The sequence below is a fragment of the Molothrus ater genome, chromosome 4, assembly GCF_012460135.2.
Source record: "Molothrus ater isolate BHLD 08-10-18 breed brown headed cowbird chromosome 4, BPBGC_Mater_1.1, whole genome shotgun sequence".
Taxonomy (NCBI): Eukaryota; Metazoa; Chordata; class Aves; order Passeriformes; family Icteridae; genus Molothrus; species Molothrus ater.
The window spans coordinates 71583942-71718914 of record NC_050481.2 but is presented as its reverse complement, the minus strand read 5'-3'; the positions used below and the strand labels follow the sequence as shown (position 1 = coordinate 71718914).

Here is a 134973-nt window from a genome sequence, read left to right as displayed (position 1 = left end):
TCCCTGTCCCGGAGGTCAGAGCTGTCCCCACTGAGCTGTCCTCAGCCATCCCTCACAGGGGCTCCCTCTGGACTCCTCCTCATCCTCATGGCCCCGTGGCTGAAGCTGCCCAAGGCTCCCAGGAATTTATTCCTGTCAGATGTGGAGTGTGAGCAGCTGAGGGATGGATGTGCAGCCACCTGAGCCTGGCTGCCCAGGGAGCTGAGCTCAGGGACCCTGAGACAGCCCAGGGGATGGGGATGGATGGATGGAGGATGGATGGATGGATGGATGGATGGATGGAGGATGGATGATGGTGGATGGATGGATGGATGGATGGATGGATGGATGGATGGATGGATGGATGGATGGATGGATGGATGGATGAGGGATGGATGATGGATGGACGGATGGATGGATGGATGGATGGATGGATGGATGGATGGATGGATGGATGGATGGATGATGGTGGATGGATGATGGATGGATGATGGAGGGATGGATGGATGATGGATGGATGGAGGGATGGATGGATGGATGGATGGATGATGGATGGATGATGGATGGATGGATGGATGGATGATGGATGGATGGATGGATGGATGGATGGATGGATGGATGGATGGATGGATGGATGGATGGATGGAGGATGGATGATGGATGGATGATGGATGGATGATGGATGGATGGATGATGGATGGATGGATGGATGGATGGATGAGGGATGGATGATGGATGGATGATGGATGGATGGATGATGGATGGATGGATGGATGGATGGATGATGGATGGATGAGGGATGGATGATGGATGATGGACGGATGGATGGATGGATGGATGGATGGATGGATGGATGACAGATGGATGACAGATGGACGGACGGACAGACCCTGAGGCAGCCCAGATGAGGATGGATGATGTCTGACACCTGCCAGGTGTCGTTCACACCCCCACACTCAGAAGGACCTCCCAGACACAAGTGCCCACCTCAGGTTGCTGCTGACAGCTCTGCCAGGGTGTGGGAAGTGCCAGCCTGGGACTGGAACAGGCAGGAGGGCAATGAAATGCACTTTTGGAACCAATCCCCATTTTGGGTTGGTTTCTGTATCAAAGGGAGAGCACAGAAAGGTTGGGGCAGCACAGCCAAGGTGACTCAGCAGGGAATGGGCTGAGGTGGGGATGGACAGAGATGGGACCTGGGCCTGGCTTTGGGGCTGCAGATCTGGGCCTGGCTTTAGGGCTGCAGATCTGGGCCTGGCTTTGGGGTGTAGATCTGGGCCTGGCTTTAGGGGTGTAGATCTGGGCCTGGCTTTAGGGGTGTAGATCTGGGCCTGGCTTTAGGGGTGCAAACCAGGAGCTGCCCTGTGCATCACTGTGTGACCCCTCCCAGCTGGGGCTGCATTTTGTCTTTGCAGCTGGACCTGGAGAAGGACCTGGAAGGACTCCCTGAGGGCGTTTGGCTCAGCAGCAGCACCTGCAGAGGGCAATGAAAATTCGATTTTAAATCAGGAGATGAAGTTCTGTGCTGATGCACACGGGCTCTGTCTGTGTCCCACATGAGCCTGATTTGCTCAGGTGGGGCAAAAGGAGCCCAGCAAAGGGAAGCTCCCAGTATAGCCAGTCCAGGGCCCAGTTTAGCCAGTCCAGGGCCCAGTTTAGCCAGCTCAGGGGCTGTGGATGCTCCCACTGCCCCTGTGGGAGCTCAGAGCCATCAGCAGGGACAGCCCCGTGTGGCAGGGGGGTCACCCTGTGTGCCTGCTTGGCTTCAGCTTGGGCCCAGGGATGTGGAGCTGTGCTTGTGCACCCTGATGCCCAAGGGGGAGCTTCTCTTTGTTAGACCATGGCCTGATCCAACAACAACTTCAGAGATTAAGATAATGGTGCTAATGGTGGTAACAATGGTGGGGCAGCAGGGTGGGGACAGCTGTGCTGTGACCATCCCAGCAGTGACCACAGCTGTGCCCGGGGTACCCAGGGCCAAGGCTCACCCCAGGACTGATGGATCTGATTCCTGCAGGGGGATCCCAAACCCTCCCTCCTGCTGGATCTGATTCCTGCAGGGGGATCCCAAACCCTCCCTCCTGCTGGATCTGGTTCCTGCAGGGGGATCCCAAACCCTCTCTCCTGCTGGATCTGATTCCTGCAGGGGGATCCCAAACCCTCTCTCCTGCTGGATCTGATTCCTGGATCCCAAACCCTCTCTCCTGCTGGATCTGGTTCCTGCAGGGGGATCCCAAACCCTCCCTCCTGCTGGATCTGGTTCCTGCAGGGGGATCCCAAACCCTCCCTCCTGCTGGATCTGATTCCTGCAGGGGGATCCCAAACCCTCTCTCCTGCTGGATCTGATTCCTGCAGGAGGATCCCAAACCCTCCCTCCTGCTGGATCTGGTTCCTGCAGGGGGATCCCAAACCCTCTCTCCTGCTGGATCTGGTTCCTGCAGGGGGATCCCAAACCCTCCCTCCTGCTGGATCTGATTCCTGCAGGGGGATCCCAAACCCTCCCTCCTGCTGGATCTGGTTCCTGGATCCCAAACCCTCCCTCCTGCTGGATCTGGTTCCTGGATCCCAAACCCCTCTCCAGGTCCCTGCCAGGGGGCCAGGGGCTGCCCTGCTCACAACAATCTGCATTTCACCTGCAGCCAGCCCTGCCTGTGCAGTGCAGCAGTGGCGGCAGGGAGGGGGGATGTGAATTCCCACCTGCCTCACACGGCTGCTTTGGGCTCTAATTGATACAAACCACTCCAAAAGCACACACAGGAGCTGTTCTGTAAGCAGGAGTTGTTATTATTAAAAAAACATTATGAGTGAGTTATTAGTCTGACAGATGGAATTATCAGGGAATTATATTTTTATCAATCATCTCACATTTCCTTTCCTCTCATCTTTCTTTTCTCACCCTCCAGCTCGAGGCTGGCAGCCCAGCACGGAGTGCCAGGAGTGTTCATCACCCCTCAGTGGCACAGGTGAGTAACTGAGCTCTTCCACAGAGCCTGGGGTGGAGAACTCTGGGATCATCCGGGGTGTGAGATGGGCAGGAATGGTTCAGAACACGATGGCTGAGCCTGGCATGGGCAGGAAGGGCTCAGAACACGATGGATGAGCCTGGCATGGGCAGGAAGGGCTCAGAACACGATGGCTGAGCCTGGCATGGGCAGGAATGGTTCAGAACACGATGGCTGAGCCTGGCAGGGGCAGGAGGGGCTCAGAACACGATGGCTGAGCCTGGCATGGGCAGGAGGGGCTCAGAACACGATGGCTGAGCCTGGCAGGGGCAGGAATTGCTCAGAACACGATGGCTGAGCCTGGCATGGGCAGGAAGGGCTCAGAACACGATGGCTGAGCCTGGCATGGGCAGGAAGGGCTCAGAACACGATGGCTGAGCCTGGCATGGGCAGGAATTGCTCAGAACACGATGGCTGAGCCTGGCAGGGGCAGGAATTGCTCAGAACACGATGGCTGAGCCTGGCAGGGGCAGGAAGGGCTCAGAACACGATGGCTGAGCCTGGCAGGGGCAGGAATGGTTCAGAATACGATGGCTGAGCCTGGCAGGGGCAGGAAGGGCTCAGAACACGATGGCTGAGCCTGGCAGGGGCAGGAGGGGCTCAGAACACGATGGCTGAGCCTGGCAGGGGCAGGAATTGCTCAGAACACGATGGCTGAGCCTGGCATGGGCAGGAAGGGCTCAGAACACGATGGCTGAGCCTGGCAGGGGCAGGAATTGCTCAGAACACGATGGCTGAGCCTGGCATGGGCAGGAGGGGCTCAGAACACGATGGCTGAGCCTGGCAGGGGCAGGAAGGGCTCAGAACACGATGGCTGAGATCTGGAGACCACTTCACCCTGCCCTGCTGGCTCTGGGCTCTGCAGAGCTCCAGGGAACTGGGGCTGTGAGGAGGAACCTGCCATGGGAGCATTCCCCATTCCCCATTAGCAATTCCATCATTACAGCTGGGAACTGCTGTGCTGGATGAGGATGGTTTCCTCTCCTATCTTCTGGAGATGTTGGAGGCTCACTGGAGCTGCTGAGGGGTGCTGCTGGGTGCTGCCCTGGGGGCAGGAGCAGCACAGCTCAGGCTCCCTGCTCTGGGCTCTGAGCTCCAGGAGAGCCCTGCAGTGCCCAGGGGGCTCTGCAAGGAGAGCTGGGGTGGGATTTGTGAGGGTGAACTGCCAGAGGGCAGGGATATGGGATATGGGGAATCAGGAATGGTTCCCTGGCAGGGTGGGAGGCCCTGGCACAGGTGCCCAGAGCAGCTGGGGCTGCCCCTGCATCCCTGGCAGTGCCCAAGGCCAGGCTGGACCCTGGGGCTGGAGCACCTGGGACATGGGAGGTGTCCCTGCCGTGGCAGGGGTGGCACTGGGGGGCTCTGAGGTCCCTCCCAGCCAGGCCATTCCCTGATGCAATGATCAGGGAGAGCTCCCAGTGGCTCCCACGGTGGAACTGCAGAGGAAGCTGCTCCCTGAGGGTTGGTTGGTGGTGAAGCCAAGCTCCCCAGGACTCTTGAAGAGCCAAAGCCCCTGCAGAGGTGGCTGTCCCCGTCCCAGAACTGCTCCCTGTCCCAGGCTTTGGTGGACAACTGGATAACAAACCCTCCTCCTCCCCTTGGACAGTGCTCAGCACTCTGCTGCTGGCTGGGACTTTTACAGCCACAAGACATAAATATTGATTTTATTATTATTTTTATTATTTTATTATCCAAATTTATTGGATTTCTCTGGAGTTAATCTGTATCCAAAGTGTGAAATATTTCTGGAATACATATCCCATAAATATGGAATCCTGGAATGGTTTGGGCTGGGAAGGACCTCAGAGCTCCCCAGTGCCACCCCTGCCATGGCAGGGACACCTCCCATGTCCCAGGTGCTCCAGCCCCAGGGTCCAGCCTGGCCTTGGGCACTGCCAGGGATGCAGGGGCAGCCCCAGCTGCTCTGGGCACCTGTGCCAGGGCTTTGCACCCTCACAGGAGGAATTCCTTCCCAATATCCCATCTAAACCTTACCTCTTTCAGTTTAAAGTCATTACCCCTTCAATAAGGAATAAAATAAATAGTCCATGTAGAAAACATCTCCCAGTTCTAACCTCTGTGCAAGGAAATGCCATTTCCTTCCTTCCTGCACTGGGAATGACCAAATGGGACAAGTGGTTCCTCTGAATCCCTTCTGGAACTCTGCTGCTCTCCCAGCATTGCCCCCTGCCCAGGCACCCAGCTGTGGAACCCTTCACACATTTGTTATTGGCTCCACGTTTGCTTTAATTGCTCTGTTAATTGATGATGCAGTCACAGACTGAAATAGATAACCTGCTTGGCAGCCTGGGCTCCTAAAATAAGCAACTTCATTAATATGATTAGGAGCAAAATCTTTTACTGCATCAGGTACTCAGTACTAAATTGAAGAATGAACATTGAATAGTTCCTCAGGCAGGTCTCATTTTTACGAAGTATAAAAATTCAGTTAATTTTAAAGGTTTCTGTCCCAAAATAGTCCTGTACTGTACTTTAATAGTAAAGCAATAAAAAGCCTTTCCTTGAAGAAAGAAAGAAAGAAACACAATGTAAAATATTACAAGTTCCCAGATACCCAGGGCATGACTAATACTGGGATGAGGATTTTCTGACTGGTCAGAAAGCAAGAAATGATGAGAGGATGCTCATGCAATTAACACAGGGCGATGGTTTGTGATTTGTGGGATTTTAGTTACCAGGCTAAATTTAAACCCTTAATTTACCTAAATTAAAATTGCTCAGTCTGGTTACAGCCTTTTCTCTGCCAAGTCTGAAAATGAGCTCCAGTTGCATGTTATTGCTCTTACTTTGGAGGTTTATAATTATAACTTCAGCAGTTTCAGCATGATCAGATGCTTAAAGCTGAGGCAGTCACTCGTTACCCTGGGGAGGATTTGGGGAGCTCAGGTCCTGGACTAATTCAGGGCTTCTCTTTTCTCATGCAGGCCCCCAGTGGTACAGATTCTATGAAAGGAACTCTTATTTCTGTAGCAATGCTATAAAATAAAGGTTTATTTCCTGGATTTCCTCATGAAGGTGCCTGTTAGCTCCTGGCCAGGCCAGGCTGCAGCTCTGCCTGCTCAGAGCCAGAACCAAAAGCACAGTTTGTGTCTGAGAGAGGTCTGAGGAGCAGAGCAAAAAGCACAGTTTGTGTCTGAGAGAGGTCTGAGGAGCAGAACCAAAAGCACAGTTTGTGTCTGAGGTCCAGGAGCAGAACCAAAAGCACAGTTTGTGTCTGAGATCCAGGAGCAGAACCAAAAGCACAGTTTGTGTCTGAGAGAGGTCTGAGGAGCAGAGCAAAAAGCACAGTTTGTGTCTGAGGTCCAGGAGCAGAACCAAAAGCACAGTTTGTGTCTGAGATCCAGGAGCAGAACCAAAAGCACAGTTTGTGTCTGAGGTCCAGGAGCAGAACCAAAAGCACAGTTTGTGTCTGAGATCCAGGAGCAGAACCAAAAGCACAGTTTGTGTCTGAGGTCCAGGAGCAGAACCAAAAGCACAGTTTGTGTCTGAGGTCCAGGAGCAGAACCAAAAGCACAGTTTGTGTCTGAGAGAGGTCCAGGGCAGAGCAGATGGGGCTGGACAGATGGAGCAGGAGGGGCCAGCGAGGGCAGCAGCTCTGCTCCCCAGGGCTCCTGCAGGAATGGCAGCACAGCAGGGACAGGGGAGGGCAGGAGGGGCTGGAGCAGCTCCGAGGAATGGGGGGAGCAGAGCTGAGCTGGGGAAGCAGGGAAGGGCTGGTGGCAGGGACCCCAGGGACCCTTGCAGCGCTCTGCCAGCCTGCCACCATGCCAGGCTGCTCCCAGTGTCCAGCCTGGCCTTGGGCACTGCCAGGGATCCAGAGGCAGCCCCAGCAAATCTGGGAATTCCAGCCCAGCCCGGAATTCCTTGCCAAGATCCCAGCCCAATCTCCCCTTTCCCAGTGGGAGCCATTCCCTGGCTCCTGTCCCTGCAGGCCTTGTCCCCAGCCCCTCTCCAGCTCTCCTGGAGCCCCTGCAGGCCCTGCCAGGGGCTCTGAGCTCTGCCTGGAGCCTTCCCTTCTCCAGGGGAGCATTCCCAGCTCTGCCAGCCTGGCTCCAGAGCAGAGGGGCTCCAGCCCTGCAGCAGCTCCGGGGCCTCCTCTGGGCTCTCTCCAGCAGCTCCACGTCCTCCTGCTGTTGGCCCCAGGGCTGGGGCAGCTCTGCAGGTGGGCTCTCACCTCAGGGAGGGGCACAGGGACACAATTCCCACCTTGCCTTTGGCAGCAGCCAGGCCTGAGCAGGGGCTCTGGGTCCCAGCACACACAGCCAGGGCAGGTCCAGTTCTCTTCCAGCTCATGAAGGGGAGAGGAAATCCTCCAAACCCACACTGAAGGCGTCTGCCCTAAGGAGGCACTTGAGAAAAAGGAAGATTCCAGAGAAGGACAAGACTTCAAGGTCAGTGTAACCTCTGGAATTGACCCAGGGAAGGTGAGGATGAAGCACTGGTTTTGGGATTTAACTTTTTAACCTTTTATCCATTTAACTTTCACAAGGGACTCTGGAATGAGCATCCCGTATCTCTTGGAAGGGATGGGCACTGGAAGAATCCTGCACAGGCTTGGCCTGTCCATCCTTGGAGGTATTGAGACCTTCATGGACACAGTCCTGAGCAGCCTGGTGCAGGTGGATCTGCCAAGGCCTGGCACTCCTCAGTGTGGGGCAGCAATGGTTCTGTGTGCTCAGGGCCCCTGGAGGGGATGGGGCAGGAATGAGGGTGTCAGGTGGGGGTCAGGGTGGAGGGCTTTGGTCGTGAGGGAACCCGAGTGTGACTGTGAGGAGAAATTCTCAGTCCTGGATGGGGTGTGGGGCAGGGCAGGGGCGAAAGGGAGAGCCAAGGAGACAGTGTGAGTGCCTGAGGAAAGGGTGGGAGCACCAGGAAACTGCATCAGGAGGAGAGGAGGGGAGCCAGGGGAGCTCCAGAGGCAGGGAAGGGTCACCACACACACTGTCCACACATCCTTGGGAGCTGTAGGCAAGATCCTGTCCTTGGCAAGAAGCAGAGCAAAGAAAGGGACCCCAAGGAGTGAGCAGTGCCTCAGGCAGGTAGCAGAGCTTGGAAGTGAGTGGATCCCTCAAAAGAATGCATGGATGATGGATGAAGTCACCCTTCCCCTTCATTGAGATCCATCTGCCCAAAGATAGACTTGCCTTGCACAGACACCTCCATTCCAGCAAGTCACGTTGGGCTCCCTTTGAAGTCAACAGAGAAGAACAGCAAATTTGAGGACATGCTTCATCTCCTCCCAAAATAGAGACTAAAACAGATTAGCTGACTCATGCCCTAAAAGACTCTGATTTTCCCCCACAGATTACAGAGAGAGCTCACACAGCTGGGCTCAGATTAGTCTGTGCTGAGGGAGCTGAACTTTCCATAACTCCGTGCTCCAGCCCAGCCATGGTCTCTGCACGGGACATGGAGCAGAATTCCAGGGGTGGGCTGGGACACTGGACAAGGACAGGGAGTCACAGGGAGAGGGGACATGGCTGAGCACAGGGCCACGCTGGCCATGGGGCCCTCATGGACAGGGAGGACAGGGAGCAGCCTGGGATCTGCCAGGGGTCTCAGGGAGCACAGCCCAAGGTGTGCTCTGCAGCTCTGGTCCCTGAGTGCCACCAGGGCAGGGCACAGGTGGGACAGGCAGCCTGCCAGGCTGTGAGTGAGGAACACGCTGGAAAATGAACACTTGGCAGTGTTTCAGGCACTAAACAATAAATGAGATAGAAAACAGGTATAAAAGAGCTATAAAACAGGTATAAACCAGATGTAAAAGAGATATAAAATAGGCATAGAAGAGCTATAAAAGAGATAGAAAACAGGTGCCATGGCTTGCCCAGGCCCAGCCCAGAGCCCTGATGCTGCTGCAGGCTGGATCAGGGGGGTCAGAGTGAGCACCTGGGCTAGTCCTGGCACATCTGAATTTGAAGTGCCTAACATGCTCCAGTACAGTCAAAGAATTATGGAATGATTTGGGTTGGAAGAGACCTCAAACACCATCCAGAGCCACCCCTGCCATGGCAGGGACACCTCCCAGGCTGCTCCAAGCTCCATCCAGCCTGGCCTTGGGCACTGCCAGGGATCCAGGGCAGCCCCAGCTGCTCTGGGCACCTGTGCCAGGGCCTGCCCACCCTGCCAGGGGCTGTGGCTGTGGCAGCTGGGGCAGCACAGGGAGCAGGGGCTGATGGAGCACAAATGATTCCACTGCTGGAGCAGCAGCAGCAGCTGGTGGGGTGGCACAGACAGAAAATGTTCTGCAGGAGCTGCACTGCACCTGAGGGTGAGTGCAAATCTCCAGTTCCCAGCACTGCCATTTTTCATCTCCATGAAATTCAGTTATTTTCTTGTTTAAACTTAGCACAGAACTCAGGGAACGTAGCGTTTCAGCTTGACAAGTGGTTTATTCAGGAGCTGATTTACCAATTCAAAGGCTACTCCCTACAGACTCCTACCAGGAATGTTCACTCGTAAACCTCTGATTTAATTAAAGACTTAGACCTTCAAACATTATCGCAGCTGGAAAATCCATAATTAGCTGAACATTTTTTGAAGGAACTTTCCCCTGATTTGCCTGAAAACCTGGGGAAGGGCTCCATATATCCATCATAATTCCCACCACTTCCAGCTCAGGCATTAGAGACGCTGTGTGGGCAGATTTAATGGGTTCCTTCTCACTTCCTGGGGAGGAGAGGGGTTGCATAAGATGTGAGTCAAGACACCCATCCTGAAGCTGTGCCCGTGGCACTGGCAGGGCTGGATATCAGGCCAGGACATTTCAGAGCAGCTCCCAGCCCACGCTGGCTCACTGGAGGAGCTCCAGTGCTCCCCTTTAGTCTGGAATTGGGGCTCAGCAGTACCCAGGAAGGCTCTGGAGCTCCTTCACCCATCCCAGCTGACACTTCCACAGCCCAGACTGCACCTGGAGCCTGCTGGACCTCAGGGTGAAGCTTCATTGGGGATGTGCCCTCCTGCTCCCCCTCTTAGGGTCCTGTTTATCCCCACTCCCCTCAGGGTGAAGATTCATTGGGGATGGGCCCTCCTGCTCCCCTCTCTTAGGGTCCTGTTTATCCCCACTCCCCTCAGGGTGAAGATTCATTGGGGATGTGCCCTCCTGCTCCCCCTCTTAGGCTCTCAGAGTGAAGCTTCATTGGGGATGGGCCCTCCTGCTCCCCCTCTTAGGGTCCTGTTTATCCCCAGCCTCTCAGAGTGAAGCTTCATTGGGGATGTGCCCTCCTGCTCCCTCTCTTAGGGTCCTGTTTATCCCCAGCCTCTCAGAGTGAAGATTCATTTGGGATGTGCCCTCCTGCTCCCCCTCTTAGGCTCCTGTTTATCCCCACTCCCCTCAGGGTGAAGATTCATTTGGGATGTGCCCTCCTGCTCCCTCTCTTAGGGTCCTGTTTATCCCCAGCCTCTCAGGGTGAAGCTTCATTTGGGATGTGCCCTCCTGCTCCTTCTCTTAGGGTCCTGTTTATCCCCACTCCCCTCAGAGTGAAGCTTCATTTGGGATGTGCCCTCCTGCTCCCCTCTCTTAGGGTCCTGTTTATCCCCACTCCCCTCAGGGTGAAGATTCATTGGGGATGTGCCCTCCTGCTCCCTCTCTTAGGCTCCTGTTTATCCCCAGCCTCTCAGGGTGAAGATTCATTTGGGATGTGCCCTCCTGCTCCCTCTCTTAGGCTCTGCTTATCCCCAGCCTCTCCTGGAGGGTGTTTTCCCCCCAGGTCCAGCCCTTGCCAATGCAGGGCTCTCATCACTGCACAAAGAATGAAATTTTAAACAATTCAGGCACCATTCACAGGAAGGAATCCCAAGTTTTCTCTAGATCCAGGTTCCCAAGAGCTGGGTGTAGTTACCCTCATTTTGGGCATCTCACCAGGGTATCTAAAGCAGGTGGGGGATTTTCCTGGGCACCCTCTGGGCTCACTGGAAGGAGCCATGTCCCCTCACAGGCTGCACCTTCCTGTGTCACTTTCCCCATGGCACAGGGGCCCTGGCACAGGGTGCCCAGAGCAGCTGTGGCTGTCCTGGATCCCTGGCAGTGCCCAAGGCCAGGCTGGAGAGGGCTTGGAGCAGCCTGGGACAGTGGGAGGTGTCCCTGCCATGGCAGGAGTGGCACTGGGTGGTTTTTAAGGAGTTTTCCACTCCAAATCTTTCCATGATCCTATCCCCTGCTATGGACACAGATGCCATTGCCCCTTCAATACCCCAGTGTGAGCCTTGCTGGAGGGCTGCTGAGCCCAGGCCCCTCAGATCAGTCTATCCCATTAATCTGTTTTCCTGGTTTAATCCTGATTTGCTCTTTTCAGCTCAGAAACCTCAGCTAAGCCCAGATCCCATTTATCCCTCAATCTGATTGAGCTGGAATCCGCCAATAAACCCTGCAGCCTCTGGATTGCAGTGATCAGGGCACTTTGCTGGTGCTGATGCAGGCAGCCAGGAGCAGGACCAGCTCCCAGCCTGGCTGGAATGCTCTCCCAGCCGGGGATGCCCTGTGCTACAGTGTCCCACTGCTCCCAGCATGGAGCACAGCTCCCATTCCTGTGTCCTCCCCATTCCTGTGTCCCACTGCTCCCAGCATGGAGCACGGCTCCCATTCCTGTGTCCTCCCCATTCCTGTGTCCTCCCCATTCCTGTGTCCCACTGCTCCCAGCATGGAGCACGGCTCCCATTCCTGTGTCCCACTGCTCCCATCATGGAGCACAGCTCCCATTCCTGTGTCCCACTGCTCCCAGCATGGAGCACAGCTCCCATTCCTGTGTCCTCCCCATTCCTGTGTCCTCCCCATTCCTGTGTCCCACTGCTCCCAGCATGGAGCACGGCTCCCATTCCTGTGTCCCACTGCTCCCATCATGGAGCACAGCTCCCATTCCTGTGTCCTCCCCATTCCTGTGTCCCACTGCTCCCAGCATGGAGCATGGCTCCCATTCCTGTGTCCTCCCCATTCCTGTGTCCCACTGCTCCCAGCATGGAGCACGGCTCCCATTCCTGTGTGCCCCCATTCCTGTGTCCCACTGCTCCCATCATGGAGCACAGCTCCCATTCCTGTGTGCCCCCATTCCTGTGTCCCACTGCTCCCATCATGGAGCACAGCTCCCATTCCTGTGTCCCACTGCTCCCAGCATGGAGCCCAGCTCCCATTCCTGTGTCCTCCCCATTCCTGTGTGCCCCCATTCCTGTGTCCCACTGCTCCCATCATGGAGCACAGCTCCCATTCCTGTGTCCTCCCCATTCCTGTGTCCCACTGCTCCCAGCATGGAGCACAGCTCCCATTCCTGTGTCCTCCCCATTCCTATGTCCCACTGCTCCCAGCATGGAGCTCGGCTCCCATTCCTGTATCCTCCCCATTCCTGTGTCCCACTGCTCCCAGCATGGAGCACGGCTCCCATTCCTGTATCCTCCCCATTCCTGTGTCCCACTGCTCCCAGCATGGAGCACGGCTCCCATTCCTGTGTCCTCCCCATTCCTGTGTCCCCCATTCCCAGCACAGCTCTCCATTCATGTTTCCCACCATTCCCAGCACAGAGCACAGCCCCCATTCCTGTGTCCCCCATTCCTGTGTCCCTCATTCCCAGCACAGCTCTCCATTCATGTTTCCCCCCATTCCCAGCACAGAGCACAGCCCCCATTCATGCTTCCATTCCCTTTTTCTCCCTGTTTCTCCCCGAGCCTGCGCTGTGCTCAGGAGCTCAGCCTGTCATCAGCCTCCTCTCCTGATTCCTGGTTTCGTGTCCTGCAGCCCCAGCCTGAGCTGCTTCGCTGGCACAGATCACAGCCAGCCCAGCTCCTCCTGCTGCTGGGAACTCCCCTGGCCTCGCTGACTGAATCACCTGCCCATCACTCTGCCGTGCCAGCTGGCTCCTGCTGCCCACCCTTCTGACACACCTGACCTTCCCTCCCTTGCCTCCTCCTCTCCATTTTTAACGGGAGCTGATGTAGAGATCACCTGGACCTCTGCCATGGAACCATCTCCATTTTTGCAATCACAAACCAGGGAAAAGGCTCAGTCAGGTGTCAGTGTTCCTAAGGTACCTGATACAGAAATACACAGGCACTAAAGCAGCTGAGATTTGTTTTCCAGAGCAGCTGAGGAATCCTGTTGATCAGATCCCAGTAATGATGAGCTTCCAACCACCTTGGAGCACAGAAATCCTCACGTTGAAAACTTGGCAATTAACGTGTCACTGGCACCAGCCAGAGCCTGATGTTCAAACATTCCTCTTCTCCAAGGTATCTGAAGTCACGATTGTATTTTATATTCTCCCCTGCAATTAGCACATTAATCAATCCCTGTATTTTAATATATTACATGTCACCTTTAAAACCCCTGAGGCTGACAGAGTTTTGAGGGAAGGCAGGTTCTTCTCTCTCCAAGAATCTCCCCCAGCAATGGCCTTTCTAAAAATTCCTCTGCCATTTTCATTTCAAGTGACATTTCGCTGGAAAGGATTGGAGCAGATTCCATCTGAGCCTGAGTAAGTCTCTGGATATTGTTAGTCAATTAATAAAAATGTGAACAGCTTCCTGTGTGATGTGCGAGCGATAAACACTCAGCCAAGCCTTCCTCCTCCCCTCCCTGCCTGTGAATCGCTCTGCTAAAAATAAAGGCAGTGACAGAATTTGGGGCTGGCGTGACGAGAGGAGCCCTCCAGAAGCGGCAGGCTCCTCGCAGGTGCCTCTCGGAGCTGTTCTCAGCACCACAGCGCGCTCGGCAGCGAGGGGGAGCCGGCCCTGGAGCCGAGCCGGGTTCCTCGGGCTGCCAGGGGGGTGAAGGGAGGAATCGCCGCCCCTTCCAGCGGGGTTTGCTGCGTGGCTGCTGCCTCTGCTCCCCCAGGCAGGCACCCCACGGCTGCTGTTCCCTGCTCCGAGGGGATGGTTTAGGGATGTGCACAAACGAGCACTGGGACGGGCTGAGCCCAGCACATTTAACTGCGTTTGCAGCAGGAGATGGCTCTGAATGTCAGGCTGCATTTTCTTGTCAGCATCTTAATTATTTTAAGGAATGTTTGCCTAGCTGCATTTGAGCATTCACATTTATCTGGTGCTGAAAAACAACCCCCCAAGTCACTGCAGAGCCAGTGCAGACGCTGCCTTTTGGGAGATGTTCTGCTGGATACCGGGCAGAGAGCTGCTCCCAGCAGAATAAAGAACTCAGGAGAAGGAAATGCTCTGGGAGCATCTCGATCTTCCAGTCCTGCAGCTTCCCTGCTCGTGGAGGGTGCAGTTATTTATTGGCTGGGCACAGAGCTGTGCACAGCTGGCTCCACTGCTGATACCTTTAACTGCTGGGATGGGGACACAGGGACTGAGGGGCTGCCACTGGAACCTGCATGGCCGGGGGCTCCTGTCCCTGCCCCGCAGCTCAGGGGAGCCAAAAGCCATGGGAAATAACTCCTGCTTTTAATGGGAAATTCCTCCTGTGCCCTTGCTGGCCCCAGCTGAAACACAGAGTGTTAACCAGTGCCTGGATGCCTCAGGGAGAGCTTATCACAGAGTCAGGGAGTCATGGCATGGGCAGGGATGGAAAACCAGCCAGCCCCAACCCCCTTGTCATGGGCTGGGATGGAAGGGACCTAAAAACCATCCAGCTCAAACCCTCTTGTCATGGGCTGGGATGGAAGGGACCCTAAAAACCAGCCAGCCCCAACCCCCTTGTCATGGGCTGGGATGGAAGGGACCCTAAAAACCATCCAGCCTCAACCCCCTTGTCATGGGCAGGGATGGAAGGGACCTAAAAACCATCCAGCTCAAACCCTCTTGTCATGGGCTGGGATGGAAGGGACCCTAAAAACCATCCAGCCTCAACCCCCTTGTCATGGGCAGGGATGGAAGGGATGGAAAACCAGCCAGCCTCAACCCCCTTGTCATGGGCTGGGATGGAAGGGACCTAAAAACCAGCCAGCCCCAACCCCCTTGTCATGGGCTGGGATGGAAGGGACCCTAAAAACCAGCCAGCCCCAGCCCCCTTGTCATGGGCTGGGATGGAAGGGACCCTAAAAACCAGCCAGCCCCAGCCCCCTTGTCATGGGCTGGGATGGAAGGGACCCTAAAAACCAGCCAGCCCCAGCCCCCTTGTCATGGGCTGGGATGGAAGGGACCCTAAAAACCAGCCAGCCCCAGCCCCCTTGTCATGGGCTGGGATGGAAGGGACCCTAAAAACCAGCCAGCCCCAGCCCCCTTGTCATGGGCTGGGATGGAAGGGACCCTAAAAACCAGCCAGCCTCAACCCCCTTGTCATGGGCAGGGACATCTCCCACTGGATCAGGGGGCGGCTGTGTCAGGGGAAGGCAGAGCTCCTCCCTCCCTCCCGCAGGGCACCTGGAGGGAAGCCGGGGAGGATGGCAGGGAATGGGAAGTATGGAGGATTTGATGGATCAGGAAGCCATGGAGGATGACAGGGAATGGGAAGCTATGGAGGATTTAATGGATCAGGAAGTGATACAGGATTTCAGGGATCAGGAAACCATGGAGGATTTCAGGGATCAGGAAGTATGGAGGATTTAATGGATCAGGGAGCCATGAAGGATGGCAGTGATCAGGGAGCCAAGGAGGATTTCATGGATGAGGGAGCCATGGAGGATTTAATGGATGAGGAAGAGGATTTCATGGATGAGGAAGTATGGAGGATTTCATGGATCAGGAAGTATGGAGGATTTCATGGATGAGGAAGTATGGAGGATTTCATGGATGAGGGAGCCATGAGGACTGACGCGCAGATCTAAAGGTGTCCATGGACAGGTCCATCTCATGTTCTCACCCTGCCCAGACTTTGAGTCTGTCCTTTCAACCCAGCTGGGGAATGGTTCCTGACAGACCACCAGAGACCCCCAGTCCTGCTGGAGAGCTTGGGAGCGAGTTGAATGGAATTCCCATGTAGGACAATCCCACTCATTTCCTGCTCACACAGGACTGCCTCAGAATGCCTGATTTCAGTGGGATCCACCACCGAGGGGCTCCGGGAGAGCTGGAGAGGGACTGGGACAAGGGACAGGACACAGGGAATGGCTTCCATTGCCAGAGGGCAGAGTTCGGACAAGGGGACAAACACCAGGAAGGTTTTATTCACAGGAGGGGTGACTGGACATTGGCAGGGCTGCCCGGGGAAGCCTGGAGTGCCCATCCCGGGAGGTGTCCCGGGAAGGGCTGGAGGTGGCACTCGGAGCTCTGGGCTGGGGACAAGGGGACATCGGGCACAGCTGGGACTGGATGGTCTGGGAGGGCTTTTGCAGCCCAGCGATGCTGTGATCCTGTTGGACCGGACATTACGGGGGAGCTTTCCTGGCACACGTTACCGGCGGCGGCCACCCCCGGATCCCTGGCAGTGACCCGGCCGAGCTGGGCGGAGCTCCCCGGGCAGCGGAAGGTGTCGGTTCCGCTGGCAGCTCTGTCCGGCCCGGCCCAGCCCAGCCCGCTCCGGCCTCACGGTCCCTCACGGTCCCTCACGGTCCCTCACTGCCGGCCCCGGCCCCGGCCCCGCCCCCGCCTCTATCCGGGCACTTCCGCTGCCCGCCAAAACCCCCGCGCGCGCGCGCTCCCGTAGCCCCGCCCCGCCGCTGCCCGCCCACCAATCACCGCGCGGGAAGGGAAGCTCGCGGCCCGGCCCCGCCCCCATCGCTGACCAATGGCGGCGCGGGGAGGGGGCGGTCCCGGCGCGTGCGCTCGCGGGGCGGGTGCGAGTCCCTGACGACCGGGCGGGACACGGGGACAGCCGGACACACGGACACGGTGTGGGGGGGGGACCCACGGACACGGCCCGCCGCCATGGAGCACGGCCAGCAGCAGCAGGAGGAGGAGGAGGAGGAGCAGCAGCAGCAGGTGAGCACGGGGTCGGGCGGGCGGGAGCAGCCGCTCACCGACGGGAGCGGTTGTGTGCGAGTCTGTGTGTCCTCCCTATGTGTGTCCGTGTGTCCCCGTGTCTGTGTGTGTCCCTGTATCCGTGTGTGTCCCTCTGTGTGTGTATGTGTGTCCGTGTGTCCCCGTGTCCGTGCGCCACGCTGGCTCCTCACGCTGCTGGGGCTGGGGCAGCCGGCCGGTGTCACCTCTTGCCCCGTGAAAGGGCTCTTAAGGGGTCACCCCGCCGGAAAGGGGGACCCGGCTGGCCCGAGCCCCTTCCCGGCTCCCAGCAGGGCCCGACCCCGACCTGGTCCGCCGGTGCCCCCGGTCCCTCTCTGCCCCTCGGTGCCCCCGGTCCCTCTCTGCCCCTCGGTGCCCCCGGTCCCTCGGTGTCCCTCTCTGCCCCTCGGTGTCCCCGGTCCCTCTCTGCCCCTCGGTGCCCCCGGTCCCTCTCTGCCCCTCGGTGCCCCGCTCTCTGCCGGGATAAGGGTCCCACCGGCTCCGGAGCGCCCCTGCTCTCCCAGGAGAAGGCTGTGTGCTCTGTCATTGTGCTGATTACAGGCTGATAAAGATGCGTTGTTCCCCTCGGGGCTGGTTCTGCCCCGGGGACAGGTGAGTGCGGCTGCCGAGCCGTGACCTGCAGGGCACTCAGGGACAGGGGCTGAGCCCAGCAATTACAGCATGGTTTGGGTGGAAGGGACCTTCAAACCCACCCAGTGCCACCCTGCCATGGCACGGACACCTCCCCCTGCCCCAGGCTGCTCCAGGTCCCCTCTGACCGGGCCTGGGGCACTGCCAGGGGTGCAGGGGCAGCCACAGCTGTGCCAGGGCCTCCTCACCTGATGGGGAAGGATTTAGTCCCAAAATCTCATCTAAATGCCTCAGCTTTTAATTTAAAGCACTTCCCTCTTGTCCTTCCAGTATCTGCCAGTATAAAAAGTTGTTCCTCTTTTTTAAAAGCCACCTTTAGGTACTGGGAGGTGCTGGAGGACTCCCTGGAGCCTCCTTTTCTCCATGGAGGGCTCACACAGCTCTGTGCACTCAGCTGTGCTCACATCCCTGCTGCAGGCTGGGAGGACATCCCTGCAAGTGCTGTCCCATCAGGGCCATGCAGGAACCAGTGTCCTGCTGAGCTGGCACCCTGTGAGAGCGTGGGGCAGGAACTTGTGTGGTTGTGGCACTTGGTGGTGACTGCCCCCTGTTCTCAGAGGGAAAATTCCGAGGTGTGACAGCTCCAGAGCTCAGAGAGAGGTGCAGCAGCCACGTGGAAACCTGAGGTAGATGCCTTGGCAACTTCTGGAAACCTTCCCTGGAGGAAGGACAGGCTGGTGCAGGTTCAGTGTCACCAGGAGAAATAACAAAGCTGGAACAAAGGATGGGAACAGCCATGGGAGTCACTGGGACATCCTAAAGGCCAGGAGAAATAACAAAAGCTGGCACAAAGGATGGGAACAGCCATGGGGAATCACTGGGACATCCTAAAGGCCAGGAGAAATAACAAAGGTGGAGCAAAGGATGGGAACAGCCATGGGGAATCACTGGGACATGCTAAAGGCCAGGAGAAATAACAAAGGTGGAGCAAAGGATGGGAACAGCCATGGGAGTCACTGGGACATGCTAAAGGCCAGGAGAAATAACAGAAGCTGGAACAAAGGATGGGACCAGCCATGGCAGTCACTGGGACATGCTAAAGGCAAGGCTTTCTGATGGGTATGGCACTCAGTGGAGGTTTAATGCAGTTTCCATCAGCCCTGCAGCAGCAGCAGGAGCTTCCCTGGGTGCTCTCAGGAGGGACAGCAGGACTGGATGCTGCACTTTGTTCTCCTGTGCATGTAAACAGCAGTACCATTCCTGGGAGTGCAGTTCAGGCAGTTCCCAGCCAGCTGGGTTCCAGGCTGTGCTGTTGGGGAGCAGTGAATTCCCCTCCTTTTCTGGTGTCAGCTGGTTCTGCTGAGCCCAGGGCAGTGTGTCTGGTGCATTTTGGGTGCTGCTCTTCCCTGATGGCCACTGCTCCCTGTGTGTTTGTGTTGCCCTGGTGTGAGTGCTGCTCTGACAACCCCAGTGAGCCCTGGCAGTCCCAGCTGGAGCTGAGCCCTGCTGCCCTGACACCTCTGCTGTGTCCTTCTGCTCCTTCTGGGGTGATTTCAGCTCACTGCAGAGAATCACCTCTGGGATTTGGGAGCTTCAGGCTGCAGTTTCCCAGGGGTATCCAAAGCAGGAGTCACCTGTGCTGCTGTGCCCTGCTCACCTGTCCTGGCCTCTGGGCCACTGTGTCACACCTTGTGGCAGAATCCAGCACAGATCTGCAGTGCACTGGGGTTCAAACTGCCTTTAAAAACTTCTGCTCAACACTTCTTGAAGTTTCTGCTCACTGGGGAGAGGCTGGGAGTGATGGCCCAGTTTGTGGCAATTTAAAGGCGTTCTGGGCTTTAGAGTGTAACAGGGGGAGGAATTCTGTAACCCACAGAATGAGGCTTCCTACTGTTTGGAGTTCTGAGGGAACCATTCCCTCCTTGGCCTCATCTGGATCCTCTCCTGTTTGGGGCTCTGAGGGAACCATTCCCTCCTTGGCCCCAGCGGGATCCTGTTCTGTTTGGGTCTCTCTGGAGGGAACCATTCCCTCCTTGGCCTCATCTGGATCCTGTTCTGTTTGGGGCTCTGAGGGAACCATTCCCTCCTTGGCCCCAGCTGGATCCTGTTCTGTTTGGGTCTCTCTGGAGGGAACCATTCCCTCCTTGGCCCTGGATGCCCTCCTGTTGGGGCTGCCAGCACAAGGGACAGGCCAGAGGGTGGCCTGAGCCTGGGGAGCCCTGGGGCAGGCAGGGCTGGGCACACAGGGCAGGAGGCTGGGCTGGGAGGAGGAGGACACAGTCAGTGGTGCTTCCCTGCCACAGCAGGGCTTGGAGAAGGCAGAGGAGGGGTCCTGGAGGTGCTCAGGGGTGGGACCTGCAGACTGAAGGTCTGTAATCCCAGGGGGCAGAGCAGCTGCATCCATCCCTGGTGCTCCAGCTGGATCCATCCCTGGTGTTCCCAGCTGCATCCATCCCTGGTGCTCCAGCTGGATCCATCCCTGGTGTTCCCCGCTTGCATCCATCCCTGGTGTTCCCAGCTGGATCCATCCCTGGTGTTCCCAGCTGCATCCATCCCTGGTGTTCCCAGCTGGATCCATCCCTGGTGCTCCAGCTGGATCCATCCCTGGTGTTCCCAGCTGGATCCATCCCTGGTGCTCCAGCTGGATCCATCCCTGCTATTCCAGCTGGATCCATCCCTGGTGTTCCCAGCTGGATCCATCCCTGGTGCTCCAGCTGGATCCATCCCTGCTATTCCAGCTGGATCCATCCCTGGTGTTCCCAGCTGGATCCATCCCTGGTGCTCCAGCTGGATCCATCCCTGGTGCTCCAGGCAGATCCCTGATTCCCAAGTGGATCCCTTGTTCTGCAGACAAATCCCTGGTTCCCAGGTGGCTCCATCCCTGGTGCTCCAGCTAGATCCCTGGTTCTCCAGCTGGATCTCTGGTTCCCAGGTGGCTCTCTGGTGCTCCAGGCAGATCCCTGGTTCTGCAGACAGATCCCTGGTGTTCCCAGGTGGCTCAGTCCCTGGTGTTCCCAGGTGGCTCAGTCCCTGGTTCCCAGGTGGCTCAGTCCCTGGTGTTCCCAGGTGGCTCAGTCCCTGGTTCCCAGGTGGATCAGTCCCTGGTGTTCCCAGGTGGCTCAGTCCCTGGTTCCCAGGTGGATCAGTCCCTGGTGTTCCCAGGTGGATCAGTCCCTGGTTCCCAGGTGGATCAGTCCCTGGTGTTCCCAGGTGGCTCAGTCCCTGGTTCCCAGGTGGATCAGTCCCTGGTGTTCCCAGGTGGATCAGTCCCTGGTGTTCCCAGGTGGATCCGTCCCTGGTTCCCAGGTGGATCAGTCCCTGGTGCTCCAGGTGGATCAATCCCTGGTGTTCCCAGGTGGATCAGTCCCTGGTTCCCAGCTGGATCAGTCCCTGGTGCTCCAGGTGAGTTCCTGTTTGTCCCTGTCCCTGTCCCTGTCCCTGCCCTGCAGCGGTGGCTGCTGACTCCCAGTGGCCCTGAGCTCTCACTGCACTGGGGGCCGGGGCAGAGCCAGGCCAGGCAGGGAAGCTCCGTTCAGCCCTGATCTGTGCATTATTAACTCTGCCCCTCAAACTGCTGGACCCGTGCCTCGTTCTCAGCCAGGACTGGGGTGCCAGCAGTGCCTCCAGACCCAACCCCTCCATCCCTCCTGCCACCCAGGCACCTCCACCAGGGATGGGTGAATTCTGAACTGCTTTTTATTGTGCAGCCATCCTTGGGCTTCCCGAGGCCTACAGGAGAGCCCCAGCCCTGCAGCTTGCCCAGAGTAAATTGCTGCCATGTTCAGCCTGAGCATGAGCAATGCCCCAGTGCAGAGCAGAGTGCTGGGGTGTCCCTCCTGTGTCCCTCCCGTGTGACAGTCACCAGGGCAGGAGGGAGCAGCCTCAGGGAGCTGTGGGCTGGGTGTTGGGGAGGATCCCTGCCCAGAAGGGGTGCTGGGGCTGCCCAGGCAGGGCTGGGCTCAGTCCCTGCAGTGTTGCAGGCTCGTGTGGGGCTGGCAGGGCTGGGCTGGGGCTGCTCTCAGGTGTTGGCAGAAACCAGGGTGTGTTTGTGATGGCCTGGCAGATCAGCTGGCTGCCATCAGCTGTCTGGGGAGATCTCTTTCCCTTTCTCCCTGGGTTTTTATTTCTCCCATATTCTGTTGTGGGATATTCTCAGTGGTCTGTGGGGCAGAATAACACAAGGAGAGCTAACCTGGATGTTGAAGGTACTTCAAAACCCAGTAATGTTCATATTTCTGCCCATGAACTGCAGCATGGGTTCAGAGCTGCTTCTCCAACTCTCCAATTCATGGTGCTGTGTGCTGTGGGGGTGGCTGTAATTCAGCTTTATTTCTGTCTTCACCCCTCTTTATGTATTTAGCGGCAATGTATTGAATTTCAGGAAGAAAAACGTTGTTAAATTTCCTTCATTTGATTTAAATGATGTGGGAGCCCTCAGAGATGATTACACCCATTTAGTAAATCCTTCCTCCTGCCTGCAGCTGCCTGGTTCTGTGCCCTGGTACAGCCAGTGCTAATGTGGGGCAATGTCTCACCCAGGTGATCTCCTCAGGGGTGCTCTCTGGAGCAGGGATTAAACTGGAATAGTGCAGCAGAGTGTGCTGCTGCCCCTGCATTGCTCCCCTGCATTGTTCCCCTGCTCAGGAGGGGCCATTCCTGGGGGGTTTATCCAGGGAGCTGCCCCTGGGCCTTGGGGAGGCACAGCTCAGCCTGGAGAACCCCTGGGTGAGAAGTGGCCAGGAGGGGATGGGCTTTGCTGGAGGGTCTGCTGGAGTCCCCATCCCTGGAGGTGCCCAGGGAAGGGCTGGAGGCGGCACCCAGAGCTCTGGGCTGGGGACGAGGGGGATTGGGCACAGGAGGGCTTCTCCAGCCTCAGGGACCGCGGGGTGCCGTGGTGCTCTGACTCAGTGGCTCAGGGGTGCTGATCCAGAGCACTCCCTGGATTCACATGGTTGGGAAGGGAGGGCTGGTGCCCAGGAGGGACTGGCTGCTGTGCAGGTGCTGATCCAGAGCACTCCCTGGATTCACATGGTTGGGAAGGGAGGGCTGGTGCCCGGGAGGGACTGGCTGCTGTGCAGGTGCTGATCCAGAGCACTCCCTGGATTCACATGGTTGGGAAGGGAGGGCTGGTGCCCGGGAGGGACTGGCTGCTGTGCAGGTGCTGATCCAGAGCACTCCCTGGATTCACATGGTTGGGAAGGGAGGGCTGGTGCCCAGGAGGGACTGGCTGCTCTGCACACAGTGGTGGTGGTGATGCTCAGGGTTTGGGGGCCGAGGTGGGCAAGGAGCCTGCCTGCTCCAGGGCACTCTGGCACTCTGCATGGGCTGTAGGAACACCCCAAGCATGAGGGGCTGCAGCCCAACCTCTGCTGCTGGGGACGGCCTGAGCACTTCATGTATTTCATATATTTCATGTATTTGATAGATTTCATATATTATTTCTTGTATTTCATTGCCCATGAGGCAACTGAGCACACACTGCAGTGCAAAGCAATAATCTGTGTTTTTATCCCTTTTAGCCAATTGCCAGCACTTCCCCTGCCCTGCTTGGAGGGAGGAGCTGCAGCAGCAGAACCCAGGAGTGCAGGAGCACTGGGGTGTCCCTGGGAGCACTGGGGTGTCCCTGGGAGCACTGGGCTGTCCCTGGGGTGTCCCTGGGAGCACTGGGCTGTCCCTGGACCAGCCATCCCTGGGATCAGCCATCCCTGGGTGTCCCTGGGGTGTCCCTGGACCAGCCATCCCTGGACCAGCCATCCCTCAGGAAAGGGGTGCTGCTGCCAGGGTGTATGCTGAGCTGCTCTGGCCTGGGCTGAGGGTTAATTAGGTGATTGCAATTAACAGGAGGTGCTGTGTGTGTGGAGTGCAGCCCTTGCACTGTGCTGCAGTCCCAGGGGATGTGCTGGATGTGCTGCCAAGTGTGGGATTGCTCTGAGAATTCCCTCCGCTCTCAGTGTCCAGAGGCTGAGCCTTACCAGCCTGGTCTGAATCAAAATCTGGATTTCCAGCTCGTGCAAAAGCTCTGGCTCACACAGCAGGGCTGTGGGAAGGAGCTGTAAGCCCTGAGGGTGTCCCCAGAGGCAGAGCAGCTCCTCAGGGCAGTGCTGGGAGACTCCCAGGACTCCCCTGGTCCTGCCACAACCCAGGCTGAGGGTTTGTGTAGGAGCCCTTCAGAATCAGTGCTGGCTTCTCTCAGTTCTCACAGGGAGGATGATGATGATGATGATGATGATGATGATGATGATGATGATGATGATGATGAGCAGTGTTTCTCCCCCCAGGAGCCCTGGTTCTGGCTGGCAGCAGAGCTGGGCAGCAGCTGCTCCTGGGACACCAAGCTGGGCCAGAGCTGTGCCAGGAGGGGCCTGTTGGAGCTGCCCACGCTGGAGGAAGGGCTGCTGCCCTCAGCAGAAGCTTCTGGAGCTGCAGACCCTGCCTCACCCCTGGGTATGTCCAAAGGGATTGCTGCACAACGGGTATTTTACTGCTCACTCAGTCCCAGCCTGCATTTGACCTTACCTCAGTGGGACGTGAGGTTTACAAAGTGTGTTTGGGGTGATTTTGTTGCCAAAGCCCCCCTCAAGATGAGGTGCAGGGTTTGTGTGCCTTCCCTGGATCTCCTAACATGAACAGGTTCCTTTTGTGCCAGGTAAAGCTTTGCTTTGCTTCCCTGTGGAATTCAGGGTGAGCCTGAGTGCAGCTGCCACCCCTGGCAGTGTCCGGGGCCAGTGCAAGGTGGCCATGGCAGGGACAGGAATGGAATATCTCTGAAATATCTGTAAAATCCCCTCCACCCAAGCCAGTCCATGGTCCCAGTCCTCATTGCTGCCCTCGGGTTTGGGTGCAGTTCCTGTTGCTGCTGCTGAGATTGGCAGTGCTGCACTCCACTCCAGCCAAGGTCTCTGCTGCTTCTCATCCCTGCAGGTCAGTCACAGATGGCCTGAGAAACTCCAGCATTTAATATTTCACCTTTGTGCTTCCCTGCTTCCATTCATTTCCAGAGTACCCTGGTCAAACCCAGCCTCCAGTGCAGTTTCTCAGCCCAGGGGTTCATTTTGCAGGATCCCTCTGCAGAGCAGGAGTCCCCTGGCCATGAGGACGTTCCCTTTGTGAGTGCCCTTGCCAAGGGGTGCCTGAGTTAGTGCCTGTCCTGCACCAGTGGTGCTTCTTCACAAACACAATTACTGAGAGGCAGAAAACAGAATTGTGGTATTTTAAAATAACCCTTCTGTGCTTACAGTTGAGTGCAGTTTGAGCTGTGCAGGTTGAGCTGTGCAGGTTGAGCTGTGCAGTTTGGGTTGTGCAGTTTGAGCTGTGCAGGTTGAGCTGTTGGAGTTGTGCAGGTTGAGCTGTTGGAGTTGTGCAGGTTGAGCTGTTGAGCTGTGCAGTTTGAGCTGTTGGAGTTGTGCAGGTTGAGCTGTTGAGCTGTGCAGGTTGAGCTGTTGGAGTTGTGCAGTTTGAGCTGTTGAGCTGTGCAGTTTGAGTTGTGCAGTTTGGGCTGTGCAGGTTAAGCTGTGCAGTTTGAGGTGTGCAGTTTGAGTTGTGCAGGTTGAGCTGTGCAGTTTGAGCTGTTGGAGTTGTGCAGTTTGAGCTGTTGAGCTGTGCAGTTTGAGTTGTGCAGTTTGAGCTGTTTGAGCTGTTGGAGTTGTGCAGTTTGAGCTGTTTGAGCTGTGCAGTTTGAGCTGTGCAGGTTGAGCTGTGCAGTTTGAGCTGTTGGAGTTGTGCAGGTTGAGCTGTTGAGCTGTGCAGGTTGAGCTGTTGGAGTTGTGCAGGTTGAGCTGTTGAGCTGTGCAGGTTGAGCTGTGCAGGTTGAGCTGTGCAGGTTGAGCTGTGCAGTTTGAGCTGTGCAGGTTGAGCTGTGCAGTTTGAACTGTGCAGTTTGAGTTGTGCAGTTTGAGCTGTTTGAGCTGTGCAGGTTGAGCTGTGCAGTTTGAGCTGTTGGAGTTGTGCAGTTTGAGCTGTTGAGCTGTGCAGTTTGAGCTGTTGAGCTGTGCAGGTTGAGCTGTTGGAGTTGTGCAGTTTGAGCTGTTGAGCTGTGCAGTTTGCCATTCCCTGTGCCAGCCTGCCTTGCCTGTGTGCAGCTGCTTTTTGGGGTTTGTTTGGGAGTTAAACACCACTCAGGGCCTGGAGTTAAAACTGCCTTGGGGACTTCCTCGCAGCAGCTCTTGAGGGGTTGATGAGTTTGACTTTTATTCTTTTAATGCAAAGCTCTTGGAGGTTTCCATGAGTTTTTGAGATGATTTTGCTCCATCCCTGGTGAAGGAGCCTGCAGGAGGAGCAGGAACATCTTGGGTGGATTCTGGTTCATCCCAAACCCTCTGAGGCCCAGTCCCTGCCACCGTGGCTGTCACCCTGGGTGTCACTGTGGGTGTCACCCTGGTGGCTGTCCCTGCTGTCTCCTGTAACACTTACTGCAAAGATTAATTGGCTCTTGGTAAATTCTTGTGCCAAAGGTTCCTGTTTGCACCTCCTGACAGGTTTGTTTTGCACAGACCAGGGCAGGTAGTGAGGGGAGAAGGGAGAGGGAGCACAGCACAGGCTGGGTTCACTCACAGCACCAGTGATCTGCTGCATTGCAGCCACCTGGGAGATGTTTTTGAAGGGTTTTTCTCCTCATGGAATCAAAGCCATCCTGGGCTGCCTCAAGCTGGGTCTGCAGGCAGTGTGGTGGTTACAAGCTGTGTGTGCATCACTGGGAGTTGGTGCAGAGGGAATCAATCCCATTTTGGTAGCAAAGTGAGGTTCAGGACAGAGCTCAAAGTGGGAGGACGTGGAGGGCTGGCCATGCCTTGTCCCTGCCCATGCTCTGGGCAGGATTCCTGTGGTTCAGGTGTTTTACAGCCCTTTTCCTCATGTTGTTATTTGCAGAACTGGAAGCCATTTAATCAAGGAGAACTTCTTGATATTTGTCCAGCTCTGTGTTTGCAGTGCAGCTGGAATTAAGGAGCAGGCAGAAGGCCCTGCAATGTGCTGAAAGCTGTGAGGAGCCTCTGTGTGCTGTTTGATCTGCTGCTCCCTGGAGATGGGCTGCAGGCTTTGGGTGTGCTCTGCATTCCCAGGTACAGGGCAGAGCTGAGAGGGAAGGGAGCTGCAATCCTCACTGATTCCTTCTTCTCCTCCTCACAAAGTGCTTGGCTTCCGTGTCAGGAGGGGAGGAGTGACAGTGACAGTTGTACTGCAGTGCTCCTGCTGCTCTGGGGAACAGCTTGACAGAGCCCAGGCTTTGGTTTTGTTTTGCCTTCCCTTTTTATCCCCCAAATGGCAGCTTGACTGTGGCATTCAGACTTGTCAGCAGGCTGGGAGAGCGAGTCCAGGCCCAGCTCTGCCTGCTGGCTGAGCTGCACTCAGGAGCCTTTTGGCCTTCAGAGTGGCAGCAGGAGAAATCCCAGATTGACAGCAGGAGCTGAGGGAGAGCAGCACGGACGTCACTGCCTGCTCCCAGCCCGGGCTGCTGCTCCAGGCCTGGCCCTGGCTGAGCACAGCCCCCCGAGCCATCCTGAGCATCCCAAATGGGCCCCGGGAGCTGTCCTGGGCATCCCAAATGTGCCTGCCCCAGGAACTGTCCTGAGCATCCCAAATGTGCCTGCCCCAGGAACTGTCCTGAGCATCCCAAATGTGCCCCAGGATCCCTCCTGAGCATCCCAAATGTGCCCCAGGAGCTGTCCTGAGCATCCCAAATGTGCCCCAGGAGCTGTCCTGGGCATCCCAAATGTGTCCCAGGATCCCTCCTGAGCATCCCAAATGTGCCCCAGGATCCCTGAGCATCCCAAATGTGCCTGCCCCAGGATCCCTCCTGAGCATCCCAAATGTGCCCCAGGATCCCTGAGCATCCCAAATGTGCCCCAGATCTATCCTGAGCATCCCAAATGTGCCCCAGATCTATCCTGGGCATCCCAAATGTACCCCAGGATCCCTCCTGGGCATCCCAAATAGGCCCCAGGATCCCTCCTGAGCATCCCAAATGTGCCTCAGGATCCCTGAGCATCCCAAATGTGCCCCAGGATCCATCCTGGGCATCCCAAATGTGCCTGCCCCAGGAGCTGTCCTGGGCATCCCAAATGTGCCTGCCCCAGGATCCCTCCTGAGCATCCCAAAGGTGCCCCAGATCTATCCTGAGCATCCCAAACCTCCCCTCCCTCCCCTGCCTCTGCTGAAGGTCTGTGCTCTGAGGTTTTTGTTGCTTGGCAAACGCTGCCTGGTCCTTGAGCTTCTCTGGGGGGATTTGGGGTTTCTGGAGTTCCCTGGGAATGTTCAGTCACTTTCTCAGCTCTTGGAGCTTCTCAAAACAAATGTGGAGTGGCACTTAGGTGTTTGTTGGTATAATAGAGCCTGAAAGCACTCATTTATCAGCCAAATGTTGTGATTTATGGGGTGTGTGTATGTGTCTGTATATGCACATTTACTTTATTAATCTGTGTACACAAAAGATTAGCAACATCTGCTTTTGACAGCTTTGTTTCCCAATTATTTTCTGCTCCCTCCCTTAGTCCTCTTTGTTTCTTCATTTCCAAAGCACACCCAGATTTTTTTTTGTGTGTGTGTGTGGAAAAACGTTTTCTTTAATCACTCCTGCTTTTGAATTTAGGTTGAGAATACATTTTCATTCAAAGTGGAGAAGTTCAGCTGAAATCAGAAAAGCTTGTTTTCCTCCTCTCTTGCATGACTAAAAATAAGGTGCCAGTTCTGCCACATGAAGTGTGTCATGATGGGAGCTGACAAGTCTGATTTGGTAACTGCAATTAATATTATTTGTTCACTAATGCCTTGTTAAACAGAAAACAAGATTTGGGAGGGGGAAAAGTCCATCTAACAGAGCTGAGAGAGTTCAGATTCCAACTTGCTTAATGTTTCTTAAAAAACCCTGGTTTGCATGCTGAATGCAATTCTGTATGCAAATTAATCTGCTCAGTATTCCCAAGTGCCACAGTGAAATATTCCTGAAGTGAGCTGTGCTGAGTGGGCCAAGCGCCCTGGAAATGCTGTGTGCTCCCAGTTCATTGCTGGAGCTGGGAATGTCAATCAGGCTGGGTCAGTGCCAGCCCTGAACACACCCTCTGTTCTCTGGGTGTTGGGGGCAATGTCAGGGCCATCGCAGGGGATCAGCTCAGTCCCCTGTTCCTGGTCTTAAATCAGGATTCAGAGTGATTGAGTCCTGTCACTGTCTCAACCCCATCACTGCTCCAATCTCTTGATCTGTCACTGTCCAAATCCCCCAGTCCCCTCACTGCCCCAGTCCCATCCCTGTCACAATCCCAATGCCATCCCTGCCCCAATCCCAGTCCCCTCACTGCCCCAGTCCCATCCCTGCCACAATCCCAATGCCATCCCTGCCACAATCCCATCCCTGCCCCAATCCAATCCCCTTACTGCCTCAATCCCATCCCTGCCCCAATCCCAGTCCCCTCACTGCCCCAGTCCCATCCCTGCCACAATGCCATCCCTGCCACAATGCCATCCCTGCCCCAATCCCCCAATCCCCCAGTCCCCTCACTGCCCCAGTCCCATCCCTGCCCCAATCCCAGTCCCCTCACTGCCCCAATCCCATCCCTGCCACAATCCAATCCCCTTACTGCCTCAATCCCATCCCTGCCCCAATCCCAGTCCCCTCACTGCCTTAGTCCCATCCCTGCCTCAATCCCAATGCCATCCCTGCCACAATGCCATCCCTGCCCCAATCCCCCAATCCCCCAGTCCCCTCACTGCCCCAATCCCATCCCTGCCTCAATCCCAGTGCCATCCCTGCCACAATGCCATCCCTGCCCCAATCCAATCCCCTTACTGCCTCAATCCCATCCCTGCCCCAATCCCATCCCTGCCACAATGCCATCCCTGCCCCAATCCCAGTCCCCTCACTGCCCCAGTCCCATCCCTGCCTCAATCCCAATGCCATCCCTGCCTCAATGCCATCCCTGCCCCAATCCTAATCCCCTCACTGCCCCAGTCCCATCCCTGCCCCAATCCCAATGCCATCCCTGCCTCAATCCCATCCCTGCCCCAATCCTAATCCCCTCACTGCCCCAGTCCCATCCCTACCTCAATCCCAATGCCATCCCTGCCCCAATCCTAATCCCCTCACTGCCTCAATCCCATCCCTGCCTCAATCCAATCCCATCCCTGCCACAATGCCATCCCTGCCTCAATCCCAATCCCCTCACTGCCTCAATCCCAGTCCCATCCCAGCCCAATCCCATCCCTGCCCCAATCCCATCCCTGCCCCAGTCCCACTGTTCCCCCCCAGGGGCTGCCCCATCTACCCTGCTTTGGGGTGAGCTGTTGGTGGAGCAGAGCCCTGAGGAGCTGCTGTGTTCCAAGCGAGCTTTGAGGAACATTTGGAGGAGCTGGGGGTGCTCAGGCTGGAGCAGAGGAGGCTCAGGGGTGCCCTTATTGCTCTCTACACCTTCCTGGAGGGAGGCTGCAGACAGGTGGGGTCGGTCTCTGGCAGAGCCAGAGGACACAGCCTCAAACTGTGTCAGGGAAGGTGTAGGTTGGATATTAGGAACAAATTTTTCACCAAAAGAATAAAAAGTACTGGGATGCTCTTCCCAGGGAGGTGGTGGAATCACCATCTCTGGATGTGTTTAAAAAAGGCTGGCCATGGCACTTGGTGCTGTAGTCAGGTTGAGGTGCGAGGGCTCAGGTTGGACTCCATGATCTTAGAGGTCTCTTCCAACCTCATCATTCTGTGATTCTGTGGTTCCTTGGTCCTGCGTTCCTTCCTTGGCTCTGCTCCCTCTGTGCTGCCCTTTGCTCCTGTCCTTGTTCACACCTGCACGTGTGTCAGAATTCATTTTGCCATCCAGCTCTGGACTGGGCCCTCTGGAGCTCCTCCTGCTGGCACACTGCTCAGGAATAGCTGCTTACACCTGGATTTTAAGCTACATCTCATTGCCTTTCTCCAAGCTTCCAAAAAAGCATTTTAATCGTATTTGGTATTGCAAATTCAGTTATTCTAGCTGGGTAATTATCCTCTCACTACCTAGACTTCTAAAGTAATTTAAAAAAAGTTAATTGGAAGCAGTAAATTAAAAATTAATGAGCAAGGCTGCCTTGTGGTTGGCTGCCCCTGGTCAGGTGATGCAGTGGGTGGAGATGCCTCAGGCTGGAGCTGGTGGAATGAAAACTGGAGTTTTTGGTGTAATGATCATTTTTCTGATTTGATTGTGCTCCTCTAAGTGCTGCACACTGTGGCTTGTCTGAGTGGCTGGAAACTAATGAGCCTAAATTAAATTAATGGCATTTCTGGGTTAGGAAGTCATTCCCTTGACCACAAATAGCTCTTTCCCTTTCAAAATAAAACCCTGTTTAGAATACTGGGAGCATTGTTTTGCACCCCTCAGACATGTCTGTAGTTATTTACACGTCTGACACCAACTCAGAGTTAAGAAAAGGAGAACCCCCCCAAACATACAGTTACATCTAAACCCCACAGATCATTTCATATATATTAGAGTTGTTTTATTCTCATGCTATGAACAATTTCCATTTGTTTTTGTAAGGGAGGGGGCTCCAGGGGTCTGGGTGGGATCTTTGGGGATGTGCAGCTGGGGTCTTTGGGATTGTGGGGCTGGGGTCTTTGGGGATGGGGGGATGGCGTCCTTGAGGATGTGAGGCTGAGATATTTGGGATTGTGCAGCTGGGATCTTTGGGTACCTTTGGGAATGTGCAGCTGGGATCTTTAGGGATCTTTGGGATTGTGAGGCTGGGATCTTTGGGGATCTTTGGGGATGTGAGGCTGGGATCTTTGGGTGTCTTTGGAGATGTGGGGCTGGGATCTTTGGGTATCTTTGGGAATGTGCAGCTGGGATCTTTGGGTATTTTTGGGACTGTGAGGCTGGGATCTTTGGGGATGTGAGGCTGGGATCTTTAGGTATCTTTGGGACTGTCAAGCTGGGATCTTTGGGTATCTTTGGGGATCTTTGGGGATGTGAGGCTGGGATCTTTGGGGATCTTTGGGGATCTTTGGGACTGTGAGGCTGGGATCTTTAGGGATCTTTGTGTATCTTTGGGACTGTGAAGCTGGGATCTTTAGGGATCTTTGGGTATCTTTGGGACTGTGAGGCTGGGATCTTTAGGGATCTTTGTGTATCTTTGGGACTGTGAAGCTGGGATCTTTGGGGATCTTTGGGACTGTAAAGCTGGGATCTTTGGGGATCTTTGGGACTGTGAAGCTGGGATCTTTAGGGATCTTTGGGTATCTTTGGGACTGTGAGGCTGGGATCTTTGGGGATCTTTGGGACTGTGAGGCTGGGATCTTTGGGGATCTTTGGGACTGTGAAGCTGGGATCTTTGAGGATCTTTGGGGATCTTTGGGACTGTGAAGCTGATATCTTTAGGGATCTTTGGGGATCTTTGGGACTGTGAGGCTGGGATCTTTGGGGATCTTTGGGACTGTGAGGCTGGGATCTTTGGGGATCTTTGGGACTGTGAAGCTGGGATCTTTGAGGATCTTTGGGGATCTTTGGGACTGTGAAGCTGATATCTTTAGGGATCTTTGGGGATCTTTGGGACTGTGAGGCTGGGATCTTTGGGGATCTTTGGGACTGTGAAGCTGATATCTTTAGGGATCTTTGGGGATCTTTGGGACTGTGAGGCTGGGATCTTTGGGGATCTTTGGGACTGTGAGGCTGGGATCTTTGGGGATCTTTGGGGATGTGAGGCTGGGATCTTTGGGGATCTTTGGGACTGTGAGGCTGGGATCTTTGGGGATCTTTGGGACTGTGAAGCTGATATCTTTAGGGATCTTTGGGGATCTTTGGGACTGTGAGGCTGGGATCTTTGGGGATCTTTGGGTATCTTTGGGACTGTGAGGCTGGGATCTTTGGGGATCTTTGGGGATCTTTGGGACTGTAAAGCTGGGATCTTTGGGGATCTTTGGGACTGTGAGGCTGGGATCTTTGGGGATCTTTGGGGATCTTTGGGACTGTAAAGCTGGGATCTTTAGGGATCTTTGGGGATCTTTGGGACTGTGAGGCTGGGATCTTTGGGGATCTTTGGGGATCTTTGGGACTGTGAGGCTGGGATCTTTGGGGATCTTTGGGGATCTTTGGGACTGTGAGGCTGGGATCTTTAGGGATCTTTGGGGATCTTTGGGACTGTGAGGCTGGGATCTTTGGGGATCTTTGGGGATCTTTGGGACTGTGAAGCTGATATCTTTAGGGATCTTTGGGGATCTTTGGGACTGTGAAGCTGATATCTTTAGGGATCTTTGGGGATCTTTGGGACTGTGAGGCTGATATCTTTAGGGATCTTTGGGGATCTTTGGGACTGTGAGGCTTGCTGCCAGCTCTCAGTGCCCTGTTGGTGTTTTCTCTCCCCCAGATGTCCAGGAGAGCAGATTCTCCCCCTGCCTGCCTCTGCTGCTGAGCCCAGCCCGGGCTGAGACGTTCCTGCAGGGATCCCAGATGGATTTCCTGCCCCTCAGGTGGGATGGGGCTCCTGGGGCTGGTTCTGCACTGGGTAATGGGCAATGGCAGGTTCTGGGCTCAGAAATGGGGGTTTGGGGCTGTGTGGGGAGGAGGCACCTCTGGGTTCTGCCTTCAGGAGCGTTTGAGCAAGGGAGAAGCAGGATCAGGCTCCTCTGAGCTGGTCATGCTGAGGTACCTGGGGAGAATGGGAAAATGAGGAACTCCACCCTCTTCAACATCTCTGGAGCCTTCTTAGACTCTGGAATAAACTTCATGAAATTTTGGGGACAAAGATCAGGTTTCTGTATTTATAGGAGTAAAACATACATGGACAGTGTTGTGTTTCATCAATGCTGGAGCCAAATGTGTAATTTACAGTACAAATTTGGGGTTAAATGCATAAAGGAAGAGCTGTTTCAGTAAAAGGCTTTGTCACCTTCATTCTGAGGTGCTCTGCTTCATGGAATAATATTTATTAGGCTCTGATAGTGTGTTTAATATAAAGGAACTATTAATTAAGCAATCCCCAATATGAGTATTAGAACTTTATAGGAATTTTTTGCTTATCTGAGACCTGGCTGCTTTTATGTCCTTTAAAAAAATAATTGATATCATGAACTGAAGTAGGTGATTTATATTAAAAAATCACAGGCAAGCTGAGATGTAAGTACATGTTCCATATTTTACTTAGCTAATTTTATTTATTTATGTAACTAATAATAGCCTGTCAGTAAGAAATGTTTCAGTCCTAAACAGGTGGAACAATATTGCCATACTAAGTAAAAGTTGATGTTATTATTATATTACTTTTGAGCCTTTGTTTTATAGGAGATTTTTGATATTTCTTTGCACTCCTTTGGGTTTTGGCCTCTTAGGGGTTGCATTTATGGGTATTTGTGTGAATATTGGTAACCTCCAGTTGTCACTGATGTTCTTTTGCCTCTGATTTAAACCAGAAAAGTTGAAACAAAAGAAATGCTCAGGAGTTCCCTTTCCTTGCAGAGGAGTCCCGGATGTTTCTGGAGCATCCCTGGAGCGTTCAGAGCCTGCCCCCATCCATGGCAGTGCATCCCTGAGGGGCCCAGCCCTGCCCAGTCCACCCCAGCGCCCCCAGCCCGTGGCACAGGAGGATCCTGGAGCTGCTCCCCAGCCTGGGGAGCCCCTGGGCAGCCAGGGGGACAGTGGGGACAGTGGGGACAGTGGCACTGAGCAGGAGGCACCAGCACCAGCCTGGGGCAGGGGGCATCCAGCACAGCCAGCTCCAGAGCAGGGGCTGGGACAGGGGCTGGGGCAGCCCTGGAGCACAGCTGCGAGGGACGGACAGCCCTGTGGTCACTCCTGTGGTCACTCCTCCCGGGACAGTGATGGCCCAGCTGCTGGCTCGGAGCTCTCAGAGGGGAACAAGGAGTCCCCAGGGCAGGAGGAATCCTCCTCCTCCTCCTCAGGAAACTCCTCCTACACAACTGCACTGACCAAATTCTCTGAGAAAAGTGACAGGGGTGTGCAGCAGGCAAAGGTGAAAGTGGCTGGGAGTGGAGCAGGAGCCCTGGAGAAGCTGGAGAAGGGAAGGAAGGCGCCTGGGCTTGGTTTGTCACATAACTCCTCTGCTGGCCTGAGAAAAGGCCGTGCCAGGAACTCGTCTGCTGAAGATGCTCTTTGTGCAGCAGCTGCTGGGGCAGGCAGAGGGAGGCTGCAGGAGCCTGGGGTGCAGCCCAGGGGCTCCCAGGGGCTGCAGGCAGCTCTCCTGGGCCAGCAGCAGCCAGCAGGGAGGCTGGGGACAGAGGGGCTGCTCCCTGCTGGGACACCCAGCCTGCTCCAGCCCCAGGATGCTGCCCCCTGCCCTGGGCATTCCCCAGAGCCTGCAGGCAGCAGGGATGAGCTCACTGCCTCGGACTGCTCCATACAGAGGGGACACAAAGCCACGGAGATCTCCCCTTCCTTCAGCCTGGGCGGGGAGGGCTCCTTCTCCCTGCTCCTGCCTCATCCCAACTTCCAGTCCACTCCAGGGCTGTTCCTCAAGACAGCTGGGAAGGCAGAAGGGCCTGGTGGAGGCCTGGTGATGCTCTCAGAGCTTCAGGCCTCTCCTTGCTGTCCCAGTGAAGAAGCCCCAGGGATGTCCCCTGTCCCTGGGGAGCAGCCCCCTCCCCAGAGTGCTGTGGCAGAGCCCTGTGGGCGTTGGGAGTCCCTGCAGCTGGAATCTCCCTGCCCTGGCAGGATCCAGTCCTTCCCCTCGCTGGGCTTCCTGGAGAAGGTGGGAGCCTGGCACCTGCAGGGTCCTGCTGCCAGCAGCTCCCGTGTGCCAGGTGCATCTCCCCCTGCAGGGAAAGCCTCCAGTGCACCTCCCAGGCCTTCAGGCTGTGCTTCAGCAGCGCAGAAAAGCCTGGGAGACGCCAAGGGCAGTGCTGCTCGTGCCTGCAGGGGCACAGGCTCTCTGGGAAGTGTGCATTTCCCCCCCTGTGACCTGCTGCCTGCCCTCCCTCTGAGCAGGTCCCAGTCTGACAGCACCATGAACCTGTCCAGCAGGAGCCCAGCAGCAAAGGGGCAGCAGAGTCCTGCTCTGGGGGGCTCCGACAGCCCCAGCCCACAGAAGGTGCTGCCTGGATCCCCTGCTGGAGATGTGCAGAGCAGCACCAGGCGAAGCTCAGCCCCAGATGTGTTTGTGTCCAGTGCTGCTCAGCTCCCTCCGAAGGATGGGAGCTCCCCAGCTGAGGAGCGCCAGGACTGTGAGGAGAAGGGAAATCAGTCCCTCAGCCTCAGTATTCTCAGTGGTCACAGCATCACGGACAGCTCTGGAGCCGTTCCCTTGGAGAGTCTCAATTTTCCTGTCGGTCCTGAGGAGCCTCAGGGGGCCCTGGTGGAGCCCAGGCCCTGCCCCAGTGCAGGAGGGAACAGCCCCACTCCCCCTGGAGCAGCCCTGGAGACTCCCAAGAAAGAAGAGTTGAATATTGAAGAAAGGATCCCGGTAAGTTTGGTCCTAATTCAAACTCTGCTTCCAGTTTTCCATTTTTTCCCTAGGTTAACCATTTCTTTTCCCAGAGTTATCCATTTTTTTCAGTTATATGGTTTTTTTCAGAGCTTTCCGTTTGTTTTTCACTTTTCCATTCCCCCCACTGCTGTTTTAGGAGAGGTTCTAATCACTACAAGCCATGGTTTTACACAGGGCTGTGCCACAGTTCAGCCTATCTTAAATAGAGGTGGAAAATAACTTTTAGTAATATTTAACATAGACAAAGACAGGGTTGGACATGGGAAAGGCCTCTTGTCTTTCTCGGGGTAGGTGAGTGTCAGGGTGTGGGAAATGGATTTGTAGAGAATTCTCAAAGTGTGCAAACCTTGAGACAAGAAATGCTGTTTTAGAAATGCCATGGAATGGACAGACATTGCTGAGAGAGAAATGGAACCAGAAACAAGTTTTAAAGGATGACTTTGCAAATAAGCCTGGATACTTTGGAGAAACAGAACTGTGAAAGGTGCATTGTAGTGGGACCCACGAGGGGTAATTCTGAATGATTGTCTTTAAGTCATGTACAGCATGGTGTGCCTAAAGCTGATAGACCAAGAAACACTTAAAGTGCATGGTAATTATGAAATAATTAACTTCTAATTGTGATGGCGTGAATTATAACATCTGTATTGTCTCACCCTTCTGGTGAGACTGAAACTGGAATAAAAGTTTGAAAGCACCTCCCAGTTACCCCGTCACTGGGTCAGAAAAGGCTTAATCCCACACCAGGGGAGCAGGAGGAGAGAGAAGGGGGAGTTGGTGGCTCTCTCAAAGATCAGGCTCTCCTTGTCCAAATGTGAGGTTTCAGGCTCAGGTGCTCAGTGAGGAGAGCTGCAGGAGCAGCAAACCCAACCTGACTCCTTGGAAATGAAATTTCTTTTTTTCCTGTGATTTTCTCACTCTGTTTTTTCACTGTGTTCCAGTTTCTGAGGCCTCAGTTCTGAATTCTTGATGTGTTCCTCACCTTCAGAGCCTCTTCATGCCTTCCCTCCTTTCTGTCCTGTGTAGCTGATCCAGGTTTTTCCTGATGGGGCTGGAACCGGGGGAGAGCCCTGTGCAGCACCTTCAGGGCACTAATAGCTGGGAGTGGTGGAGCAAATGAGATGCAGATTTATGGTAATGACAAACATGTAATTATCCTCTGAGTAAGAGGCTGCTCCTCTCACAAGATGACTCCATAATCACCAGGTCTTTGGGAATGTGCTCTGGAAGCTCTTCTCACTCTGTTGTCTCTGCAAACCCGTGGTGAAACAAATATAAATATTGGAGGGAGGGTGTTTGAAATGAAATTCATGAGACAGAGAGATGACTTCTGTTCCTGGCTATAATTACACACTCTCCAGCCTGGTTCTGGGGAATGCTGCTCCCATAAATCCCTGGAAGGTAAAGGAGATGAGGTCACTTATCTGGCTGTTCATGTAGAAGTTTATGATAAATTCATAGGAAATGGAGCTGGCTGTGATGTGTAAGGTAATTTATTTCATTTTCCTGGCTAGTTTAGGACATAGTGTGGATGAGTTGAAATTAATTTGCCCTACAGGTGATGAAGCCAAGGAAAGTTTTGGCTGTTTTTTTCCTGCATACAAGGTCTGTGTGTAAACCAGCTCTGACAAAAGTGCTCCCAACTATTTGCCTGGAAGGTTTGACCAAACTTGTCCTAAAAAATGAGGAGCTTCCCTGCTGCTGCCTGGAATTCCTGAGCCTGCCAGTGTTTCCTGAGCAGCAGCTGAGTGGGGAGGGAGAAGGCTTTGAACCCAAACCTTTGTGTTTTTAGCTCAAACCTTTGTGTTTGTGTGGAGATGGAGTTTCCAGCGGCAAGATGGGAGCTCAGGCTGCCCTGGGCAATGCAGTGCCCACTCCTGCAGTGCCCAGTGTGCCAGGAGAGCTCAGGATCCATCCCTGAACTGAGTGCTGATTGTTCCTGATCCCTCAGTGCTGATTGCTCCTGATCCCTCAGTGCTGATTGTTCCTGATCCCTCCTGCCCTCAGTGCTGATTGTTCCTGATCCCTCAGTGCTGATTGTTCTGATCCCTCAGTGCTGATTGTTCCTGATCCATCCCTGTCCTGAGTGCTGATTGTTCCTGATCCATCCCTGTCCTGAGTGCTGATTGTTCCTGATCCATCCCTGCCCTCAGTGCTGATTGTTCTGATCCCTCAGTGCTGATTGTTCTGATCCCTCAGTGCTGATCGTTCCTGATCCCTCAGCGCTGACATTCCTGATCCCTCAGTGCTGATTGTTCTGATCCCTCAGTGCTGACATTCCTGATCCCTCAGTGCTGATTGTTCTGATCCCTCAGTGCTGATCGTTCCTGATCCCTCAGCGCTGACATTCCTGATCCCTCCTGCCCCCAGTGCTGATGGTCCCCGTTTCCCTCCCAGGTGTACCTGCGGAACCTGGGCATCGAGCAGTCCCCTGGCACCATCCTGGCCCCGTTTGTGCCCCGCGGGCCCCTCCGGGAGCTGGAGTTCTCCCCCTGGGGGCTCAGGAGCCTGCAGCCCCCCCTGGACACCACGGCCCTGGACAGGGTCCCCCCACAGGCTCAGGGTATGGGGGCTCTGGGGGATGGGAGGGTTTGGGGTTTCTTTGCTTGGGTGAGGTTATTATTAATAACTAATTATAATTGTTAGATATTATATTATATTATATTATATTATATTATATTATATTATATTATATTATATTATATTATATTATATTATATATGTTGTATATTATTATTATATAACTAGGATTGTTATATATATATTAACTAATTATAATTAGTTAATAACGAATAATTATTGGGTTAGGTTATTAATAACGAATCATATTTTTTATCTATTATTGCATAATATTAATATATGTTATATTGAATTATATTATTGTATTATATTATTATAGAATTAATATTATTAATAATATGAATTTTTATTACATAACTATATGTTATTATATTACTATAATTGTTATATATTGTATAAAAAATTATAATTTTAGTTAGTTAATAACTATTTGTTAGTTATTATTGGTTAGGTATTATTAATAACTAATTGTTTTTGTTTTGTAACCTGGACTTTTAAATTTAATTACATAATATTACTTAAACTTATGAAGAGGGTGAAGAAGAAGGATTAGTTACTGTTTTACATATATAAAACTTTTGTTTTATATATGACTAAATACTATATAATACTGTATACTAAATACTGAATAATACTATAATTACTATAAATTACTAAAACTTTACTATCTATTTTTATATTTTACACAAAACTTTAAATTCTAAGTTTTCTACTTTGTGACATTACATACATTTATTTAAGCTATACCCTCATGATCTGAGTTTTATCATGCAATTTTGGAAGCTTTCTCTACGGTCTCAGGCCAAGTGTAGTGTTTTCCTGAGAGTCGGTGCTTTCTAGCTCAGAAAGTGTGAAACCCTCAGTACCCAGGGTTCCAGGAGGAGGCACAAACCCCATTCCCCTGGGGTTCAGGGGGTTCCTGGCACTCCATCTTTTGCCATGCCAGCAGATTTGGGCACTGGGCAGTGTTCAAACCTCTGCAAAGCTGGCCCCTGTTCAGGAGTGTGGCTGTGGGGCAGCTGCCAGGCACACAGGGCCTTTATTCCCTTTATTTCTCTTTTTCCAAGAGTCCTGCAGAAGGAAATGGTTTGTATCTTGAGACTGAAGGACTGGGAGCAGACCTTTCCTTCTTGGGAGAGGAATAATTATTGGTTTCTTTGGCATTCTGGAATTTCTTGATATGTTCGGTGTGATGAAATGCTGTCAGTGTTTTTGTAACTGACCAGATTTGTTCCTAAATCCATCCACCCATCATCATCATCACCCAAATTAGTGTGGTTTTGTAACACCCAGCCCTGCCAGAGCTCCAGGAGGGTTTGGACACTGCTCCCAGGTGCACAGGGTGGGATTGTGCAGGGCCAGGGGCAGGATGGGTGATCCCATCCAACTCTAGATATTCTATAATTCTCTGATAAGTTTATATTTTGTTTGATATTTATCTGAAGTACTCCTGAGATTTCTTTCAGGAGACAATTCTCATGTAAATCTTGGTTCAAGTCTCATCCTAAGGACAGCACCTGAAATATTTTCCAGTATTTGAGTTCTTCCCTTGCTTTGTGTGCCCTGTAGCACAGGAAGGGATGTTTGCTGTGTCCTGGAGCCTCCAGACACTCATTTGTGTCCTGTTCCTTTGCAGGTGCATTGCTGCCAGCCTTCGAGATGTCCCAGGCCAGCTTTGGCTCGGATGTGTCCCCTCTGAGCGTGTCCCTCTCCGTGGGCTCCGGGGCGGGCTGGGAGCAGGAGCAGGAGCTGCTGTCCCCCCGGGAGCTCGGTGCCAGCTCCCCCGCGCTCTCTGGGGGCTCCCCAGCCAGCCAGGGCACTGTGCCAGGCCCCCAGCTGCAGGGGGGTGCCCCGGGTGGCACAGAGGGCTCCCCTGGACGTGCTGGGGCACGGCAGGACCTGCCCAGCTGCTCCTCGGGCGGGGGTCCCCAGGCCGGGGGGAGAAGGGCTCGGAGTGCCCTTGCTGACCCCGAGTCCAGGAGCTCAGACAGCAGCCAGCAGGGATGGGCTCTGGGGGCGTTGTCTGGGCTTGGGAATGACATGGAATTGGACAGGGCATCCTCGAGCTCCGGGGTGGGAAGTGAGAGCAGCCAGGGCCAGGAAAGGGAATCCCTGATGGGGAATCCCTCCCTGCAGGAGCTCCGGGAGCTCCTGGCACAGGCAGAGGGTCTCACTGCCAGCTGGAGCCGTGCTGCTGGCCCCACAGCCTCCTGCAGGCAGCCTGGGGAGGCTCCCCCGGGGCTGGGTGGGAGGGACAGGGGTCCCAAGGGTGCCAGGTTAGGCCAGGACTGGATCCCAAAGCTGCAGGAGACACTGTCGTGGGATGAGGCTGTGCCCCCGAGGGGTGTGCGGGCACAGGAGCTGGGCATGCACCCTCTGGATTCTGCCAGCTGCCAGCTGGCATGGGGACACCCTCTGGCTGTCAGCTCCCAGCGCAGGGAAGGGCTGAGGGCAATGGCCCAGGAGCCAAGGGCAGGGAAATCCACGGGGAGGTGGGAGCCAGAAGGGAGCAGCAGTGTGGGCAGGAGCCAGGCTGCCCGTGTGGGGCTGGCACGGAGCACTGCCAGCAGCCTCCTGGGCACTGGCACAGCCCCACAGCCGGGCCATCCTCCCTCCCTGGAGCCCCTGGCAGTGCCCCTGCAGGCTGCCCGTGCGGGGCTGGCACGGAGCACTGCCAGCAGCCTCCTGGGCACTGGCACAGCCCCACAGCCGGGCCATCCTCCCTCCCTGGAGCCCCTGGCAGTGCCCCTGCAGGCTGCCCATGTGGGGCTGGCACGGAGCACTGGCACAGCCCCACAGCCGGGCCATCCTCCCTCCCTGGAGCCCCTGGGCAGTGCCCCCGCTGGCCTGGGCGGCTCCCTGGGCTCCTGGGGCCAGGCTGGCAGGGCAGCAGGGACACAGGGCAGCGAGGACAGCAGCAGTGGGGATTCCCTCAGTGCCCGGGTCAGGAGCCTCCTGGGCAGGGCTGGGCAGTCCCGGCAGCTGGGCAGTGCCCCGGGGGCGGTGCAGGGCGGCCTGCCCGGGGCTGCAGCTGCCCGGAGCCTTCCCGAGGCCGCCCTGAGCCCGGCGGGCAGCAGCAGCAGCAGCAGCGGTGACTCGCTGGCCGCCCGTGTCCGCAGCCTCCTGGGCAGCGCCGCCCCCGGGATCTCGGCCAGCCGCGTCCTGAGGAGCGCCGAGGAGCACGAGAGGAGGATCCGAGGTGAGCACACCTCGGGGGGGTTGGTGTGGCACGGGTGGGTTTGTGTCAGGGGCTGTGGCAGTGACCGAGGAGCACGAGAGGAGGATCCCAGGTGAGGGAGAGGAGGATCCCAGGTGAGGAAGGCTCTCGGTGGGTTTGGCTGTGTCAGGGGTGGGTTTGTGTCAGGGGCTGTGGCAGTGACTGAGGAGCACGAGAGGAGGATCCCAGGTGAGGAAGGCTCTCGGGGGGTTTGGCTGTGTCAGGGGCACAGCCTGGGGTGGGTTTGTGTCAGGGGCTGTGGCAGTGATGGGGTGAGGCTGCTCCTGATGAAGGGTGTGGCATTCACAAGCCCTCTGAACGGAGAGAAGCTGTGAGACAAGCAGAGAAGAAGGAAAGCACAATTCTTATCTCGCTTGCTGTGCCTGTGTTGTGCTAAAGTAGAGTGCAATGTGGAGATGGTTTACCCAAAGTGAGGATGTTTTGCTCCCTTGGCCTGTCAGGGCCAGGTGTGTGTGGGACTGTCACGGGACAGTCACGGGAGAATCAGAGATGAGTGCAGGGTGAGCAGTTGTGAGCAACAGTGAGTGCAGGGCAGACTCAGTTTAGATACAATGTACATAGGATAGTATTATAAAGTAATTAATTAGCCTTCTGATGATGGAGTCAGATGCATCATTCTCTCACCTTTGATTTACAATAGAAGGAGATTATTGTGCAGTGCACTGAGACCCTTTAATGGGACAGGCTTCAGTGGGGACATTTCCCAGTGATCTCCTGACTCCAGCAGGGTCTGGTGCAGTGCCTGTGGGGCAGCTTGGGGGATGTTCTTTGGGGGGGATGTTCCTTGGGGGGATGTTCTTTGGCAATGTTCAGGCTCTGCCTCTCCCTTCCAGAGGTGACAGCTCCAGGAATTCAGGTGCCACTGGATTTTCTTGGTATTTTCTTGTTTGCCACGGGAAGTGTGTTAAGTCTGTGGGCAGGGAAAGGAGCAGGACACTGGGGAATCTTCTGTGCTGTGATAAAACTGGGTAGAATTGGGCTTTTCCAGTTTGAATACCTTCTTTTCCTGCCATCACTGTAAGGAATTATTTTGTCCACACAGGTATTAAGTCAGGAATGTCAGAAAGGATTGTGTGAGTGAGCTCTGACTTGTGTCTGAGACTGTGAGGATGACAGAACCAGGGGAGAGTCTTGGATCCATCTCCCCAAATAAATGATCCAAGGAGCCATTTGCCATTGTGTTCCTGGTCACTCCAGGAGTTCTGGAATTTGGTGTGGTCTTTGTTCTCTCAGCTGGGCTAACCAGAAATGCACAGCTTTGACTTGAAGTTAAAAACTGTTCTCATACACGAAACAGGAAAGGAAAGCTCTCCTGCTTTGTGTTTTTGGCAGCCTGGGTGAAGATGAAGCTGGCCAGCCAGTCCCAGGAGGGTGGGGCAGACTGGGATGAAGAGCCCCAGCTCAGGATGGAGGCAATCAAGGCAGAGCTGCTCCCAAGGACCAGGGAACCTGCACCAGCCAAGGTACAAACCAGCTCAGCTCTGGGGAAACGCTGCTGCGCCTGCTCTTGGGGGGGTTTAGGGCTTTTTTATGGTTTTCCCAGGCAGTTTGGGGTGGTTTGGCCATGGGGGTGACACTCAGCTGCAGATGTCCCTGAGGTAGGTGTGAAAAACAGAGGTGTGGGGGGACAGTTGGTGTTGCTGTGGGACAGTGCCCAAAGCTCCTGGTCCTGGGTTGGCTGGAGGAATTCTTAGCACAGAGTGTTCGTGGAGGTGCTGATGGTGCCTGGGAAACTCCTCCTGGTGTGCAGGGAGCACCCTCAGCACTGGGAGAGTCTGTGGGAAGGGAAGGGAAAGGGAAAGGGGAAGGGGAAGGGGAAGGGAAAGGGGAAGGGAAAGGGGAAGGGGAAGGGAAAGGGGAAGGGGAAGGGGAAGGGAAAGGGAAGGGAAAGGGAAAGGGAAAGGGGAAGGGAAAGGGAAAGGGAAAGGGAAAGGGGAAGGGAAAGGGAAAGGGAAAGGGAAAGGGAAAGGGAAAGGGAAAGGGAAAGGGAAAGGGAAAGGGAAAGGGAAAGGGGAAGGGGAAGGGGAAGGGGAAGGGAAAGGGAAAGGGAAAGGGAAAGGGGAAGGGGAAGGGAAAGGCTGCTCCAGGCTCCTGCAGGTGGGGAAGCCAGGGAGTGCTGGTCACAGGATGCTCTCCAGAGAGCTGGGAAGTGTCTGTGGGAGCCTGGGGGTGTCTGTGCTGCGTCAGGGGGGCTGAGGAGGTTCAGGCTCTGCAGCTCTGTTTGTCTGGGAGAACGAGCCCTGGAGCTGCCATGGTTGGTGCATCTCCTGTGGAGTGTTTCTAGTTCATTATAAAATGCATGTCTGGGCTGGAATTGGTCTGAGCAAGAGTGTGTTACCTCTGTTTTCACTCTAAATGCCATTTCTGGCACTGCTCTGGTCTCCAGGGTGATTAGGGCAAGGTTTTTAGGGACTGGTGGTTCAGACAAGTGCCCTGAGCTTTAGGAAGAGCTTCCTCTTTATTTTTCCCTTGATTTTCCCGTTTTCTCCTGCAGCCTGCCTGCCTCCCAGGAAAAGCAGCAGGGGTTGGTTTGTTTGTTTTAATTAAAAGCCCTGCATTAGCAGGAGTGACAGTCAGTGCTTTAGGAGTACTCTGTGTTCAGAGCTTCTCTGGATCAGCAGTGCTGGGAGGAGACACAGCAGCTCCCAAAAGCCATCAGGCCAAACTTCCCAGGCATTCCCAGACTGGTGGAATCTCTGGGCAGCTGGGGGAAAAGAAAGTGACTATTTCATTAATAATTATTATATAAATAAATTATAAGTATACTATAATATCTTTTAAATAATATGTAAAATGTATATATTATATATAAATATATAATATATTTATATAATATTATATGTAATAGTATTATAAATATAATTTAATATTTTAGAAATTCAAATTTCTTAAAATTCAGATTTTTTAAAAAAACAGAAACAAAACACAAATACAAAACCAGAGGCATCAAAGCTTTTTCCCCCCAGCTTTTAGATTTTAGTTGGTCACAGCTTTGTTCCTGGAAGGAGCTCTGTGCAGTGTGGAGCCAAGGATTTCACCTTTCTGTGACTCAGTGTCAGCTGGGGTTTGTTTTCTCCCCATTTAGAGTAAGAAGAAATTCACCATAATTTTGCAAACCAAGCTCCAAGAAATCGCTTTAGTTTAACCACAGCACCTTGTGCTTTGATCTCAAATACTTTGGCACTGCAATGTTTTTAATTTGAGATAAAAAAGGTTTGAATTTGCAGAGTGAAGGTCACAGGATTTTTTTATTGTACTTAAGATAAATGTACTTTTCCTTCCAAGACAAACACTGTCACTGAAAAATACAGATTGTTCAAAACTATTGCACTGAAAAAAGGCACAGCCAGGCAAACTATTTTCCTGTAAATTTAATGGGAACAGTTGTGTACAATAAGGGGGGAAGTTTTAGAGCCAAAGTGCCTTGTGTGGACTTAAAAAGAATGGAGCAAAGATTAGGAAAAGACATTTTTCCTTCTCCTAAACCTTTAAGGCTGAGAAACACAAACTGTTCCTACAGCTCGAGCAAACAACTCCTGCAGCAGGGTCTGGAGCAGTGCCTGTGGGGCAGGCTGGGAGGGGATGTTCTTTGGGGGATGTTCCATGGGGGGGGATGTTCTTTGGGGGGATGTTCTTTGGGGGGGAAAAAATGTTCTTTGGGGGGGATGTTCTTTGGGGGGATGTTCCATGGGGGATGTTCTTTGGGGGGATGTTCTTTGGGGGGATGTTCTTTGGGGGGATGTTCTTTGGGGGATGTTCCTTTGGGGGGTGTTCTTTGGGGGATGTTCCTTGGGGGGGATGTTCTTTGGGGGGGATGTTCTTTGGGGGATGTTTTTTGGGGGGATGTTCTTTGGGGGATGTTCATTGGGGGGGATGTTCCTTGGGGGATGTTCTTTGGGGGGATGTTCTTTGGGGGATGTTCATTGGGGGGGATGTTCCTTGGGGGATGTTTTTTGGGGGGATGTTTTTTGGGGGGATGTTCATTGGGGGGGATGTTCTTTGGGGGGGATGTTCTTTGGGGGGATGTTCTTTGGGGGATGTTCTTTGGGGGGGATGTTCTTTGGGGGGGATGTTCTTTGGGGGGATGTTCTTTGGGGGATGTTCTTTGGGGGGGATGTTCTTTGGGGGGGATGTTCTTTGGGGGGGATGTTCATTGGGGGGGATGTTCATTGGGGGATGTTCTTTGGGGGATGTTCCTTGGGGATGTTCTTTGGGGGGGATGTTCTTTGGGGGGATATTCTTTGGGGGGTGTTCTTTGGGAGGATGTTCTTTGGGGGGGATGTTCCTTGGGGGGGATGTTCTTTGGGGGATGTTCTTTGGGGGATGTTCCTTGGGGGGTGTTCTTTGGGGGGGATGTTTTTGGGGGGATGTTCGTTGGGAATGTTCAGGCTCTGCCTCTCGCTTTCAGTGGCCACAGCTCCAGGAATTCAGGTGCCACTGGATTTTCTTGGCCTTTTCTTGTTTGCCATGGGAAGTGTGTTAAGTCTGTGTGCAGAGGAAGGAGCAGGACACTGGGGAAGTTCTCTGGGATGTTTTACTTGGGAAGATTTTCCATCTTTCCTGTGGGTTTCCCACATCTGCCTGAGCAGAGGGTACAGGAGGGGCCTGGGCTGGGCACAGCAAACCCAGGGACTGCAAACCCAGCTCGAGTGCTCTGGAGGGCTCAAAACCCCTGGAATACTCAACATGGACAGGCTGGCAGAGCTGGGAATGCTCCCCTGGAGAAGGGAAGGCTCCAGGCAGAGCTCAGAGCCCCTGGCAGGGCCTGCAGGGGCTCCAGGAGAGCTGGAGAGGGGCTGGGGACAAGGCCTGCAGGGACAGGAGCCAGGGAATGGCTCCCACTGGGAAAGGGGAGATTGGGCTGGGATCTTGGCAAGGAATTCCTGCCTGGGCTGGAATTCCCAGATTTGCTGGGGCTGCCCCTGGATCCCTGGCAGTGCCCAAGGCCAGGCTGGACACTGGGAGCAGCCTGGGGCAGTGGGAGGTGTCCCTGCCATGGCAGGTTTGGAGCTGCTGTTGGATGTAAACACAATTCCAGCACCTTCAGCCTCAGGATTTTCCTCCTAATTTGAGGAGCTGACCCCCCCCCTGTATTTCAGGGTGCCAGTGCCCCCTGTTCCCTGCCCTGTGAGTTCCTTCCCCCTTGGTGCAGTGTTTTCCTCCACTCCCTGCTGTACTTTTCCACTCCTTGAGCTTTCTCACTTCTCCAGGAAGTTCACGGAGTTGTAGCTCTAAATTTGCTCTGCAGGCTCCTGTGGATCATATGGCACAGGGAGCTTTTTTGGAAGGATGACACATAACAGGCACAATAAAACATGTGAAAGGCTTGGGAAGATGAGTTTATCACAACTTCTGTGCCTGCTCTCGCGGGTGGGAGTTGCTCTGGATTACCTCAGGCCGTTGAACTGGCACGTGGTGCAGGGAGGAGAAGGTTTGGGATCATCCCTGTGCTGGCTCAGCTCTGCTCCCTGTCCCTGGGCCCTTCCACAGGCCCTCCTGGCTGCAGGAAAGGCCAAATAATCCCATTTGTTGCCTCAAAACCCATGAAGGAATAGAAAAGTGGGATGGTGATCCAGGCCCTGCTGGAGTAGTTGCTGCTGTCAGGACAGCTGGGATGGAGAAAGGCTGGGAAGGCTCTTGTGAAATACTTGTTTATATGTTTGGTTTACACCAAAAATGTTTCCCACTGCTTTTTGTTGCCAAATTCCCAGTGGTTGATGGGGATATAATCACCCAGGGACCCGTGGTTGCTTCATGACTGGAATACATTCTGCTGCTTCCACAGTTGGCCCAATCAGTAGGAAAAAGTAAATATAACCTAGATTTTTGTGTCTTTTTTCTCTAATTCAGCTTATCTGGCCCATCTCCATGGCAGCACATTTATCTCAGATTTACTCTCTTCAGTGGAAGTGTTGGAATTTTGGGTTACACTTGAATGAATAAATTTATGTTGGTGGTTGGCATCATGGAATCATTCAGGCTGGAAAAAACCTCCAGGATCATTGAGTCCAACCAACAACCAGCACCACCATGCTCAGCACCAGAGTGTCCTCACATGCCTCATCCTCACATTTCTGTGCAATTCCAGGGGTGGTGACACCACCAGGTCCCTGTTCCAATGCCTGCTAACCCTTTCCAGGCAGAGATTTTTCCTAAGATCCTTTCTAAACGTCCTCTGGTGCAGCCTGAGGCCGCTTCGGGGGTTCTGTGCACAGGAGGGTGGTGGCCTGGACCCCACACCCACGGGATCCCCATGGAACTGTGTCTGTGCCCTGTCCCTTGCCAGCATTCCCCAGCCCTGACCCTGCCCCAAACTGGGACAAGAACTGAAGGGCAGAATGGATTCATCACAGTTTTGAAAAGAACCACATCATCACAGCTTTTAATTAAGTAATATTAATTTTATACGTTTAGTTTTATGATGCTGCTGATAAAGGAATGTCTTCAAAACAAATTACTCTTTCATAAATCTGTTAAATTTGTTTTTAAATGGTAGGGGCCATTGGTTGTGTGTGGTATGAGCCAGTAACAGTGCTGATATTTAATCCATTAACTTAGACTTTCCAAAATTGATGGAAGAATAATTGAGACCCTTTAGGAACCCTTTAAGGAAGAGCTGTACTCCCTACAAATTCTAATGGGGCAAACACATCAGAAATTAATTTTGCCATTAATGGAATGGTGACTTGGCACTGAGAAAGGGTAAAGTTTAATTAGTTCCTTGCCAGCTGGGCTCCCTCCTTTCCTGGTGACAAACTCTGGGCTGGTCACAGCTCTCATTTTTGGCTTTTCCCGTCCAGGTTTGGCCAGGTGTGGTGTTTTCCACATGACCTCTGTACTGTGCTCTGGTTTTCAGGATCCCTGGCTCTGTGGTTTGGAAGCAGCTTCTGAGTACCTGAGGAAGCAGGGGCAGGACCTGGAGGCTGTGCAGGCTCCCAGGTGTCCCAGGGACAGGCTTGGACAGCTCTCCAGGACTCGGGGGCTCCTCCAGCCCAGCTCCCCACCAGCAGCACCATTCCCTGGAGCTGATCCTTGGGATTCCTCCCTGCTGAAGCGCATGCACCTGAAACCTTGGGCTGCTGCTGAGCTGCAGGACGTGCAGCTGAAGCCCTGGAACACTGCTGACCTGCAGGACATGCAGCTGAAACCCTGGAACACTGCTGAGCCACAGGATGTGCAGCTGAAGCCCTGGAACACTGCTGAGCCACAGGAGATGCAGCTGAAACCTTTGGGTGCTGCTGAGCTGCAGGATGTGCAGCTGAAGCCCTGGAACACTGCTGAGCCACAGGATGTGCAGCTGAAACCCTGGAACACTGCTGAGCCACAGGATGTGCAGCTGAAACCCTGGAACACTGCTGAGCCACAGGATGTGCAGCTGAAACCATTGGGTGCTGCTGATCTGCAGGATGTGCAGCTGAAACCCTGGAACACTGCTGACCTGCAGGACATGCAGCTGAAACCCTGGAACACTGCTGAGCCACAGGATGTGCAGCTGAAACCCTGCAATGCTGCTGACCTGCAGGACATGCACCTGAAGCCCTGGAACACTGCTGAGCCACAGGATGTGCAGCTGAAACCCTGCAATGCTGCTGACCTGCAGGATGTGCAGCTGAAGCCCTGCAATGCTGCTGACCTGCAGGATGTGCAGCTGAAGCCCTGGAACACTGCTGAGCCACAGGAGATGCAGCTGAAACCTTTGGGTGCTGCTGAGCTGCAGGATGTGCAGCTGAAGCCCTGCAGTGCTGCTGATCTGCGGGACATGCAGCTGAAGTCCTGCAGTGCTGCTGAGCCACAGGAGATGCAGCTGAAACCTTTGGGTGCTGCTGAGCCACAGGAGATGCCCCTGAAGCCCTGCAATGTTGCTGACCTGCAGGATTTGCAGCTGAAATCCTGGAACACTGCTGAGGCACAGGAGATGCCCCTGAAGCTGTGGAACACTGCTGAGCCACAGGATGTGCAGCTGAAACCTTTGGGTGCTGCTGAGCCACAGGAGATGCCCCTGAAGCCCTGCAGTGCTGCACAGGAGATGCCCCTGAAGCCCTGGAACACTGCTGAGGCACAGGAGATGCAGCTGAAGCCCTGCAGTGCTGCTGAGCCACAGGATGTGCAGCTGAAACCTTTGGGTGCTGCTGAGGCACAGGAGATGCCCCTGAAGCCCTGGACCACTGCTGAGCCACAAGTGCACACCCAGCAGGCAGCCACGGGGCACCCCAGTGCCAGGGCAGCGCCCCGTGCCCCTCTGGCACAGGACCCCCGTGCAGGGAGCCCTGCAGCTGCCCCCCCTGCCCCTGGAGAGCTGTCCCTGCCAGCCCTGGAGCTGGGCAGGCCGAGCTCCCCCCTCAGCCTGTGCTCCCAGAGCCTGGCACACAGCCCCAGCCTGGCCAGCAGGGAGCAGGGGCTGGGCACAGAGCCCTGGCACAGAGCTGGCGGGCAGGGCTGTGCCCCCTGCCCCGCGCTGGCTGGCACTGGGGGGGCTGCCCCTGCTGCCAGGGCTGCAGCTCCTCAGGAAGCAGCCCAGCAGCCCGGCAGCGTCCAGGCTGGGAAGGGACAGAGCCTGAGTGCCAGACAGCCCCAGCTCCTGCCTGCAGCTGTGGGGCACAGACACAGAGCCAGGGAGCTCAGCCAGGAAAGGAAGGCGTCCCTTGAACCCTCCGCTCTGAGCCCGTCCCAGCAGGAGGAGATCCCACCTGGCCACACCCAGCTCCGGGAGAGCCCGGGAGCAGCTGCACAAAGGGCTTGGCTGAAGGGCCCCAGTGAGGTGTTGGCACAGGGGAGGAAAAGCCCTGATGAGCCACCTCTCCTTCCAGAAGAGGCTGTGAGGGAGCACATGGGTCCTGCTCACCCTTCACCTGCAGATGAGGCTTTGTCCACCATGCCAGAAGAGGCTGTGAGGGAGCAGATGGGTCCTGCTCACCCTTCACCTGCAGATGAGGCTTTGTCCACCATGCCAGAAGAGGCAGTGAGGGAGCACATGGGTCCTGCTCGCCCTTCACCTGCAGATGAGGCTTTGTCCACCATGCCAGAAGAGGCAGTGAGGGAGCACATGGGTCCTGCTCGCCCTTCACCTGCAGATGAGGCTTTGTCCACCATGCCAGAAGAGGCTGTGAGGGAGCACATGGGTCCTGCTCATCCTTCACCTGCAGATGAGGCTTTGTCCACCGTGCCAGAAGAGGCTGTGAGGGAGCACATGGGTCCTGCTCGCCCTTCACCTGCAGATGAGGCTTTGTCCACCATGCCAGAAGGGGCAGTGAGGGAGCACATGGGTCCTGCTCACCCTTCACCTGCAGATGAGGCTTTGTCCACCACGCCTGAGGCTCCCTCATCACCGGTGAGGAGATTCCTGAGCTGTGTGCACATCACCCTCTCCTCCAGGGTCAGTCACCCCAGTGCCAGCAGTGCTGGGAGCAGGATCGAGGTGTGGGACAAACCTCCAGAGAAGGCTCAGACTTTACAAGCAGCTCCAGAAGCTTCAGTGGGAGGTGTTCCTAAATCCCCTCCTGCTGAGGGCATTCCCAGCTCAGCTGAGCCTGTGGCCCCAGCAGATCCCGGCCGGGTGCCCTCCCCTGGGCAGGAGCTGCAGGGCAGGGCCGGAGCCCGGCTCACACGGGGCATCCCCAGCTCTGCCCCTCCTGCAGCACCTGGCAGGAGGACTTGTGATGCTGCCACCCAGATCACCACGGGAAGTCCTAGCAAAGCCACGCTCTCAGCAGAAATCTGTGTTGATCCCCAGGAGGGGGCAAGTGCCGCCCTGCAGCCGTCGCTCCCCAGCGCCCCCGGAGCTCCTGGGATTGCAGCTCCACCCCACAAGGAGATTCCCCCCTTCCCAAGGCAGCCTGGTGAGCAAATCCCTGTCTTACAGCTGTCTGTGCCCTCGAGTCTGCACAAGGTCAGGCTACTGATCAAAGTGAAAGCCCAAAACCAACCACAGCTCTTCTGTGGAAACGACATCCCTGAGATAATTGGGATATTTGAAGTTGCTCACATCGGGGGGAAACCCAACCCTTAAACTTGGGTTTTTCAGCCCCATCAGGAGGGGTTTGTGTGGAAACAGTTGGGATTCAGTTCAGGTTTCTCTAGAACTGAGTCCTTAGTGTCCAACTATGGTTGGAGAATATTTTCTGGTGTTTGTGTGTAGATGGTTTGATTTGGTTCACTTGGAGTTCAGTGAGAGCTGGATCTGATTACTGATTTACTCTCTATTTAAGGTAGCACCAAAAAATCAGAGGGGAATGTGCACATTGCTGCTTTTAATAGAATAAAACAGCAAAGTGCAGGGTTTGGGGTATCTGTCAGCAGGGGCATGTGGATGTTCACAGGGTTCTCCACCCCAGTGGTGTTTGGTACTGGGGCTCTGTTGTTGCTTTTATTGACTTGAGGGACACATCCCTGCTCCTTTAAAGTGATTCCCTCAAGCTGGGATCAGCTGGGAGCTCTGTGGGTACAGGAGATGTTTCTGTAAGTCACCGTTTGCCACCCTGATCACAATTTTAATATTGAATAGGAGAAGCTGTTTTTCCAGGTAAGGGATGGGAACCTTCTACCTGTGGGTGGGGATTAAAAAAATCCAATTAATTTAATGTAGCTAATGAAATAGCAATCCCTGTTGCTGAAGAACAGGGTGTTCCTCAGGCTTTAGCAGCAGGAGCACCCTGAGCAGCCTGCCCAGGCCCTGCCCTGCTGCATGAGGGGTTTCCAGCCCGGCTCCTGCTCACTGTTTGCCTTGTCCCCCCAGCCCAGCCCCTGCTGCTGCCCTACAAGCCCTCAGGAAGCTCTGGCATGTATTATGTGCCTTTCCAGAGAGCAGGAGCCAGCGTGGAGCCCGAGGCCAGCACAGCCAGCTGCCACTCAGGTACTGCACCCCTGCCCAGGCTGGGTGGGTGTTCTGGGCTGAATTACCTGTGAGCCACGTGGGCAGCTCCTGCCTGCAGGCTCTGCTCTCCTTTCTGGGCTGGAGGGGGCTCTTGCTCCACTCTGGCACTGAAAAGGAGCAGGACTCAGTGTTTGCAGCCTGAGCATCCCTTGCTTTCCTCTGGGAATCACTGCTCACTTGGGATCCTTGCAGGTCTCTGCCACTTCTCCTGCAAAGAATGGACCACTGGGTTTATTACAGGTTATCACAGGTTTTTATTACAGGTTATCACAGGTTTTATTTGCAGGTTGGTTTCACTCAGAGCTTTTTAACATCCAGAGTTTGGTCTGTAGACAAGACTCATGTTAGAGATGTCCAGTTCCTGAATTCCAGCTGTTGGACCAGGCTGATCCAACAGTGCCAGAAGTGCCCAGATCAGTCACTGCAGCCACAAATTGTGTTGGCCATGGTTTAGGTGTCCCTGCTCTTGACCTTTTTCAAGTTTATCTGGGGAATCATGAGAGAAACAAATGTGATGCAAATCTGTTGTTTTGCACAAATGATGATGCCATATATAAAAATTCACTATGCAAATGAAGCAGCACAAGGTTCTAGGAAAATGTACAGCAGGATGGAAAAATACATTTTGTTTTTCCCAGTCCCTGCTGCACCCAGGGCTCAGCTCAGGGGGAGCAGCTGAGGGAACTGAGTGCAGGAAATCCATGGGATGTAGCCAGGTGGGGTTGGCAGGGATGAGAAATTGGTGGGGACAGTTCTAGGCTTCTAACCCTGAGACAGGGGTAGGATCAGGGAGTCATGGAATGGTCGGGTTGGAAGGACTTTAAAGATCATCCCATTCCTCCCTGCCATGGCAGGGACACCTCCCACCGTGCCAGGCTGCTCCAAACCCCATGCAGCCTGGCCTGGGGCGCTGCCAGGGCTCCTGATTGCTGGTTCATTGTGGCATTTGTGTGTCTGCTGTCCCTGGCTGCTGTTGCACTCACGCTGCTCTCTCTGCAGGCTCCGAGGATGCTCCTGCCCCAGGGATCCTGGCCCGAGTGCTGGCTCTGGGGGCTGAGCCCCCTGCAGCCAGGGCAGCTGCCCAGCACACGGGGACAGCCCATGGTCACTGGCCTAAGCTGGCCTGGGCTGAGGAGCTCAGCACACCGCTGGGACAGGCTTCAGGTAATTAGAATGTGGATTGAATTTTGTAATTGCTTCTGTGTGTTCATACATGTGGAGGAAGTCAGAGCAAAAGATTTGACATTTCGGGGTCCGTGGTTCCGGTGACACTGCTGGGTCTGCCAGAAAATGCTGGATTTGACTCTGTTTCCTCTTCCTGTCTTTCTGCTTCTCCCTGACTGATAAAATCCAGGTTTCCCTGGCAGGCTCTGGACTCTGCATCCCTGGAGTGTCCCAGGCCAGTCTGCACAGGGCTGGGAGCACCCTGGGACAGTGGGAGGTGTCCCTGCCATGGCAAGGGTGGCACCGGGTGGGATTTCAGATCCCTCCACAGGAAGGGACACAGTCCATTCCAGGATTCCATGGAAAACTTGGCCATCAGTATTTTTGGCATTCCTGTGTCTCCAGGGATTGTCAGGAATTCCCTGTGGCTGCAGCCAGCTGGGATTCCCTGAGCAGGGAGCTCCTTCTGCCCCTGCACTGGGCACACCTGGAGTGCTGTGCCCAGCCCTGGCCCCTCAGCTTGGGAAGGACTTTGGGATGTTTGAGCCCATCCAGAGGGGGCTGGAGAGGGGCTGGGAACACAAACCCTGAGAGGAACCCCTGAGGGAGCTGGGGGTGCTCAGCCTGGAGAAAAGGAGACTCAGGGGTGCCCCCATCACTCTGCACAGCTCCTGAAAGGTGCCTGTGCTCAGCTGGGGCTGGGCTCTGTCTGCAGGAACTGACACAACCAGAGGGCACAGCCTCGAGCTGTGCCAAGGGAAATCCAGGCTGGATAGCAGGGAAAAGGTTTTTACAGAAATGGTGAGAAAGGTCTGGAATGGCTGCCCAGGGAGGTGGTGGAGTCCCCATCCCTGGATGTGGCACTGGGGGCCAGGGTTTAGCGGAGGGGTTGGGGCTGGGTTGGACTCCATGGTCTTGAAGGTCTCTTCCAACCCAGGGGTTCTGTGAGTTCTGTGAGCTGGGCTGGGGCTGTCCCTGCCCAGGGACACTCTGCTGTCCTGTGATGTCACACCAGGTTCCTCTGTGCCCTGCGTGTCCTGGAGCTGCAGCTCAGTGTGCTGCTGTCCCTGTCCCTGTCCCTGTCCTGTCCTGTCCCATCCCTGCCCTGTCCCTGTCCCTGTCCCTGTCCCTGTCCCTGTCCCTGTCCCTGTCCCTGTCCCTGTCCTGTCCCATCCCTGTCCTGTCCCTGTCCTGTCCCATCCCTGCCCTATCCCTGTTCCTGTCCCTGTCCTGTCCCGTCCCTGCCCTGTCCCTGTCCTGTCCCTGTCCTGTCCCATCCCTGCCCTATCCCTGTTCCTGTCCCTGTCCTGTCCCATCCCTGCCCTGTCCCTGTCCTGTCCCGTCCCTGCCCTGTCCCTATCCCTGCCCTGTCCCTGTCCTGTCCCGTCCCTGCCCTGTCCCTGTCCCTGTCCCTGTCCAGTCCCATCCCTGCCCTGTCCCTGTCCTGTCCCGTCCCTGCCCTGTCCCTGTCCCTGTCCAGTCCCATCCCTGCCCTGTCCCTGTCCTGTCCCATCCCTGCCCTATCCCTGTTCCTGTCCCTGTCCTGTCCCATCCCTCCCCTATCCCTGTTCCTGTCCCTGTCCTGTCCCATCCCTGCCCTATTCCTGTCCCTGTCCCTGTCCCTGCCCTGTCCGTGCCTGGCTGGAGCTGCCCTGGAGGAAGCTCAGGGTTTGCCCTGTCCCTGTCCCTGTCCCTGTCCCTGCCCTGTCCCTGTCCCTGGCTGGAGCTGCCCCAGAGGAGGCTCAGGGTTTGCCCTGTCCCTGTCCCTGGCTGGAGGAGCTGTCCCAGAGGAAGCTCAGGTTTGTCCTGTCCCTGTCCTGTCCTGCCCTGTCCCTGTCCCTGGCTGGAGCTGCCCCAGAGGAGGCTCAGGGTTTGCTCTGTCCCTGCCCCTGCCCTGTCCTGCCCTGTCCCTGCCTGGAGCTGCCCCAGAGGAAGCTCAGGTTTGCCCTGTCCCTGTCCCTGCCCTGTCCCTGTCCCTGGCTGGAGCTGCCCCAGAGGAGGCTCAGGTTTGCCCTCCAGGCTCTGTTTGCTGAGGATGCTGCCCCAGGTGGGTCAGGCTGAGCCCAGCCCTGGGTGCCTGGCTGGCTCTGGTGGCAGCAGCTGAGATGATCCTCGTGGACACTTTGCACAGCACAAACTCTGCCTGTGAGTGCCTCATGCTGGGTTTTGCACACAGGTGGCTGCAGCCAGGCCACTCCTGGGTGGCTGCATCTCTGCTGTCCTGATGGTTCCTGTCCTGATGTGTTGATAGGGTTTCCATCTGATTACTTTCATTTTTCGCTTGAGGTTGGGTTCTATTCTTTGAAGCTTTTCCTCTCAGAATGGAGAGATTTTGATGTTTCCAGAAGACAATTTTGATTTGCACAGGAAAATTTCAATGATTATGTAAGGCTGCCACATCAATAACCTGGATAAAAATGAGAGGGGAACAAAAGTGTTAATATAAAATTATCTCCTAACATTTTTTATTGCTATAATGGTCTAAAGGCCCAGGTAAGAAAAGAACTGTAAGGAGAAAGAATATTTTGTGAAGGCAGCCAGTGCAGCTGGAACTTTAAAGAATCTTTCAGAAGAAAGACTTGCATGTCTTAAATCTTCCCTGACTTCTTCAACCATATTTTTAGATGATCTAATAAAAGATTACCTCTACCCACAGAGCTTGTCTAGAGCTTAAAATTATGCAAGTTATGTATTTTTTTAAAAAAAAAGTTTCTATACAAACTTATTTTTATTTTTTGCCTGTTTACATTCCTTCCATTTCTTGGTAACTTTCTAAAAAGCCAGGAATAGCAAAGTTCTGCCTGGCATTCCCAAGCCTGATCTCATTTGTCAGGAGGATGTGGAGGAAGCCTCTTACACAAGTTTATAAACATTGCCCTTGTATGGGAAGAAAAATTCCTGCACTTCCAGAGTTAGTGAGGCTGGGCCTGGCTGCAGCATCTGTGATCTCTGTGTTCCACCACAGCCCCTGTGCTGGGAAGGGAGGAGATCCAAGCGCCCAGTCCTTCCTACAAAAAACACAAGGCACATTTTAAACCTGGACAGGTTCTGCATTATATTAAAAATCACTTCGAAGCTGTTTTTGAGAGCGGTCCTGGCTCGTGCTGGGTGTGTTTCATGGATGGCCAGGGCGTCCCCATCCCTGGCAGTGTCCAGGCTGGGTGGGAATGGGGGCACCCTGGGGTAAGGGGAGCTGTCCCTGCCCGTTGCACTGGATGGGCCCTGGGGTCCCTTCCACGACCAATAAAGGCTCAGTTCAGGGCAGTTCCCTGAGGTAGAACTAGATTCCCCCCACAGATCCACTTGGATATAAGATTCTCTTGGATTCCATGTTGCAAGAGATAGAAAACATTTGTTTATGTGATTTTAATAATGCTCAAACCTGATCTCCAAGTTCGCCGCGTTTGGGAACGAGCTTGGTCATCCTGCTTTTAATCCTTTGTGGTGTTTTGGGAGTTGTAGGATAAAAATCCTCCACTTTGGGCAGAGCAGTGAAACATTCACGTGTTTTGTGTCTTGCAGAGCTGCCAGGCGGTTCTCAGCGCGCAGAGCCCTCCCGTGGTGTCCCTGAGCCCTGTGCCATGCCCACCAGGCAGAGCTGCAGCCAGCATCCCCGGGAGCCCTGCAGGGCCAGGGCTGGGGCTGGACACGCCGCCCAGGGCACAGCAGGGCAGTTCTTTGCCCTCCCTGCAGAGGCTGATGACAGCAGGAGCGAGGAGCTGAGTGCCGGGGCATCCTTGGGGCGCGGGGCAGCTGGCACGGGGCCGCACCAGGGAGCTGCTGGCGCCCAGCCTGCCCCACGGGGCCGGGCCGCTCACCTGCAGGACAGCGTGGGGAAGGCACCACGGCACCGGGGCCCCGCCAGGGGCGGCCTGGACGAGCTGTGGCTGAGCTTCCTGGAGCGCCAGGGCAGGCAGCAGCAGCAGCTGAGCAGGGACGGAGAGCTGAGCCTCGTGCAGCGCCTGGATCGGCTGGCCAGGCTCCTGCAGAACCCCATCAGGCACACCCTGGCTCCCACAGCTGCTGGGGACAAGGTTCCTGAGCAGGAAATGCGGGGAGGGGAACAGCCACAAACTGGGCTGGCAGGAAAAGCCAGGTCTGGGAGCAGCACGGAGCCAAAGGGAGCACGAGTGGGACAGAGGCCACGTGTGAGCCATGGCGGCAGCAGCAGCCCAGGGGAGCTCAGGGCAGCCAGGCCGGGGCAGAAGGTGATCCAGCACCTGGGCAGGATCCTGGAGGAGCAGCAGCACCTGGGCAGGATCCTGGAGGAGCAGCAGCACCTGGGCATCCCCATTGACAGCTCCTCAGAGAGCAGGCTGAGCAGAGAGCCCAGCAGCTGCAGCACCTGCAGCACCTCGGCGTGGGACACGGGCACAGGGCTGGACACCTCCCCTGCCTCTGGGGACAGCAGCTCCCTGTCCCTGTCCACCATCGACACGGCCAGGCTGCTCCGGGCCTTTGGGCAGCACAGGCTGGCCCCAAGCACTCCGAGCCCAGCCCCAGAGCTGTCCCCAGAGCTGTCCCCGAGGCTGGCCCGGCTCTACCGTGCCATCAGCCAGCAGAAGAGGCGCTCTGAGAAGTGGCAGGAGCAGAGTGGAGGAGCTGGGGCTGCAGGATGTCCCCAGGGAGCTGCTCAGAGCCTCGGGAAGGGACAGCAGAGCCAGGTAAGAGCTCCCTGAGCACAGCCCTGCCCCATCCCCATGGGAACCCCCACTGCTGCCAGCTCTGTGAGCTGGGAACCTCTGGGAATCTCTGAGAGTCACTGGGAATCTCTGGGAACCACTGGGTATCTCTGAGAATCACTGAGAACCTCTGGGCATCACTGAGAGTCACTGGGAATCACTGGGGATCTCTGAGAGTCTCTGAGAGTCACTCAGAACCTCTGGGCATCACTGAGAATCACTGAGAACCTTTGGGCATCACTGAGAGTCACTGGGAGTCACTGGGGATCTCTGAGAGTCACTCAGAACCTCTGGGAATCTCTGAGAATCACTGGGAATCATTGAGAATCACTGAGAATCACTGGGAGTCTCTGAGAGTCACTGGGAATCTCTGGGAATCATTGGGAATCTCTGGGAATCAATCACTGGGAATCAATCACTGGGAATCACTGGTTTGCAGGGGAAGCTTCTGCCTTCCATGGGGGCAGACCCATCCGAGGTCTACAGGAGCCAGGGCAGCAGCTCAGGCTGGCACACAGCACCTGGCTATGCCCTCCTTGTGTCCATTCCCTTGGGATGGATCCATGCAGAGCCAGGGCAGCAGCTCAGGCTGGCACACAGCACCTGGCTATGCCCTCCTTGTGTCCATTCCCTTGGGATGGATCCATGCAGAGCCAGGGCAGCAGCTCAGGCTGGCACACAGCACCTGGCTATGCCCTCCTTGTGTCCATTCCCTTGGGATGGATCCATGCAGAGCCAGGGCAGCAGCTCAGGCTGGCACACAGCACCTGGCTGTGCCCTCCCTGTGTCCATTCCCTTGGGATGGATCCATGCAGAGCCAGGGCAGCAGCTCAGGCTGGCACACAGCACCTGGCTGTGCCCTCCTTGTGTCCATTCCCTTGGGATGGATCCATGCAGAGCCAGGGCAGCAGCTCAGGCTGGCACACAGCACCTGGCTGTGCCCTCCTTGTGTCCATTCCCTTGGGATGGATCCATGCAGAGCCAGGGCAGCAGCTCAGGCTGGCACACAGCACCTGGCTGTGCCCTCCTTGTGTCCATTCCCTTGGGATGGATCCATGCAGAGCCAGGGCAGCAGCTCAGGCTGGCACACAGCACCTGGCTGTGCCCTCCTTGTGTCCATTCCCTTGGGAACAGACCCTGCTGTCCCAATCCTTGGGAACAGGTACCTGCAGGCTCAGTGAGGTTGTAAATCTGATGGAAATTCCAGCCAGGACATCCCTGGGCAAGGATCCATACAATTATTGGAGTTTCCCTGCTGATGGGCTTGTAAAAATGTGTAAATTGTTTTGTCTGGCTGGTTGTGAGGTTTTTTCTTTAAAGAGCTGAGAATTCCAGGTGAGAGCTCTGCAGTGCAGCTGTTTGAAAGGGGAGGGAATAATTCCTTCAGGTGAATTTGGCTGTTGCCCTTGGCAGGAGAAATGGAAATGTTCTTAACTGGGACTCAGCCTGGATTTGGTGATTTTAGTAAGGAATTACAGAGTTCAGGGGTTCTGTAATCCAGAGGAATGTTGAAAAGTACAGAACGAATGAGGAATATTGAATTACCTCTTTCATTTTTTTGTATTTCCAGATGAAAGTGGAACTGGCATCATTACTACCAGATTTAATTTAAATTGCTATTTTATTTTATAGAAACAACTCCAAGTCTGTTTGTAAAATAAGCCAGTGAATTATGAAATAATGAAAAATAATGCCAATAACGAAATTAATCTGGGGAAGAAACAATATTTTTGAAGGTGAAGAATGGTTTAAAATATTTTAGTTAATATTTTTATTAATAATAATTATTATTCATTCATTTATTTATTTAATAAAAATATTAAACATTATTTAATATTTTTATTCATAACATTTATTTGAAGATAAAATAAAATTGTTCTGAACTATGCAATGTTAGGACTATTAACCAGAACACCAGCATTAGGATCCAGCATTTCTGGCACAGTTGTAGAATTCAGAAGATGATTTTATTCCATGTTCCCTTCACAAGATGACTTTTTCAGGGTCCATTGAACCTTAAACCCAAATCTGATTTTTTAACCTGTTAAATCACCTGTGAGATGACAAATGGAATTAATGCTATGGGGAATAAAGCCTTTAAAGGCTCATTGAACTCCCATGGCTTTAGAAATTCACATTTTTTATCTGCTGATGAAATATTATTTTTAAAAAATCCATCTGAAGACACACGTGCCCCCCCTCAAATAAGGAGTGAGAGAAGATAGATGGCAAAATAGCAAATTTAATTTAAAATTCCGATTTTGGTCACTTCTGGGCTGTTTAGCTGACGAGAAGTCAAGATTTATTTGTATTTTTAGTGCAGATGTCTGGTTCTGAGCAGGAGCCCAGCTCCCAGAGAGATCCCTGCCCCAATCCCTGGGGGAATGCTGCATCTGGAGCTCAGCTTTGGGAGTCCGCTGTCAGCCCTGCTCCACAAAAGCTGCCTCCAGCCTTCTGCATGTGCAGCTCCAGAGCATATTCCCATGAAATGCATATTCCCAGGATCTCCCCATGCCAGCAGGAGTGTTCCTGGCACTGCCCAGGCTGGGGGGCTGCTGCTGGGCAGGGAGAGGGCAGATTTGGGGTTTTTCTCCCTGCTTTGACACGTTTTTGCCAAGCACATAATTCAGAGTCACACGTTCACAATTCAAATGTTCACATGCTCTGTTATCTGAAGGGGAATCCATATCCATGCATGTGTGCAGTGCCTGTCCTGGAGCTGGGATAGTTACAGGAAATGAAAGAAAAGCAGGTTTATGAGAGCCAAAATGGCCTCCTTCTAGTGCTGAAGTTTTGTTTGGGGTGATAGAGCTCCAGTGAAAGGGAATAAAGAGGCTTCTGCATTTCCATGGCCTCCTCCTAGCATTGAAGTTTTGTTTGGGGTGATAGAGCTCCAGTGAAAGGGAATAAAGAGGCCTCTGCATTTCCATGGCCTCCTCCTAGTGCTGAAGTTTTGTTTGGGGTGATAGAGCTCCAGTGAAAGGGAATAAAGAGGCCTCTGCATTTCCATGGCCTCCTTCTAGTGCTGAAGTTTTGTTTGGGGTGATAGAGCTCCAGTGAAAGGGAGTAAGGGGGCTGCTCTTGGGGGTTGCTCACAGGACAGCAGTTAATTTCCAGGTTCCTGACTGCAGTTCTGTAATTAGAGCTGGAGCTCAGGGAAGCTGTGAGCACTGTCAGGGTGTGCTGGGAGCCTGGAGGTGCTGCCAGGTCATTCACTGGTGATAACAAAACCCCCAGAGCCAAGGCTTGGGACAGCCTTCCTGCTTTGAATGGCTTTATTAACTGAAATCCATGTGTGATGTGCCAGCTGTGTCCAGCCCTGCAGCTTTCACACCTGGCTTGGTGTCACTGAAGGTGTGACACTGCCCTCAGCCCTGCTCCTTCCATGTCCCTCCTGTTTCTTGCATTTGTGGAGTTGAATTTCTCCCACCTGCAGGACTCTGTGCTGAGGATCGCAGGGTGAGGGAGCTTCCCCTGCTTTAAGAGGGTGTTGCCTGCCCACCCTGCCAGGGAACAATTCCCAGTTCCCAGGATCCCATCCATGCCTGCCCTCTGGCACTGGCAGCCATTCCCTGTGTGCTGTCCCTCCCTCCTTGTCCCCAGTCCCTCTGCAGCTCTCCTGGAGCCCCCTCTGCAGCTCTCCCTTCAGCTGAACAGCCCCAGCTGGGTTGGAGGATGCCCAGTGCTGTCCTGACTGATGCCAGCAAGCTCTTCCCACAGAAATAATGTGCTTTTGTAATGTAACTAATGTGCTTTTCAATAATGTACCAAACTGGGCTGCTGGAAGTGCATGGGGTGGGGCCAGGGCTGGGTTTTGTGAGGGCAGGGGGACAGATCAGCCTGGGCTCAGCATTAACAGCAACAGAACCCAGGTGCACTGAGGGAAAAGCAATGGCTCCTTTCTGTTTAAATCCTGTTTGCTGGCTCTGGTTGGAATTTCAGGAATTCCTGTTCCCTTGCCTGTTTCTGCAGAGCACCATGCCCTTCTCAGACTCCACCTGTGCCAGCAGCAGCTCCTGGGGACCCAGCTGTGCCCTGAGCCACAAGAGACGGGCACGGATGCTGAACAAAGGGATCCAGGCAGGTGAGGCCCTGAATCCCACCCCTCCCTGGGCTCCTCCTGCCTCTCCTGCTTTGGAACCTGTCCTCCACAGTCTGGGGGTTCTGGGCATGGGTCTGTGCCGGCAGCACCCTCCAAATTCACTCCAGCTGCTGTCAGGGAAGGGTGATGTGTTCAGTGAATGTGAGCTGTTTAATTGCCATTTTCGGGCTGCTTTAAAAACCAATTTTCTCACTTGTAAGGTTCTTACCCTCACCTTCTGCTCCATTTCAATGGCAAAGGTGAGCTGCCTTTTTTATCTATTGTTTTTTCCCCAAGACATCTGTTCCTCCCAGAATGGGTTTTGTAGGCTTATGCTATTTCAGAAGGCAACTGCAGTGTTCCGTGTTCTTCCTGGGAATATTTTGGGTGTTAAATTCTATTTCAGTCCCGAGCTGCTCCTGGCCTGGTGCAGTTCTGCAGTTGGGTTTTTTCTGGTGGCAATTAGCAGTTTCTTCATTGCTTTCATTTCCACGCCAACTCCCCATCATCACATTGAGTAATGGCCCTGGTTTATTCATCAGATACAGCAATTATTTATTTATTCCTGCTTGTGTGCAAGCAGATTGAATCAGGGAGGGATTTTCATAGGGCAGAGTTAATTCCAGTTGAATTCCCACCCCCAGATAAATGTATATTTTGCTTGGGGTATTTGGTTTTAGTTTCCCTCAGATTATCATGCAGTAACAATCCTGAGCCACTGGAAACTCTCCTTGGTTCGGGGAAGTGTAAAATAGAAATGTGAAAGGTTTGGACTGTTGGAGGTGGGTGAAGGATGTGGTGATTCTTCACTCCTGGCTGGAGTGGGGTCATTCCCTGCCCTGGCACACGGGACTGAGGTGCCCCTGCTTGGTTTCCATTCCAGGGGACCTGGAGATCGTCAGCAGCGCCACCAAGAGGAACACCCGGGACGTTGGGGTGACCTTCCCCACGCCCAGGAGCAGCCAGCAGCTGTGGGAGCCCCCGGGGCAGGGCCAGGGCACAGCCTGGCAGCAGCAGCCGGGCAGGATCCTGACAGACACACGGAGCAGGAGGAGCAGGCTGCGCCTCCAGCAAGGTCAGCACCTGGGACAGGGCTGGGGACAGCTGGGACGGGGCTGGGGACAGCTGGGACAGGGCTGGGGACAGCTGGGACGGGGCTGGGGACACCTGGGACAGGGCCAGATACACCTGGGACAGGGCTGGGGACAGCTGGGACAGGGCTGGGGACAGCTGGGACAGGGCTGGGGACACCTGGGACAGGGCCAGATACACCTGGGACAGGGCTGGGGACACCCAGGACCAGGCTGGGGACAGCTGGGACAGGGCTGGGGACAGCTGGGACAGGGCCAGATACACCTGGGACAGGGCTGGGGACACCCAGGACCGGGCTGGGGACAGCTGGGACAGGGCCAGATACACCTGGGACAGGGCTGGGGACAGCTGGGACGGGGCTGGGGACAGCTGGGACAGGGCTGGGGACACCTGGGACAGGGCTGGGGACACTTGGGACAGGGCCAGATACACCTGGGACCGGGCTGGGGACAGCTGGGACCGGGCTGGGGACAGCTGGGACAGGGCTGGGGACAGCCAGGGCAGGGCCAGATACACCTGGGACAGGGCTGGGGACACCTGGGACGGGGCTGGGGACAGCTGGGACAGGGCTGGGGACACCTGGGACAGGGCTGGGGACAGCTGGGACAGGGCTGGGGACAGCTGGGACAGGGCTGGGGACAGCCAGGGCAGGGCCAGATACACCTGGGACAGGGCTGGGGACAGCGGGGACAGGGCTGGGGACAGCTGGAATAGGGCCAGATACACCTGGGACAGGGCTGGGGACACCCAGGACCGGGCTGGGGGCAGCCAGGGCTGTGTCACAGCCTGTGGTGGTGGTGCACACACCCTGCCCCTGAGCATCCTGTGCCAAGGGGCAGGAGCCACAAGAGCACAGCACACACACTGATCCATGGACAGACAGCTCTTCAACTAATTACAGTGGAAAAGTGCTGTGTTTATTACAGCACTGGTACAAGCTGAATCATTTCTAAAGGTATGGGTGCTCTTGAGAGTCTAAACTTCCTTTTTGTCCTTTAACCTGTTGCTATGCATTAAGTTTTGCAATAGGTTTGTGCATATTTATTTATCACAATTAGTTCTGATCAGTAGAGAGCTCTCTGGTTGTCCATCTATCTCCTGCAGCTTAGTTTTGGTTTGCATCTTGTTTTAAGGTCTAAGAGGCCCCTCTTATTTTCTTCTAGCTTGGAAGTTCACATTCTTTTCACCTTGTTTGAGGCAGCTTTGTGAGCTGCAGGCTGTTGCAAGCACAGGTTTTTTTACAAGCACAGCAAATGGATAAACTCTACAGACTAAGCAGTTCAAAGCAGCACACTTCACCTAAATCTGGAATGGGTTTCTAACCTCAGTTCATTCCTAACCTCACGTCTCAACACACACACAGCAGCTCGGGGGTGAAGGCACAGGGGGGTCCAGGCATGGAGTTCCAATGTGCTTTATTTCAGACAATGCTGAAGGCATCCAGGGGCCAGAGACAAACACAAAGGAGGCTCCAGTGTATAAATACAGGAGGAGGGAGTCGGGGATCCAGAGGTCTGAGGGGTGGCACACGGGGAAGGGACTGACAGTGTTGCAGCATGGCAGGGTGGTAGAAATGCTGCAGCCTTCCTCCAGGTGTCTCCTTCAGAAGCTGCTCAGAGTAAGGCCACCAGAACAGCATTTCAGGACCATGCACACACACACACACACAGAGCACAGATAGCTCAGCAGAGGAAGCACAGGAAGGGTCTTTGCATGATGCATTCCAGTGAGGGTTTATTCCAAAGCACACCAAAGGATCAGGGACAGAGACCAAACCATGGGGTGTGCACAGGTTCAAGGATGGGGTCAGTGACCTGAGGGCACAGGGTGGGCAGAGGGCAGCAACCTGCAGGGGCAGTGAGGGATGAGTAATTGGGGTGAGCAGGGTCAGCTGGCCCATGGGGGAGGCAGTCTGATGTGGGTTGGCAGTAGCACTCACAGCACCATGCGCTCAGTCCTCTCCAGCAGCCAGGTGGGGAAGCTCTATGGCAGATCCTTCCAAGGCAAAACAATCCCTGGGGATTTCCCTGGGGGGAGGATTCAGAGGGTTCCACACAACAGGGGGTGCCAGGGTGGATGGGCAGGGTTACATAAACCAATGGGGTAACAGGGAGGGGAGAACTCTCTGGAACATGAACGTACAGGGTGAAAGGGGCAGGGAAGGCCAACAGGCATTGGGCAGGACAGAACTGGAATAAATTGCCCCAGTGCTGCAGAGCACCGTGGGGGAAGGCTCCTTCCTCACCCTGAGCGGTGCCCAGAGCCCGAGGTGCATCTCCCCAGGGCATTCCCACTGCCCTCTCCTGGCAGGTCAGGGGCCCCCACAGACAGAGCTGACCCTGCCACCGCCTCCTCCTGCTGGGATTTCATGGGACTGCAGCCAAACCCTGCCGGGGCAGTGCAGTGCTGGCTTCTGATGGCAGCTTCAGCCATGAAACAGCTGTTACAGCAGGAAATGCACTCGTGGGGAGGAATAAACAAGGTGGAGACCTGGCAATCCTGTAGGTGCTTAACATGAACTTCTGAGACACAAAAGGTTCTGTTGAACTCTCAGTGCTGGTCACCAACTTGTCCTTAATGTCTCATGCCCTGAGGCTTCCCAGAAGTTTTTTCCAGAGCACTTGGGTGAAAATTGGGAAGAATTGGTTTTAAGAGTTGCATTTTGAGGCTGCTGGTGGAGTCTCCTGACGTTTGTTTTTTTTTTTTTTTTGTCTCTTAAATTCCTGCCACTCTTCATAACGTCACAATTAAATGTTTAAAAATATTTCCCTTAGTCATCACTGTTGTTGTTGTGGGGACTGATCATTCTCTCTCATAAGGGTTTAATTTAGAGAATTCAGAATATCTGCTCAGAATCTCAGCTGATGTATTCATTCACATCATTGTGTGTGTAAACTGTGAGTAACTGAATTCCTGGAGACACGTTGAGCATTTGGGAGATGGAAAGCATATGATCTTTTGAGCATTTGGGAGATGGAAAGCATTTGATCTTCCAAAACATGGATAAAGAGCCACAGGGCTCAGGCCAGCAGAAAGGCTCCTTAAAAATGTGTGATTGCTGGTAAATAACTGTTCTTTCCATGGAAGCAAACAGGGAAAATGAACAGTTGTGGGCTTTTCAGAAGTGGAGTTTAATAAAGGCTTGCTGGGGAAGGAATTCTCTTGAACCTGCCCAAGGTGTTTCCTACAGAAATTCAGCTGCAGTGCGGGGTTGCTGCAGTGCTGGCCCTGGCTGGGTTTAGCTGCAAACCTGGGCACTGCTGTGGTTGAACCCCTGGTCCTTCCCTTCTGAGGGATGTGGGACAGGATGGGAGGGTGAGAGTGGGGAAGCCACTGGATTGGGATAGAGACAGGATAACAGGCCAAGGAAAAGCCACACGAGCACAGCCAGACAAGGAACTCATTCTGCACTTGGAGAATCCTGGAATGGGTTGGGGGGGAAGGGACCTTAAAGCCCACCCAGAGCCACCCCTGCCATGGCAGGGACACCTCCCACTGGCCCAGGCTGCTCCCAGTGTCCAGCCTGGCCTGGGGCACTGCCAGGGATCCAGGGGCAGCCCCAGCTGGGAATGCCCTGGGAATTCCTGTGCCGGTCTCTCCCCACCCTCCCAGGGAACAATTCCTTCCCCATATCTGGTGTAAAGCTGCCCTCCTTCAGCTTCAGACTCTTTTCCTTTGTCCCAGTCCCTCTGCAGCCTCCTTGGAACCCCCTGTAGGCCCTGGAGGGATCCTGGAGGGCCCCTGCCCACTTTCCCATCCCCAGGAGAGCTCCATTGTGCCTGATGTGACTTGGGAGGTCAAAGCACCATCATTCCAAGTGCTCCCCTCCTCTTCCCTCAGCTCTGTCTCCTGACTGTGAGCTGGGATGCCCCTTGGCTCAGCTGGCATCACCTCTCCTGGCTGTGTCCTCTCATTCCTGCAGGAATAAAGGACCATGGATTGGGATGCACAACAGGCACAGAATTGCCTCAAATCTTCTTTCTCTCCCGTACTCTTTTAACAGGGACTGCGTGGCTCGTCCCAGCAGAGGACTTGGAATGTGAATCAAGGAAAGAAAACCAGTGCAGTGCCACTCTTGGCCCTGGGCCAGCCTGGTTTGAGCCCTGGAGCAGCACAAAGCCCTGGAGAGAGCCCTTGAGGGAGAAGAACCGGGAGGAGCAGCCCAGGCTGGGCCAGGGAGCAGTGACACCCCCAGGGGCTGGCAGGGGGCTGGGGCAGCCCCTGGGCAAACTCACCCTGCAGGTGAGGCACCCTGAGCCAGGCACTGCTGGGGCACATCCTGGCTTGCCCTGGCACTCTGGCTTTCCCCAGGATGCTGCCCCAAGTTACTGCCCCAGTACTTGACTTGGTCTGGTATTACAGCAATTGAACCCCTTGGCTTCAGGAGCCAGGGGGATGTAGCTGACAGAACATCCCATCACACTTGTTTCTATGCAAAAACAGTACTGAGGTGTACATAGTATGAGATCAGAATTAGTTTTTATTATTCTTTCTTATTATTTTGGGTTTTTTTTTTCTGGCCAGTTTATTTCCACGTTGTTAAAGCAGAGGCTCAGAGGCTGCTGGCGTTAAGGACGGGAGTTTTATCTTACACCCAGTATTGGGAGGGGATTTTTTCCACGCTCTGGGGTTGGTGGTGGGTGTTCTGGGTCTCCCCTGCAGCTGCCAGCCCCAGCTTGGTGTGTTTGTGTCCCCTCAGGAGGCGCTGGCCCTGCACCGCCCCGATTTCATCTCGCGCTCGGGGCAGCGCCTGCGGCACCTGCGGCTGCTCCGCGAGGAGAGGAGGCTGCACAAATCCCAGAGGGAAGCACTGCTGCCAGCCCAGAGGGACCAGCTGCTGCCAGCCCAGAGGGACCAGCTGCTGCCAGCCCAGCAGCTGGTGCAGCCTGCCAGGAGGAGAAGAGACTCAAATCACCTGGTGTCCAACCGAGGTACTCAGGGCTCTGCTTTGAATTCTTTGGTTTCGTGAACCCCACATTATGCTTCAGGGTGTATTTATTTACTATGTATTTCTCCTAAAGCCATTACAGTTATTTAAGCCTGTTGTCTGTAAGATCTTGTAAAGAGTGTTTTTTGTAAGAACTTCTATAAAACTTATAAAGGACTCACATTGTTGCAGTAACAAACTCGTTCATTGTTCCCTTATCTCAAAATTTTCCATTCAGGTTTCCTGATGAGAGAAAAAAGAAGAGCAATTCCCAAGCATGAAATGTTTCAAAGATCTAAAAGGTAAAGTTCAGGGAATTTTATTTCAGGTGGATCAGTGCCCTGGGTAGGGAAGAGCTCTGAATCCTGTCTGCAGTCATAGAACTGGGTGTGCAAATAATTTAGCTTTTTTCAGTGAAAAATGCAGGTGCCTTATCAGAGGGAGAAATGTTCTGCTTAGAAGTTCCAAGAAACAAAATAATTTTGGAAATTATTTCTGTAGCTAAACCTAGGATTCTGCTGCAGTGTCAGCCATCCACAGCAGACTGGGTCCCACGTGGAGAGGGAGTGAGCTGGGGGACACGAGCGTCTGAGGAAGCTCACAAACTATTTACCAAAGTGGGTAACTGGGGCAGCAGGGAGGCAGCATTCCCCCAAAGGAAGAGGCTTTCTGTAGAAATAATCACCCCAAGGGAATGCAGAGACTTTTACTCTTGGAAAAACCACCTCAGGGCGGGGTTTGTGTTATTTCTGACTGCAGTAATTCATCTCTGCAGTGCCCAGCACGCTCCCATGGATTTACCCTTGGAGCAGCTGTGCTGCAGAGGGGCCATGGGAAGGGATAGTGAAAAATGGGAGTTCACTGCAGCTGAATTTTGCTGTGAATGGGATGGGAAGTGCTGGGCCAGGACCAGCAGAGGTGGCAGAGCCTGAAATAATCCCAGGTTGGTGGGATGAGGCCTGAGCAGCCTGGTCCACCTTGGAATTAACCCTGCTTTGAGCAGCAGCTTGGTGGCTCCAGAGGTTTCTGCCAGCCTCGGTTTCTCTGTGATTCCACCAAGCACCTGCTGCAATACACAATGTATAAAATAAACCCCCTGGTGACTTTTAATGACTTCAGTGATTTTGCATGATACATTTTAATGACTTTTAGCATTTAAGAGTATTCTTAGAGTGTCTGGGGAAGGTGTCCCTGCCCATGGCAGGGGTGCCACTGGATGGGCTTGGAGGTCCTTCCAACCCAAACCATTCCAGGATTGAGGGAAAACTTGGGGAGGCATCAGCACAGGAGAAGACAAAGCAGGGCAACACTACTGAAAGCACTGGAATTTTGGGAATGCCTGAAAAGCTTCAGTGAGGTGATTGCTGTGCTGAACCCCTGCCATGGCTGGAGGGACATGGGGGACACTGAGCTCCAGCTGGGGCACCACGGCAGGGCAGAGCTACAGGTGCTGCTCTGGGGAGGTGCTGGGGCAGGAGAGGGGCAGTTCCAGGGGCAGTAGGAGAGTTCCAGGGGTAGCAGAGCCATTGCAGGGGCTGGAGAGGCGTTCCAGGGGTAGGAGATCCATTGCAGGGGCAGGAGAGGAGTTCCAGGGGCAGGAGAGGGGTTCCAGGGATAGGAGATCCATTCCAGGGGCTGGAGAGGCGTTCCAGGGGTAGCAGAGCCATTGCAGGGGCAGGAGAGGAGTTCCAGGGGTAGCAGAGCCATTGCAGGGGCAGGAGAGGAGTTCCAGGGGTAGGAGAGGGGTTCCAGGGATAGGAGATCCATTGCAGGGGCAGGAGAGGCGTTCCAGGGGCAGGAGAGGAGTTCCAGGGGTAGCAGAGCCATTGCAAGGGCAGGAGAGGAGTTCCAGGGGTAGCAGAGCCATTGCAGGGGCAGGAGAGGAGTTCCAGGGGTAGGAGAGGGGTTCCAGGGATAGGAGATCCATTGCAGGGGCAGGAGAGGCGTTCCAGGGGCAGGAGAGGAGTTCCAGGGGTAGCAGAGCCATTGCAGGGGCAGGAGAGGCTTTCCAGGGGTAGCAGAGCCATTGCAGGGGCAGGAGAGGAGTTCCAGGGGTAGCAGAGCCATTGCAGGGGCAGGAGAGGGGTTCCAGGGGTAGCAGAGCCATTGCAGGGGCAGGAATTCCCAGCTCAGTGCTGCTGTGGATTCCACAGTGGGACAGCAGCAAACTGCAAACACATTGGTCAGGGATGTGCTTGGCCAGCAGCCCTTAGGGATGTGGGGATAAAGCAGAGGGTGTGTGTTGCAATAAAGCAGACAGGACTCAGTTTCTTCCTGCAGGCAGAATAAAGCTCACATTAAAATAAATAAATAAATAAATAAATAAGTAAAGCAAATATATAAATATAAAAATAGTATAAATATAGAAATAAATATACATCAATAAAGCTTACATTTATACAGTTTTAAAGATGTATGTATTTGACTCTAATTGGTTAGTAAACTTCTTAACTCTCAATAATTGGTTAGAAAGTGCTTGTGTGTGTGTATGTGTTAATGCTTTTTTCTTCAGGTGTTTACATTTTTCTTTGTAATTCTCATAGGGCAGATCTTTTGTTACTGCTTTTTTCTTTACAGGAGTAAGTTGTTATGCAAACTTGATTCTCAGTCTAATTTTTTCACATAAGAACTTGCAAGCTAGCTACTAGTTGAGCTAAAGTAGCAGGGCCTAAACCATATTTTATAGGGCTTCTCTTTTCTAATATTTCTCCTTGTGTAGAGCAGCTGTGGTTTTTAGTGTCAGGCAGTTTCAAATCTCTGTTTTTGCCTTTCCTCTCCCATTAGGATGTACGAGCAGCTCCCCGAGGTGAGGAGGAAGAGGGAGGAGGAGCAGAGGAGGCAGGAGTACAGCTCCTACCGCCTGAGGGCTCAGCTCTACAAAACTGTGAGTGTCCCCTGGCACCGTGGAGATGGACAAAGACACCTGTTCTTCATGCAGAATAGCCAAATCTCTGTTCACAAAGCTCATATTTTATTATATTAATATATAATTAATTTTATTTATTTATTATATATATATATATTTATATATATTTATATAGATACATATAATATTATACAATATATATTATATAAAATATTATATAAAATTAATTATATTCTATTAATAAATAATTATATCTACTAGATATATTTTTATAATAAACATATATATTACATATTTATATAACATATATTATATTTTATATATTGCAAATATATATTGATACAAAATATATATTTCAATATATTTATATAAATATATAATATAGATATAATAGAAAAAGTATATATTATATTTCTATTATATACTTATATTTATATAATTAAATACATTATATAATACAATAATATAATATATATTATGTATTCTATTATATAAATATATATTTTATTTCATTTGTATGGTTATCAGAAGGCACCATGCCTGGAGCTAACTGGTCAGCAGTTCAGTGAAACTCAGCTCAGTGGCTGGCAATGCCTGGTGTAGGTGTCCATCAAACCTTTCTCTTTCCAGCTGTGTTCACATTCTTGTCTCCTGGGGAGTGAATGTTTCACAGGGGTAGAACTTTCCTCCCCCCAGGTGGGAACTGTCTTCTCACAAGGATAGATTGTTTTGCTAACTGATTCTCACTATTGTAATTCTTATCTCACAGTAATGAGGCCTGATTTTAGAAGGGTTTTTTTCATAAGGTTTTACCTGTATGTGACACTCCTCCCCTCTGGAGGGCCACGTTCCCTCAGGGAGTCCCAGACACAGGGATCTGCTGAGGGGTGTCTGTTTGAAAAGCCAGGTGTCTGCTGGGGAAGGCAGGAGCCTCCCCTGAAATGGAAAATGCAAACCCCCTCCCTCTGAATTATTGTAATTTTGAAATTAAGGGGCTCTCAGGAAAAGGTATGGGAGTAGGAATAACAGTTCTTTGCTAGGAAAATTAAAAATACAAATGCAGTGGTACAAACAAAAAGAAACCAAACCCCTGCCAGGGTCAGAGCAGTCCCTGTCCCCTGTGTGTCAGGGGGTGGCACAGCCCCATCCCATGGGGGCTCAGCCCTCCTGCAGTGCCAGCTGTGGCTCTGCTGGAGCAGGGATCCTGCACAAGGGGGGAGTTTTCCTCTGCAGCTCCAGGGCTGCTGGAGATGGGCCTGGGCTCCCTCTGGCCATGCAGGGCAGCAGAAGCTGCTCCTCTGGCAATGCACTGGGCAAAGGCTGCTGTGCTGTCCCAAAGCTCAGATTGGATCCAGGTAGGAATGCTTGGCTCCTCCCCTGGGCGCAGCATCTCCCCATGGGATGATGGAACTGGATCAGCCATGCAGGGACACTCAGTGGCCCATTAACAGAAGATAACTGATAATTAATGGCCCATGAACAGCAGATAATTAATAGTTAATGGTCCATGAACAGAAGAGATCTCCTGGAGGGAGGATTGGCAGTGGAAGAGATAAAGAAAACTGCCCCATGAGCAGCAGATACCTGCCCCAGCTCTGACAGGAGGAATGCACACCCCCAGCCACACCTCACAACCAGGGCACTGCAGTCCAGGTGCTGGGGGTGCCCAGGTGTGTTCCATTCATCAGCCAAGCTCTGCTACACCTTTCCTTTCCTGCAATCCTCCCATTCCATGGAAAAATGGCTCAGAAGGTGGTGCTGGTGCCATGATACAAACAAGGGCTTGTGCAGGGCCTGGGGTGGAACAGGGGGGTCTTGGAGCACATCCCAGGAAGGATGAGTGTCCTTCCAGAGCTGGGTTTGCTCTCCTGTGCCCTGGCTGTGGGTTTGGCTCAGGGAATCCCCAGCCATGCCTAACAAAGCCTGGAGTCAGCCTTAGTTTATCCAGGCTGCAGCTTGCAGTCCTGGTGGAGGGTTACCTCTGAGGCTTCCAGCAGTTTCTGTTTGCCCAGCACTGGCCCTGCTCAGCCAGGACCCCTGGCTGGGAAGCTGTGGGATAAACCAGTGTCCCTGAGCATGGACAGGCACTGAAACCAAAACTGCCCTTTTCTTTAAACTCTGGGTCTTAAACTTGCCCTCCAGTTTTAGTGTTAAACTCCTGGAGTATTCCAGAGCTGGAGTAATAGGCTTGGCTGTTTGTTGGCAACAGCAGTCATTGGATTTTCAAAGTCAGCACTTGTAATGTGTTCTGTAAAACATCTTCCTACTCTAATTTGGGGAATTTACCACTAGAAAGACTTTAATTTGTTGCTATCCTTGGGCAGGGTATTTTCAGGACATTTTTTTGCTCTGGTCTGAGAATTCCAGATGCTGGTACAGTAAAGTTTGAGGAATTAATGAGTTCTGGCAGTCTCTGACTTGGAGTGGCAGAGTGGGCTGGAAGCAGGGAGGAAATAGGATCAGAACTTTAGCACATAAATATGGGTTTGATTGGAAGGGAGGTGGTGATTCATGGCAGTAAATAATTGCAGTGCTTTAGTTCTCCCTGCTGGTGCAGAAGAGCTGCTGTAAATCAGGGAATGGTTTGGTGAGGATGGGCTGAGAGCACCAGCTTCTGAGTGAGGCTCATTGTGCCTAAAAACCAACCACAGATTCTCTGGAATGGCTCCAAAAATTAGAGCTGGTCTCAAGGCATTTCTGGGACAGTTTGGGGCAGCTCACTGAGGGGAAAAGAGAATAATGTGAAGTTTTCTTGGCACTGAGTGAGGGGGAAACAACCTGGGCCCACCTGGAACTGGAGCCATAAAAATCCCTGGGCTGGAGTGCACAGACATTCTTAACCTGTGAAATTGTTCAATACTTCTCTTTGTTAGGATAGCAAAGTTATTTTTATCCCAGGGTGCACGTGGACCTGGGCTGATGCTCTGTCCCAGCAGCCCTTTGCTTTTGTGCTTTTAATTTCAAATAGAGCAGAAAATCATCCCAGTCAGATCAGGGGACAGGGAGTGCCCTGGAATTTTGCACTCTGTAGTGGGACAGACCCTGATCTGATGGCAGCAGCAATCAGAACTCCCAGCCCCACTGAAGCAGAAATGAATGCTCTGAGTTTATCAGATGCAGACTTGTTCCAATACCGAGGCTCCTCCACGAGGGGGAGCGAGTTTGTGATCCCAGTGAATGGGAGAGAGCTCCTGGAAGGAGCAGCAGCTCATGGGTATTCCCCCTGTGGGATTCCAGAGCAATCTGTGCAGAGAACCTGTGCTCAGCATTTTAAATTCTCAAGGCACTAAACTCACCCGTGTCCCTGTGTTTTTCCCTCAGAGCACAGAGAACCTGTGCTCAGCATTTTTAATTCTCAAGGCACTAAACTCACCCGTGTCCCTGTGTTTTTCCCTCAGAAGATCACCAGCCATGTCCTGGGGAAGAAGGTGTCCTGGAGCTGACCTCAGCCAGCCTGAGCTGAGCACACACAGCACTGGCACAGGGAGAAGGCTCTAAATGCTTCTGCAGCCCCACTTTGTGCTCTTGGCTCCCTTCTGTGCTCACTGGTCCTGCCCTGCGTAAGAATCAGGGATTTGGGGGGCGTGTCAGGGTTTTAAATAAATAGCTGGGGTTTTATAGTGGTGTTAGGCACTTCCAGAGGAAACAGAGTCTGGAAAAACTTGGTTCATAATATATTTATAACTCCCTGATTGGAATAGCAGTTTTATGTATTTATTTTCTATGGGTTTTAACAAGGATTTTTAGATTTTTTAAAATTCCTGTCTCAGTGTAGAAAATTCACTTGTTATGTTTTGTACTTCAATAAAACAGCTGAGTTGTAATAACTGCTGCAGCTGTGTTTGTGCAGGGACCAGGAGGGGCTGAGCAGAGACACTTCTGGTGCTGGTGGGAGCTTTCAGGGCTTTCCTGGGAGAATCCCTTTTTTATTTGATGGTTTGTCCTGCCAGGGTCCCTGGCTGTGCCCTGCACCAGCACCACTGAAAAGATGCAGGACAGAGAGGAGGTTTATGAAGTGCTCAAGTCTCAGTTCATAGGATGGATAAACAGGAAAAGACATCTGAGGAAAACAGAGTGGGTGTGAGCTGTGGCTTCCTATGCTCTCTCTGCCTCAGATGTTTGTGGCAATTGAGCTCAAAACAGCTGGGAGGGAACACCCATGCTGGGAGGGCTGGGTGCCCCTGGAGGTGGAAGGTTCTGGAGAGACCCTGCAGGGCCTGCAGGGGCTCCAGGAGAGCTGCAGAGGGGCTGGGGACAAGGGACAGAGGGACAGGAGCCAGGGAATGGCTCCCACTGGGAAAGGGGAGATTGGGCTGGGATCTTGGCAAGGCATTCCTGGCTGGGCTGGAATTCCCAGATTTGCTGGGGCTGCCCCTGGATCCCTGGCAGTGCCCCAGGCCAGGTTGGACACTGGGGCTTGGGTCCACCTGGGGCAGTGGGAGGTGTCCCTGCCATGGATGGGGTGGCACTGGGTGGGATTTGAGGTCCTTTCCAACCCAACCCATTCCAGATTCCCTGATCTGGTCTGGTCTCAGAAATGGAACTTGAAGTGCAGATTACAGACAGCACCATCCCATGGGTGGGATAAATCAGCTCAGACTGTGGCTCCTCTTCTCAGACCTTCCCACCTCCCAAAATCCAGTTTTACCTGTTTATCACAGCATCAGCCTGCTTTGGGATGAAGGAATCCAGTGCCACCCCTGCCCTGTCCCACCTGGCCTGGAGCTGCAATTTTCTCCTTCCACTTCCTTGGGATCAGGAGGGATGGAATTGCTGCCTTGCCTCTGGAATTCTGTACTGTGGCTGGAAATGAGCTTTGTGTGAAGCAAGGGTGCTGAGTGTGCTGGGGCTGAGCTCTCTGATGGATCCTGAGACACACAGGACAGGTTTGTTCCCTGGGAGAGGAGACTGGGGGTGCTGGAGCCCCAACGAGCTCCTGCCTCACCTGGAGCTTGTTCAAGGCCACTCAGCTCCTTATTTGTGCCTTTAGGCTTTCAGTGAGGAGATGAAGGGAGCTGGAGGGCCTTGTGCTCCAAAACCCCTCTGAGATCCAGCCCAGTGCTCCCCCAGCACTGCCAGGGCCACCTGAGCCGTGTCCCCAGGTGCCACAAACAAACACAGGGCACTGAAATCCCTCCAAGGATGGGGACTGCAGGGCTGCACAAACCTTTGGGGGATGGAATCTCTGCTGCTGGGGGTGTTCCCATCCATCCTGCCCTGATGTGTCCCTGGGGATGCTCCTGAGCTGCTCCAGGGCTGTCCCTGCCCTCAGCTGGGTGCAGCTCCTGTGCATGCAGAGCTCCCTTGCGGTGTTTGCAGCTCTGGGAAGGAGCTGTTGACATTTGCAGCACACCAAACTTGCAGCACACCAAACTGCTCTCCAAACACTCAGGAAATTGTGCTTGTCTTGTGCTGTTCCAGAGTGGAGTCATCCCCTCCAAATCCACTGCACACAGACTTCTGGGTGAATCCTGCAGGGCTCTGCAAGGGGAACTGGGGCAGGACTGGTTTTTGTCAACACTGCTGGAGCAGATTTGTGTTTTCAGTTACTCAGAACTGCTCTTTGATCAGCAGCACCCCCAGGAATTGCTGTGTAGGACAGATGTGTGTCCACAGCCTGACCTGCAGCTGGGAAACCTCCTGGATGAGATGGAAAAGGAGGAAATGGAAAAGAGGTGCAAAAATCCACTTTCTGCTTTGAAATGTGCTTTATTTCAAAATGAGAGGCTTCTTTCCCTTCTGAAGCACCTTCCATTTCTTCCTTTGTGACCATTTCCACTCCTTCTTCCTTTGTGCTGTAAATTCCATCCCGAGGGAATCAGTCCTGATCCTCCTCTGTGGGGGCAGCCCTGTGGGGGCTTTTGGGGTCCTTCCCATGGAGAACCCCTCTCCAGCAGGTTTGGGTGTTTCTGGAACCCCTCTCCAGCAGGTTTGGGCGTTTCTGGAACCCCTCTCCAGCAGGTTTGGGTGTTTCTGGAAGCCCTCTCCAGCAGGTTTGGGTGTTTCTGGAACCCCTCTCCAGCAGGTTTGGGCGTTTCTGGAACCCCTCTCCAGCAGGTTTGGATGTTTCTGGAACCCCTCTCCAGCAGGTTTGGGTGTTTCTGGAAGCCCTCCCATGGAGACCCCCTGTCCCATCAGGGGCTGAGGGGCTTGGGTGGGTGTCTGGGACACGCTCTGGCATTGCTGGGATCTGGAAGGGTTTCCATGGAAATGCCTTGCAGTGCTGATGTGAAACACAGCTCAAGTGCCCCATTTCCTTGGAAAAGGAAGTTCCCACATTGCAGTCACTGCTGCTGTCCCTCTGCCAGGACATGGCCTGTCCAGCCTGGGTGCCTGCTGGGGACTCCTCCCAGGGTTTCTCTTGGCCCATTTGTTTTGTCACTGAGAGCACCACAGGAAGGCTTTGGAGAGGAGAAGATGAAGGATTTGTGCTAAAGCAGGTGAGGAAATCTCTTCCAGAATTCCAGGGTGGTTTGGATTGCCAGGGACCTTAAAGACCATGCAGGCCCACCCCTGCACTGGCACCTGTAATTAGATGGATTATGAATTATTATGGGCTTTATATCAGCCCTCCCCAAAGTCCATCTCATTTTTTCCATGAGTGCATCCTGGATTATAATTCACTTTTCTTGAAATCTTGAAACAATTCCCTGAGGAAGACATGACTTCCTGAGTGGCTGCTCATTAGTGCAGATCCCACTTTATTCCAGTGGAGCAGATTTTAAAATATTGTTTCCTTTGTGCTGCCTCTCTGAGCCCCTGGCTGCTCCTGGGGCCAGCTGCAGTCAGCCTGGGCCGGGGCAGGAATTCAGCCTGGGGCAGGAATCTGGCTGGAAATGGGAAAGGCCCGGCTCTCACACGAGCAAGGTTTGAAAGTCAAGCTTTTAGTAATGTTTTTCTCCCTACATCAGCAGATAAAGTGAGTTCTGCTGCCAAATGGGACCCTGCGGGAGGGTGAGCGACCTCGGCGTGACAAATGGGAGCCGCGCTGATTAATGCTGCTGGAAGGAGCTCAGATTCCAGGGGGATGAGGCACTGCGGAGAGCCTGCCTTCCTGGGGAGAAGGGGCTTTGCAAACCCAGCCTGACTTTGTTCCTGTGCCCACGTGCTGCTGTCCTGTTGCTTCCCAAGAGGCTCCTTCCAGCTTCCCAATGCTGGAGAGATGCCAAGGTGTTCCCCCCAGGCTGTGCTGCTCCCCAGTCTGAGATGGGTTCAGAACATCCCGTGAATTGTCCTGGCTGGCTCCTGCCAGCCCTCCTGACTCATCCACTGAGCAGCCAGCCCTGACCTTCTCTGGCCAAGGAAGAGCCCCTGGGACTGACCGAGGAGAGGACACAGCTGAGGAGTTGTGTGACATCACTGTGAGCTGTCCCTGCGATGGCACTGGGGGCACATCTGCTCTGGGGAGACTCCATCTGGCTCTGCCAGGTTTGTGTGAGCAGCACAGAGGTGTTTGACTGGAGAAGGGAACATGGCCAGGGCAGGAACAGAGCTGGGACAGGGCTGGACAATCCCTGAGGAGCTGGGACAGGGCTGGAGAATCCCTGAGGGAGCCGGGCAGGGGCTGCAGAGTCCCTGAGGGAGCCGGGCAGGGGCTGCAGAGTCCCTGAGGGAGCCGGGCAGGGGCTGCAGAGTCCCTGAGGGAGCTGGGCAGGGGCTCAGCCTGGAGCAAAGGAGGCTCAGGGGGCCCTTGTGGCTCTGCACAGCTCCTGCCAGGAGGGCACAGCCAGGGGGATTTGGGATCTTATCCCAGGGAACAGGGACAGGAGCAGAGGGAACGGCCTCAGGCCGGGCCAGGGGAGGTTGGTTGGATATTGGGGAAATTTCCTCATGGAAAAGGTGCTTGGCAGGGGCTGCCCAGGGGAGTCCCCATCTCGGGAGGAGTCCGGGTAAGGTGTGGAGGTGGCACTCAGAGCTCTGGGCTGGGGACAGGCGGCGGTCAGGCACAGCTGGGACTCGGTGATCCTGGAGATTTTTCCCACCCCAACAATCCCCTGGTTCTGGGACTGTCACACCTGAGGGTGTCCCTTGCAGAGGGACCTGGGCCAGGCCAGGAGCGATGGAGTTTGAGCTGAGGAAGCCTCAGGCTGTGGCTGGGGACAGGAGATGCCTGGGAGGGGGAGCAGCCTGCAGCCACAGCCCCGGGGCCTCTCCTGTCTGTGACCCCATCTCTGGGTGTCCCCATCCCTGGGTGTCCCCATCTCTGGGTGTCCCCATCCCTGGGTGTCCCCATCCCTGGATGTCCCCATCCCTGGATGTCCCCAGCTCTGGGTGTCCCCATCCCTGGATGTCCCCATCCCTGGGTGTCCCCATCCCTGGATGTCCCCAGCTCTGGGTGTCCCCATCCCTGGATGTCCCCATCCCTGGATGTCCCCAGCTCTGGGTGTCCCCATCCCTGGATGTCCCCAGCTCTGGGTGTCCCCATCCCTGGGTGTCCCCATCCCTGGGTGTCCCCAGCTCTGGGTGTCCCCATCTCTGGGTGTCCCCATCCCTGGATGTCCCCAGCTCTGGGTGTCCCCATCCCTGGCTGTCCCCATCTCTGGCTGACCCCATCTCTGGGTGTCCCCTGCTCTGGGTGACCCCATCTCTGGGTGACCCCAGCTCTGGGTGACCCCATCTCTGAGTGTCCCCATCCCTGGGTGTCCCCTGCTCTGGGTGTCCCCATCCCTGGGTGTCCCCATCCCTGGGTGTCCCCAGCACTCCCTGCGTGCTGCCCTGGCCTCACTGCAGCCCCGGGCTGGGTGCAGCTGCTGCCTGTGCTGGTGGCAGGGGATGGGGCCGGCGCCTGCTCCTGCCCACAAAAGGCATTTATAACTCTGCAGCAGCCCCAGCTGCTGCTGCCAGCCCGGGCAGGGCTGTCTCACAGCCTGGGACATTCCTGGGGGAACAGAGGCACTGCTGCCCTGCTGAGGGGAGAGCAGTGAGGAGAAATGTCCCACTCTAGGGAGGAGCAGCGAGGCCATGCTCTGCTGGGGACACCCGTCCTATTTGTGCCCTGGGATCTGTCCCTGTTTGTCCCTGGCTGTGCCCTGGGATCTGTCCCTGTCTGTGCCCTGGGATCTGTCCCTGTCTGTCCCTGTCTGTGCCCTGGGATCTGTCCCTGTCTGTCCCTGGCTGTGCCCTGGGATCTGTCCCTGTCTGTGCCCTGGGATCTGTCCCTGTCTGTCCCTGTCTGTGCCCTGGGATGTGTCCCTATTTCTGTCCTGTCTGTCCCTGTCTGTTTCTGGGATGTGTCCCTGTCTGTGCCCTGTTTGTGTCCCCGTCTGTCCCTGGCTGTGCCAGGCTGCTGATCCCCAGCCATGCCCTCGTGTTCCCACCACGCTCCCACAGTCCCTCTTGGCAGGGCTGGGTTTTGGAGCATTTCTCCTCTCATGTGTCCTCTCCTGGAGCTCATGTGTCCTCTCCCAGGACCTGCAGGGTGGGGTGAAGCTTCAGGGGGGCCTGGGGCTGTGCAGAGAGGCCCAGGAAAGGCAGAACTCCATGGAATCCCCTCCAGTGCCACCTCTGCCATGGCAGGGATACCTCCCACTGTCCCAGGCTGCTCCAGCCCCATGTCCAGCCTGGCCCTGGGCACTGGATCAGCCCCAGCTGCTCTGGGCACTTGTGGCAGGCCCTCAGCCCCTCCCAGGGAGGAGTTTCTCCCCAAAGGCTCCCTGAGGTGCCTGGGGAGGGCTCGTGGTGGCAGGAGGGGCAGCTCAGTGCCGCTGACCCTCCTGGGGAGGGCTGGAGGCTGATGGGGAAGCCCTCGCCTCCATGCAGATGTTTGCAGCTGCAGGGTGCACCCCAGGGCCCCCTCCCAGCACCCCCTGTGTTTGGTGCCAGCAGGGCTCTGACTCTGCTGCCACAGCTCTGCTCTGTCTGTCTGTCCTTTGTGCCAGGAAACCCCAGGGAGGTCCCCTGTGCCTTCCTGTCCCCAGATGTCCCCCTGGGCCACAGGTCCCCGGAGCACTCTGGGTAGGGGGGCTGGCAGCTGTCCCCGTTTTCAGGGTAAAATCATTTGCAAAGCTTTAATTACTACAGCTAAACACTGCTATTGGGATTTTAATAGCTATTGATGAATCCTGGCCCCGAATGCGGCAGGGAGAGCAGGCTGGCCCCAGGGAGGCACCCCAAGGGCTGGGAGTGTGTGCATCCCCGCATCCCCACACTCCCTGCTCCTGCTCTGGTGCATCTGGGTGGATGCTGTCAATAAAATCCATCCCTGGAAGTGTGCAAGGCCAGGCTGGAGAGCCTGGGACAGTGGTAGGTGTCCCTGCCATGGCAGGGGTGGCACTGCGTGGGCTTTGAGGTCCCTTCCACTCAAAACCACTCTGTGATTCTACAATTAATAGCATTTTTATTAATAGCATTAAAAATGTTTATTAATAGCATTTATATTAATTAATACAAAATACTGATGTTAATAATCAATATAATTAATATTAACAATAACAACAATGTGGAGCAGATTGAGCATCAGAGAGCTGTCTCTGGGGTGGGATATGTGCAGTTATTGAATTGCTTTAATCACTTTTACCCCTTCTCCTTGTGCAGGCAGCTGTGGGAAAGCAGCCCCCAGGCTTTCCTTGGGCAGGAGAGAGGGGAGAAGTGATGGATGATGGATGGATGGATGGATGGATGGATGGATGACAGATGGATGGATGGATGGATGGATGGATGATGGATGGATGGATGGATGGATGGATGGATGGATGGATGGATGATGGATGGATGGATGATGGATGGATGGATGGATGGATGGATGGATGGATGGATGGATGGATGATGGATGGATGGATGATGGATGGATGGATGGATGGATGGATGGATGGATGGATGGATGGATGGATGGATGGATGAATGGATGGATGGATGGATGGATGGATGGATGATGGATGATGGATGGATGATGGATGGATGATGGATGGATGGATGGATGGATGGATGGATGGATGATGGATGGATGGATGGATGGATGGATGGATGGATGGATGATGGATGATGGATGGATGGATGATGGATGGATGGATGGATGGATGGATGGATGATGGATGATGGATGGATGGATGATGGATGGATGATGGATGGATGGATGGATGGACACACTGATGGATGATTGATGGATGATGGATGGATGGATGGATGGATGGATGGATGGATGGATGGATGATGGATGGATGATGGATGGATGGATGGATGGACACACTGATGGATGATGGATGGATGATGGATGATGGATGGATGGATGGATGGATGGATGGATGGATGGATGGATGGATGGATGGATGATGGATGATGGATGGATGATGGATGGATGATGGATGGATGGATGGATGATGGATGGATGGATGGATGGATGGATGATGGATGATGGATGGATGGATGATGGATGGATGGATGGATGGATGGATGGATGGATGGATGGATGGATGGATGGATGGATGGATGGATGATGGATGATGGATGGATGGATGATGGATGGATGATGGATGGATGGATGGATGGACACACTGATGGATGATGGATGGATGATGGATGGATGGATGGATGGATGGATGGATGGATGGATGGATGGATGATGGATGATGGATGGATGATGGATGGATGATGGATGGATGGATGGATGATGGATGGATGGATGATGGATGGATGATGGATGGATGATGGATGGATGGATGGATGATGGATGAAGGATTGTTGATGGATGATGGATGGATGGATGGATGGATGATGGATGAACCGATGGCTCACGGCTGATGGCTGATGAATGATGAATGATGGATGGATGGATGATGGATGGATGGATGGATGGATGGATGGATGGATGGATGGATGATGGATGGATGGACACACTGATGGATGATGGATGGATGGATGGATGATGGATGGATGGACACACTGATGGATGATGGATGGATAGATGATGGATGGATGGATGGATAGATGATGGATGGATGGATGGATGGATGGATGGATGGATGGATGGATGGATGGATGATGGATGAACCGATGGCTCACGGCTGATGGCTGATGAATGATGAATGATGGATGGAGCCGCGGCGGGCGGGGGAAGCCTGGGAGCCGCCGAGCCGCGGGTCTGGTTCTCATTAAGCGGCCGGGCCGGGCCAAGAAACACAGCAATAAATAAGGGCGAACAAAGCCGCCCCCTCCCCGCCGCCCCCCGGCCGGGCCGGCCGCGCTCGGGGCTGCGCGGCGGGGGAGGGACCCGGCGGCATAAAGAGGAGGAGGAGGTCGGGCCGGAGGCTCGAGTCGGGGCGGTGACAGCCCGGGAGCGGCGACATGGCCGGGCCGGGCCCCCCCGGGCCCCGCCGCGGCTCGGCCACGGGCTGGGGGCTGCGCCTCGCCCTCCTGGGGGTCCTGCTGGGGCTCCCCCCGCGGGGCCGGGCGGGGCCGGCAGGTAACGGGGGCTGGGGGCCGGGGGGGACCGGGTGGGATCGGGATGGGGATGGGATGGGGATGGGATAGGGGTGGGATAGGGCTGGGGATGGGATTGGGATTGGGATAGGATGGGGTGGGGTGGGGTGGGGGCTCCAGGCTGCTCTTGCTGCCCCCGGCGAGCCCCCAGAGCCTGCGCTGCGGCTCCGGCCAGTCCCGGCGCTCCCGGCCCGGCCCCGCGGGTCCCGCTGGCCGCGGAGGGACCGGGCTGGCACCGGGCACGGGCACGGGGCCGCTCTCAGCCCGGGGCGGCGGTGATCTCAGAGCCCCCGTCCCCAGCCAGCCCCGGCTCTCAGAGGGAGCTCGGGGTCTGCGCTGCCCTGCGGGTCCTGCCGTGAAACGTGGCTCGTTCGGTCCGTGAGGAAATCCAGACTTTGCCCGAGGCTCCCATCGCTTTTTAAACGGGAGCCGCAGGAGGAGAGGGGCTGCCCGTTTCCCTTCGGCCCCCTGTAGCCTCTTCCCCATCCCTATTTCCTTCCCCAGCCGTTCCAAGAAGTCAGGGCTGATGTTCCTCTACCCAGAGCACATTTTTTGTTACTGCATTTTTCACTTCCGAGCTTTGCCGGGATCTCGGCTGCTGCTGCTGCTGCTGAGAAGTTTTCCAGCAACTGCAAGAGAGCAGCTGGGAGGGGAGCGGGAGGGCGGTGGGGCCAGAGCTGTGTTTGGATGGAGAGGAGAAGGGAAAGGAAGGGAAAGCTGCCTGCTCCGCTGGGATCGGGCTCTGCGGGGCTCCCCCGGGGCTCCCCCAGCCCCGCAGCTCGCGGTGCCGACACCCCAAGCCCCACAGCGGCGCCGTTCCCCACAACGCTCCCTAAAAGGGCCGGGAGCGAGTGTTTTCCAGGAAATCCAGAGAAGGGGGGTGTGGGAAACCCTTTCTGTGCTGCCTTTGCGTTTATTTGAGTTGGATTTCAGAGGCCCCGTCTCGTGCTCCGAGCCTCTCAGATTCCCAGCAAAAGCTACAAACAAAACAGTGGGAAATTTAAAATATCGTAACTTAAATCTCATCCTTTACATCTCCCAGCCGAGGGATTTTTGGGACGTGGCCGAGGCCCGGCCCAGCCCCTCGTGTCCCATCCTCTCCCCAGCCGTGGGAGAGAGCTGGGGCCGGGCAGGCACAGCTCCCTGCCCTGCTCCCGGGGGGAATTGAAAATAGAGGGGATTGTTGCTTGGCTCTGAAACGGGAGGCACCAACCCCGCCGGGGCTGCTCCCGTGCCTCAGTTTCCCCACGGACAATGGGCTCCTGCGAGGCCGGGGTGGAGGGGGCCCGGCTGCCGCCTCGGGAGGAGGTGAGGAGAAGGAAGCTGGGACGGTGCCACCCCTTATCTGCAGTTATTCCTGGAATCTGATTCCAGGCTATATTTAATGGCACTGATTAAATGCCTCGGGCGATAGCGCCGGGCGCTCCCGGGGGACAGAGGTGGCCGGGCGGGGTGACCCGATCCCATCCAGCTCCGGCAGCAATTCCCAGCCCACAGCTCCGCCTTTGTTTTTCCTTTGTCTTTCCAATAACTTCATCTTCCCTCGAGCCAAAGCCCCGGAGCTCTGCACGAGGAACCAAAACAAGCCATAAAACCAGAGAGCCCTCAGCCCTGCTATTTCACTCTCTGAGTAAATAACTTCGCTGGGCGAGATGATTCCACCCAAGCTCTCCCTCACAACGTTTGGCTTGGCAAGGTGGCCCAACCCTTGACATTTTTGTTCAGCCTCGTCCCCTCTCTGCAGGAGCTTCAGATTTTCGTTTTTTGTTCTGTTGTCATCCGGGCTTAAGTCATCAGTGGCTGCTCCCTGCGCTGCAGTCAAATCCAGCCACATTGTTTAGGAAAAAAATAATCTTAGAAAGTCTGTCTGCCTTGGATGGAGCCAAGGAATGGCTTGTGCTGCCTGCCCGGGGGGGCTGGGATGGCTCAGACCAACCCTGACAGCCACGGCCCTCCCAGCTCCTGCTGCAGCCCAGCCCCGGGCGCAGCGTGCACTGGGGGTGACGGAGCCACAGTGCCCACCAGCCACAGGGCCATGTGGCACTTTGGGTGGGGAGGGACCTCAGAGCCCCTCCGGTGCCACCCCTGCCATGCAGGGACACCTCCCACCGCCCCAGGCTGCTCCCAGTGTCCAGCCCGGCCTGGGGCTCTCCAGGGATGCAGGGGCAGCCACAGCTCCCACCTGCCAGCTGCTTCTCCAGGGGGCAGATTTGGGGGATTTGGGCCCCTGTTCTGGGGTGTGGGTGGGGGCAAAGCTCCTGGGAGCTTGCAGGACTAAGGCTGGGCCAGCTCTGAGGGGCTGGGCTGGGGAGGGGGTGGCACTGGGGGTGGCACTGGGGGTGGCACTGGGGGTGGCACTGGGGCTGACACTGGGGGTGGCACTGGGGGTGGCACTGGGGTGGCACTGGCCTGCGGCTGGGTCCATCCCCTGAAACACCCGTGAGGAGGGAGGCTCTGGGTGTGGGTGCTCAGCTCTGTCCCTGTGCTGGGGCTGTGCAGAGCTGCAGCTCCCCCAGGCTCTGCTCAGCAGCTCTTGTCCTCTCTCCTGTCCTGTCCCCAGGGCCACTGTCCCACGGAGAGCGGGTCACCCCCCACTGGCTGCTGGGGGGCCGTGCCCGCAGAGCCGTCAGCCTGCAGGAGCAGGTAAGGGCGCTCCCAAACCCCTCCTCCCTCCCTCCTCCTCTGCCCACAGCCTTCCTGGTGGGACACCATGGAGCCCTGGGGCTGCAGCATCCATGGGCAGGGTGTGGAGCTGCAGGATCCATGGGCAGGTTAGGGAATTTCAGGATCCATGGGCAGGGTGTGGAGCTGCAGGATCCATGGGCAGGGTGTGGATTTCAGGATCCATGGGCAGGGTGTGGAGCTGCAGGATCCATGGGCAGGCTGGGGAATTTCAGGATCCATGGGCAGGTTGGGGAATTTCAGGATCCATGGGCAGGGTGTGGATTTCAGGATCCATGGGCAGGCTGGGGAATTTCAGGATCCATGAGAAGCAGGTTGGGGAGTGTCAGGATCCATCACCACCCTCGGGTGATGAACAAGGAAAGCAGGGGAGGCAGCAGTGAGTTAATTAAACATGGTGTTAATAAGTGCCGGGGAGGAGGAGGATGGCCAGGAGCTGCAGGGTGAGTGGAAGGGAGCTGGAGAGCTCAGAGGGAGGAGCTGGAGGTGACCTGGCAGCTCCTGGTTTGGGATGGGAGGAGCTCAGGTGATCCATCAGCTCCTGGTTTGGGGCAGGAGGAGCTCAGGTAATCCATCAGCTCCTGGTGATCCATCAGCTCCTGGTTTGGGCCAGGAGGAGCTCAGGTGATCCATCAGCTCCTGGTTTGGCTGGGATGGGAGGAGCTCAGGTGATCCATCAGCTCCTGGTTTGGGACAGGAGGAGCCCAGGTGATCCATCAGCTCCTGGTTTGGGATGGGAGGAGCCCAGGTGATCCATCAGCTCCTGGTTTGGGACAGGAGGAGCCCAGGTGATCCATCAGCTCCTGGTTTGGGATGGGAGGAGCCCAGGTGATCCATCAGCTCCTGGTTTGGGACAGGAGGAGCTCAGGTGATCCATCAGCTCCTGGTTTGGGACAGGAGGAGCTCAGGTGATCCATCAGCTCCTGGTTTGGGACAGGAGGAGCTCAGGTGATCCATCAGCTCCTGGTTTGGGGCAGGAGGAGCTCAGGTGATCCATCAGCTCCTGGTTTGGGATGGGAGGAGCCCAGGTGATCCATCAGCTCCTGGTTTGGGATAGGAGGAGCTCAGGTGATCCATCAGCTCCTGGTTTGGGCCAGGAGGAGCTCAGGTGATCCATCAGCTCCTGGTTTGGGGCAGGAGGAGCCCAGGTGATCCATCAGCTCCTGGTTTGGCTGGGATGGGAGGAGCTCAGGTGATCCATCAGCTCCTGGTTTGGGATGGGAGGAGCCCAGGTGATCCATCAGCTCCTGGTTTGGGATAGGAGGAGCTCAGGTGATCCATCAGCTCCTGGTTTGGCTGGGATAGGAGGAGCTCAGGTGATCCATCAGCTCCTGGTTTGGGGCAGGAGGAGCCCAGGTGATCCATCAGCTCCTGGTTTGGCTGGGATGGGAGGCGCAGCCAAGGGGAAGTGCAGCAGGTTTGGGAGCAGTGCCCTGCAGGGAGCAGAGGGCATCTCCTGCCAGGGCTGTCACCCCCTCCCTGCCGCCCCCGCTGTCCCCACGTCCCTGCATGAGGCGTCTGTGGCCACCCTGGCCAGGACGCGGCCCCTTGCCCTGGGCTGCAGCAGCCGGGAGGGGCCGGAGCGGGGCCCTGCTGGGAGGGGCCTCCGGGGCCACCTCGCCTGAGACGCTCCGAGCGAGCCCTCGGTGCCAAAGGTGGAGCCAGCGGGGCTCGGGAGGGGCTTCGGGCTGCCCTGGCCCTTCCAGGGGAACCGGGGCTGGCTGCTCCTGCCGAGGCTGCGAGAGCCCGTGTGGGTGCTGTGCTCGGCCTGCAGAGATGTCCCCGGCCTGCAGAGATGTCCCTGGCCTGGAGAGATGTCCCCGGCCTGGAGAGATGTCCCTGGCCTGGAGAGATGTCCCCGGCCTGGAGAGATGTCCCTGGCCTGGAGAGATGTCCCTGGCCTGGAGAGATGTCCCTGGCCTGGAGAAATGTCTCCTCCTCGCAGAAATGTCCCTGGCCTGGAGAAATATCCCCCCCTGCAGAAATATCCCCCCCCTGCAGAAATGTCCTCTCCCTGCAGAAATGTCCTCTCCCTGCAGAAATGTCCCCTCCCTGCAGAAATGTCCCCTTCCCGTGGCAGCCCCAGCCCCGTCTATATTTAAGTTGAAGCCACTTGAGCCGGGGAGCGCGTGGCAGGGCAGGATTGTTTCTGCTCCTCTATTCATGGGCGCCCCGGTGGTGCCGGGGGTGCAAAGGGCACCCGGGGGGTTTCGGGGGTTTCAGGGGATTTTAGGGGCTCTGGGGCTCGGGGCTGCGGTGTTTCCTGCACCCGGCCGGGCTGGACAAGGAGCTGAACAAGGAGCTCCCGTTCCCGGCCAGGCAGGGAGGGAGGGAGGGAGCGGGGCTGGAGGGGAGGCTTTGGGGCAGGGATGGGGACGGGCACAGCCCCCGCTGCTGCCGGCGCTCATCTGTAGGATCAGTTCAGTCCGTTCAGTCCCCACCCCGTCCCAGCTGCCCTCCAGCAGAGATCCCGGAAATAACCGGGGATGCCAGCCGTGCCAGGAGGCGCAGCCCAGCCCATGGGGCGCTGCATTCCAGCCCGGGCACCCCCGAATCCTCCATCCCTGCCGGGGGCTGCTCCTCCTGCCCTGCCCGGGATGGGGGCAAGGGCTGCCCGGGCTGCCAGGGGCTTTTCCAGCCCTCCAGAGATGGAACTGGGGCTGGACACAGGGATGGAAATGGGGCTGGACACAGGGATGGAAATGGGGATTGTACCCAGTGATGGAAATGGGACTGGACACGGAGATGGAAATGGGGCTGGACCCAGTGATGGAAATGGAGCTGGACCCAGAGATGGAAATGGAGCTGGACCCAGAGATGGAAATGGGGCTGTACCCAGCACTCTTCCCTGGGAGAAGGAGGGGAGGGGAGGATCGGGCTGCCCCCCCTTCTTTTCCCCTTCTCCCTGTGTGAAGTGTGGCTGCACTGAGCAAACCCTGCCAGTTCTGTTCTGAACCAGCCCAAACTCTGCCCTGGCCCCCGGGCCTGGCTGCCCTGCTTCCTGATTCCCAGCAGTGTTCCTGGCTGGATGTTTCTGGCTCCCAGGAATTCTCCTGATTCCCAGCAGTGTTCCTGGCTGGATGCTCCTGATTCCCAGGGGTGTTCCTGACTCCCAGGGGTTGTTCCTGGCTCCCAGGGGTGTTCCTGGCTCCCAGGGGTGTTCCTGGCTCCCAGGGATGCTTTTCCAGAGAGCAGTGGGTGTAAGAGGTTCCTCCCTGGATCCTGCTGGGGTTGGCCAAGTGATGCAATCCCTTGGGAGCTGTGTTCCTCAAGCCTCTGCTGGCACCTCCTCAAGCCTCAGAGCTGGCACCGGCTGCCTGGGGAGGCCCTGGTGCAGCCCAGCTGCTCCAGCAGCTGCAGATCCCATCAGCAAATCCTCCTGGAGCATCCCCAGTAGGCTCCATCCCTGTTCCCCCGTCACATCCGGGCTCTGGGAGCTTCCCTGGGAGCTCAGGGCCTGGGGGAGCAGCCTGAGCAGATGGCTGGGCTGGGAGCTGAGCTCTGGGACCTGGCCTGGGAGATTTCCAGGGAACTCGGTGCTCCCTGAGCCTGCTCCTGGAGTCCCAGCAGGGATGGAGGCAGGGGAGGATGCGTGGGGAGGATGGTCAGGATGGGAGCTGGGGGAAATGGGGAAGAGCAGCTGAACCCCCTCAGCCCTCTGCAAAGAGCCCTGGGGTTTGTCTCATCAATGGAGTGGAAAGTGAAACCAGACTCCAGCTGGGCCTGCAGGGTCCCTGGGCTGGTCACAGGCTGGGGCCTGGCCAGGCAGAGTCATCCCAGCTGCAATTCCATCATTCCAGCCCCTCCCAGCCCCTGGGCGACTGCCTGGGCTGGATGGCCTGCAAAGGGGCCACCACTGCACCTGCAGCCAGGGCTGAGAGGGGATGCTCCCTGCAGCCCTGTGGGGACTGGGGCACTCTGTTCATGGGGGCTGGAGAAGGAGATCAGGGAGCAGGAGGGGCCCTGGATGGTGCTGGAGCCTGTGAGGATGCTGGGACCCAGGAGGATGCTGGAGCCTGTGAGGATGCTGGGACCTGTGAGGATGCTGGGACCCAGGAGGATGCTGGAGCCTGTGAGGATGCTGGGATCTGTGAGGATGCTGGGAGCCTGTGAGGATGCTGGGACCTGTGAGGATGCTGGGAACCTGTGAGGATGCTGGAACCTGTGAGGATGCTGGAGCCTGTGAGGATGCTGGGACCCAGGAGGATGCTGGAGCCTGTGAGGATGCTGGAGCCTGTGAGGATGCTGGGACCTGTGAGGATGCTGGAGCCTGTGAGGATGCTGGGACCCAGGAGGATGCTGGAACCTGTGAGGATGCTGGAGCCTGTGAGGATGCTGGGACCCAGGAGGATGCTGGAGCCTGTGAGGATGCTGGGAACCTGTGAGGATGCTGGGACCTGTGAGGATGCTGGAGCCTGTGAGGATGCTGGAGCCTGTGAGGATGCTGGGAACCTGTGAGGATGTTAGGACCCAGGAGGATGCTGGAGCCTGTGAGGATGCTGGAGCCTGGGGTCATTGGAGCCTCTAATGATGCTGGAACTTGGAATGTGCTGGAGCTTGGGGTGATGCTGAAACATGGATTATATTGGAGCCTGGGATGATGCTGGAGCCCAGGATAATGGACTCTGGAATGATACTGAAGTTAGGGATGTTGCTGGAGCTTGGAATGTGCTGGAGCCCAGGACAGTGCTGGAACACAGGATTATGCTGGAGTTTGGGATGATGCTGGAGCCTGAGACAATGGCAGAGCCCAGGATGATGCTGGAGCCTGGGATGATATTGGAACCTGGGATGATGCTGGAATGTTCTGGAATCCAGGATGATGCTGGACCTTGGGATGATGCTGAAGCCTGATAAGTTGCTGCAGCCCAGGCTGACATTGGAATCAGGAATGGGGAATGGGAATGGGATGATGCTGGAGCCCTGGAGGATGCTGGGCCTTGGAATGGTGCTGGAATCCAGGATGATGCTGGAACCTGGAGGAAGCTGGAGCCAGGAGGAAGCTGGAGCCAGGATGATGCTGGAATCCAGGATGATACTGGAACCTGGAGGAAGCTGAGCCTGGAGGAAGGTGAAGCCTGGAGGAAGCTGGAGCCAGGATGATGCTGGAATCCAGGATGATGCTGGAATCCAGGATGACACTGGAACCTGGAGGAAGCTGAGCCTGGAGGAAGCTGCTCCTGGCTCATTTCCAGCGTGCAGGTCCTGGCAGGAGCCCGGGGCAGCTCCCTGCCAGCCCGGGGCACAGGGGCAGGGTTCAATCAGTGCCATCACCCTGCCTGCCCTCGGAGCCGCTGCTGGGCTCCAGTGCTGCCCACATTCCCCGTTCTCACTGCGCTGATCCCTCCAGGAGCTGAGCTGGGCCCATCCCAGCTGGAACCAGGATCCCTCCCTGTTCCCCACTGCCCCTCCAGGAGCTCCCAGAGGAAACTGAGGCATGGGAGGAGGAGAGCTGGCGGTGCATGCCCTGCCGGGGAGGGGACACGCGTCCCACGGCAGCCGTTTGTTCTCCAGCCCCTGGGAGATGGGATGGGAGCTGCCGGGGCCGGGATAACCCGGACACGCACGTTCCCTTTAAGACGGCAGCTGGGAAAGAACATTTTGGTAGTAACGGCTCTGGAGGCGAGGCAGGGAGTAATTGCTGGGGAATTCTAAACCGGGAATGAGCCGGCCGGGACCTGGGGGGAGGAGGAGGAGGAGGAGAGGGCTGCAGGGAGCGGGTGCTGGGGAGATCAGAGACGGGGAGAGAAAAAGGGAGGGCAAGAGGCGGGGGAAAGGAGGGAAACGGCGAGAAAAATGTACAGACCATGTTTGGCCAGAGAGCGATGTTTGTACAAGATCGAGTTCCAAAAATACCGCCCGTTCCCAGCGCCGCCGAGCGGGGATGGAGCCGCTGCCCGGCGGGGCGCGCTCGCTTCGGGCACCGGGGCTCGGCCGGGCCGGGCCGGGCCGGGCCGGGGGAGCCGCCGGGAGGTGCCGGGGCCGGGCCTCGCCTCCCTGCGCTGTGGGCCCGTGCTCTGCCAGCGCCGGGGCTGCTCGCCCTGCTTGGAGCTGGGCACACGGAGCCGGAGGGGGGCTCAGCCAGCCCGGCTGCAGCTCCAGCCGCGCTCCCGGCTCCAGCCCCGCTCCCGGCTCCAGCCCCGCTCCCGGCTCCAGCCCCGTTCCCGGCTCCAGCCCCGCTCCCGGCTCCAGCGCCGCTCCCTGCTCCAGCCGCGCTCCCGGCTCCATTACCACATCCCTGCTCCATCCCCGTTCCCGGCTCCATCCCCGTTCCCGGCTCCATTGCCACATCCCTGCTCCATCCCCGTTCCCGGCTCCAGCCCCGCTCCCGGCTCCATCCCCGCTCCCGGCTCCATTGCCACATCCCTGCTCCAGCCCCGTTCCCGGCTCCATCCCCGTTCCCGGCTCCATTACCACATCCCTGCTCCAGCCCCGTTCCCGGCTCCATCCCCGTTCCCGGCTCCATTACCACATCCCTGCTCCAGCCCCGCTCCCGGCTCCAGCCCCGCTCTCGGCTCCATCCCCATTCCCATCTCCATCCCGGCTCCTTCCCCGTTCCTGGCTCCATTGCCGCATCCCTGCTCCAGCCCCACTTCTGGCTCCATCCCCATTCCCAGCTCCAGCCCTGCACCAGCCCCACTTCTGGCTCCAGCCCTGCATCCCAGCTCCATCCCAGCTCTATCACCGTATCCTGGCTCCAGCCCCGTTCCCCGCTCCAGCCCCGCTCCCGGCTCCATCCCCGTTCCCGGCTCCATTCCAGCTCCATCCCCATTCCCATCTCCATCCCGGCTCCATCCCCTTTCCCGGCTCCATTGCCACATCCCTGCTCCAGCCCCATTCCCGGCTCCAGCCCTGCATCCCAGCTCCATCCCAGCTCTATCACCCCATTCCCAGCTCCATCCCTGTTCCCGGCTCAATCCCTGCTCCCAGCTCTATTCCCGCATCTCTGTTCCATCCCCACATCCCGGCTCCATCCCCATTCCCAGCTCCATCCCAGCTCCATTCTGGCTCCATCCCCGTTCCTGGCTCCATCCCGGCTCCCTCCCGGCTCCATCCCCTTATCCCGCCCGGCAGGAGCGGCCCCTCGCTGCCCTCTGAGCCTGCCCCGGGGGCTCCTCGGAGCCGCAGCCCCCCGCGGGCAGCCTGAGCGCTGTCTGGGCTGCCCTCGGGGTGGGTGTGCAGGAGCTGCCCCCCGGCAGTAAAACCCCAGCCCGGGGGCGGCATGCCGGCACCCCGCTGCTCTGCACCCCGCATGCTCTGTCCCTCTGTCCCTCTGTCCCTCTGTCCCTCTGTCCCTCTGTCCCGAGCTCAGGGCAGGCTCCCCTGGTGTCCCCCATAGCCAGGGCAGGGGGCTGGGCTGCAGGAGCAGCGGCACAGCCAACTCCACAGGAACTGGGGAACAGGATTTAACCTCTGCTTCATCCCGGGCCCTGAATCAGCCAGCTCTGCCCCTCCCTGCTGCGGTCCTTGAGTTCCACTGCAGAGATGGGATGCCAAGGGCAGCCAGGGCTGGGGCCTTGCTGGGACAGCTCCTCCTCTGTCCCCTTTCCCTGCAGGGCTGGGGACAGCTCCTCCTCTGTCCCCTTTCCTTCCATGGCCAGGGACGGCTCCTTCCTCTGTCCCCTTTCCCTGCAGACCCAGGGACGGTTCCTTCCTCTGTCCCCTTTCCCTGCAGGGCTGGGGACAGCTCCTCCTCTGTCCCCTTTCCTTCCATGCCAGGAATGGCTCCTTCCTCTGTCCCCTTTCCCTGCAGGGCTGGGGACAGCTCCTCCTCTGTCCCCTTTCCTTCCATGCCAGGAATGGCTCCTTCCTCTGTCCCCTTTCCCTGCAGACCCAGGGACGGCTCCTTCCTCTGTCCCCTTTCCCTGCAGGGCTGGGGATGGCTCCTTCCTCTGTCCCCTTTCCCTCCAGATCCAGGGATGGCTCCTTCCTCTGTCCCCTTTCCCTGCAGGGCTGGGGATGGCTCCTTCCTCTGTCCCCTTTCCCTGCAGGGCTGGGGATGGCTCCTTCCTCTGTCCCCTTTCCTTCCATGGCCAGGGACGGCTCCTTCCTCTGTCCCCTTTCCCTGCAGAGCCAGGAAGAGCTGGCCAGGCCCACAGCCATGGCAGGTGATGGGCCCGAGGGCTGGCAGCCCGCTGGGCTCCCTGTGTGTCCCATGGATGGGGACAGACTGAGGGGCACCTCAGAGCTCAGGGACCGTCCAGGCCATGGACAGCAGGCAGGGCCATGCTTTCAGGGTCCCCAGAGAGGGGACACAGGGAAGGGCAGCACTGTGGGGCTCTGGCCCGTCCTGTCACACACAGCTGGGCTGGCTCCAGAGCCAGATTCCTGTTTAACGCCCTCCAAAGAGAGGGAATGAGTAAAGAATGAGTAAAGCCACCGGCATCCTGGGGAAGCTGAGTCACTGTTTCCTTTCTCTGCCTGCTGGTCTGAGGTATTTTTAACGGTCCTCATCCAGTGCCCAGGTGGGCCTTGGTGGTGATTTCCATCTCCCCAGGGTACCGACCCTCCCAGGGCTGAGGGTCCTTCCCTGGATCAGCCTCTGCAGTGGGGCAGGGCCGTGCTGGGATGGAGCCCTCAGAGACCCTGCTCAGGGTGCTCCTGGTGCTGCTCCTCATCCCAGGGGCCATCCTGTTCTGCCTTTCCCTGGGGGAGCTGCCAGCAGAGCTGGGATCTGCTGCCTCACCCCTGAATCTCCTGTGAATCCCCTGTTATCCTCCTGGGAATCCCCTGTTATCCCTACTGTGAATCCCCCATTACCCCCTGGGAATCCCCTGTTATCCCTACTGTGAATCCCCCATTTTCCTCCCGTGACTCCCCCATTATCCCTGCTGGCTGGGAGTGCAGGGACATCACCTTCCCTGTGCCAGGGCGGAGCACACCCCGGGAGGAGAGGCCGGGATGCAGCTGGAGCTGGGAGCAGAGGAAGGTTCTGGGCACAGGGACCATTGCTGAGCCCATCCCTCCTTTCCTTGCAGGTGGTGGCACCTGCCCGGGCAGAGGTGGCTGTGACAGCTGAGGGCAAAGAGCTCGTGCTGGTGCTGGAGAGGAACCAGTGAGTGTGGGGCTGGGGAGGGGACACGGGGCACCCTGCCAGGACCCACCTGGGCTGGCAGGGTTGTGGCCAGCAGGGGAGGGGACGGCCCTGCGTGGCTCCATTTGGGCTGGGATGCTCCTTTTGCCACCTTGCTCACCTCCTTCTGGGCTCCTGCTCCGGGCCAGTTTGGCTCCATTTGGGCTGGGATGCTCCTTTTGCCACCTTGCTCACCTCCTTCTGGGCTCCTGCTCCGGGTCAGTTTGGATGCAGGTGGCAGCAGCTCCTGTCCCCTGTGCCCTGTGCCACTCACCCAGCCTGGGACAAGGACACTCCCCTCCCCTGGGACACGGACAGGACTTGTGTCCGTCTGTCCTGCCCTGCCCTCCTTGTCCCTCTGCCTGAGACCTCGTGGCATTTTACAGAGCCGCAGAACCCCAGGGTGGTTTGGGCTGGAAGGGACCTTGAAGATGCAGTGCCACCCCTGCCACGGCAGGGACACCTGCCACCAGCCCAGGCTGCTCCAGGCCCTGTTCAGGGCTGGGGACACTGCCAGGGGTGGGTTTGTGTCCCGTGCTGGGCAGGGCAGAGCTGCCCCCTTCCCTGCCTCTCCCCAGCAGCCGTGAGTGGCTGCTCCTGCAGAATCCCCTTCCTGCTGCTGCTGGGGTGCAAACCCAGCCCCCTTCCCTGGCCATGGCAGGAGGATCTGCCATTCCCGTGCCCTCAGCCCAGCTGTCCCGTCCCTGTCCCCACGTCCCCGTGTCCCCAGGCTGGCCAGGCCGTCCCTGGCAGGAGCCAGGCTGAGCCGTGGCTGCTGTCTGGGCTGTGGCTGCAGTCCCTGGTGCCAGGCACCCATGGACAGGATGTGGGAAGCCACAGCCGTGCCCACGGTGACACTTCTGGGGCCAGGCTGGCTGAAAGCAGAGAGGGAGAGGCGGGAGGGCTATTCTGGGAGGGCTGCTTTCTTTTCTCTGCAGAATTTAACCTTTGGGACAGGGCCAAACCCCCAGACTGAGTCTAAACTGAGAGCAGGGGAAAACCTGGCCCCATTTGTCCTTCTCTGGGTGGCTGAGCCCCTGCAGGGGTGACCCTGCCATCCCTAGGGGTGACCTGCCACCCCCAGGGGACTGCAGGCTTCCAGCAGATAGCCATCACCCTGGCATCTGGGCAAGGTCACACAGATCTGGGCAATGCAGGAAAACCTGTGGTTTTCTTTTTCTTTTTCTTTTTCTTTTTCTTTTTCTTTTTCTTTTTCTTTTTCTTTTTCTTTTTCTTTTTCTTTTTCTTTTTCTTTTTCTTTTTCTTTTTCTTTTTCTTTTTCTTTTTCTTTTTCTTTTTCTTTTTCTTTTTCTTTTTCTTTCTTTTTCTTTTTTCCTTTTCTTTTCATTTTTCCTTTTCTTCATCTTCTTTGTCTTTGTCTTTGTCGCCTTCTTCTTCTTCTTCTTCTTCTTCTTCTTTTCTTCGTCTTCATCTTCTTCTTCATCTTTTTTGTCTTCATCTTTTTCATCTTCATTGTCTTTGTCATCTCCTTCTTCACCTCCTTCTCTTCTCTCTCCTGTCACCCCTGGGGTCACTCCAGCCCACCCTGGTGTTCCCCCAGCTCCCACCCCACGTGCTCTCCAGCTGTGAGCTCAGCTCTGGCTCTTTCCTGTGGCTGGAAGGGATGGGATGGGATGGGATAATGGGATGGGATGGGATGGGATGGGATGGGATGGGATGGGGTGGGATGGGATGGGGTGGGGTGGGATGGGATGGGATGGGATGGGGTGGGATGGGATGGGATAATGGGATGGGATGGGATGGGGTGGGATGGGATGGGATAATGGGATGGGATGGGATGGGATGGGATGGGATGGGATGGGATGGGATGGGGTGGGATGGGGTGGGATGGGATGGGATAATGGGATGGGATGGGATGGGATAATGGGATGGGATGGGATGGGATGGGATGGGATGGGATGGGATGGGATGGGGTGGGATGGGATGGGATGGGATGGGGTGGGATGGGATGGGATAATGGGATGGGATGGGATGGGATGGGATGGGATGGGATAATGGGATGGGATAATGGGATGGGATGGGATGGGATAATGGGATGGGATGGGATGGGATGGGATGGGATGGGATGGGATAATGGCATGTGTCATGCCTGGACCAGGGCAGTTTGGGCACTCGTTTGGGCAGCCCTGTCCCTGCTGAGGACAGAGGGACACTGGACTGTACCTGCTGCCATCCCTGTCCCTGCTGGCCATGGGCAGCCTCTGCTTGGGGTCACAGCCGTGACAGGGGCTCAGGGGATGTGGGGGTGTCTCAGGGGGTTCAGGGAATGTGGGGGTGGCTCAGGGGATGTGTGGATGGCTCAGGGGGTTCAGGGTGGCTCAGGGGATGTGTGGATGGTTCAGGGTGGCTCAGGGGATGTGTGGATGGTTCAGGGTGGCTCAGGGGATGTGTGGATGGTTCAGGGTGGCTCAGGGGATGTGTGGATGGTTCAGGGTGGCTCAGGGGATGTGTGGATGGTTCAGGGGGCTCAGGGGATGTGTGGATGGTTCAGTGGGGCTCAGGGGATGTGTGGATGGTTCAGTGGGGCTCAGGGGATGTGTGGATGGTTCAGTGGGGCTCAGGGGATGTGTGGATGGTTCAGGGTGGCTCAGGGGATGTGTGGGTGGCTCAGGGGATGTGTGGGTGGCTCAGGGGGCTCAGGGGATGTGTGGATGGGTCAGGGGGCTCAGGGGGGCTCAGGGGATGTGTGGATGGTTCAGGGGGCTCAGGGGATGTGTGGATGGCCCGGGCGGGCCCAGGCTCGGGGGCTCGGTGCGTTGCTGTGCCGGCAGCCCTGGAGCCGCTGCCCACTGTGCCCACTGTGTCCCCGCTGTGTCCCCACCGTGTCCCCACTGTGTCCCCGCAGGCTGCTGGCTCCGGGCTACACGGAGACGCACTACAGCGAGCAGGGCCAGCCCGTGACGGTGACCCCCAACCACACGGTGGGTGCGGAGCTCGGGGCGCTCCTCTCTGAATTTCGGGGTTCGGACGGAGCTGGAGCCCAGCGCTGCGGGCGGGGCAGATTCCCGGCGGCAGAGGGAATGCGGCAGCGCTGGGCTCCGGCCCCGGGACACAAACACAGCAATGCCAGGCCCTCCCCATGGCCCCACCGCCCTCTGTCACCCTTCCAGCGCCGGGTGCAGGGCCGTGTCCCGGGCTGTGTCCCAGCTGTGTCCCGGGCTCTGTCCCGGGCTGTGTCCCAGCTGTGTCCTGGGCTGTGTCCTGGGCTCTGTCCCTGGCTGTGTCCCTGGCTGTGTCCTGGGCTGTGTCCTGGGCTCTGTCCCGGCTGTGTCCCAGGCTCTGTCCCTGGCTGTGTCCCTGGCTGTGTCCTGGGCTGTGTCCCGGGCTGTGTCCCGGGCTGTGTCCTGGGCTGTGTCCCGGGCTGTGTCCCGGGCTCTGTCCTGGGCTCTGTCCCGGGCTCTGTCCCGGGCTGTGTCCCGGGCTGTGTCCCGGGCTGTGTCCCGGGCTGTGTCCCTGGCTGTGTCCTGGGCTCTGTCCCAGGCTGTGTCCCAGGCTGTGTCCTGGGCTCTGTCCCGGGCTCTGTCCCCGCTCCCGTTTCCATTCCCGGTGCGGGAGACAGAGCTCGCCTGGCTGGGAAACGAGAAGGGAAATGGAAAAGGGGAGATGGAAAAGGGGAGATGGAAAAGGGGAGATGGAAAAGGGGAGATGGAAAAGGGGAGATGGAAAAGGGGAGCTTTTCTGAGAGCTGCCCGTGGGCTGCTGCTCCCAGCCCCTGAGGAGGGTCCCCCTGTCGCTCTGCAGGAGCACTGCCACTACCACGGGCACGTCCGCGGCCACCGTGGATCCTGGGTGGTGCTCAGCACCTGCTCGGGAATACGGTATGGGGGAATGGGAATGGGAACAGGAACGGGAATGGGAATGGGAATGGGGAATGGGGAAGGGGAATGGGGGAATGGAAATAGGAATGGGGAATGGGAATGGGGAATACGGTATGGGGGAATGGGAATGGGAATGGGAACGGGAACGGGAATGGGAATGGGAATGGGGAATGGGAATGGGGAATGGGAATGGGGGAATGGGAATAGGAATGGGGAATGGGAATGGGGAATACGGTATGGGGGAATGGGAATGGGAATGGGAATGGGAATGGGGAATACGGTATGGGGGAATGGGAATGGGGAATGGGAATGGGGAATGGGAATGGGGAATACGGTATGGGGGAATGGGAATGGGAATGGGGAATACAGTATGGGGGAATGGGAATGGGAATGGGGAATGGGAATGGGGAATATGGTATGGGGGAATGGGAATGGGAACAGGAATGGGGAATGGGGAATGGGAATGGGAATGGGGAATACAGTATGGGGAATGGGAATGGGGAATGGGGAATGGGAATGGGGAATGGGGAATGGGAATGGGGAATACGGTATGGGGGAATGAGGAATGAGGAATGGGGAATAGGGGAAGGGGAATGGGGGAATGGAAAGTGGAGAATGGGAAACGAGGAATGGGGAATGGGGGAACAGGGAATGGGGGAATATGGTATGGGGAAATATGGAATGGGGGAATGAATGGGGAATGGGGGAACAGGGAATGGGGGAAGGAACAAGGAATGGAGGAAGGAACAGGGAATGGGGGAAGGAATAGGGAATGGGGGAAGGAACAAGGAATGGGGGAAGGAAGGGAATGGAGGGAAGGAGAAGGGTATGGGGAAATCAGGATTGAAAGAACACAGGGTCGGTGGGCTGTGGAGCTGACAAAGGTGGGATGGATCCACTGCTCCCTCTCTCTGCAGGGATCCCCTTTGGGACCACCCAAGCAGCACCAATGCTCCTGCAAGCCCAGCACCAAATGCTTCATGGGCTGATTTTCCCATGGCTCCCATCTTGTCCTTCCTCATTCTCCCACCCTTCTCCCACCCTTCTCCCAGCCCCAGGACTGGGCAGGCTGGGCAGGGACCACATTTCTGGCAGCACGAGCTTATTCCCAGGAATTTTATCCCTGGAGGGGCAGGTCCCTGCACCCCAGAGCAGCTGTCCCAGACCGAGCTTTGCTCTGTGCTCTGTAGGGGGGAGGTTTTGGTGCCCAGGGTTTATTTGTCCTGGGGCTGTTTGGGCAGAGATCCCCAGTTCTTGTCCCTGCTCCCAGCTTGGGTGCAGACCAGGCTGATGTGCCACGAGTTTGTGGGGCCTCAGGGGCTGGGGGGGCGCAGGGGGAAGCACCACAGGAGCCATCGGGGCTGTTCCCATCTCCAGGGGCCTCATAGTGCTGAGCAGCAACACCAGCTACTACCTGAGCCCCCTGGGGCCCCCCGAGCCCGGCCTCCACCTCCTGCAGCGAGCAGAGCACCTGCCTGTGCCAGGGGGCACCTGCGGGCACGGCCAGCACCTGGGCAGCACCGTGGCCGGCATGGCCCGGCTCTTCCAGCCACGGCACCCACGGGTAAATCCTCAGGGCTGAAGCCGCTTGGGTGAATCCTCACGGATGAATCCAGCCGGGTAAAGCCACACGGGATCTGCCTGGGCACAGGCACAGGGCTGGGAGGGGCTCTCAGCACTGCTGACAGCTCCCATGCCCCCAGCAGCTGGGCAGCTGTGCAGGCAGGGGGGGTGACAGGGTCTCTGTGGGTGGCTTGTGTGGCTTGAATTTAGGCAGGAGACCCCAGAGGATGCTTGGGTCGGGTCTCAGTGCTGCATCCTACCATGAGGGATATGACGTGAGGTCGTTTGGAGCCACCCAAACGTTCTGTGTCACCTTGTGCCTCAGTTTCCCCTCTCAGCTGTCCCTCCTGAGCAGCTCTGTGGTGTCTGGAGGGTGCCCGGAGCCAAGGGCTGCCCCTCTTTGCTGAGCCCTGTGTCTGCCTGCAGGCCAGGAGGGATGCCTGGAGGACCATGAAGTACATGGAGCTCTTCATCGTTGCTGATCACACCCTGGTGAGCGCTGGGGGCAGAAAGCCAGGGTCCCTCTCTGTCTCCACCCTGGACTGAGCCTGTGACCCTTCCCCATCCTCACCTCTCTCCAGTACAGGAACCAGAACCGCAACCTGGGCCACACCAAGCAGCGCATCGTGGAGATCGCAAACTACGTGGACAAGGTGAGGGACCTGCCAGGCCCTCGTGTGGCCCCAGGGACTGTCCCTCTGTCACCAGGGCAAGGAATCACAGCATTATGCAGCTGTTAAGGTCAGAAAGGGTCTTTAAGTCCTTTGAGTCCGTCATTCCCCAGCACTGCCAAGGCCAGCACTGACCATGTCCCCAAGTGCCACATGCACATAACTGTAAATCCCTTCAGGGATGGGGACTCCACCCCTCTCCTGGGCTGCCCTGCCAGGGCTTGGCCACCCATGGAGGAGGGGTTCAGGAGCTCTCTGAGCACATGGTGGGAAGGGCTTTGTCCCCCATGAGCTGAGCTCAGCAGGGAAGTGTTCACCGGCCTCTGCCTGGGATCGGTGCTGGCATCTTTGGCAAAGAAGGGACACGCTGAGGTGTTGTCACTGAATGTCATCGTGCCACCTGGCTGGCTCCTGTGCCTGTGGAGCCCATGCTTGCAGGCAGGTGTGGGACAGGTGTGTTCTGGGGTCACACAGCCGCGGGAAACACGAGGAGCTGCTCGCAGTAATGCCACAGCAGGGAGGGAGGGTACAGGGAACTGCAGCCCCACGCCCTCCACCGGTGCCCTGCTGCAGTTTTACAGGCTGCTGAACATCAAGGTGGCCCTGATCGGGCTGGAGGTGTGGACGGAGCGGGACCAGTGCGCGGTGAGCAGCGACGCCAACGCCACGCTCTGGGCCTTCCTGCAGTGGAAGAAATCCCTGAGGGCGCGCAGGAGGCACGACAACGCCCAGCTGCTGACGTGGGTGCCTGGCTGGGGGCGCTGGGGGGCACTGGGGGGCACTGGGGGCACTGGGGGGCACTGGGGGCGCTGGGGGCACTGGGGGCGCTGGGGGGCTCCCGGCTGGCGCTGGGCACTCCTGGCCCCTGGCACTGAGCTGGCCCCGTTCTCCTGCCCGGCAGAGGGAAGACCTTCGGGGGCACCACCATCGGGATGGCCCCGCTGGAGGGCATGTGCAGCGCCGACAACTCCGGAGGGGTCAGCGTGGTAAGGGGGGCTGGGGGTCCCTGCACCACCCCAGCCCGGGGGAGATCCCCCTGGGGCTGGAGGAGCAGCTCCTGAGGCTGGGCCAGCACCTCTGAGGCTGGGTGTGGAGCTGGGGGGCAGCCTGAAGGTGAGGGGTGATGCTCTGACTGGGGTGCAGTATGAAGGTGAGGGGTGATGCTGTAGCTCCTGACTGGGGTGCAGTATGAAGGTGAGGGGTGATGCTCTGACCTGGGTGCAGTATGAAGGTGAGGGGTGATGCTGTAGCTCCTGACTGGGGTGCAGTATGAAGGTGAGGGGTGATGCTCTGACCTGGGTGCAGTATGAAGGTGAGGGGTGATGCTGTAGCTCCTAACCTGGGGTGCAGCCTGAAGGTGAGGGGTGATGCTGTAGCTCCTAACCTGGGGTGCAGCCTGAAGGTGAGGGGTGATGCTCTGACCTGGGTGCAGTATGAAGGTGAGGGGTGATGCTCTGACTTGGGTGCAGTATGAAGGTGAGGGGTGATGCTCTGACCTGGGGGGCAGACTGAAGGTGAGGGGTGATGCTCTGACCTGGGTGCAGTATGAAGGTGAGGGGTGATGCTCTGACTTGGGTGCAGTATGAAGGTGAGGGGTGATGCTGTAGCTCCTGACTGGGGGGCAGTGTGAAGGTGAGGGGTGATGCTCTGACCTGGGGGGCAGTGTGAAGGTGAGGGGTGATGCTGTAGCTCCTGACTGGGGGGCAGTGTGAAGGTGAGGGGTGATGCTCTGACTTGGGTGCAGTATGAAGGTGAGGGGTGATGCTCTGACCTGGGTGCAGTATGAAGGTGAGGGGTGATGCTCTGACTGGGGGGCAGTGTGAAGGTGAGGGGTGATGCTGTAGCTCCTGACTGGGGGGCAGTGTGAAGGTGAGGGGTGATGCTCTGACCTGGGGGGCAGTGTGAAGGTGAGGGGTGATGCTCTGACCTGGGGGGCAGTGTGAAGGTGAGGGGTGATGCTGTAGCTCCTGACTGGGGGGCAGTGTGAAGGTGAGGGGTGATGCTCTGACTTGGGTGCAGTATGAAGGTGAGGGGTGATGCTCTGACCTGGGTGCAGTATGAAGGTGAGGGGTGATGCTCTGACTGGGGGGCAGTGTGAAGGTGAGGGGTGATGCTGTAGCTCCTGACTGGGGGGCAGTGTGAAGGTGAGGGGTGATGCTCTGACTTGGGTGCAGTATGAAGGTGAGGGGTGATGCTCTGACCTGGGGGGCAGTGTGAAGGTGAGGGGTGATGCTCTGACCTGGGTGCAGTGTGAAGGTGAGGGGTGATGCTCTGACCTGGGTGCAGTATGAAGGTGAGGGGTGATGCTCTGACCTGGGGGGCAGTGTGAAGGTGAGGGGTGATGCTCTGACCTGGGTGCGGTATGAAGGTGAGGGGTGATGCTGTAGCTCCTGACCCCTCAGGTGCTGGCCAGGGGCACAGGGGGTGAGAAGGGGCTGCTAAAGGTCTCCCACCCCCAGCTCCCAGCTGGCAGCAGCGCTGGCATGTCCTGTGCTGCTCCTGTCCCCCGTGCTGGAGAGCCCCTGCTCGTCCCTGCTTCTGCTCTCTGGGCTTCTGGTACCACCTCTGCCCAGATCACCTCTGCTCCTCCTGGTGGTGGCCCTGGGCGTGATGGGGTGGTCACGGTGGCCTTGGTGACCTGTGATCCTTAGGCAGGGTGGTGGGGGCACCCAGATTTCTGGGTTTTGGGATCTGCGCTGGGTTTTGAGCAGCTGGCTCCAGCCAAGAGCTTCCCACCAGTCCCACAAGGGAAAATCAGGAGCCCAAACCCCACCTGTGCCATGAACCCTCCTCCAACCACTCCTCCATGAACCTTCCTCCAACCCCTCCTCATGTGGGGCTGAGTGGTCCCTCCTGTGCCCAGCCCCACTCCCGGCTGTGGGTGGCCCTGTCCCTTGGTGCTGGCCCTGGTGACACGTCCCCTCCCGGCAGGACCATGCAGAGCAGCCCATCGGCGCCGCTGCCACCATGGCCCACGAGATCGGCCACAACTTCGGCCTGGTGCACGACACTCAGGGCTGCTGCACCGAGGCCACCCCCGAGCAGGGCGGCTGCGTCATGGCCGCGGCCACCGGGTGAGTGCTGCTGGCCCTGGGACGTGGCCCCACAGCCCTGCATTGTCCCCAATGCCCTGGGATGTGCCCCCAGAGCCCTGGGTGTATCCTGGATGTGTCCCCAGTGCCCTGGGATGTGTCCTCAGTGCCCTGGATGTGTCCCCAATGCCCTGGGATGTGTCCCCAGAGCCCCAGCAGGCCGTGGTGCTGTGTGTGGGCAGGGAATGCTGTCACCTCTGCTCTGGAGCCAGGCTGGCAGAGCTGGGAATGCTCCCCTGGAGAAGGGAAGGCTCCAGGCAGAGCTCAGAGGCCCTGGCAGGGCCTGCAGGGGCTCCAGGAGAGCTGCAGAGGGGCTGGGGACAAGGCCTGCAGGGACAGGAGCCAGGGAATGGCTCCCACTGCCAGAGGGCAGGGATGGCTGGGATCTTGGGAATTGTTCCCTGGCAGGGTGGGCAGGCCCTGGCACAGGTGCCCAGATTTGCTGGGGCTGCCCCTGGATCCCTGGCAGTGCCCAAGGCCAGGCTGGACCCTGGGGCTGGGATCCACCTGGGGCAGTGGGAGGTGTCCCTGCCATGGCAGGGTGGCACTGGTGGGATTCACAATCCATGTGCTTGGTGGCAGTTTCCTTTCCAGCCCTTCTCCCTCTGGATTTTCCCCCTCCTGAGGATGTGTCATCCCAGATGTCCCTGCCCTGAGCAAAAGCAGGGTTTATTCAGCCGTTCATTGCCTGGGTTTGAACCCACCTGCTCTTCCAATGAGGAAGGAACAGTGGGACCCCACTTGTGGTTTCAGGGCTGCCAGATGCTGGTGTTGATCCCACAGGATTTAACCTCAGCCTGGGCAGAGTGTGGTGGGGAAAAGCACAGTTCTGGCTGTGTTTGCACAGCCATGGATATGAATATATATAAAAATACATGTAGAGTACATTGGCTTGCTCAGCCTCCATAACCTGCAGGCTCTTGCAGGTTTCCCTCCAGCCCAAGAGATTTCAAAACCACTTTTAAAAAATGTCCTCTGAGTCATCTTGAGGATGAGACGTCCTGCTATGAAAATATTTTTCAGCTTTAAGGGGAAATGAAACTGTTTCAAAGAAGAAGGAAATGCTTCCTTCTTCTTCATAAACCACTGAAACCCCCACAAACGGTGAAATTAGAGAAGACCCTTGCTCAGAGGTTCTGTAGAAAATGAATGTTTGTCCTGTTCCTCACTTCCTTACACACTGTAGGTTCTGACTATTTTATTTTTTTGCTGCTCTCTGGGTCCTTTTTGGTATTTTTTCCCGTATTTCTTTAATTTTAAGTGATGTTCACCCATCTGAGCTGTATTTCAGCGGCCCAGGTGGGTGTTTGCTGTGTGCTTCAATGAGCACAGGAAGCGGTTTGCTGTGGCTCAGGGGTGTCTGTGGTGTCCCAGGGCAGAGGTGACAATGTTTTGTGGAGATAATCAAAACCCCACACCTTTGTGACAGTTGTAAAGCCTGTGTGTTCATTACAGCCCTGGACACATGTGGGAATCGTTCCCCTAAAATGACATGGGTACCTCTGGGAACTCCAGGTCTCTTTTTATCCCCCTCTCAAATACATATGCACACAATTTCACAATAGGTTCATACATACTCATTTTTACGAATTTCGTGTGACATTTTCCCCGATAGTTCTTCTTTATCAGAAAGAACTCCTAGGTCAGGTTGACCTGCTCTCACAGCAGTCTCTCTGTCTCTCTCTATCACCTTCTGTCTCCCCCACCCCTTATCTCTGTCCTTCTCTGAAGCAGTTTCTCTGAGCCTAGGCTTTGCACTCAGGCTAAATGGCTATGTTTTCTAACCACAGACTCAACTCAAAAATGCACATTTCACCTAAACCAAAATAGATTTCTACCCTGGAAAATTTCTATTTTGCCTCAACACCTGCAGCAGTGCTGGGCTGGCATCAGTGAGCACAGGAAGGGGTTTGCTGTGCCTCAGGGGTGTCTGTGCTGTCCCAGGGCAGAGGTGACACTGCAGCAGTGCTGGGCTGGGGCTCACACCCGGGGTGCAGGGGGGTTGATGTCCCAGGGGTGATGCACAGAGGCTCTGCCTGCCCCCCATCCCCTTCCTGAGCACTTGGGGTTCAGAACTGTCCCCTGGCTGCTGGTCTGGCTGGGGTGGGAGGTGTTCGTGGCTCACTGGGCAATGGGGAACCTGCTCTGGGGAGGGTCTGTGCCAGTTTGTGCGTTTGTCCATGTGCTGAATTCCCAGTTCTCACCATTCCCCCCTCCTCTGGCCCTGCTCCCCTGTGTCTCCCAGACACCCCTTCCCCCGGGTGTTCAGCTCCTGCAGCAGGAGGCAGCTGGAGAGCTACTTCCAGAAGGGAGGGGGAATGTGCCTCTTCAACCTGCCCGACACCAAGGACCTGGTGGTGGCACGGAAATGTGGCAACGGCTTCCGCGAGGAGGGAGAGGACTGTGACTGCGGGGAGGTGGAGGTACAGGGGGCCCTCGTGGGACATGGGGGTCCTACAGAGACACGGGGGGACAGGGGGCCCTCGTGGGACCAGGGGGGACAGGGGGTCCTACTGGGACATGGGGGGACAGGGGGTCCTACTGGGACATGGAGGGACAGAATGACTCTCATGGGACATGAAGGGACAGGGGGCCCTCGTGGGACATGGAGGGACAGGGGACCCTCGTGGGACATGGAGGGACAGAGTGACCCTCATGGGACATGGAGGGACAGGGGACCCTCATGGGACATGGAGGGACAGGGGGCCCTCGTGGGACATGGAGGGACAGGGGACCCTCATGGGACATGGAGGGACAGGGGGCCCTTGTGGGACATGGAGGGACAGGAGGTCCTCCTCAGCTGAGGGATTTCCTGCACAGGGCGTTTCCAAGGGAGGGGTTTGCTGTCACCACAGGGCCTCCATCCCGAGGGCTTTTCCCAGCCCCACCTTCCTGAACCCATCTATCCCAGTCCCAACTTACCCCCGAGTGCCCAGTTCTCCCTGCTGCCCTCTGTGCCTCAGTTTCCCCGTTGCAGGATGAGCAGGGCACTGCTGGGATGGGTGTGGCAGGGGCTGGGGGCAGTGCTGGGGAAGGGATGGAGCCCCAGCCCATGGAGCTGTGCTCCCCACAGGAATGCACCAACCCCTGCTGCAACGCTCACAACTGCACGCTCAAGGAGGGGGCCCAGTGTGCCCACGGCGACTGCTGCCACAGCTGCAAGGTGAGACCCAGCCTGCCCGCCCCCTGCCACCCCCTGCCACCCTGTGCCATCCCCTGCCTCCCCCTGCCCGCCCCCTGCCCACCCCGTGGCCATGGGATGAGGTGCAGACCCAGCCCTGCCGTTCCCTGGGGACTCCTGAGCTGTTTGTCCACAGGGACACGCTCCCTGTGCCCCATGGGCAGGGTTCATGCGGCACCTTGTGTCTGCAGGGGAATCCTGGCATGGGCTGGGCTGCGAGGAACCTCAGAGCCCCCCAGTGCCACCCCTGCCATGGCAGGGACACCTCCCACTGTCCCAGGTGCTCCAGCCCCAGTGTCCAGCCTGGCCTTGGGCACTGCCAGGCATCCAGGGGCAGCCCCAGCTGCTCTGGGCACCTGTGCCAGGGCCTGCCCACCCTGCCAGGGAACCATTCCCAATTCCCCATCTCCCATCCAGCCCTGCCCTCTGGCTCTGGAGCCATTCCCTGGCTCCTGTCCCTCCAGGCCCTTTCCCAGCTCCCTCTCCAGCAGAATCCCTCAGGCAGCTCTGTGGCTGAGGTGCAGCTGAGGAAGTGTCCCCATGCCCTGACAGCCCCAGCAGCCCCACAGGGCACCTGTCACGTGTTAGAGCTGCCAGCTGTGCCAGCTGTGCCAGGAGGCACCGTCACTGCCCCCAGTGCCCCAGTCTGTCCCTGTGTCACTGCCCCCTGTCCCCTGTGTGTGTCTGCCTGTCACTGCCCCGTGTCCCCAGCCTGTCCCTGTGTCACTGCCCCCTGTCCTGTGTGTGTCCCCCTGTCACTGCCCCCTGTCCCCTGTGTGTGTCCCCGTGTCACTGCCCCATGTCCCCAGCCTGTCCCCCTGTCACTGCCCCCTGTCCTGTGTGTGTCCCTATGTCACTGCCCCCTGTCCCCAGCCTGTCCCTGTGTCACTGCCCCCTGTCCCCTGTGTGTGTCCCCCTGTCACTACCCCCTGTCCCCAGCCTGTCCCTGTGTCACTGCCCCCTGTCCCCTGTGTGTGTCCCCCTGTCACTGCCCCCGTCCCCAGCCTGTCCCTGTGTCACTGCCCCCTGTCCCCTGTGTGTGTCCCCATGTCACTGCCCCCTGTCCCCAGCCTGTCCCTGTGTCCCCAGCTGAAGGTGGCTGGCACACCGTGCCGGGAGGCCGCTGGCTCCTGTGACCTGCCCGAGTTCTGCACGGGAGTGTCCCCGTACTGCCCTCCCAACGTGTACCTGCTGGACGGCTCCTCGTGCGCCCAGGGCCAGGCCTACTGCAGCAACGGCATGTGCATGACCCACCAGCAGCAGTGTGTGCAGCTCTGGGGGCCAGGTCAGTCCCTCCCTGCAGCAATGGTGTGTGCATGACCCACCAGCAGCAGTGTGTGCAGCTCTGGGGGCCAGGGCAGTCCCATCTCTCATGTCCATGACCCACCAGCAGCAGTGTGTGCAGCTCTGGGGGCCAGGGCAGTCCCATCTCTCATGTGCATGACCCACCAGCAGCAGTGTGTGCAGCTCTGGGGGCCAGGTCAGTCCCTCCCTGCAGCAATGGTGTGTGCATGACCCACCAGCAGCAGTGTGTGCAGCTCTGGGGGCCAGGGCAGTCCCATCTCTCATGTGCATGACCCACCAGCAGCAGTGTGTGCAGCTCTGGGGGCCAGGGCAGTCCCTCCCTGCAGCAATGGTGTGTCCATGACCCACCAGCAGCAGTGTGTGCAGCTCTGGGGGCCAGGGCAGTCCCTCCCCTCACTGCAGCAGAGCCTGGGGATGCCCAGGGGGCTGCGGGGGCTGCATGGGGGCCCTGGCACAGCCACAGCCACACCAACAGCCAGGGGACAATTCTGAACCCCAAATCCTTGGGAATGGGATGGGGGGTGCCCAGAGCAGCCGTGGCTGCCCCTGGATCCCTGGAATGTGCAAAGCCAAGTTGGACATGGAGGCTTGGGGCACCTGGGACAGTGGGCGGTGTCCCTGCCCTGGGTGGAACTGGGTGGGTTTAAGGTCTCTTCCAACCCAAACCATTCTGTGACCAAAACCCTCCTCAAGACTCCAGCTAATGGGGAAGTTCATCCCTCCTGTCTCTGGCCTGGCAGCACAGCAGCAGCTCTGGGAGAGCTTTCCCCAGTGTGTTCTCCCTGAGCACCACGTGCTGCTCCTGCTGCGGGTCCCTGCCCGTGCCTGGCTTCCCAGAGCTCTCCTCCCCGTGTGCAGGAGCGTGGCCAGCCCCCGATGCCTGCTTCCAGGACGTGAACATGGCAGGGAACACCTACGGCAACTGCGGCAAGGACAGCCAGGGCCGCTACGTCAAGTGTGACAAGAGGTGGGCACAGCGCTGGCACCGGCTGCCCCGTGTCCCTCCTGTACCCCTGCCACCCCTGTCACCCCTGCCACCCCTGCCACGCCACTGGGAGGGCCCTGCCTCAGCCCTGCCACAGGCAGCAGCCCTTGGGACAGCGTTGGCACCGGCTGCCCAATGTCCCCTCCCGTGCCCACATTTGTCCCTGCCACCTCTGCCACCCCTACCACCCCTGCCATGCCACTGGGAGGGCCCTACCTCAGCCCTGCCCCCGGGAATCAGCCCTTGGGACAGCCCTGTTTTGTACCCCAGGAAGCCACCAGGTCCTCCTGGGCTCTGTCCCCATCGCTGCTGGGAGCTGGCACTTGGAGATCTGGAGTTCTTTTCCAGCCCAAATCCTGTGATTCTGCTGTCCCACCACGAGCAGCTCCCAGCCCAGCCTGCTGGGAAATCAAAGCCAGTGCCACATTTATGGAGTTGTGCTCTCTGTTCCCAGTGCCACATTTAGGGAGTTGTGCTCTCTGGTGTCCCAGTGCCACATTAGGGAGTTGTGCTCTCTGGTGTCCCAGTGCCACATTTAGGGAGTTGTGCTCTCTGTTCCCAGTGCCACATTTAGGGAGTTGTGCTCTCTGTGTTCCCAGTGCCACATTTAGGGAGTTGTGCTCTCTGTTCCCAGTGCCACATTTAGGGAGTTGTGCACTCTCTGTTCCCAGTGCCACATTTAGGGAGTTGTGTTCTCTGGTGTCCCAGTGCCACATTTAGGGAGTTGTGCTCTCTGTTCCCAGTGCCACATTTAGGGAGTTGTGCTCTCTGGTGTCCCAGTGCCACATTTAGGGAGTTGTGCTCTCTGTGTTCCCAGTGCCACATTTATGGAGTTGTGCTCTCTGTTCCCAGTGCCACATTTAGGGAGTTGTGCTCTCTGTTTCCAGTGCCACATTTAGGGAGTTGTGCTCTCTGGTGTCCCAGTGCCACATTTAGGGAGTTTGTGCTCTTGTTCCCAGTGCCACATTTAGGGAGTTGTGCTCTCTGTTCCCAGTGCCACATTTAGGGAGTTGTGCTCTCTGTTCCCAGTGCCACATTTAGGGAGTTGTGCTCTCTGTTCCCAGTGCCACATTTAGGGAGTTTGTGCTCTCTGTTCCCAGTGCCACATTTAGGGAGTTGTGCACTCTGTGTTCTCAGTGCCACATTTAGGGAGTTGTGCTCTCTCTGTTCCCAGTGCCACATTTAGGGAGTTTGTGCTCTCTGTTCTCAGTGCCACATTTAGGGAGTTGTGCTCTCTGGTGTCCCAGTGCCACATTTAGGGAGTTGTGCTCTCTGTTCCCAGTGCCACATTTAGGGAGTTGTGCTCTCTGGTGTCCCAGTGCCACATTTAGGGAGTTGTGCACTCTGTGTTCCCAGTGCCACATTTAGGGAGTTGTGCACTCTGTGTTCTCAGTGCCACATTTAGGGAGTTGTGCTCTCTGGTGTCCCAGTGCCACATTTAGGGAGTTGTGCTCTCTGGTGTCCCAGTGCCACATTTAGGGAGTTGTGCTCTCTGTTCCCAGTGCCACATTTAGGGAGTTGTGCACTCTGTGTTCCCAGTGCCACATTTAGGGAGTTGTGCTCTCTGGTGTTCTCAGTGCCACATTTATGGAGTTGTGCTCTCTGTTCCCAGTGCCACATTTAGGGAGTTGTGCTCTCTGTTCCCAGTGCCACATTTATGGAGTTTGTGCTCTCTGGTGTCCCAGTGCCACATTTAGGGAGTTGTGCTCTCTGGTGTCCCAGTGCCACATTTAGGGAGTTGTGCTCTCTGGTGTCCCAGTGCCACATTTAGGGAGTTGTGCTCTCTGTTCCCAGTGCCACATTTAGGGAGTTGTGCTCTCTGTGTTTCCAGTGCCACATTTAGGGAGTTGTGCTCTCTGTTCCCAGTGCCACATTTAGGGAGTTGTGCTCTCTGGTGTTCCCAGTGACTCCAGGGATGTCAGAGCCTCCCCTCCCCTGTCCTGGCTGTTTCCCTCCATCATTTCTGTGCTGTCCATGATTTAACCCGCTGGCCCTCTCCAGCATGGCCACAAACCCATGGGCATGACCCCCAGGTGTGGGATGGTGGGGCTGGGGGGCTGCTGCCCGCCTGTGCCAGCTCCCCCCGGCCGTGCCCGCTGCAGGGATGCCATGTGTGGGAAGATCCAGTGCCAGAGCTCTGCCAAGAAGCCGCAGGGCACCAACACGGTGTCCATCGACACCACCATCCGCCTCAAGGGCCGCGAGGTCAAGTGCAGGGGCACCTTCGTCTACAGCGCCAAGGACGACCAGGAGGACCTGTCCGACCCAGGGCTGGTCCTGACGGGCACCAAGTGCGGGGATGGCATGGTGAGTGCCCCTCCTGCCCTGGCACTGCTGAGGGGCACCTGCTCTGGGCTCTGACCCAGCTCCAGGGCTCTGACCCAGCTCCAGGCCCCTGCTCTGGGCTCTGACCCAGCTCCAGGGCTCTGACCCAGCTCCAGGCCCCTGCTCTGGGCTCTGACCCAGCTCCAGGCTGCACATGGCCATTCCCTGGGTCACAGCCAGGCCCTGCAGTGGTTCCTTCCACACCTGTAGATGTTGTCTCTGTGTCACCTCAACTGCTGCCACCAGGTGTTTGTGGGCCACTAGGTTCTTCTCACCGGGGGCATTTGTGGGCATCAGCAGATGCTCAGTTTTGTTTTGTCCACCAAATTGTTCTCTGTGCCCTCCAAGCTTCTTCACCAAATCGGTTCAGAGTGGAGCAACCCCAGCGGAATTTGCCCCCAGATTTGATTGAGGATTCCTCCTATGAAGAGATGGTTTCCCAGAGGAAACAGGAAATCTGCCAGGAATCAACCTGACAAATCCAGTGCTAACTGGGCACTGCTGTCTGCAGCCCCTGCATTTGCAAGGGCTTTGGAGGGGGCCAGTTGAGCTGAGAGAGGGCAGAGGCTGCTGGAGGACAGGGCAGGAGGGATGTGTTCCAGAGAGGGCTGGCTGTGGACACACAGCCTTCCCTGCTTGGCATTTTAACAGTGAAATCTTCATCTGGAAGGCCAAAGCAGTGACATTTCCATGAGGAAATATGGCCAGTTTTGAAATGCAGCATTGTTTATTTTGGCCAGTGCCTGGGTTTGGGGCCCAAATGGGAAATGGTTTCCCTTGGTTTGGGGGCCAAATGGGAAATGGTTGCCCTTGGTTTGGGGCCCAAATGGAAATGGTTTCTCTTGGTTTGGGGCCCAAATGGGAAATGGTTTCCCTTGGTTTGGGGCCCAAATGGAAATGGTTTCTCTTGGTTTGGGGGCCAAATGGGAATGGTTTCTCTTGGTTTGGGGCCCAAATTGAAATGGTTTCTCTGGGAGCTGGCAGGGTCTGTGTGTGGAGGGGGTAGGAGTGCTGCTGGCTGGGCTCTGGATAGGGAATGGGATCCCTTGGCTGGAACCATGTGATTTCACCACCTGCATTTTCCAGCCCTCCAACCCTCTGGAGACCCCCCAGCTGTCCCCTGTCCACGTCCCTGTGTGACCCCAGCCCCTCTTGCGTGTCCCCCCAGGTGTGCAAGGACCGGCGGTGCCAGAACGCGTCCCTGTTCGAGCTGGAGAAGTGTGTGTCCCGCTGCCATGGCCATGGGGTGAGCTCTGCTGGGAGCCCCTGGCATCAGGGGAGGGCTGGGAGCCAGCCCCAGGCTCTGCCATGGAGATGGGACCTGCAGGGAGCCAGCCCCAGGGTGTGCCATGGAGATGGGACCTGCAGGGAGCCAGCCCCAGGGTGTGCCATGGAGATGGGACCTGAAGGGAGCCAGCCCCAGGGTGTGCCATGGAGATGGGACCTGAAGGGAGCCAGCCCCAGGCTCTGCCATGGAGATGGGACCTGAAGGGAGCCAGCCCCAGGGTGTGCCATGGAGATGGGACCTGCTGGCACCTGCAGGGAGCCCCTGGCATCAGGGGAGGGCTGGGAGCCAGCCCCGGGCTCTGCCATAGAGATGGGACCTGCAGAGAGCCAGCCCCAGGGTGTGCCATGGAGATGGGACCTGCTGGCACCTGCAGGGAGCCCCTGGCATCAGGGGAGGGCAGGGAGCCAGCCCCAGGCTCTGCCACAGGGATGGGACCTGCAGGGAGCCAGCCCCAGGGTGTGCCATGGAGATGGGACCTGCAGGGAGCCAGCCCCAGGCTCTGCCACAGGGATGGGACCTGAAGGGAGCCAGCCCCAGGCTCTGCCACAGGCGTGGGCACTGGGACCCAGTGGATTTGTGCCTCTCAGACCCGTCCCAGTGGGGCTGGGACCTTTGCTCAGCCGTGTCCCAGCGAGAGGAACAGGACTGTTTGTGGTGTCAGGGCCATCTGCAAAGCTTGGCTCAGGGTCTGGTTTGAGCTGGAGAGTGTTTGGAGCTCGGAGCAGGCGTGGGGTCCCCCTGAGAGCAGGAGAAGAGCTGGAAGGAGAAGTGGGACAGCAGAAAGGCAGGGCACTGGCTCAGGGAGTGGAGGAAAGCTGCTCTCCAGAGCTGAAAGGTTCCACAGGTCTGAGCTCTGTGCGTGCAGGGCTCTGTCAGATGAGGCAGCAGGCACTGCTGGCTTCTGGGTGTGACAGATCAAACACCTGATTGACCCTTTTGTGGCAGCTGAGACATCCACACCTACCCCTTGTTCTGCCCAGCATGGCTCAGGCTCCAGAGCTGGAGTTGGTCAGCCTGGAGATGAGCAGGTTCTGGGGGGACCTTCTGGCACCTTCCAGCCCTAAAAGGGGCTCGTAAAGAAGAGGGAAGTGACTTTTGACATGGGCAGATAGGGACAGGAGCAGGGGGAATGGTTCAAACTGAAAGAAGAGATGGAGATGGGATATGGGGCAGGAATTGTTCCCTGGCAGGGTGGGCAGGGGCTGGGCTGGAATTCCCAGAGCAGCTGTGGCTGCCCCTGCATTCCTGGGAGTGCCCAAGGCCAGGTTGGACACTGGGGCTGGAGCAGCCTGGGACAGTGGGAGGTGTCCCTGCCATGGCAGGGCTGGCACTGGGTGGGATTTAAGCTCCTTCCCTGATCCCAACCCATTCCAGGATTCTGTGATGTCCAAGGGGAAGCACTGTCAGGGTTGAAGCTTCTTCAGCCCAGACTTGTGTCACCATCTGTTCATTCCTGCCCTGTGGACCCCCATTGCACACATGCCAGCCCTGTCCTGTGTCCCCAGGTGTGCAACAGCAACAAGAACTGTCACTGTGAGCCCGGCTGGGCCCCCCCATTCTGCGAGAAGCCGGGGCTGGGGGGCAGCGTGGACAGCGGCCCCGTGCAGAGCCACGGTGAGTGAGGCACAATTGTCCTGTGCAGAGAGGTCAGTCAGTGTCACAGTGTCCCTGTGCAGGGCCACGGTGAGTGAGGCACAATTGTCCTGTGCAGAGAGGTCAGTCAGTGTCACAGTGTCCCTGTGCAGGGCCACGGTGAGTGAGGCACAATTGTCCTGTGCAGAGCCATGGTCAGTCACAGTCACACTGTCCCTGTGCAGGGCCATGGTCAGTCAGTGTCACACTGTCCCCATGCAGAGCCATGGTCAGTCACAGTCACACTGTCCCCGTGCAGGGCCATGGTCAGTCACAGTCACACTGTCCCTGTGCAGAGAGGTCAGTCACAGTCACACTGTCCCTGTGCCCTGAGGGCTCTGGGGCTGCAGTGGGGCCAGGGAGGGCTGGGGGCTCCCAGAGGGGCCTGTGCAGGTGTGGTGGTGTTCACAGGGGTTCTTGGATGGGGGAAGAGACGAGGATCTGACTCCATGTTTCAGAAGGCTGATTATTTTATTTTTTATGATATTATTATTTCATGATATATATTTTATTATTTTTTTGATATTATTTTATGATATATATTACATTAAAACTATACTAAAAGAATAGAAGAAAGGATTTCATCAGAAGGCTGGCTAAGAATGGAATAGCCAAGAATGACAACAAAGGCTTGTGGCTGGGACAGGGAGCCCAAGCCAGCTGACTGTGATTGGCCATTAATTACAAACATCCAGCATGGGCCAATCCCAGATGCACCTGTTGCATTCCACAGCAGCAGATAACCATTGCTTACATTTTGTTCCTGAGGCCTCTCAGCTTCTCGGGAGGAAAAATCCCAAGGAAAGGCTTTTCCATAGAAGTTGTCTGTGACACGCAGGCAGCCCCACGGCGTGTGCCCAGCTCTGGCTGGCTGGTGGCACCCGCTGCCACCAGAGGCCATCGAGGGGCCGTTCCCTTCCCGGGGTGGCAGCAGCAGGGATGTGCCAGCTCTGCTGAGCAGGAATGGGCAATGGGCCGTGGGCTGCTGCTGTCCCAGCCCCTGACTGGCCCCTGTGCTCCCCTGGCAGCCCACAAGTCCATCCTGATCGCCCTGGTGGTCATCTCGCTGTTCCTGCTGCCCGCCCTGACGCTCAGCATCTGCTACTGGTACCGCCAGGAGAACTCCCTGCTGGCCAGGTGGATCCAGGAGAGCAGGCTCAGGGCCCACGGCGCCTGCAGGTGGGTGGGCACACAACCCTTCCCTCCCTGCACCCAGGGCAGCCTGGGCTGGTTCCAGCCTCCCTGGCAGGGGCTGGGGGAGCTGGGGGTGCACAGCCCCTGCTGCGGTGTGAGAGCTGCTCTGGGGGCTGCACGGACTGTGCTGGGAAACCCAGAGCCCTGCAGTGTGAGACAGCTGCTCTGGGGGCTGCACGGACTGACCTGGGAAACCCAGGGCTCTGCAGTGTGAGAGAGCTGCTCTGGGGGCTGGACAGACTGTGCTGGGAAACCCAGAGCCCTGCAGTGTGAGAGCTGCTCTGGGGGCTGACCTGAGAAACCCAGAGCCCTGCAGTGTGAGAGACCTGCTCTGGGGGCTGCACGGACTGTGCTGGGAAACCCAGAGCCCTGCAGTGTGAGAGCTGCTCTGGGGGCTGCACGGACTGTGCCGGGAAACCCAGAGCCCTGCAGGTGTGAGAGCTGCTCTGGGGGCTGCACGGACTGTGCTGGGAAACCCAGAGCCCTGCTCTGGTGTGAGACCTGCTCTGGGGGCTGCACAGACTGACCTGGGAAACCCAGAGCCCTGCAGGTGTGAGAGCTGCTCTGGGGGCTGCACGGACTGTGCTGGGAAACCCAGAGCCCTGCAGGTGTGAGAGCTGCTCTGGGGGCTGCACAGACTGACCTGGGAAACCCAGAGCCCTGCAGGTGTGAGAGCTGCTCTGGGGGCTGCACGGACTGTGCTGGGAAACCCAGAGCCCTGCTCTGGTGTGAGACCTGCTCTGGGGGCTGCACAGACTGACCTGGGAAACCCAGAGCCCTGCAGGTGTGAGAGCTGCTCTGGGGGCTGCACGGACTGTGCTGGGAAACCCAGAGCCCTGCAGGTGTGAGAGCTGCTCTGGGGGCTGCACAGACTGACCTGGGAAACCCAGAGCCCTGCAGGTGTGAGAGCTGCTCTGGGGGCTGCACGGACTGACCTGGGAAACCCAGGGCTCTCAGCAATTCCCTGAGCCCAGGACAGGAACAGGGAGGGGTGTCCTGTCCTCTGGGCAGTCCCAGGGAGGGGTGGGGGTGGCCTGGAATCAAGGAGAATTCTCATTCCTTGTAGGCTGCCCATCACACACTGAGCATCCCTGCTCCAAACACTGACCTTCCCTGCTGCCCATCCCAGTCTGACCATCCCTGTCACACACTGACCATCCCTGTCACACACTGACCATCCCTGCTGCCCATCCCAGTCTGACCATCCCTGTCACACACTGACCATCCCTGCTCTCTGTCACACACTGACCATCCCTGTTCCCCAGCAGTGAGGGCTGGCTGTTAATGAGGAGTTACCTGAGACAGGGCAGTGTTTTTGGGGCAGCTGGTGCTCCCCTGGTTGCTTTATTTTGCCATGTCCCAAATTCCCAGCAGGAACAAGTCTGTGGGTCGGAAGTCGAGCAGTGCCCATGCCAAAGCTGCTTTCACCCTGAGGAACATTTCAGCCTCCAGCCACCCCTCTAAGGTCAGTGATAACTCACCAGGGTCAGGGATGACTCACCAGGGTCAGGGATAACTCAGCTGCCAGGTTTGATTCCCTGCTGGGATGTGAAGCCTGTGGATGTCACATCTGCTCCAGGGAGCTGGGCAAGCCCTGGTGCCCTGTGCTGGTCCTGCCCCATGTCTGCACTGAGCCCATGGCCGGGTGTGCCCATCCCTCCTAAAACTGAGTTTGTTGAGCTCAAACTCCCCTGGTGATCACCAGGAGCCTCCACTGGGAAACTTCCCATATGGAAAAGGGATAGATGGGAGTGAGGGATGATCACAACCTGTGGTGGGGGCAGGGGGGTATTTTCTGATGTTAATCAGCCCAAAATTCAAACAAATCTGGTCTTTGGCTTTGTAGTTTGATTTGTGGTGTCCTGTTCTTCCTTTTTGGGTCACTGCTCTTGGCTCCTGCAGGTTTGGTTATTCCTTCATTTGGCTATTCCCTTGTGTTCCAGAAGTTCTTTTATTTATCCTGTGCTACACTTCAGTGAATTTTTAGCTTTGAACCTGCATAGGTGCTTTTTGGGCAGCAGGGCTGAATTTAGGAAGAATTCAAGTTTTTTGGATGTCTCCCCCCTGCTGGAAATCTGGATTCAGCAGAGCTGACCCTGCTCTGGGTCTCTATCACTTTCTCATCCCTGTGTGCTCCCATGGGGTTGGTGAGGAGCAAACCCAGAATCACAGACTCAGGAAGGCTGGAAATGCCCTCCAATGTCCATCTCCAAGCCCATCAAACCCATCCATCACCACTGCCAGGTTCAGCACTGACCACGCTCAGCTTTTGGCTGGGCTGGCCCCAGGAGGTGCCCCAGAGCTCCTCCTGCAGCTCCCTGGGCCCAGGCCTCAGTGTTAATTGTTGATTGCTGCCCCCAGATGTGCAGGGTGTCTCTGCTCCGGCCCCTGTGGCTGCAGAACGAGTCTGGGCTCTTCACTTTTCGCTCTTGAGGTTGTTTATTAATTCTGATCTATAAAATTTTCTTTCTGCCCAGCCCAGATCTGCTCAGCAGGGCAGCCACAGGCACTGTGACCGCCCCCGGGGCGGTGCTGTCCTTTTATACTGCAAACTACATAGAACATATTGACACTGAATTCCAATACCCATCACCTGTGTTAGACAGTGCACTTCTACTCTAGACCAATCCCAAAGTGCCAGCATCACTGCAGAGAATGGAGAACAAGAAGAAGAGGAAAGGCTGGACATGCCCAGATTCCTCCATCTTGTCCCCAAAACCCCCACACCAAAAATCCTAAAATCTACATTTTCACCCTGTGATCATTTTGTTATTACACCATTCAAACCCGTGTGACTTTCATGTCCTCATACAGAGCTGGTCACTTGCTCCAGGGGTCACAATCAAACCCCCAGGTGCTCTGGGCTGTGCCAGGGTCTCTGGGCCCCCGGCGGGGTCCTGGCAGCTCTGGGCACCCGGAGGGATGTGCTCAGTTCTGACACGGGGGCACAGCTGCTGTTGAGCACCTGGAGCAGGTGCCCCAAGGATGCTCCCCCAGCTGAGTTTCTCTGTGCTTTTCTCCTCCTCTCCCTCTCGCAGGGCCCTCGGAGCGCGTTCCTGCCCCGGCCCGGCGCGGCCCAGCCCGGCTCCCAGCCCATCAACGTGGTGCACCCCCTGCGCCCGGCCCCCCTGAGCATCCCCCCCCGGCCCAGGGACCCCAGACCCGCCCGGCCCCCGCCCCCGGCCTCCAAATCCCCCCTGGGCCCCGCCAAGGCCGGCGCCCCCCAGGCCAAGCTCCTGCCACCCAGGAAACCCCTGCCCTGCAGCCCCGTCAGGAGCCCACAGGTGAGATCCCACTGGGGACCCGACAGGTGAGATCCCACTGGGGACCCCACAGGTGAGATCCCACTGGGGACCCCACAGGTGAGCTCTGGTCAGGGGGACACAGGTGAGATCCCATTGGGGACCCCACAGGTGAGATCCCACTGGGGACCCCACAGGTGAGCTCTGGTCAGGGGGACACAGGTGAGATCCCACTGGGGACCCCACAGGTGAGATCCCATTGGGGACCCCACAGGTGAGATCCCACTGGGGACCCCACAGGTGAGATCCCACTGGGGACCCCACAGGTGAGCTCTGCCCTGCAGCCCCATCAGGAGCCCACAGGTGAGTTCTGCTGGGTGAGACATAGGTGAGCTCCCATTGGGGACCCCACAGATGAGCTCTGCTCAGGGAGACATAGGTGAGCTCTGCTGGGTGACCCCACAGGTGACCCCACAGGTGAGCTCTGTCCCCCCAGGCCCAGGTGAGCTCCTGGCCCTGTCTGGGTGGGGCTGGGCTCTGTTTAGGATCTGTTTCAGCCCCCTGAGGCTGCACCTGTGCTGCCATTGCAGGAGACCCATCACACCTGAGGGTGCTTTAGGGCTTTTTGGGTGTTGTTCTGTGCTTTGAAGGATCTCAGCTCTGCAGGGGGAGGGAGCTCTGTGGGGCTCCCTGGCTGCCCCCTAAGGGCTCTGTCTCTGCTCTGATGCCAGGTGGTCCCCAAGCTCTGCAGGGCTCCCTGGCTGCCCCTAAGGGCTCTGTCTCTGCTCTGATGCCAGGTGGTCCCCAAGCACGGAGCCCCGCGCCGGCCGCTGCCGGGCAGCCCCGTCCTGGCCAAGGAGCTGCCCCCTGGCCCCGGACAGACCCTGCTGGTCATGGTCCCCCCCACCAGCCCCAGGCCGCCGGGCACCAGCGCCTCCAGCCCCGCCACGAGGCCGCCAAAGTGAGTGCGGGGAGCTGGGGGTCCCCCAGAGCTGGGCTCTGGCTGTGGGGCACGGGGGTCCCCTGGGAGGGACACCCCAAAGGGCTGCACCCTCTGCTCCATGGGGCGGCCAAGGGGTGACCAGGGTGGGGCTGGAAGGTGCCAGGGAGGGAGGGAGGGAATGCCACCCCTTGGGAGTGCCCAGACCTGGGGGGAGCTGTGGGACTGCTGGGGATGAGGCAGTGCAGGGGATGAAGGGGTGCAAGGATGGATGCTGGGGATGAGGCAGTGCAGGGATGGATGCTGGGGATGAGGGAAAGCAGGGATGGATGCTGGGGATGAGGGGAAGCAGGGATGGATGCTGGGGATGAGGCAGTGCAGGGATGGACACTGGGGATGAGGGAAAGCAGGGATGGATGCTGGGGATGAGGGAGTGCAGGGATGAGGGAGTGCAGGGATGAGGGAATGCAGGGATGAGGGAGTGCAGGGATGAGGGAGTGCAGGGATGGATGCTGGGGATGAGGGAGTGCAGGGATGGACGCTGGGGATGAGGGGAAGCAGGGATGGATGCTGGGGATGAGGCAGTGCAGGGATGAAGGGGTGCAGGAATAGACGCTGGGGATGAGGCAGTGCAGGGATGAGGCAGTGCAGGGATGAGGCAGTGCAGGGATGGATGCTGGGGATGAGGGAGTGCAGGGATGGACGCTGGGGATGAGGGGAAGCAGGGATGGATGCTGGGGATGAGGGGAAGCAGGGATGGATGCTGGGGATGAGGGGAAGCAGGGATGGATGCTGGGCATGAGGACTGTTGGGGATAAGGGAGTGCAGGGATGGATGCTGGGGATGAGGCAGTGCAGGGATGAGGCAGTGCAGGGATGGATGCTGGGGATGAGGGGAAGCAGGGATGGATGCTGGGGATGAGGGAGTGCAGGGATGAGGGAGTGCAGGGATGAGGGAGTGCAGGGATGGATGCTGGGGAGGAGGCAGTGCAGGGATGAAGGGGTGCAGGGATGAGGCAGTGCAGGGATGGATGCTGGGCATGAGGACTGTTGGGGATAAGGGAGTGCAGGGATGGATGCTGGGGAGGAGGCAGTGCAGGGATGGATGCTGGGAATGAGGGGAAGCAGGGATGGATGCTGGGAATGAGGCAGTGCAGGGATGGATGCTGGGAATGAGGCAGTGCAGGGATGGATGCTGGGGAGGAGGCAGTGCAGGGATGAAGGGGTGCAGGGATGAGGCAGTGCAGGGATGGATGCTGGGCATGAGGACTGTTGGGGATAAGGGAGTGCAGGGATGGATGCTGATGCTCTCTCATCTTTCCCCCTGCAGACCGATGCCACCTCAAAGGTGAGTAAAGGACATTTACAGACCCCTGTGCTGGGCTGGGAAATGGGGACCACTCCACCTTCCCAGGGGCTCCTGGATGAGCAGGACATGGTCCCTCTGGGCACTCCAACAGGGCACCTGTGTCCCAGGGAGTGAGGATGTATGTGGGGTTTGTTTGGAGCTGGGGGATAAAGTCCAAGTCCTTGACAGTGGCACTGGTGCTCCCAGCTCTCCTGCACCGCTCCCTCCCCTGGGTGTGGGGCAGGGGACCTCAGGGGACCCGCTCCTGACAGCCAGCCTCAGGGCCAGTGTCCCTGGAGGAATTCCTGAGCTGGGGAAGGGCTGCTGGGGCTGGGGCTGTCTGGTGCCTGCACTCAAACCTGTTGTCTCCTTCCTCTTTCCTCTTGCTCCAGGCCAGTCCCAGCCATCAAAGTCCAGTCCACCTCCTTCTCCTCAAAGAAGTGACAGTCCCAGGACATCTGGGACACCTGGGACAATCCCTGACCCCCCTTCCTGAGCTGGCTCTCCTGATTTGCACTGCTGTGGCCACAGGGCTCTCCCGTTCCTCTTGTTTTAGTCACCCTTTTGATACCAGAGGACTATTTTTGTAAGACAGAATTTGTATTCAGCACACAAACTGTAGTGGTGGGGTGGAGAGGGGACATTGGTACCACGGCTGGACCAGGGCTGGTTGAGGTGGGGTGTCCATGATGGAGATCCCACCACAGCTCTTGGCACTGCTTCCTGGCCAATCTCCCTCCCAGCTTTACTTCTCTGGACATTGCACAAGGGCTGGGAGGGGGTGGCTGGGGCAGTGACCATCCCCACCGATGGAAGATGCTGGTGACAGCGTGATGTCCTTGCAGCTACCTCCTCCTCCTCCTCCTCCTCCTCCTCCTCCTCCTCCTCCTCCTCCTCCAGGCCTGCAGCCCCCAGCCTGCAGCTCCATACTGGGCATCTCTCGGGGGCACGTTTGCCATGACAGAATCCTGGTGCCCAGTTTGGGCTGGGCCACGCAGTGCTGGGACATTTCCATGAAGGATCCAAGTTCTCAGGCTCCCCCGACCTCCTGTCCCATTGCACAAGGAAGGCAGGTCCAGGTGACGATCCCGGCTCACCTGCAAGGAGGAACTGTCTGGGAGCGTCTGAACGCCCCGAGTGCCGGTGGCAGCTGCTGCCCAGGGTGCTCCTGAGGGGCTCAGGATCCCTCACCACGCTGCCTGTTCCTGCCAAGCCCAGCAGAGGCTCCAGGAGCTGCTCACGCTCCGAGGGGAAGGAGCCACGAGCAGGAACCAGAGCAGGGAACTCCTGCCCGTGCCAGGGCCTTGTCCCTGCCCTGGCCAAGCCACTGCCTCTCTCTGTGCCTCAGTGCCCCTCTGGGGGTGTTTCCTACCTCACAGGGCTGTTGTGAGGTGTGACAAAGGCGTTCTGGAGGGCTCCCACCCCTCCGTCCAAGGTGCTGTTGACCTGCACAGTTGGTGCCACTTTCCTGTGACTTGACCTGCGGCTCGATCAGGGTCTGAGATGACAACAAAGACTTGGAAAAGTCCCCTGGCTCCTCTGGCTCTTTTCTTGCTCCCTGTCCCCTGGGCCTTCAGGCACCAGGGCATCTCCAGGGCTCTGCCCACGCCCTGTGACCTGGGATCCAGCTGGGTGTGACCTCTCAGATCCCATCTGACCTGGGCAAAATCCTTTTGGGATGTGTCCAGCCTTGATGTAGGTTCAGGGAGAGCCCTCAGGCAGCTGCTCTGGGCCTCCATTGCCCCCAGTGTCCCCATTGTCCCCAGCTTGTGGGTGAGGCTGCCTTAACCCAAGCTGTCCTTACCCTTGGGCTCTGTTCTGGAGTTGCTGGTCCCACACCTGGGTCTTCCCTGAAACATCCTCAGGAGGAATTTCCCCATGGAAAGGGTGCTCAGGCCTTGGCAGGGGCTGCCCAGGGAGGTTTGGAGTTCCCATGCCTGGAGGTGTCCAAGGAAGGCCTGGACAGGGCACTCAGAGCTCTGGGCTGGGGACAAGGGGGGATTGGGCACAGCTTGGACTCGGTGACCCTGGAGGGATTTTCCAGCCTCAGTGATCCTGGGGCTCTGTGATCCCTGGTACCCCCATATCTTTGGTGGTTCGTGGATATGTGGCTGGGATCAAGGATCCAACACCTCTTAGTCTGATAACAAAATCAGAAAACCAGTGTCACTGAGGATGGAAGGGACGGGGGCTGGAAGGGAAGGGGGTTGGTTGGGGCTGCTCTCGAGATCAGTGTCCCTGGGCTTGGACTCTGGCCCACCAGTGCCACCCTCCTGGCCATCACAGGCCCTTCCTCTGGCCCTGGGCAGGGCCCCCTCCACACTGCCTGTGCTGCCCCAGCAGTGCAGCACTGGGCCGCACTGGGCCACACTGGGTCACACTGGGTCACACTGGGTCACACTGGGTCACACTGGGCCACACTGGGGTCACACTGGGTCACACAGGGTCTCACTGGGCCACACAGGGTCACACGGGGTCACACTGGGTCACACTGGGTCACACTGGGTCACACTGGGTCACACAGGGTCACACTGTCACACTGGGCCACACTGGGTCACACAGGGTCACACTGGGTCACACAGGGTCACACTGGGTCACACAGGGTCACACTGTCACACTGGGTCACACTGGGTCACACTGGGTCACACTGTCACACAGGGTCACACTGGGTCACACTGGGTCACACTGTCACACTGGGTCAGGGGGCTCAGGCTGAGCTCTTGAGGCTGGGGAGGGGTTGGCAGAGCCCCTTTGTGCCTCAGGGCTGCTGCCCAGCGAGGCTGGCCCAGGGCCCATCCCATCCCCTTATCCCATCCCCTTATCCCATCCCCTTATCCCATCCCATTATCCCATCCCATTATCCCATCCCATCCCCTTATCCCATCCCCTTATCCCATCCCATCCCCTTATCCCATCCCATCATCCCATCCCATCCCATTATCCCATCCCATTATCCCATCCCATTATCCCATCCCATCCCCTTATCCCATCCCCTCCCATCCCCTTATCCCATCCCCTTATCCCATCCCATCCCATTATCCCACCCCATTATCCCACCCCATTATCCCATCCCATTATCCCATCCCATCATCCCATCCCCTTATCCCATCCCCTTATCCCATCCCCTTATCCCATCCCATTATCCCATCCCATTATCCCATCCCATTATCCCATCCCATTATCCCATCCCATTATCCCATCCCATCCTCAGGCAGGGATGTAGGATCCGTTCAGGGCTGTGGCTCGACGCTCCCTGCCGGCCCAGCTGTGCCCAGGTGTGCAGCTGGGTGTGTCCACCCTGCCACACCCGCTGTGGGACACGGCCCGAGGGCCCGGCAGGGCTCGGGTTTGGGGTCCGAGAGGGTTTGGGTGCCCGGCGGCGCTAGATGGCAGCAGATGGCAGAGGATGGCAGCAGATGGCAGCGGATGGCAGGGGACGGCAGGGGACGGCAGGGGACGGCAGGGGATGGCAGGGGACGGCAGGGGACGGTAGGGGATGGCAGCGGATGGCAGGGGATCGCCAGGGATGGCCACGAACCCTCTGCTCGGCCTCCTCTGATTGCCAGGATCACGTCCCCCAGTGCAGCTTCTCTCCATCTTCCTCCCCTGCCCCGTCATTTACAAACCCATTCAAATCATCAGCTGGGCAGGAACCTGCTGAGCGCTCCTGATGAGCTTCAGCTTCTCCCTGCGGGCCTCTCCTTTCATCAGTGGAATGGGTGAAGGGCTGGGAATGCTCCCCTGGAGAAGGGAAGGCTCCAGGCAGAGCTCAGAGCCCCTGGCAGGGCCTGCAGGGGCTCCAGGAGAGCTGCAGAGGGGCTGGGGACAAGGCCTGCAGGGACAGGAGCCAGGGAATGGCTCCCACTGGGAAAGGGGAGATTGGGCTGGGATCTTGGCAAGGAATTCCTGGCTGGGCTGGAATTCCCAGATTTGCTGGGGCTGCCCCTGGATCCCTGGCAGTGCCCCAGGCCAGGTTGGACACTGGGGCTTGGATCCACCTGGGACAGTGGGAGGTGTCCCTGCCATGGCAGGGCTGGCACTGGGTGGGATTTAGGATCCCTTCCACCCAAACCATTCCATGACTCTGTGCCTGCACCTCCCTGGCCATTCAGGGGTCTCCGTCACCCACCCCTGAAGCTGTTCAGGATCTCCTGACCTCAGGCAGGTGTTGTCTCTGTCTCCCTGCCTTGGTTCCCCTCTCCACACCTTGGCTCCCCTTTTCCAGGCCCTGGCTCCCCTCAGATGCCAAATGGAGTCTCCAGTCCTGTCCCAGCTGTGCTGGCCCCCACCAGGGAGCTGTGACAGCCTTGGGCTCCTCAGGGTGTGCCCGGGGTGAGGAGGGACAGGAGCAGGGACAGGTGATGGAGGGGACACACAGGGGGTCCTGGGGGCTCCCAGGGCTGCAGCAGCTGGAGCCTGTGGTATTTTTGGGGTCCCCAGTCATGGGGAGGAAAGGTGAATCTGACTCCATGTCCTTAGAAGGCTAATTTATTATTATATTATATTATATTATATTATATTATATTATATTATGCTATATTATGCTGTACTAAAACTATACTAAAGAATAGAGAAAGGATACAGACAGAAGGCTTAACAAGATACTAATGAAGAACTCGTGATTCTCTCCAGAATCTCAACACAGCTGTCTGTGATTGGTCATTAAGTTAAAACAACTCACGTGAGACCAATGAAACAATGACCAGTTGGTCAACAATGTCCAGAGCACATCCCAAAGCAGCAAACACAGGAGCAGCAATCAGATAATTGTTGTTTGCATTCCCCTCTGAGGCTGCTCAGCTTCCCAGGAGCAGAAATCCTGGCGAGGGGATTTTTCAGGGACTGTGACAGTGACAGGAGCCCTTCCTGGGGCACTCTGGGGGAGCCATCTCAGGACACGTTCCCTCCTCGGCTCCGAGGGGCCCCAGGCTGCCCCCTCTGCTGTGGTGTCCTGGCCTGGGCAGGCTCTGTCCCCCGGGGTGCAGGACAAGGTGACAGTGCTGATGTAACCTGTGAACCACAGAATGTCCTGAGCTGGGTGCACCAGGATCATCCAGCCCTGCACAGGACACTCCAACAGCCCCTCCACCCTGTGCCTGAGGGTGCTGCCCAATGATTTTTAAACAATTCCTTTTCTTTTCTAATCTCTTTTTTTTTTTTTTTTCCTTTCTACCTTTCTCTTCCCTTTTATTTTTCTCCCTTCCTGCAGCATCCTGGGCTGGAGGAGAGGAGATGAGGGGGATGGACACCTGGAGCAGGAGCAGCAGCCCCGGGCAGGCCGAACAGCACATCCTGGGCACACGGAGCTGCAGGCAGCCAGACATGCTCAGAGCCAAAGGGAAAATCAAAGAGGGAAGGGAAAAGGCAGTGGAGCAGTTAATGAAGAGGCTCCTGCAGCGGGAACTCGGCCATTCATCATCCTGCTCTCTCTGCTGAGCTTCCTTTGGCAGGAGGGATTGCTCTGTCCAGCCATCCCTGCCATCCAGGGCTGGCACCTCCCTCCTCAGAGCCGGACGGGCCTGTCAGAAATGGGACTACAGAGCACAAACAGGGAATTACAGGGATCGAGTTCTCTGCATCAGCTCCTCTGTGTGCAGGGGGAGCAGGAGAACAATGCCACTCACAGCAGGGCAGAGGGGACAGTGCAGAGGGGACACTGCAGGACAGGACCTGTGGCAGTGGCAATGAGGGTCTCCAGGGCAGAGGGGACACTGCAGGACAGGGCAGAGGTGGCAGTGGCAGTGACAGTGAGGGTCTCCAGGGCTGAGGTGACAGTGCAGGACAGGAGGTGTGGCAGGGCCAGTGAGGGTCTGTAGGACAGGGGGGACAGGGCAGAGGTGACAGTGCAGGACAGAGGTGACAGTGCAGGACAGAGGTGGCAGTGGCAGTGGCAGTGAGGGTCTGTAGGACAGGGGGCACAGGGCAGAGGTGACAGTGCAGGGCAGAGGTGGCAGTGGCAGTGAGGGTCTCCAGGGCAGGGGGCACAGGGCAGAGGTGACAGTGCAGGACAGGACATGTGGCAGTGGCAGTGAGGGTCTGTAGGACAGGGGGCACAGGGCAGAGGTGACAGTGCAGGGCAGAGGTGGCAGTGGCAGTGAGGGTCTCCAGGGCAGGGGGCACAGGGCAGAGGTGACAGTGCAGGACAGGACATGTGGCAGTGGCAGTGAGGGTCTGTAGGACAGGGGGCACAGGGCAGAGGTGACAGTGCAGGGCAGAGGTGGCAGTGGCAGTGAGGGTCTCCAGGGCAGGGGGCACAGGGCAGAGGTGACAGTGCAGGACAGGACATGTGGCAGTGGCAGTGAGGGTCTGTAGGACAGGGGGCACAGGGCAGAGGTGACAGTGCAGGGCAGAGGTGGCAGTGGCAGTGGCAGTGAGGGTCTCCAGGGCAGGGGGCACAGGGCAGAGGTGACAGAGCAGGACAGAGGTGGCAGTGCAGGACAGAGGTGGCAGTGGCAGTGGCAGTGAGGGTCTGTAGGACAGGGGGCACAGGGCAGAGGTGACAGAGCAGGACAGGACCTGTGGCAGGGCCAGGGAGGGTCTGTAGGACAGGGGGCACAGGACAGAGGTGACAGTGCAGGACAGAGGTGGCAGTGGCAGTGGCAGTGAGGGTCTGTAGGACAGGGGGCACAGGGCAGAGGTGACAGAGCAGGACAGGACATGTGGCAGGGCCAGGGAGGGTCTCCAGGGCAGGGGGCACAGGGCAGAGGTGACAGTGCAGGACAGAGGTGGCAGTGGCAGTGGCAGTGAGGGTCTCCAGGGCAGGGGGCACAGGGCAGAGGTGACAGTGCAGGACAGGACCTGTGGAAGGGCCAGGGAGGTCTCCAGGGCTGGGGCTCCCTCAGGGCCTGTGCTGAGAAGGTTTCCTGGGATGGTCAGGCCTGAGTGAATCCAGCAGCTCCCACTCACAGGACAGGGTCCAGGTGTCACCCAGGGACGTGTCACAGCAGGGACCTGCTCTCCAGTGACCTGAGGTGACCAAAGGCCACTCTGCTGGCTTGGCTTGGTGAGTCCAGAGCCAGCCATGGGTGAGCAGCCTCAGTTTCTGCCCGTCACACAAATCCAGGTGGGATTTTTCTGCTGTTTTCTTCTCTGTCCTGCTGGGTTTGTGCCCCTGGCTGCCCTTTGCAGGAAGGAGAGCTGTGGCTGTGAGACAAAGCTTGGGCATTCTTCGGGCTCCAAACCACTCCTGGCAGGGCTTCCCAGGCTCCTCAGCAGAGCCTTTCCCAGGAGGGTTCAGCACATGTGGAGCCTTTGTGTTGCAAACATCCCAGGCCTGAGTCAGGCCCTCTGCAGGGCTCTGTTCCCAACCCTCCATTATCATCACTGCTGCAGTTTGTGCATGTTTTCCTTTTCTACAGCAGCGCAAAAACAGCTCAGCTCCTTTGATGTTCCCTTGGCTGGAGCTCTTTGGGGTTTTGTTTTGTGGTGTGCTTTTCTTCCCTTCCCTTTCTGAGCAGGAGCAAAAGAAAATCAATTTGAACAAGGAGCAGAAAGGCTCCAAAGGCAGTGCTGATCGTCCCGAGGCTCTGCTCGGAGCCAGCCCAGCCTGGCAGGGAGGGTAAAAACAAACAGAGCTGGGGCAGGCCTGGCAGGGAGGGTAAAAACAAACAAAGAGCTGGGACAGGCCTGGCAGGGAGGGTAAAAACAAACAGAGCTGGGACAGGCCTGGCAGGGAGGGTAAAAACAAACAGAGCTGGGGCAGGCCTGGCAGGAGGGACAGGCACAGGGCTCAGGGACAGCCCCACCATGGCTGCAGAAACTCCTGCCCTAAGCCTTGAGCCCCATGGACTTGTCTGGGATAGGAAATGTCCCTGCCTGGGTCAGAAATGGGCCCTGGAGTGGGGATGGATGGAGGGATGGATGGATGGATGGATGGATGATGGATGGATGATGGATGGATGGATGATGGATGATGGATGGATGATGGATGGATGATGGATGGATGGATGGATGGATGGATGGATGGATGGATGATGGATGGATGGATGGATGGATGGATGGATGGATGGATGGATGATGGATGGATGGATGGATGGATGATGGATGGATGGATGGATGGATGGATGGATGGATGGATGATGGATGGATGATGGATGATGGATGGATGGATGAATGGATGGATGGATGGATGATGGATGGATGATGGATGGATGGATGATGGATGGATGGATGGATGGATGGACGGATGATGGATGGATGATGGATGGATGGATGATGGATGGATGATGGATGGATGGATGATGGATGGATGGATGATGGATGATGGATGGATGATGGATGGATGATGGATGGATGATGGATGGATGGATGGATGGATGGATGGATGGATGATGGATGGATGGATGGATGATGGATGGATGGATGGATGATGGATGGATGATGGATGGATGGATGGATGGATGGATGGATGGATGGATGATGGATGGATGGATGGATGGATGGATGATGGATGGATGGATGATGGATGGATGGATGGATGGATGGATGATGGATGGATGATGGATGGATGGATGATGGATGGATGATGGATGATGGATGGATGGATGATGGATGGATGGATGGATGGATGGATGGATGGATGGATGGATGGATGGATGATGGATGGATGGATGATGGATGATGGATGGATGGATGATGGATGGATGGATGGATGGATGGATGATGGATGGATGGATGATGGATGGATGGATGGATGATGGATGGATGGATGATGGATGGATGGATGGATGATGGATGGATGGATGGATGGATGGATGATGGATGGATGATGGATGGATGGATGGATGGATGGATGGATGGATGGATGATGGATGGATGGATGGATGATGGATGGATGGATGATGGATGGATGATGGATGGATGGATGATGGATGGATGATGGATGGATGGATGGATGGATGATGGATGGATGGATGGATGGAGCTCTGGTGTTCCCACCTGGGATCTGCTGCAGGACCTGCACAGCAGAGCCTGGGCAGTCCCAAACATCCAGCTGCTCCTGCCCCTTCCATGGGATCATGGAATGGTTTGGGATCAGGGAAGGGACCCTAAATCCCATCTAGTGCCAGCCCTGCCATGGCAGGGACACCTCCCACTGTCCCAGGCTGCTCCCAGCCCCAATGTCCAACCTGGCCTTGGGCACTGCCAGGGATCCAGGGGCAGCCCCAGCAAATCTGGGAATTCCAGCCCAGCCAGGAATTCCTTGCCAAGATCCCAGCCCAATCTCCCCTTTCCCAGTGGGAGCCATTCCCTGGCTCCTGTCCCTCTGTCCCTTGTCCCCAGCCCCTCTCCAGCTCTCCTGGAGCCCCTGCAGGCCCTGGCAGATGGAGGACAGCTGCTGCCCAGAGCAGTTTGTCACCTGGAGGAGTCCTGCTCACCTTTGGGATGACACGAAACACCTGGAGCAGGTGACTGAGCTGAGCCCTGGCTGTGCCTGGCTGTGACAGGAGCAGTGACACTCTGGTCTGGAATTCCTGTGCTCCTGCCCCAGGGATCCAGTGTGGCTGGGAACAGTGAGGGTCTGGCAGGGCAGTGCCTCCATTATTGTGCTTATCCAGCCTTGAAAAAATAACTTCTGCACTGCTGGGCGCCTCTGGGGCCAGAGGCACTGCTGGGACAGCTCAGGAGCTGACAGCAGCTCTGTCACCTGGGCTGGGCACAGGGGACACCTGGGGGCAGCCAGGGGCAGCAGGAGAACCCAGAGCTGGCCTCTGCCCTGTCCAGGGGATCCATTGCCCAGGAGATCCATTGTCCAAGGGATCCATTGTCCAAGGGATCCATTGTCCAGGAGACCCATTGTCCAGGGGATCCACTGTCCTGTCCAGGGCGATCTATTGCCCAGGGGATTTATTGTCCTGACCAGGGGGATCCATTCCCAAGGGCATCAATTTTCCAGGGGGATCCATTGCCCTGTCAAGGGGATCCATTGCCCAGGGGGATCCATTGCCCAGGGGGATCCATTGCCCAGGGGATCCACTGTCCTGTCCAGGGGGATCCATTGCCCAGGGGATCCATTTTCCAGGGGGATCCATTGCCCAGGGCAGAGGATCCATTGCCCAGGGGATCCACTGTCCTGTCCAGGGGGATCCATTTTCCAGAGGGATCCATTGTCCAGGGGATCCCTTGCCCAGGGCAGCTCAGGGCAGCTCCTCACAGCACAGGGTGTGCTCTCCCTGCAGAGCTGCCCCAGTGCCCGTGGAGCTGAGCCCAGCCCCGGTGCCTCTCTCCTGCAGGCTGTGATCCCCGTCCCTGCCCCAGCAGTGCCTCTCTCCTGTTTTCCCCCTGTGCCCCATCCTGCAGCAGGAATTACCCCATGGCTGGTTCCAGGCTGTTCTTCAGCTGCTCCTCCTCGCTGCCCTGTGCTGCTGCTGGGACCTTTGCTTCTGCTTTGTCTTCACCTTCCAGACTCCTCCTGAGCCTCCAAGGGGAAGATTCCCCCTTCTGTCCTTATCTGCAAGGTGAAAGGAGGGAGAAATTGTCTCCTGCCTCGGGGAAGATAAGTCACGTTGGCCTCTCCTTCTTTAGAAAACTCTCTAATGCCATTTATCAATTAATTACTGGGTTGCATTTCTGTCCATTAATTCCCCCTGCTGTCTCTCCGTTTTGGAAAGGTCTGTGATGTTCAGGCTCTAATTGTCCTGTTCTCAACCTGCTTTCTTTCTCATTTTCAAGTTAAGTGGATACCAGAGCCTTCTGTATCAGCTCCTTTCTCTCCCCTGCAGATTTCCCTGCCCCCCTTCTCCTCCTCCCCCGTCGTGTTCCAAAAGGATTGCACTGGGTTTGGGGGGAGTGGATTAAACTGTGTGGCCCAGGCTGTAAGTCCTAATTCTGCTCAGGAATCAATTGTTGTGGAGGCAGGAAAACATTTTCGCTTGGAACTTTTACACTGGCAGATCCACTTTCAGGTCACCTGCAACATGCTGTGGTTTTATATCAATCTCAGTCCCTTGTTTGGGTTGAAATAACCAAGCCAGACAATTTTGAAAGAGAAAAGCTTCAATTTACCTTTTCCCCCCAAGAAAAACCATTTGATGTCTCTGTTTGAAACAATATTTCCCTTGTTTCACTTCAGCTTAAAACACAAAAGTATTTATTTGAAATGGGAAGAAGTACCCACGTAAACAAAATGTGTTTATTTTGTTCCAATGATCTGCCAGTGACAAATGGAAAAGTACAGCTTTGGGATGGGTCCAGAGGAAGGTTTTCCCTCAGTTCAATCACTTAATCACAGAGCCTTGCTCACCCTCCCCTGGCCCAGGATGCCCATCCCTGCTGCCATGGCAGGGGCAGAAATGAACCCGTGAGCCCTGCTGGGATTGCCTGGTGCTGGGATTGATCCCCGAGCCAGGTGTGCCCAGCTGGGCAGGCTCAGGTGCTGGGATTGATCCCTGAGCCAGGTGTGCCCAGCTGGGCAGGCTCAGGTGCTGGGTGTGATCCCTGAGCCAGGTGTGCCCAGCTGGGCAGGCTCAGGTGCTGGGATTGATCCCTGAGCCAGGTGTGCCCACCTGGGCCCTGCTGGGATTGATCCCAGAGCCAGGTGTGCCCACCTGGGCAGGCTCAGGTGCTGGGATTGATCCCCGAGCCAGGTGTGCCCACCTGGGCAGGCTCAGGTGCTTTGTGTGATCCCTGAGCCAGGTGTGCCCAGCTGGGCAGGCTCAGGTGCTGGGATTGATCCCCGAGCCAGGTGTGCCCAGCTGGGCCCTGCTGAGATTGATCCCCGAGCCAGGTGTGCCCAGCTGGGCCCTGCTGGGATTGATCCCTGAGCCAGGTGTGCCCAGCTGGGCAGGCTCAGGTGCTGGGATTGATCCCCGAGCCAGGTGTGCCCAGCTGGGCCCTGCTGGGATTGATCCCTGAGCCAGGTGTGCCCAGCTGGGCAGGCTCAGGTGCTGTGTGTGATCCCTGAGCCAGGTGTGCCCAGCTGGGCAGGCTCAGGTGCTGGGATTGATCCCTGAGCCAGGTGTGCCCAGCTGGGCAGGCTCAGGTGCTGGGTGTGATCCCCGAGCCAGGTGTGCCCAGCTGGGCCCTGCTGGGATTTATCCCTGAGCCAGGTGTGCCCAGCTGGGCAGGCTCAGGGCCCTGCAGAAGGTGCTCAGGGTGGAGCTCAGGGTGGAGCTCAGGCAGAGCTCAGCACCAGGTCCCTTTCCCAGGGTGCTGCAGGGTTCTGGAGGCCATCCCAGAGCCAGGAGAGAATGCTTTACAAACCCCCAGCTTTGGTCAGAAGGGAAAGGAGAATTTCCTGCTGCATCCAGAGCCCCCTGGTTCCACTGAGCCGTGCTTGGGGCTCAGGGTGGGGCTCTTGGGGTGGCCTGGGCAGCAGCTGGGCTGATGGTCCCGTGTGTCCCCTGCAGGTCAGGATTTGCCATGATCTCCTGATCCAGAGAGGAGCAGCTGTGTCTGGCGGGCATCGCCCCCCTTGCTGGGGGTTAGAGCTGTGGGAGCTCTCCAGGCCCCATTAACCCCCAGAGGTTCACCCAGCCCAGCCCACACCTGCCACAGCTGTTTGCTCCTCCTCAAAGCCATGGATTTCCCATCCCCATCCCCTCCTCCCCCAGGCTGCTCTGTTCCCTCTCCACGGGAGGGTTCCTGTGCTCCCATCCCACCTGGGGCACCCAGCAGCTCCCTCTGCACCCCAGGCCTCTTCCTGGCTGCTGCTGGCTCCTCTCCTGCTGGGAATGTTTTCCTGCATGGATGGAGACCCTCAGAGCACCCACAGCACCCCGTAAATGCCACCCTACTCTTGTTTATCATGAGGAAGAAGCTGGTGTGGTGTGGTGGTGTTCACAGGGGTCCCGGGATAGGGAAGGGACGAGGATCTGACTCCGTGTTTCAAAAGGCTGATTCATTATTTTATGATATATATTACATTAAAACTGTACTAAAAGAATAGAAGAAAGGATTTCATC

At 56.6% G+C, this 134973-nt stretch overlaps 2 protein-coding genes across 5 annotated transcripts; both read left to right on the top strand.

Annotated features, from left to right (window-relative positions):
* The first annotated feature begins 16671 nt into the window (after positions 1-16671).
* On the top strand, positions 16672-75125 carry ALMS1 (ALMS1 centrosome and basal body associated protein). 4 transcript variants are annotated; one of them, XM_054514630.1, is made up of 19 exons: positions 16672-16802; positions 23690-23855; positions 32727-32829; positions 33815-35774; positions 38196-38361; positions 40015-41577; positions 42949-43079; positions 48473-51452; positions 52349-52465; positions 53486-53650; positions 57173-57900; positions 57931-58314; positions 62305-62416; positions 63297-63488; positions 67509-67747; positions 68205-68436; positions 68671-68734; positions 71217-71316; positions 74697-75125. In XM_054514630.1, the coding sequence occupies exons 1-19, from the start codon at positions 16749-16751 to the stop codon at positions 74739-74741; spliced, it is 9501 nt and encodes a 3166-aa protein (XP_054370605.1). In that variant the 5' UTR covers positions 16672-16748; the 3' UTR covers positions 74742-75125. The 4 variants fall into 4 exon arrangements, with proteins under 4 accessions (XP_054370605.1, XP_036238740.2, XP_036238739.2 ...); XM_036382847.2 differs by having other exon boundaries at positions 57173-58314; positions 74700-75125; XM_036382846.2 differs by having other exon boundaries at positions 57173-58314.
* Positions 75126-78134: 3009 nt separating this feature from the next.
* ADAM33 (ADAM metallopeptidase domain 33) lies at positions 78135-123573 on the top strand. Its single transcript, XM_054514730.1, has 25 exons — positions 78135-78217; positions 78515-78726; positions 86273-86355; positions 95373-95449; positions 98334-98409; positions 99230-99306; positions 100684-100870; positions 101296-101361; positions 101451-101522; positions 102114-102280; positions 102442-102526; positions 104472-104614; positions 106878-107055; positions 107706-107795; positions 108903-109098; positions 109977-110085; positions 112206-112410; positions 113597-113674; positions 115222-115330; positions 116377-116527; positions 117917-118007; positions 119581-119826; positions 120582-120745; positions 122054-122071; positions 122464-123573. Exons 1-25 carry the CDS (start codon positions 78135-78137, stop codon positions 122513-122515), a joined length of 3015 nt encoding a protein of 1004 aa, XP_054370705.1. The 3' UTR covers positions 122516-123573.
* The last annotated feature ends 11400 nt before the right edge of the window (positions 123574-134973 follow it).

Excerpts from the sequence above, each read along its gene's own strand:
- ALMS1 (XM_036382846.2), top strand. The coding sequence starts at position 16,749 with ATGGAGCACGGCCAGCAGCAGCAGGAGGAGGAGGAGGAGGAGCAGCAG. Across the intron at positions 58,315-62,304 it reads GGAAGGGACAGCAGAGCCAG|AGCACCATGCCCTTCTCAGA; the intron begins GTAAGAGCTCCC and ends CTGTTTCTGCAG. Across the intron at positions 68,735-71,216 it reads ATGTTTCAAAGATCTAAAAG|GATGTACGAGCAGCTCCCCG; the intron begins GTAAAGTTCAGG and ends CTCTCCCATTAG.
- ADAM33 (XM_054514730.1), top strand. The coding sequence starts at position 78,135 with ATGGGAAAGGCCCGGCTCTCACACGAGCAAGGTTTGAAAGTCAAGCTT. Across the intron at positions 107,056-107,705 it reads GTGACTGCGGGGAGGTGGAG|GAATGCACCAACCCCTGCTG; the intron begins GTACAGGGGGCC and ends TGCTCCCCACAG. Across the intron at positions 107,796-108,902 it reads ACTGCTGCCACAGCTGCAAG|CTGAAGGTGGCTGGCACACC; the intron begins GTGAGACCCAGC and ends CTGTGTCCCCAG.